We start from the raw sequence: 144179 nt of genomic DNA, 5'->3' as shown, positions 1-144179 counted from the left end.
TCTGGAGGAATGTTGCTGTGATGTCACAGGAAGAGGTGTATAACTGGGTATCGTCAGCATGGAGAATGTACTGAAGGCCAAATCTCCTGATGGTTTGTCCAATAGGGCTATGTAGATGGAGAAGAGGAGAGGGCCAAGAACCAAGCCCTGGGGGACCTCAACAGCAAAGGGAAGAGGAGGGGAGGTAGAGCCAGCAAAGCAGTCACTGAAGGAGCCGTCGGATAGGTAGGAGGAGAACCAGGAGAGAGAAATATCCTTTAGTCCAATGGAGCAAAACATACTGAGGAGGAGTTTTGGGTTAACAGTGTCAAATGCTGCAGAGAGATCGAGGAGGATCAGTAGGGAGTGGTCGCCCTTCGATTTGGCCATCAGGAGGTCGTTTGACAGTTTAGTCAGGGCAGTTTCTGTCGAGTGTAGGGAGCTGAAGCCGACTGTAGGGGGTCAAGAAGAGAGTTTTCTGAGAGATAGCTTTTAAGGCCGGAGTAAAATAGGTGTTCTAGTAGTTTGGAGATGGAGGGGAGGTTGGAGATGGGTCGGTAGTTGGCAGCATCGGTCGAGTCAAGAGTTAGTTTCTTTAGCATTGGGGATATGATAGTGTGAGGGAAGAGGAGGTGTGAGGGAAGAGGGTCGCTAGCGCAGGTGGTGGGGCGTGGACACGATAAAAACGCTTACTGTTGCCCTCATCCACTCTTGGCTCGAGTTATGCAACTCGCTGCTGATGGGCTTCCTGTGCACCAGACTCTCCTCTCTCCAATCTATTCTGAATGCAGCAGTCAGGCTCATCTTTCTGGCCAGCCGCTACTCAGCTGCCTCTGCCCTGTGCCAGTCACTGCATTGGCTGCCTGTCAAATACATAATACAATTTAAACTCACCACCCTTATCCACAAAGCCCTCCATAGCACCGCCCCGCCCTACATTGCTTCCCTCATCTTAATTTACCACCCAGCCAGCGCCCATTACCCTGCTAACTAAATCAGAATAATTGCCCCTTTAATTCAAACCTCTCATTTCTGCCTCCAAGACATATCAGGACCCTCACGCCTACGGTTTCCATCAATTGATTACTTCATGTAACCATGGTCTTCTCTTGTAAGCGCTGTGGAATATGTTGGCGCTATATAAATGAAGATTATTATTATTAAGATTATTATTATTTAGATTCTTTTTCCTGGGTGAATGAAAGTCTAGTATTATTTTGGTCATCAGCTTCCCTCTTGTGGTAGTTCTCATAGCTGTTTCTAGGGATTAATGGATTAATTAGGGTTGCAGGAGCCTCTTGGAACATTGTGGGGATATGGACTTGACATCCTACTATCCCACTTGACATCCTACAAAATCTACATATAAGAAAGAAAGCAAGAAATACAATAGTTCTTTCAACTATAGTTTGTGAGTGTTATGGAGCCAGGGTAGAACTCTACCTCTTTTCAACTGGAGAGGATCACCATATTGCCATCAGGAAGGTTGGGTGGTGCAGGTCCTTGGGCAGGTACCAATGTGCCTTACCTATAATTTGTCCCTAGCAGCTGCTATGGGTAATGGTTGCCCTTGTTGCAGCAAACCATATATGTCAAACAAGCAAAATGGTACGATTGTGTAGAAAAAGTACCATATACTCCTTGAGGCTTTTCTATTTCGCTGTTTTTATATGTTTCAATGTGTGGTTATAGATTTGTTTCCCTTTTATTCCAAAGGTATATCATACTTTGATGTATCTAGAACTTTTTGGTGAACTGGTTTTCCAGAGAAATGGAGAAATCTCAGAAGACTACGAAATTCATAACCACATTATAGTCAATCAAACATTGTTCTCAAGTATTGTTCCCTGCATTTCACTTGAATTTTCACATATGCCCAGCTTAAAAGCCATTAAAATCAATGAAAGCTTAATTCAGTGGAAAACTATCAACAATGAGGTAATGTATCATCATCATGAAACTTTGTGAGTTAAGTTTTGACATTTCTTTAGTGAATCTGAACAAATAATTGGCATCTACAAGAACTAACTCTAATGCTTTAACCCAAAGTATTCCTTAATGGCATCATCTAATCTTAAGCCCCATTTACACAAGATGAATGTCGAGCAAATAATGCCCGACACTTGTCCCCGCACATACTCGCTCCTACGCTGTCATACAAGAGCGAGTGTCACTGGCTCTCTGACAGAGCGGCAGTACAGGGGCAAGGCAGCTGGAGGAGATTTCTCTCCTTTCTCCCCATTCAGGATCTTTGCTCACTGTTTATGCTGAATAAAATCCTGAACGATGATCATTCACTGTAAATAGCCACTGGAGAGCGAGGAGTGAAATCTCCTCCAGCTGCCATGCTGCGAGTCAACGATACTCGCTCCTGTGCAACAGCATGGGAGAGAGTACAAGCGGAGACAAGTGTCGGGCATAGTTTGCCCGACCTTCGTCTTGTGTAAATGGGGCTTTAGGCATTTGTGGCAATTTCCAAGGAGATACCACCACTGTCCAATCAGCATAGTTTGAGCTCTGTGACCACCCCTGGTTTCTGGAACAAAGTCACAAAAAAGCTAAGAAAATATTGAGCTACTGTTGCAGGTAGGGACAGGTGTCACGGGAACCAGAGTATGATGTGGCCTGCAAAGATACATATATATTTATTTTAACAAATGTATTTTGGGAATAGGTTAGGAATGGAAGCTTCTGTTAATAGATAAAGTATGAAGTTATTACAGAAATATTCGATAATCTCACTAACTCTACCTAAGGATATATGCTCTAATGTGTGCAGAATAACAATCTTTTACAAATCACAAAGTGTAGCAATAAAATACAAAGTAGTACCACTGAATGTTTTAACCCAGCAGTGGAGGTCACCTGCACACAGTCTGAAATTAATGCAAATGTTATTCAAACTCTTGTCTACAACTGGTGGATGAATATGCATTTCTCTGACATTGGCCTGAGCTTATGTATTTTAACAGGCAGGACTGCGCTTCAGTCACTGCCTGTGTGCACACATCATTTTTTTTCTGAGGACCCACCTCACTTACATATATCTCTAGTGTGATTGGTACTTTAGCATAGGTGAAGTGTGTTTGGACCTCTGTTGGGGCTACCCCACACAGCTGCAGGATGATGTAAACTCTCTGTAGCAGTCTCTCTGTAGTCCCTGCAGCTTTGTTTTATCAGCAATGTTGGTTCTGATTATGAGGCCGCACTTCTCAGTTCAGGTTTCTTCCTTTCTCGTGCCACTAGCACTCTCTAACAGGCACAAAATCTCTAGGACACATTGTGACAGCCGAGTGAATACCTTTGTTGGGGCGCTGGTGGGGAAATAAGATGGTTGTCAATGGTGGCTCTACCGTACTAGACCGTAGTGTTTAGAAGCAGCCTGGCCCAGCTGCACACAGTGGCAAGTAGAGATAACAGTAACAATAGCGAGTAAATTGAATTGTTCTCGTGATGCCAGTACCTTTGAGTAGAAATTATCTGGTTGGTCAAAAATAAAGAGTCCACACCAGCTTTGATAACATAAACCGAAGGTATACAGTTTACTCCACATTTGCAAAGATTTCAAAAACCAGTTCCAACGTTATAGTTTCCTATTAGTAGTAATTCCAACAGTTTAGCCGTTAACAACAAACACATATACAAATTTCAGGATTATAACTTGAAAAGACTTTCTCTTCTCTTAGCTTCAAGGGGTCTGCCCGGTCTGGGATTCTTCTTCCAGCGGGAATGAAAAAGACTCCACTCTGGCCTATGGAGCTTGACTTGAGCCCAGCTTTCTTAGGCTCTACTTGAAGTCTTCTTTAGTTCCACACACACACCTCTCCTACTCTGTTATCTAAAGTCCCTCCTCTCATCCCATGCTCTACATATTTATAGTTGCACTCATAATCAAACCCGAGCTATGGGTGAGCTACCTAGCCAATCCTAGGCATGCTTAGGTTAACTGACAAGGTAACTGGCAAGACACATAAGGTTAGGATAACACAGACACCAGACAAATGACCTAACATTGACCCAGACAGAGCCAATAGACATGACATAACACAGTCTATCACATCCAACAGTACAAACACATAAACACACCACAGAAGACAGAGATTGAAGTGTTGGAGGCACCCCTATTCTGGGGCACTACAGGGCACATCTCACACGTGTCTCTCAGCTGACTCCTCACTCCTCTGGCAGCTCTCTCTCCCTGCAATGCAGTCTCTTAAGGCTAAGCACCACTTAGATCACTCTCCTCTCTTCATCAGAGATTGTTGTTTACTACTTCCCTAAAGGGCTTTTTCAACTTTGAGAAAAAAAGTGCTTCCTGCAGTTTTACAGGCACCACAAGCAAGCATAGATGGCTGTTTTAAAATATATATCCACTCCTTAGGACATCATCCAGCTGGGGTGCAAAGTAAGACAGTCCAAGTACAAGACTTACATAGTAAAATCTTGGGGAAACATAGCCACTATGAATTACCCCCACAATTTATTACCAACTGAAAAGCTTCCCAGACCACTGCTGAAGTGACAATCACACAAACACCAGTCACACGCACCTGATTCTCTGAAGAAAAAGAACACCTCAACTGCTACCATACCAAAAAATTAGGGAGGTCGGTTGAGACACAATTTGTTGGCTGCCACGAGAGTGGCCACGTAGTGCTGGAGAGGCCTATAACATACCTTGCCCTGGGCTCTTTGTGCCCCTAATGCCTCTAACACCCTCCTTTCTCAATTCTCCTGCCCCCAGGCCATATCAGGTTGGCTTACCCCTAGGCCTTCAGCCCTTGTCTGGCTTTCCTTTCTAAAATATTTGCTTCTTCTATATACTCTTAAGTCTGCATGCAATTTTGTCTTATTCTTCTAACCTAAATCTTCAGGATATTTAATAACTTTGTGGGAAGTGACAACTGATCATCAAAATGAAACTGCTCGTCAATTGACTTATCGTAATTTTTAAATCAGTAATCAATGGTAATCCACAAAAAAAGTTAAATCAAGAAAATTTGTCACACTAGTATTAATGATAGGGGTGAAATAAAGATGAAAGTCATCATTACTTAGTGCACTAAGGAATATATCTGGAGAAATCCGCTTACTCCCATATGAAGAAAATATGGTCTATGAATTTCTGCCATAATACCTGACTCACCCAAATCTATTCTCCTAGGAAGATGAATAAGTGTCCCACCAGTCCATATAGAGGTTTGCTAAGCTAGGGAATCTGTTCTCCATAGTAGTTCCCCTTATCTGTAAGTAGAACTCATAGTTATATATAAAATAATTATACTGCAGGCTGAATTTTATACATTATGCAATAGATTTGAACTTGATAATCCCATAGATCGCTCCTTTTTATATAAGAAGAAGACTGCTTCACAGCCTTTTATAGATTCAATGACTGTATATAATAAGGTTACATCCAGTATGCCCAGTATATATGAATCCTCCATTTTATTTTTATCCCAGCTCTTGCAAAATGTGTGCTGTATACTTTAAGTGAGCAGATTGTGATTTGACATGGTTGTAAATATTCAATTAAATATCTGGAAAAGTTGCCTTACAACAGTCATTACATTACAGTTGGGAAAAATAAAATTAAGGATTCATATATACTTTTCACTTGCAAATTGACTACCTTTTCCATCTGACCAACTGAGTGAACACCATCTGTAGCTCCAGCTACATCATCTGTGGCGCTGACTTTTGTGACGCATTTACAGTTCCTCACCACCAGTACTGGCGGCTGTTTGTGCAAAGTGTCAACAAAAGTCTATGCTAGTTAGTTTTGGCTTTTTTAGATTCTTTGGTCAATTCTTGTAGGTCTACAGCCTGGCTCAGAAATTTTGCTAAACGTTGTCTCGGCCAAACCTACTAAAATTCTTCTTCCTTTATTTAAAAAAAGGTGACAAAGGAATAAAAGAAAAATGAGAAGGAAAAGTATAAGGACAAAGAAGGGGAAGTTAAAAGAAGGAAAATTAATAGAGATGAGCGAACAGACTCGTTTAGGGCGATTTCGCAATCGAGCACTGCTTTTTTCGAGTAACTGACTACTCGGGCAAAAAGATTCGGGGGGCGGTGCTCGATTGCGAAATCGCCCTCAACGAGTACGTTCGCTCATCTCTAAAAATTAATCTTCTTTTTTCTTCTTTTTCTTCTTCTTTCTTCAATAACTTTGCCTTAAAGCAATTCAAAAGTAATTAGATACACTCCTAGGTGACCTAGTAGTGCTATGCGGGGCTTTTATGGCTCTTAGACAGTGTTATACACCAGTTTTAGGGGTATTGGTGAGGTTCAGGTTTGGTTCAAACTAATTTGGACCAAAGGCAACTTTTCAATCTGGTGGAACTGAACTTTACAAAAATTTACTCATTACTATACTTGGTGTGTAACCAATTCTCCCAAGCTGTGGAATATGTGATTGACATTTTGAAGCGATTGGTTCCTGGATAGAGAAATTAAATATTTTGCTGTGAAGGAGGTCATCAGAAAAAGCTTTCCTTGATTATTAAGAACAGACTGAATTCTAAGTGTAAGGAAGGCCATGGGGTTTAAGGTAGGGAGTAAAGTTTCTTAATTTAAAAGAATTAAGAGACTATGGTGTCTCTTTTGTCCAGATACCAAAGGCCCGGTGCACAGAAAGTTGTCTACCAGGAAGTAGAAAACATGTACTCAAGGAAAGGAGTTCTTGCTGTTATGGGTGTATACCATGTTTTGAAGGAGAAATATCAAACACATCTGGTAAGTATTTCTTCTTCTTTTTCTTCTGTTTCCTATCTAAATGTTTTACAAATATGTCATTTATGTTGCATCTGGTCAGCTATTCTTATCCTATTAACCGCTTCCAATCTAGTGTTGGCCCTCGTCCGACGTTAGGCTTTCCCTACATAGCTCCCTTATCAGATGAGGTTAAACACATGTTTCTAACAGCATACAAGACTGCCCTCTGATGCTGAAGGCTGTTCTGCATATGTATGTTACAGTAAATGGCACAAGAAAATGGTAATAAAATAATTGCAAGGAATCCACAACGCATTTTCCCCTCCCAATTTAAATAAGAGGTGGGGAGTTTGTGGGTGGCAGGGAAATTGGATTGGAAAGGTTTAAGCCTCTATCATATCATAGGTCATGGTGTAGTGGTCCAGCGGATACTACAGAACACTAGCAGCACACTTGTCCTGTCTCACCTGTCTGTATGCTGTCCATGGATACAGGAGGTGCCGTCTGTGGGAGAGACCCTGTGTCTCCTCTTCTGCTATAAGCTAGAGCTCATCATTGATGTCAGCTGGCCTCTGATTGACTGACAGTCAGATTTAATTTCACTGGTGCAGAGCCCCAAGGGCGGGAAACAACATACAAGTCCGTATGGAAGTGGGCCGGTAGAGAGAGAGAGATGATAAAAGGAAGTGACGCAGAGCAGTTAGCAGACTCAACCAGGAGTATGTGAGGAGAGGTTGCAGTTCCCGTAGTCACCGAGGAGTGTTCAGCGAGTTATTCCTAGCCAAGGTAGAGTGTGGTGTACAACCAGCTCCCTTGTTATTCTATAGCAGAGTTCCATAGTTCCAGCTCCGGCCATACCAACTGTTAGTGTATTAGGGTGTTACAATGGCAGGATATGGAATGAACTCGGGAGCCAAGCTCAGTCCATACTTGACAAGTGCCGGCTGTTTAAAATAATTGACACCCTATTTTAATGGCTGCAATCGGCGATAACAGTGATTACTAGCATTTAACGATTTAGATGTTGTGGTCAGTGTTGATTGAGGCATCTAAGCTGCTAGCTGGGAGCTTTATTACCCCTTCAATCTCTCCATGATTTGATCGTGAGGTGCCGGTAGGGTGCAAAGGTAGCAAGGAGCTTAATAAAGGCCCACGGGGATGCCAAGTATTGTACCGATGCTTATTAAGCCCTGCATGTTTTGTTGTTGCCATATTATGTGATGTTATGAGCTTTTATTTCCTATAGACAGTGAAAAGTGCAGGAGATGTCCCGACCATGAGTGGCCAAATGAGAACAAGACTCAGTGTATTCTCAAACTGGTAGAATTTCTCTCTTACTCTGATGATGTGATATCAGTGATTGTTCTATCCGGATCCATATTACTTATTACACTGACAGCAGGAATATTGGGGATTTTTATTAAATATCAGGACACCCCGATTGTAAGAGCGAATAACAAGAACCTAAGCTTTGTCCTTCTGGTCTCCATCCTGCTGAGCTTCCTCTGTGTCTTCTTGTTCCTCGGCTGTCCTGTAGATGGAACCTGCATGTTACGCCAGATATGTACTGGGATATTACTCTCAGTATCCGTTTCTTCATTGCTGGCCAAGACCCTAATGGTTTGCATTGCGTTCAAAGCCACCAAGCCTGGAAGTGTGTGGAGAAGATGGACTGGAGTAAAGCTACCTAATTGTGTGCTCCTGATCTGCTCCTCTGTCCAGGTTATTCTCTGTATGAGTTGGGTGACCTTCTCTCCCCCCTTCCAGGAGCTGGACACACACTCTTATAAAGAGCAAATGGTAGTTCAGTGTAATGAAGGGTCAGATCTTTGCTTCTACTCTGTCCTGGGTTATATGGGGATTCTGGCCGCTGTTAGTTTTATTACAGCTTTCTACGCTAGGACATTACCGGACAGTTTTAATGAGGCCAAGTACATTACCTTCAGCATGCTGGTGTTCTGCAGTGTCTGGATAGCCACGATCCCGGCTTATCTCAGCACCAAAGGTAAATACATGGTGGCCATGGAGATATTTGCTATCCTGGCCTGTAATGCTGGACTTTTGGGCTGCATATTTTTCCCTAAATGTTACATCATTCTTTACAGACCTGAAATAAATACAAAATCCTATATACTGAAGTGCAGAATTCTATGATACAGGGGTAAGGATTATATTGATCATTCTAGAACAGCATTTTATATCACAGATTTTATGTCAAGTTTTTTTATGTCTAGTTTCTTGAGTCTTTTGTAGGTCTTTGGCTGTTCCACTTGAGTTCTTTCTTACCTTTCAGGATTGCCTGTTGTGCTCTTGGAATGATCGTAACAGAATACCCACACCTAGGAAGAATCAAAACAATTGTCCATATGTAGATGATTTGTCTAACTGTCCTGGATAGTTGGTAATGTTTCTCCTTACAGAAAGTAGCACAGGGTATAGGAAGTCTTTTCGGCTATACAATGCTCCTAAAATCACATTAATAAAAGAGTAGAAAAAATCGCCTTCCGCACTCTTTCCAAGGTTTCCCAGGTCCAAAACAAGGAAACTGTCAGGTCTCCTCAATATTTAACAAAATGCTTTTATTCCCATAATTGTTCAAACATGAACATATAGTAAAATTGCAATGCATTTCGGCGCTCTTATAAACGCATTTTTCAAGCATGACACACATATGCACATCTCTTTCTTATATAGCATTGCCTACCTTCCGAGAAATTGAGGTCCGGAGTTCATGGCGTGGGACGCCGGTCAATCCCGCGCTGACGTAATCCTTCTGCGACGGGAGACTCGATATACAGGATGAATGAATGCGCATGGGCACGAAAATCGTGCGACTACGCTAAGAATTACGTAATGTTCATATGGATGCGCGTATATCCGTATATGGCGTAGTTACGTTAATAATTTACGTAGTGTTCGCACATGAAATTCGGATCTCAATTGCCGGGATAGCGCTGAGGCTCCACTTTGAGCGGCAAATCATGATAGTCATAGTAATTGATGTTTACCATAAAAAGGGAAAACATAAAGATTTCTTATTATATAAATATTATATGCGGTTGACAGTGTATATAGATGAAAACTTAGAAAGAATCATAAGCTCAGAAAAAGATCAGCAAGGGTATAGCTCTACCGCATGGTTAGACACTCAGAGCTGTATATCTATATAAATTGACTTATCCCACCTTTTTGGACAATATATGTGATCCCGTAATCTTTCTGGATTTTCCATTAGGTGTTTTTGTACCCCAAGTTTTATGTTGAGTCTGTCTGTCAGCCCGTATACGTTATTTTAAAGCATACCAAATAAAGATTACATTTTTTAAAGTCTATATCTGTGAAGGGCTTCCGCTACGAGTACTTATAGACATTCCCGTCTCTGTGATCTGTTGTTAGACAGAGTCACAATCAATTCCCCAGAATGGAAGAACTGTGGCCTTGAGAAAAAACATTTTAAAAAGAGAATGAAATATATAGTTCCTATTCCTTCAGCACATATACTGACAGATATTTGGATTTGGCAAACTGCGGATGTATCGTAGTGATCACTGTATGCAGATCTTATTATAAGTGCATAGATTTAGCCAAATCACCATATGCTGGCACAAGCATTCAAATGCTACAAATTTATATGTGATGAAATGCCCTATTCATAGGTAAGTAATGAAAGCCGCTATTCCCACTACTGCCTCATTACATATAGTGATTCAGTGATTCAGAAATTGTCAGTGTTTAAATAGGCCCGGCTCCACCTCTCCACGCAGGGGGTTCGTACTCACCATCGCCAATCAGAGGCTAGTAGGCGGAAGTTTGATTAACAGGCTGGAGAGTGACGTAATCTCTCACTCTCTTCCGGGGGAGCGCGTCAGCGGCTTATTATCGCGAGATTTGGTCCGAGATCTCGTGGGTACTGCGCATGTGTCTCACAGCTACAAGAATCGCAGGATTCACACCGGGTATCCCTCATACGATCATAAAAGGACAGGCCTTACAACCCGAACATCTGAATGATCCAGCAATTGGGTAACGACCTAATCAATTGCTCGCGTTCGGTTGTGGGACAAAATGGCTATGGACCAGGCGGTCTTTTAAGCTTCTTCCCTTCCAGTATGTTATTGATGGTTTTTCCAGCAGTCAGTCCACCAGGTCGGTATCCCTCCTCAGAATACTCCAGTATTCGTTGAGAACCCCTCTTATTCGGGTTGATTTTTCATCATAGGTGGCAATTAGTCGTATTTTGCCATCCTCATGTTCTCGATTTTTTCTGATCAGGAGATCGTTTCTAGATCTGCTAGATGCAGAGGTCTTGGCCTCATTGATGATCTCACTTGGGTACCCCCTTCATGCAAAACAATCTACCATATCCGCAGCTTTGGTTTCAAAGTCAAATGGTTCTGAGCAGTTTCTCCTTGCCCTTAGGAACTGCCCTTTTGGTATACCTCTTTTAAGGGTCCATGGATGATGACTTTGAAAATGTAACAGGCTGTTGGTGGCAGTCGGTTTTCAATAAATCGTTGTCTCTAGGGTACCGGATGTTGTCTTAGCTATTCGGAGGTCCAGAAACGTGATGGAATGAGGGTTAATTTCAGACGTGAAGCTGAGCCCGAGATCATGTGGATGAACATGTTCAATTGGTGTAATTTTTAGATCCTTTGGATTTTTTTGGTGTTTGAGTAAGAAATGGCGTGAAACACTGTGCTTTGTGTATCCTGTGGTGATATTGAACCTATGCTGATTGAGTCTCGAATAGAGATGAGCGAACGTACTCGGATAAGCACTACTCATCCAAGTAATGTGCTTTATCCGAGTACCTCCCCGCTCGTCCTGAAAGATTCGGGACGCGCTGCGGAGCGGGGAGCTGCAGGGGAGAGCGGGGAGGAACGGAGGGGAGATCTTTCTCTCCTTCTCTCCCGCCCGCTCTGCCCCGCTCCCCGCTGCGACTCACCTGTCAGCAGCGGAGCGCCCCGAATCTTTCAAGACGAGTACAGCGGTACTCGGATAAAGCACATTACTCGGACGAGTAGTGCTTATCCGAGTACGTTCGCTCATCTCTAGTCTCGAACTTAAGGTGTTGATAGTGCGTCCGATGTATTTCAGCCCACACGGGCTTTCTATTAGATAGATGACAAAACGAGTGCAACAGTTCAAAAATTGATGTAATTTTATATTTTTCTGTTCTCTTTGACAAAATATTTCTTTCCTTGTGTGATATTATCACAGCATTTACATCGTTTTCTTCCACACTTCTAAACACCTACAGTGGTTGGTTTGCTGTGAATTTTATCTTTAAACTTTTTTAAGGGATTTGAAGGGGCTAGTATATTTTGTAGAGTTTTGTTTCTACAATATATCACTTTTGGTTTATTTTGAATCTCTTTGTATAATATTGGGGCTCTCATGAGGATTTCCCAATTTTTCTTTATGATTTTCTCTATCAAATTTGATTGTGAATTGTATTTTGTAATAAATAGAATATTTTTCTGAATGTCTATTTTGTTTTCTTTTTTATGAATCGTTGTATCTGTACCATTGAGTTCTATATTCGCTTTATTGTATGCGGTTTCTATTAGATTCGAGGGGTAACCTTTCTTTTTAAACCGTTCTTTTAAAATTTGTGATTGGGAAGTGTACATTTCAACTGAAGAGCAGTTCCTGCGTATTCTTTTAAACTGTCCGAAGGGTATATTTATCTTCCCTTCTTTTTTGTGGCAGCTAAAAAAATGTAAAAAGCTGTTACAATCAGTTGGTTTAAAATATGTACGAGTTTGAATACCACCTTCGTGAGCTGTTATGACCAAGTCCAAAAAGACTACTTCTGTTTTATTAATATTGTGCTCAAATTTTAAATTAAAATTATTCTCATTAATACCTAAAATAAACGTATTTAAATCTTCCAATGTACCCTCCCAAATCAATAAAATGTCATCAATAACACGCCGGTAAAAGGAAATTCTGTCATCATTAAAAATGTATTTTTCAAAGAATCCCATGAATAAATTAGCGTAACTGGGGGCGAATTTCGTCCCCATCGCTGTACCGCTTGTCTGCATATAAAACGCCTTGTTATACGTAAAATAATTATTTTTCAAAATAAAACTAAGCTTCTATTAATTTTTTTTTTGTTTTGGTGGCATAAGAGGATCGTTTTCCAAAAAATATGAGATTGCTCTTAGGCCTAGATCATGTCGAATGTTAGAATACAAGGAACATACATCTAGTCTGACCCATATTGATGTATCTTTCCATACAATATTCTTTAAAAGAGATAAAACATGTCCTGTATCCTTTATATATGATGGTAAGTGAATAACATATCTTTGAAGGTGCTTATCGATGTATTCCGAGAGGGGGCTTGTTATGGAATGAATCCCAGAGATGATCGGTCGCCCTGGTGGTTCTAGGGTATTTTTATGCACCTTCGGCAGAAAGTAGAAATAGGGGATTTCTGGGAAACGCGTTGACATTTTACTATATGTTCATGCTTGAACTATTAGCGGAATATAGGGACTGAAGAGCTTCAAGTTAGGGAGGCAGTATTACATGTATGTACTGTATATTATGTACAGGGAGTCCAGGGGAGTAATATGTCTATGTTTGGAAAGCACCACAGGAAAGAACAAGGGTTAATGGAGTCCTAAAATCCATGCAATGCTCTCTAGGAAAAAGATATATTTAAATGAGAGATGGAATAATCCTCCACAGTGTCACGTATTGGAAGGTAGCTGCCTTATGAGTCAATAGCTGAACTTTTAACAAGCCTTGCTACATGATTTGTAAACCAAACCAGAATGCCCTTGTACATGTAACAGCCGATGCATTTTTCCGCTGTGTGGAGGTTGTTTGCCTGTGATAATTGTGCCTGAATTTATGCATTTGATTATGTGATTTTAGGAGGGGGAGGATGCAGGATGCAGAGATTTTCTGTGTAACCCTGGACCGGAATTTGAGAAGAGGGTGGTATGCAGCTAAGGTGTAGTGTCTGCAGTGAGGACACTTGACTTGAAGCTCTTCAGTCCCTATTTCAGATCTTTAACATCAGTACCCAACTATTATACATCACTCATATTACCTCTCTCAGAGAAACCTTCTGAATCTCGCCATGATCTAAATTACAGGGGAAACTTCAACTACCGCAACCCCTGCTAGAGAATATATGATTGTGTAGCAAGGCTGACTCCAGCTTTAAATTTCTTTATATGATCAAAATTGTATGTGAATCTTTAAGAAAGCTCCAAACAGATATTTTATATTAACTGGTTTGCTGCAAAACAAGATATGGGTGCAGTCTAGCATAACTGCTTCGGAAATCTATCTAGATGACACAACCAAAAGATACACCCTTGATAAGAAATGATTGACGTCATAGTATGCGCTCGAATAGCAACAATAAGATGACAAAGCAGAACTAATGCACGCTTGTTTGTACTTTATTGGCTAGGCAGATAGGTACACAGATTGATTTAGAATTATAAGGTTTTGCTGCCTGATGAAATAAACGAAAGATCATTCTGATTACACCAAACTGAGTGTGACGTGTCATAATTTCCAGAGCAGCTGCTATCTTTTTATAAAAAATTTGACACAAGCAAGGTATAGCTGTTTCACAGACATAATGTGACTGCAGCTAATCCCTCTCCTCCCTGTCTGAGCAGATGTGGCTTTAACCAATGATGCACTTTATATCTGATAGGTGCCCTTATTTAAAGTGTTCACTGTCTACAAGATGTCCCTTCAATAGAGCTGACCATAGTAAAAAATAAACACCATTAGTTGTGACAACTGCTGATACTGGAAGTCAAGTGGCAATCAGAAACTGCAACGTCATGTTCCCGAAATCCTGGCATCGTAGTGCTCAGGATGTGAGCACTGATGGCTGATTAGCTGCAGTGGACAACTGACTTCCGACCGTATTAATTGTGACAGCTGCCACCACAAGAAGTGAATTGACCACTGCAGCCATTCAGAGGCTGCAGCATCATGTTAACAAGGTCCTGTCATTATGGAGCTCAGGATGTGAGCGCCAATGTGAGGAAAATGAGCAGTGATACTGCAGCCTCTGATTGGCTGCAGTGGACACCTGGCTTCTGGTAACGGCACCTGTCACAACAAACACCGGGACCACAGCGGGACTGCAGCACTGTTTCCTGGCAGTGGTGGAGGAGTAAGTACAGTTCTGTGTATTATTTTACTACAGGCAGCCTTATCAAAAAAAGGGTTTTCAGTACCTGGACAACTGTAATGGCTGCATTTGTGCATCAATACTCACCAAACAGGAGCAGAAGAGTTTAAATATAAAGCTTCTTGGCCAAGTGAATGTATCAGAACACTCGGGTAGTAGGAGCCATCAATTCAGCTCTCAGAGGCCTACAAGGCTCTTGTCAGTTTATTAACAGGTTACATGCCAAAAATGTTGTGCCTTTCAATTTGAAATTTTGCTTCCAATACCAAACCTGACCAAATGGTGTGCTAGTGATCACAGCCATTCAATCACCAACATAGCTCTTAACACTCTTGCATTTGGTTTACACAAACATTGTACATTGTCTATTTTTCATGGTCTTTATTTTTGAAAAAATGGAATAATAAAAAGAATAAATGAAAAATTTATTTTTGAGCTTTTTCCTCCAGACATTACATACGATTAGAATTGTCATAGTTGTTGTCAGTAGAATCTAATATCAGATGGCTGTGTTGCTGAATGGTTTATAAGACATCTGACAATTCAGATTGAGGGTCCTTACACTGACAGCTACCATGAACCTGTGATCACTGGTGTACCACTAGGAGGTCGCAGAGGTTGCAATTGCAATCTGGCCCCTTAACAAATGGGGGCCCACAAGCCCCTGCCATATACTGTGGCACCACTGCAGCCAATGGGCCGGCTATGGGGGGTGCTCAGGGAGGGGAGGGACCTTTACCCAGGGAACAGGCAGCCATTTCCACTCTGCAGACTCCCGGCACACATTCCTCCCTTTCACTGAGAAACTGCAGTTGTGATTCATCTGAACTGCAGTATATCATTTCTCTGCTGGCCGAGTGACTGTTCCAGCCGGCAGTGGCTGATAACGAAAGGGGGAGCAGCGATCATGTGATGTAACAAGGTATGTGCTGTATGTAATCAAATATGTATAGCTGGAATAAGTTATACCAGCTGGACATAAATAATTATATAGAGGACAAATCTAGAATATACCAGCATGCTCCATATCACTATAGTGTAAATGTTTTCAATAAGAGAAACCAAGTAATCTTGTAGATATGTTACCTTTTAATGGCTAACAAAAATACATGATGTTACAGCAAGCTTTTGGGTTCTATCGACCCTTCGTCAGGCTAATGAATGAAACTAGTTTGGATGGCACACAAATATAATATACAGGTGCAGAGCAAAGGAGGGACACCCCTCTTGATCTAAATAAATGTTCACACACAGAAATTTGTGACTTAAAATTACACAAGATACTCAGAGCAAAGAGATAAATACTAAATCAGTCCACTGAGCTGAGGAATGTGACAGTTTTATGATGTCTCTTTTCCCTAATGTACATAGATGCGAAAAGGCTGTACATAGAAGAAGCACATAGATGGGAAAAGGCTGCACATAGAAGAAGCTGGAAATATTACCTCTGCAGCACCACCTATTGGATGGCAACATTTTTACAATCAAATGCTGAATTATTATGAGAAAAACAAAAAGGGGACACCTATCTTGACCTCCGTCTGACCTTTCATGTTCCCCACTTATGCAAGAATCACAGGCTGTGGTGCATTCCATTCTTGAGGGTATCAAACATAAACTTATACTCCAAAATTCTTCTGTAACAGTGTGATTTGAAGTTGCTTTTCAATATGATAACTCTTATCTGCTCTATGCTATGTCCGAGAACACAAAAAAATGTTGCCACAGGTAATTCCATCTTTTCCTCTCCAATTGACTGGCGATGAGATCTCATCTTGGCTCTTAGTTTCTGTCCTGTTTCCCCAATATAAAGCCCCTCCAACAGGACATTTACTGCACCAGATCAGGTACACAATAGAGATGAGCTAGCACCAAAATGCTCGGGTGCTCGTTACTCGAGTCAAACTTTTCGTAATACTCGAGAGCTCGTTTCGAGTAACGAACCCCAGTGAAGTCAATGGGAGACTCGAACATTTTTCAGGGTGACCCATGCTCCGCCTAGTGGGGGCTGTGTAAATCACCTGAAAACATCAAAAAGTCCCGAAAACAACACAGAAACAGATAGGGAACACAGGGTGCATCTGAGGCTCCCAGGTCACACTATTAAGCCAAATTGGGGGCAAGAGCCTGGTGGTCACCCCCCTAACAATTTACTTGGGACAGACCATAAGCAGCAAGGCACACGCTGGCACATCTTAGCTAAGCACCACACTAGCTGTAACGAAGGCCAATCACCGCCTGCAGGTGACACCGCTGCCCCTTCTCCTGGGTTACATGCTGGCAATGCTGTCCAACCCCCCGCACGAGCCTGTGTCCACAGCGCACAAAAATTTTTTCCTGCGCAGTGTTCAGCTGCCCTCATGTCACACACCCGCATGATAGCCACAGCACCCTCATGTCTATTTATAAGTCCATCTTGGATGAAAAGGAACTAGAGACACACACTGCAGAGGGTTGGCAGGGCCTGGAAGTGACCCTCTTTGAAAGTGTGTGATATGCTGATGAGAATTGATGATAAATTAAGTTACGATCATAATTCTATCCCGTGCCACCTCCATCACAAAATTCTCAGGAGCCGCAAACGTGGGCCTAAAGGGGACTCAGAAGCCAGAACTTCTACACATCTCCACAATGCAGCAGCACATACTAACACCAAAGATTGGTTTGAAGCAGGAGTTGTCGCAAAAGTAGCCACCACTGGCACAGTTGCTTCCCCCCCAGGACTTCGGCCTCTGCCCACACCTTCAACAATCGTGGGCATAAAGGGGACTTGGATGCTAGTACTGCTGTGAACATCTCATTAATTCAGTTACGCTTCTTTGGATTGGTCCAAATCAGTGTTTCAGATAACTGTGGTAACACAAGAGCAAATACATATCGACCAGCGCTGATCCCAAGCTCCCCAGCAGGAGGGGGAGGTGGCATAATAAGCCAGAGAAACCGTGACCAAGATAGGACCCGCAATCCTCTGTGTGGGAAGCACGTGAGCGGGCCCGGGGTCAGGCTCGTTCTCAGCCTCCACCTTGTGTGACCCAATGTGCCATGAGTTACATAGCTATGGGAAACCAATGTGTACCCACACAATTCATTTTGCGTATGTGTTAGATAGCTTAACACCGCAATGGGAAAGCCTTCTGCACCCTACCCAAGTCATTCAGTGTATTTGTGCCAGACAGCTAGACAGTGCTATGGGAAAGCTTTCTGCACCCACAGCATAAGCAAGCCTATGAAACCCAAGGACAGTATAAAACATGAAGAAATTACAGTGCCCAAACATGCCAGAGTTTCACCAAGCCCAGGACCCCGGGTTCTGCCCACACTTCTGCCCAATTTATTCTGTGTATGTGTCAGATAGCTGAATACCGCAATGGGAAACCTTTGTGCATTCACAGAATAGGAGAACCCCTGTAACATTTCTGTAGTGAGTGCATAGGCGAACCCCTGAAACATTTCTGTAGCCAGTGTATAGTCAAACCCCTCAAGCATTTCTGTAGCAAGAGTATAGACGAACCCCTCAAACATTTCTGTAGCAAGCATATTGGCGAACACCTCAAACATTTCTGTAGCAAGTCTATAGGCGAAACCCTGAAACCTTGCTGTAACAAGTGTAAAGGGGAACCCCTCAAACCTTTCTGTAGCAAGCGTGTAGGCGGACCCCTCAAACCTATCTGTAGCAAGCGTATAGGTGAAACCCTGAAACCTTGCTGTAGCAAGTGTAAGGGCGAACTCTTGAAACATTTCTGTAGCATGAGTATAGGCAGACCCCTCAAACCTTTCTATAGCAAGCTTTGTTTACCAAGAGTATAGGCGAAGGCCTGAAAAATTGGTGTACAAGTGTACCCCTGAAAAATTGGTTTACCCCAAAGGCAGGTGAAACCCATAAACATTTTTTAAAAATAGAGGTCGTTGTTGCTTAAATTGTAACAGAGCCTGGAGGCAGCCCTCCAAAAAATTGGTTTTAACAGAGCATTTTGGCCCGCAGAAAAATTGGCAGTTCTGCATGATGACATGCTATTTTAGGAGGAGGAGTAAGATCCGAGAGGGATAGACCAAGCTATTTCTCCCCTCTTTTGGGGTGAGAGAGGATGCATATTTCTCCTGTTGCAGCTAAAAGAATCTTTAGGATCTGCTGCTTTCCACCAGTGGAGAAGAGAAGTCTGGGGTAATCCAGCATTTGTTCATCTTAATGATTGTAAGCATGTCGGCGCTGTCAGTTGACTGGTCGGTACGCTTATCCGTGATTATCCCCCCAGCAGCACTAAACACCCTCTCTGATAAGACACTAGCAGCAGGGCAGGCCAGCACCTCCAGGGCATACAGCGCAAGTTCGTGGCACGTGTACAGCTTTGACACCCAATAGTTGTATGGAGCAGAGGCATCATGGGGGACAGTGGTTTGGTCAGCTATGTGCTCCCTCACCATCTTTTTACAGTGCTCTCTCCGACTCAGTCTTGACTGGAGAGTGGTGACACAGTCTTGCTGGGGAGCCATAAAATTGGCAAAGGCCTTGGAGAGTGTTACCCTGCCTGCGCTAGACATGCTGCCTAATCCCCGCGCCTCCCCTGCTAGTTGGCCCTCTGAACTGTGTCTTCTGCCGCTAGCACTGTCAGAAGTGAACTTCAGCATCACTTTTTCCACCAGTGCCCTGTGGTATTGCATCACTCTTGTACCCCGTTCCTCTTCGGGAATGAGAGTGGAAAGGTTCTCCTTATACTATGGGTCGAGAAGGGTGTACACCCAGTAATCCATGTTGGCCAGAATGCGTCTAACGCACGGGTCACATAAAAGGCAGCCTAACATGAAGTCAGCCATGTGTGCCAGAGTCGCAGTACGCAACACATCACTGTCCTCACTAGGAGCATGCTCCTCCTCCTCCTCTTTGGCTCATACATGCTGAACAGATGAGAGGCAAGCAGCATGGGTACCCTCTACATTGTGGCCAACAGTCTCTTCCCCCTCCTCCTCTTCCTTCTCCTCCCCCTCCCACTCCTCCTGCTCCTCCAAAACGCGCTGCGATATAGATGTGAGGGTGGTCTGGCTATCAAGCGACTTACTGTCCCCTGCTCTAACCACAAAGCGTCGACCTTCATGCTTAGCAGCGAAGTTCTCAGCAGGCAAAGTAGGGGGATGGTAACGCTAATGATGGCCGCTTCGCCGCTCACCATTTGCGTAGACTCCTCAAAGTTTCCGAGTACCTGGCAGATGTCTGCCATCTATGCCCACTCCTTTGTAAAGAACTGCGGAGCCTGACTACCACTCTGATGCCCATGTTCTAGCTGGTACTCCACAATTGTTCTACGCTGCTCGTGCAGCCTGGCCAACATGTGCAGCATAGAATTCCACCGTGCGGGCACGTCGCACAGCAGTCGGTGGTCTGGCAGCTGAAACCGACGTTGCAGAATCCTGAGGATGGCAGTATCCGCGGTGGACTTGCGGAAATGTGCGCAGATGCGGCACACCTTGCCGAGCAGGTCAGAAAAGTAGGGGTAGTTTTTCAGAAACCGCTGAACCACCAGATTGAAGACGTGGGCCAGGCATGGCACGTGTGTGAGGCTGCCAAGCTGCAGAGCCGCCACCAGGTTACCGTCGTTGTCACACATGACCATGCCCGGTTGGAGGCTCAGCGGCGAAAGCCAGAGGTCGGTCTGCTCTGTCAGACCCTGTAACAGCTCGGGGGCCATTTGCCTCTTGTCACCTAAGCTGATTAGTTTCAGCACGGCTGGTAACTGTGGCTATCTCAACCCCCCTAAGAAAGGGTATTGTAAAAAGTTCTGCACAGTGACAAAGCTCAAATACTTTGCAGTGTCCTAGGAAATATTAGAGTACTGTTTCGCGGTGAGGCCTCTGCATAATGCACTGCAGACTAAGAACGGTATAACTGAAATGGTTTGCAGTGGCCTAGGAAATATTAGTGTACTGTTTCACGGTGAGACCTCGATCTAATGCACTGCAGGCTGAGAACAGTATAACTAAAAGGCTCTGCACAGGGCTAGATGCTTTAAAAAAAGGGTGCAGCACTGCTCCCAGCCAGCCACAACTATAATGTACACAGTGAGAAGTAGCCCTAAGAAGGATAGTTGGGGTTTTTGTAGAGAGGATCCCGCCTGTAAAACTTTCCCTATCTCAGCAGCTCTGTCCCTAAACTCTGCCAAATGCACTGCAGACTGAGAGTGCTATAGCTGTAATGCTCTGCAGAGGGATAGATGCTTTAAAAAGAAAAAAAGGGTGCACTACTGCTCCCAGCCAGCCACAACTGTAATGCACACGATGAGGAGTAGCCCTAAGAAGGTCCTTTGGGGTTCTTGAAGAGAGGATCCTACGCTAACACTTTTCCTGTCTAAGCATCAGCACTTTCTCAGCCACTGCCAGCATATGTCTGAGGCGAGCCACTGGTGGGACATGTTTAAGTACTAGGCGGTCACCTGATCGGCCCGGCCACTCACTGCTGTTGGCAGGCAGAGGACTGGCACGTCACAGCAGGAAGTGGTAATGCCTTCCCTGCATGTTTATTGGCAGTCGGTAGCGCGTGGCGCGGCAGCACAGCGGTGAAAAAGGGTCAGCAAGCCGTGCTGAAACTAATCAGCTTAGGTGACAAGAGGCACATGGCCCCCGAGCTGTTGCAGGGTCTGACAGAGCAGACCAACCTCTGGCTTTCGCCACTCTGCCTCCAACCGGGCATGGTTGTGTGTGACTACAGCTGTAACCTGGTGATGGCTCTGCAGTTCGGCAGCCTCACACACGTACCGTACCTGGCTCACGTCTTCAATCTGGTGGTTCAGCGGTTTCTGAAAAACTACCCCCACTTGTCTGACCTGCTCGGAAAGGTGCGTCGCGTCTGCGCATATCTCCACAAGTCCACCAAGGACGCTGCCACCCTAAGGACCCTGCAACGTTGGTTTCAGCTGCCAGAGCACCGACTGCTGTGCGATGTGCCCACACGCTGGAATTCTACACTGCACATGTTGGCCAGGCCCTTAACGAGCAGCGTAGAGCAATTGTGGAGTACCAGCTGCAACATGGGCAGCGTAGCGGTAGTCAGCCCCCGCAGTTCTTTACAGAGGAGTGGGCATGGATGGCAGACATCTTCCAGGTCCTCTGAAACTTTGAGGAGTCTACCCAAATGGTGAGCGGCAATGCGGCCATCATTAGCATTACCATCCCCCTGCTTTGCCTGCTGAGACGTTTGCTGCTAAGCGTAAAGGCCGAGGCTTTGCGGTTCGAACAGGAGACAGGGGATGACAGTATGTCGCCTGATAGCCAGACCTTCCTCATGTCTATTTCTCAGCATGTTTTGAAGGAGGAAGGGAAGAGGAAGGAGGAGGAGGAGGAGGAGGAGGAGGGGGAAGCGACTGTTGGCCACACTGCAGAGGGTACCCATGCTGCTTGCCTCTCTTCTGTTCAGCATGTATGGGCTGAAGAGGAGGAGGATCCTGAAAGTCATCCTCCTAGTGAAGACAGCGATGTGTTGCGTACTGGGATCCTGGCACACATGACTGACTTCGTTACGCTGCCTTTCCCGTGACCCTCGCATTAGACGCATTCTGGCCAACACGGACTACTGCGTGTACACCCTTCTCGACCCACGGTATAAGGAGAACCTTTCCACTGTCATTCCTGAAGAGAAAAGGGGTATGAGGGTGATGCAATACCACAGGGCCCTGGTGAAAAAGTGATGGTGTAAACTTCCTATCTGACAGTGCTAATGGCAGAAGACACAGTTCCAAGAGCCAACTAGCAGGTGCGGCACGGGGATTAGGCAGCATGTCCAGCGCAGGCAGGGGAACACTCTCCAAGGCCTTTGCCAGTTTTATGGCTCCCCAGCAAGACTGTGTCACCACTCCTAAGTCAAGACTGAGTCGGAGGGAGCACTGTAAAAAGATGGTGAGGGCATACATAGTCAATCGTACCACTGTCCTCCGTGGTTCCTATGCTCCATACAACTATTGGGTGTCAAAGCTGGACACGTGGCATGAACTTGCGCTGTATGCCCTGGAGGTTCTGGCCTGCCCTGCCACTAGTGTCTTGCCAGAGAGGGTGTTTAGTGCTGCTGGGGGAATCATCACAGATAAGCATACGCGCCTGTCAACTGCCAGCGCTGACATGCTTACACTCATAAAGATAAACAAAGGCTGGATTTCCCCAGATTTCTCTTCTCCATCGACGGAAAGCAGTGGAACCTAATGATTCTTTTCGCTGCAACAGGAGAAAAATGCATCCTCCATCACCACAAAAAAAGGAATTAGCTTTGTCAATCCCTCTCGGATATCATTACTCCTCCTCCTCCTACTCCTACTCCTCCTCCTTAAACAGCATGTCATCACGCTGAACTGCCAATTTTTCTGCAAGCCAAAAGGATCTGTTTAAAAGTTTTTTACAATTTTTAAAAGTTTAACTGAAACCAATTTTTTCGCAGGGCTCCCTCCAGGCTCTGTTACAAATTAAGCAACAGCGAGCTATATCTTAAAAAAATGTTAATGGGTTTCACCTGCCCTCGCAGTTGAGCAATTTTTTTAGGCGTACACTTGTACTCTTGGTACACCAATTTTTCAGCCCTTGCCTATATTGTTATCTAACTAATTTTTCCAGCCTTCGCCTACAATCTCTGTGACCAAATTTTTTCAGGTGTTCGCCTATACTCTTGCTACAGAAATGTTACTGGGGTCCGCCTATGCTCTTGCTACAGAAATGTTACTGCGTCCGCCTATACACTTGCTACTGAAAGGTTTGAGGGGTCCGCCTATACCCTTGCTACAGAAATGTTACTGCGGTCCGCCTATACACTTGCTACTGAAAGGTTTGAGGGGTTCCCCTATACTCTTGCTGCAGAAATGTTACTGGGGTCTGCCTATACTCTTGTTACATAAATGTAACTGGGGTCCGCCTATACGCTTGCTACTGAAAGGTTTGAGGGGTTCACCTATACTCTTGCTACAGAAATGTTACTGGGTTTCACCTATACACTTGCTACTGAAAGGTTTGAGGGGTTCACCTATACTCTTGCTACAGAAATGTTACTGGGGTCCGCCTATACTCTTGCTACTGAAAGGTTTGGGTGGTCCGTCTATACTCTTGCTACAGAAATGTTACAGAAATGTTACCGGGGTCCGCCTATATGGTCCTGGGCGTGGTGAAACTCTGCCATGTTTGGGCACTGTCTTTTCTTCATGTTTAATACTGTCTTTGAGTTTCATGGGCTCGCCTATTCTTTGGATGCACAAAGGCTTTCCCATTGCATTGTTCAGTTATCTGACACATACCAAGAATGAATTGGGCAGAAATGTGGGCCGAGGCCTAGGTCCTTGGCAGGGTGAATGCCATGTTTGGGCACTCGCTTTTCTTCCCGTTTAATACTGTCCCTGGGTACCAGGGGCTTGCCTATTCTTTGGATGCACAAAAGCTTCCCTATTGCGTTGTTCAGCTATCTGACACATACAAAGAATGAATTGGACAGAAATGTGGGCCGAGGCAGAGGTCCTTGGCAGGGTGAAACTCTGCCATGTTTGGGCACGGTGATTTCTTTATGTGTAATACCGTCTTCGATTTTAATGCGCTTGCCTATGCTGTGGGTGCACAAAGACTTCCCATTGTGTTGTTTTAGCTATCTGGCACAAATACACTAACTGATGGGTAGGGTGCAGAGTGCCACCTCCTCCTCCTGCTTGGGGTCTGGGGATCAGCATTGGTCGACATGCATTTGCCCTCGTGTTACCACAGTTATCTGAGACACTGGTTTAGACCAATCAAAAGAAGCGTAACTGAATAAAGGAGACGTTCACAGCAGTACTAGCATCCAAGTCTGCTGTATGCCCACGATTTCTGAGGGTGTGGGCAGAGGCTGAAATCCAGGGAGGGGGGGATGCAACTGCGCCAGATTTGGCCTGTGGAACGTCTTTGTGGTTCATCCAGTCTTTGGAGTGATGAAAGCAACCATAACTGATTTAATGAGTCGTTCACACCTGTACTAGCATTCCAGTCCGCTTTATGCCCATGATTGCTGAAGGTATGTGCAGAGGCTGAGGTCCTGGCAAGGGTGAAACTCTGCCATGTTTGGGCACTCTGATTTCTTCATGTGTAATACTGTCTTTGAGTTTCATGGGCTCGCCTATGCTGTGGGTGCACAAAGATTTCTCATTGCGTTGTTTTACCTGTTTGGCATAAATACACTAACTGACTTAGCTAGGGTGCAGACGTCTTTCCGATTGCAGTGTTTTACCTATCTGGCATAAATACACCAAATGACTAGGGCAGAAATGTGGGCTGAGGTCCTTGGGGGGTGAAACTCTGCCATGTGTGGGCACTCTGATTTCTTCATGTGTAATACTGTCTTTGAGTTTCATGGGGTCACCTATGCTGTGGGTGCACAAAGATTTCCCATTGTGGTATTTTACCTACCTGGCACAAATTCATTGACTGACTTGGCTAGGGTGCAGAAGGCTTTCCCTTTGCGGTGTTCAGCTATCTGACACCAACACAGAATGAAGTGTGTGGGCACACATGGATTTCCCATTACTATGTAACTCGCGGCACCTTGGGTCACACAAGGTGGAAGCTGTGGCCGAGCCTGACTCTGGGCCTGCGCACATGCTTTCCACACAGAGTATTGTGGGTCCTACCTCGGTCATGGTTTCTTGGGCGTATTATGCCACCTCCTTCTCCTGCTTGGGGTCTGGAGACCAGCGTAACCACAGTTATCCGAGATACACGATTGGAGCATTCACAGGAAGCATTATTGATTTCATGAGACTTTCACAGGGTCAATGTATACCTGTGGTGGCTACTTTTGCGACACCTCCTGCTTCAAACCAATCTTTGGTGTTAGTATGTGCTGCTGCATTGTGAAGATGTGTAGAAGTGCTGGCACCTGAGTTCCTTTTATGCCCACGTTTGCAGCTCCTGACAATTTTGTGACAGAGATGGCACAGGATTGGAATGATGATCATACGTTAATTTATCATCAATTCTCACCAGCATTGTGGGCTATCGCCCACACTTTCAAAGAGGGTCGCTGCCTGGCCCTGCCAACCCTCTGCAGTGTGTGTCTCTGGTTCCTCCTAATCGCAGACGCACTTATAAATTGACATGAGGGTGGTGTGGCTATGAAGCGAGCGTGTGGCATGAGGCCAGCTGAACGCTGCGCAGGGAAAATTTTGCGTGCACTGTGGACACAGGGTTGTGCGGGGGGTTGGACAGCAATGCCAGCATGTAACCTAAGAGAAGAGGCAGCAGTGTCACCCGCAGGTGGTGATTGTCCTTGGTTGCAGCTAGTGTGGTGCTTAGCTGAGATTTGCCAGTGTATGCGCCTTGTTAATGAGGGTCTGTCCCCCCTTTTGGCTTAATAGTGGGACCTGGGAGCCTCCGATGCAGCCATGCATGCTGCCCCTGCCATTCCCTATCTGTTTCTATGACTTTCTGATGTTTTCAGGTGTTTCACAAGTCATTCCCTATGCAGAGCATCGGTCCCATACAAAAATGCTCGAGTTGCCCATTGACTTCACTGGGGTTCATTACTCCAAACGAGCTCTCGAGCATTAGGAAAAGTTCGACTCGAGTACCAAGCACCTGAGCATTTTGGTGCTTGCTCATCTCTATTCAGAAACATACCCATTTTGGCCCTAATCATCTGTCTGTATGCATAAAGGAGCCCAAACCAAAGGGAGCAGCTGGTGGCTTTCTGAACAGACATTTTGCTTGAAGGTGGTTTAGGCCCCATTGCACACTTGTTGAGCCTTTTACCTGCCAAAACCATAGGGAACCCCACAAATCACCCCATTTTACAAGCTCAACAAATTCATGTAGTGGTGTGCTGCATATTTTTACCCCGCAATTGAATAGCTCCTCATCAGCACAGGTTCATGAGTGGTCGATCGTGTCAAATCAATTTGATCATCTTCTACAATGAAGTAATTTCTATGCTGGACCTAACAGAATCTATTGATCTTATGTATCTGGATTTCTCCAAAGCATTTGACGCAGTGCCGCATAATAGGCTGATATATGTAAATAGGCAGCTCAGAATGGGTGAAAACGTGTGTATCTGGGTAAAGAACTGGCTCAGAGATAGAAAGCAGAGGGTGATAATAAATGGTTCGTACTCTGATTGGGCCACCGTTTCTACTGGGTTGCCACAGGGCTCAGTACTAGGCCCCATTCTGTTCAATATATTTATCAATGACCTGATAGAGGGACTACACAGTAAAATATCAATATTTGCAGATGACACAAAATTATATAACATAATTAATACAACAGAAGACAATGTGCGACTACAAAAGGACGTAGATAAACTGGTGGCTTGTAAAAATGAAAGATGGCAAATGAAGTTCCATATTGATAAATGTACGTTTATGCTAATGGGCAGGAGAAATAGATGTCAGCAATATGCATTAAATGGGGTACTGCTAGGGAAAAGTGATATGGAAAAAGACCTGGGGGTACTAGTGGACTGTAGATTTAACTGGAGCAACCAATGCTAATCAGCTGCTGAAAAAGCAATTAAAGTCTTGTGTGCATTAAAAGAAGTATAAAGGCGAGGGCCAACAACATTATTCTTCCACTATACAAGGCACTTGTCAGACCTCACATGGAATGCTGTGTACAGTTCAGTACTCAGGAAAGATGTTGCAGTGTTTGAAGGAGTTCAAAGAAGAGCAACTAAACTAATAAATGGAATGGAAGGACTAGAATACCCAGAGAGGCAATTAAAATTAGGATTTTTTACCCAGGAAAAAAGACTAAGGGGTGATCAAATAACTGTGTATAAATACATAAGGGGACAATACAAGGCTCTTTTCCATGATCTGTTTATACCCAGGACAGTGACGGTAACAAGAAGGCATCCACTAAGTCTAGAAGAAAGTTTTCATCACCAACACAGAAGGGGGTTCTTTACTGTAAGAGCAGTGGAACTCTGTGCCTGAGGACGTGGTGATAGCAAAATCGATACAGGAGTTTAAGAGGGGACTAGATCTTTTTTAGTGTGCTACAATATTTCTTTTTAGAGTTCTACAATATTGCAGGTGTAGCAGGGCAGTGTCAGACTAGCCTGCAGAGGATGCTAGATAGGCATTCTGACATCTGCAAAAGTAGAAGTAATGGTTAACACCTGATGGATGTAGCAGAAAACAGCTACAAAAGAGCCAGTCCCTGCCAGAAACAGGAAGACGTTGGCTGAGAGAGCCAGAGAGACTTTGGCTGAGAGAGACAGCTCTGTGGAGCTGGAAGGGCTGCTAGCCTAGGGTCTAATGCAGACCAGGAAAGGCGTGAGTTTGCTAGAGAAGACAACCCTAAACTCAACACCCAGGTGGGGTGCTTATTTGGACTGTGCATGTTTACCTTGTTATGTGCTGTGAATAAAGGCTGTCAGGAGCCAGATTTAAAGAGAATCCACATCTCTGGAGCATTTCTGCGTGGCTGGTGGCCATTCCAGTATCAAAGGTGGGCGATCCAGGGGCAAGCAGACCACAACTCGTCACACGGGATATAGACATTAGGTGACCAGCAGGGTTGTTGATCTCTAAAGTTGATCTAGGGATTACTCTGGCTGTCATTATGGAGTCAGGAAGGATTTTTTCCCTCCAAATTAACTAAATAGTCTGTTTTTTTTCCCTTTTTCTGGACTAGCAAGTGGGGGATGGGGCAGGGGGGGGGGGGGTTGAGACAGGCTGAACTAGATGGACATTGCAATCATTTAGCATAACATACTATGTTACAGTTTCTGAATGAATCTAAGCAAAGCAGAGAGAAAGATTTAAGATTTTCATTTTTTGGCTATTGTGTCATTTTAAAAACTGTTTTTTTTGTACATCACACATATGAATGAAGACTTTCACCCCAAAATGAATACTCATGTTTGTCCTGTGTTCAGAAACATACCCTTGTGGCCCTAATCTTATGTCCATATGCACAACAGGGCCCAAACCAAAAGGAGCAGCCAGTAGCCTTCAGAACAGAGATTTTGCTTGTAGGTGTTTCAGGCCCTATTGCACATTTGTAGAGCCATTGAGCAGCTAAAAGGATGGAGAACCCACACAAATGACCTGATTTTGAAAACTAGACCCCTTAACAAATACATATAGGGGTGTACTGCATATTTTGACCCCACAGTTTTGAAATGAATCTAAGCAAAGCAAAAATATATTTTTAATTTTTTGGGCAATTGTGTCATTTTAAAAACAGGAGTATTTTTTGTACAGCAGACATATGAATGAAGACCTTAACCCCAAAATGGATACCCCTGTCTGTCCTGTGTTCACAAACATACCCACTGCAGTCCCAATCTGCTTACTGGACACATGGCTAGCCCTGTAATGGAGGGAACACACATTGGATTTCAGGGCGCAACTGAATAAATTCCACACCCCATGGAAATTATTCCATTGCAGAAAAAAAATGGACTTCTTAAGAATCCCCCCTTTCCTTTTTGGCATTCCCTAAACTTTAAATAAAAGTAATAATTTAAACTGTGTGCTATGTCTGAAAACGGGTAATTATGGAGGCTTGGTTGGGATGGGCTCATGGGGCAATAAAACCAGGTATCCCTCCCCCTCCCATGCTTGCTGCAAACCCGACACTTTTTTTTTAGGGAGTATCTCTTGACTCCAGTCGCAGAGAGTGAAAAGTTGCACTCTGTGAGGCTTTGTAATCTTGCTGAGAAGCTGTGGTCTCAAACATAAGCCGCTCAACAAGCTGCCCCTGAAACTACAGGAAGGCAAGTGTTCCCGGGGCTTCTTGTAAATTACGTATTACAGGTAGTGAGCTGAATAACGCTGAGCTCTCACGTCCATTTGTGGTAACTGCTTGCGGACACCCGCAGCAGATCTCAGCTGTGAGCCCGGCCGTGTATGTATGTGAGCTCCGTAATGTACTGCCCATACCTGCATACTCACATAGGCAGTCATGTGAAGTAGACCTGTTTTGTTTATATTTCCCATGCCGTCACTTAGCGCTGATGCAGGTTCCTGCAGCCCGTACACAATTTAGTTGCGTATCGGCTGTGGGCATATTCGTCACCATAAAGCACAATGGGCTCTATGTGGCGGATATTCACAGTAAAATTGTACATGCTGTGCTCTGTTTTCTGCGAAAGGATTACATAATTCCAACCTGCTAATGTGAGCGTCATTGTGTAATTGCTTCGGGAGCAAGGACATTTTACATTTACCGGGCCCTCCCCAGCTCCTGCGCATGTGTGCGGCATTTGGCTAGTAGGCTCACCCACAGAAGTCGGGGTAGGTCCATGGAGGATGATCGCATCAAGATTCAAATGTAGAGGCCCATGGTAAGAAGTTTCATCTCCCCTCACTGATCACATTGGTGAGGGCAGATTAAGCTTCAACTCTTTTTTAACTTTTACGTGATTGCCATTATCCATTGGATTATGGTGATCCCGTGACCAGGGACGCTTACCGCAGCCCTCAGTCTTTGCTCCAGGCTCTCAGCCTCAGTAGCCCCAGTACTAATATTAACCTTCAGTAGCCCCAGTAGTAACATTAATCCCCTCAGTAATATTAACTCCATCGTAGCCCCAGTAGCAATACTAACCCCACATTAGCCCTAGTAATAATAGTAATCCCACAATAGACTCAGTAGTAATCACATAGTATATATGGCCAAATGAAGACAATGTCCATCTAGTTCAGCCTGTTCAATCTCCTTGTTGATCCAGAGGAAGGCAAAAAACCCGAAAAGGAAGAAGCCAATTAGCCCTTTCTAAAAAAAATTCCTTCCCGATTCCCTAATGGTAGTCAGATTAATCCCTGGATCAACTTCTACTAGTTCCTACATGTCTGAAGACCCGGATCAACAACCCACTGATCGCCTAAAATTTATATCCTGTATTATCCTTCCACTCTAGAAAGACAGATCATGAGAGAGATCCTTGTATTGTCCCCTCATGTATACATGGTTATTTGGTCACCCCCTAGCCGTCTTTTTTCCAGGGTAAATAATCCCAATTTGGATGCCTCTCTGGGTATTCCAGTCCCTTCATTCCATGTATTAATTTAGTTGCCCTTCTTTGAACCCCCTCAAGCACTGTAACATCTTTCCTGAGCACCGCTGACCAGAACTGTATGCAGTATTCCATGTGGGGCCTAACAAGTGCCTAATATAGTTAATATTACCCCAGAGTAGCCCCAGTAGCAAGACTAACCCTACATTAGACCCAATAGGAATAATTACCACACAGTAGCCCCAGTAGTAATATTAACCTCCTCGGTATTAACCCCACATTAGCCCCAGTAATAGAAGCCACCCCAACCTATATATTTACCTTCTCCTTGTAGTCAGCACCACTCCTCTTCTCAGTGGTGATCCTGGGTGCACACTGACGTCAGTGTGTGAGCCTGCAATGTTTCCTCTCTTCTCCACTCCTGCAGAACTGAGGAGGAGAGGGCAGGGGAGGAGGATCTCGGGTGCACACACTGACGTCAGAGAGTTTACCGGGATCGGCCCCACTGTGTGATGACCGGCCAGGGACCTACTGCACCCCGGCCATAATCACTATCGTGGTGAGCAGCAGTCAGTGCAAGTACCAGCAGAGAGGACTCAGCGTGTCCCCTCTGACATGCATGCCATAAGTTTACCACCACGAGTCTAGACCCTCGGTCAGAGCCCCTGACTGTCACTCGCGGGGCCCCTGGAGCACAGTTTTGGAAACACTGCCCTAGATAGAGAATGCACCATTTTTACAGTGCTTAGTATAAACAGATGATAGGAGGGATCTCTGTATTGTCCCCTGATATATCTATACATAGTTATTAGGTCGCTCCTTAGTCGCCGTTTTTCTAAACTAAATAACCCCGATTTTGATAACCACGCTGAGTATTGTAGTCCACCAATTCAATTTATTACTTTAGTTGCTCGCCTTTAAACCCGCTCAAGCTCTGATATGTCCTTATCGAATGCTTGTGCCCAAAACTGTCCACAATATGCCATGTGTGGTTTGTCCAGTGACTTGTATAGGGGAAGAATAATGTTCTCATGTGTCCCTATTTGTCTTTTGTGATTGTTCCCAGCAAGAGAAACCAAGTAATCTTGTAGATATGATACTTTGCTAACAAGGTTGACAAAACTACATGATGTTAATGCAAGCTTTAGAACCTACTCAGGATTCTTACTCATAATGAAATAGATCTGACTTATGACAAGGCACAGGCATGGATGTTATTAGTTTGTGCTTAAAAGAATACTAAAAAAGAATTACAAAAATAGATTTAAGTGCAAATTAATCACACCTATGTCTGTGCTTTGTTTCCCATTTGTTGTTTATATTCTTATTTTTGAGGACATTGTCGCAGTCAATAAGGTCAAGGGCATCAGTAAGCTGATTGAACTTTGCCTTCCTAAAGGTTAGTATTTTCGTAGCTTCTCTCTAAAACTCTCTCTTAGAGGAAAAGTTGAAATTTATTATATTGTAGTCACTATTTCCCAGGTGCTTCCCAATCTGCACCCCTGTTATTCTGTTAGGTCTATTGACCAATATTAAATCGAAAATGGCCGTTCTCTCTTCATGTTCTGTACAAGTTGGATAAAGTAATTATCTTCAGTAACTGACAGGAAGTTATTACCTTCACGAGATCCGCAGGTTTCAGCTTCCCAGTTTATATCTGGATAGTTAAAGTCCCCCATAATAGTTACCTCATTGTGATTTGCTGTTTCATCTATTTCTTTTTAGTGGATTCTGTTGTAGTTGGTGGTATATAGAAAACCCGTTTGAGGATTTTAATGTTGTTTTTTCCTCTATGTATTTCCACCCATAGGGGCTCCACATGTTCCTCCCCCTCCCATATAACTTCCCCTAATGTAGGCTTTAAACAGGACTTTACATAGAGACAAACCCCTCTCACTTTCTGGTTTTTACGATCTTTTCTAAACTGACTATAACCCTGTAAGTTGACCATCCAGTTACAGCTTTCATTCAACCAGGTCTCCCTTACTCCCACTATGTCATAGTTTTCCTCAGACATTATTATTTTTAGTTTGTCTACTTTATTGATCCAACTTCTAGAATTAGTCACCATACAGTTTAGAAGGTTTTTGTTATTTTTTTATATTATGTGTATCCCTGCTAACTGTTCTGCCAGTTCTAACTGTGCTAACTACTGACACCACTCCAAGCCCATTTCCATTACTGTACTTAGTTGCAGGTCTCTCTCTACACTGTCTTCCCCCCATCTCTGTGTTTGCTCTATCCCCAGACCCTAGTTTATACACTCCTCCAAACTTCTAGCCATCTTCCCCCTGGCACACTTGCACCTTCCCCATTGTAATGCAGCCCATCACTACGGTAGAGCCTGCAGCCAACAGCAAAGTCAGCCCAGTTCGCCAAAAACCCAAACCCCTCCTTTCTACACTAACTTCTAAGCTACTTGTTTACCTCCCAAATCTACCGCTGCCTTTCTTGTTTGGCACAGGGTACAGCTAGCATTTCAGAAAATGCCACTTTGGAGGTTCTTGCTCAGAATTTACATCCTTGTTCCCTGAAATTGTTTTTAAGGACCTTCCACCTACCTCTAACTTTGTCATTTTTACCATGAGCAGTGGAGCCTAACAAGCCCTTTCCACTAATCTGTCAACCCGATCCATGATGTGTCAAACCTGAGCGCCAGGAAGACAACACATCATTCAACGATCCCAGTCTTTGTGACAGATTTCCCTGTCTGTCCTCCTAATAATTGAGTCTCCCACTACCAGCACCTGTCCAGCCTTCCCTGTGCTCCTATACCCCTTTTTACTAGAGCATCCATTCCCTGGCGGCCAAAGGCCATGTCGTGCTGCAGTAGTGCTGATCCTGCAATGGCAACTCCCTCATCTGCAAACTTTGCAAACTTATTGAGGTGTATAAGTTCAGGACCAGCCTCCCTGGTGCTCTTTCCTCTTCCGTTCCTTCTAACTGTCACCTAGCTAGCAAAACTGTCAAAGCAGTTTAGCAGAGATAGAGAGAAAAGAATATAGGGAATAATTGCAATCAAGGAAGATGTTACCAGTGAGTCAATTAGTTTTGAGCTAACTGAAACATTAAAACCTGTTTTTGGTCAAACTTTGTCAATAGTTTGATACAGCAAGAACCCAAACCTCTGGAGGTTCATCTCGACTGAACCAACTCCAATTTCTCGTTCTTCATCTTACTCCAACTTTTTCTCTTCCTCCTCCTCTTCTTTACCACTGGCATAGCAATGTGAGGAACGGCTTTGTGGTCAGCGGCCTGGTTCAAGTGTTGCCTGCCACATTTTCTCTAAGTATTTACTCCTCCGCTCATCCTGTTATGGTACTTTTTAAGTGCAAATTAACCTCACTCCCCCTGTGCCTTTTAATATATATATATATATATATATATATATATATATATATATATATATATATGTACATATATTTGCCTCTTCAGTTCTATTTCATTTAGCCTGAGGAAGAACCCTGAGTAGGTTTGAAAGCTCGCTATAACATCATGTATTTTTGTTAGCCATTAAAAGATATCATATCTGCATGATTACTTGGTTTCCCTTACTAAGAACAATCACATTTTATGCTCTCAGTCAGCACACTACATTGCTGAAACACCACCTGGTGCCGTTGGTGCCAACCTGTCCTTTTACATAGTGCCTGACATTAGCCTCCCTTCCTCCCCAGTGATCGAGACCAACTAAGAAGGTGTAATACAACACTTAACCACATGTTACTGGTTACCTTATTGGGCGCAATAGACCCCCGATCAGCTGAACAAGGATAATTAGCAATGCGAGAAGAACAGTAATAGAGGCTTGCACGTTAACTGCCTGGGAAGTTAACGGATCCAGTGGAATAGTTCTGGATTTCAGGGCTCAGTCACACGGGCGTCGCACCTACAAAAGATAGAACATATGGGTGGCAATGGACATGGTCATGCGTTTTTTTACGTGCGTATATAAGCGCGTAAAAACGCCCGTGTGACTGAGCCCTCAGGCGTTGTCCAGCCACTGTCTTAGGGCGCCCACCCACTGGCGATTTTTTTTCCTTTGCGTTTTGCGTTTTTTCTCAAGAGCAATTAGTTTTGAATGTACTCCTGTCCACTGGCGTTTTTTTTTTCAGTCCGTTGCAATTTTTAACATAGGAACTGTCAGTTGCATATGTGTCCTTATTTTTCTCTTAATGCACCCATGAATGTCAATGTAAATTGACGGAAAAAGCCGCGAAAATGCCGCGAAAAAGCCGCGAAAAACGCGCCGAAAACGCTGCGTTTTTCACGCACGAAAATCGCAAACGCCAGTGGGTGGGCGCCCTTATTCTGTGCTTTCACTGCTGCAATCTGGAGGGCTCACCCGCTGATTACATCAGATTGAGATGAGGCTCTGTTTGTGATTATTAAGGACTGGCTGCTGCTTGCTCTGGTGTTGGCGTTGCACTGTAGGCTGCAGATTACAGGCAGGAGTGACAGCAGAGACCGGGGCAAGGATGAGCAACAAGGGGAAGGAGATGAAGAAAGCAGCACCCCAATACAGACAACTTCACAAGGCCACACATCAATATATGCATAGCATCCTGCCATGTCCTGATATACACTAAATCTCCTGACGGTTGCACAGACTATAGTAGGAGACCGGAGCAGGCTGGGTGTGTATGGATGTGATTTAGTGGTGTTTGAGATGTGGCTGAAAATGTTGCTGCAGAATGTGCATAAGCTATTCCTCTTTCTGTGCCCCCAAAGTTGAGAGGTATAGGTACAGTTCTGTGATGGTTGAATTGTAGAGACTGGACAGTCAAGGTTACCGATGCGAGTCTAAATGGTTAAAGTGTTGATATCGCAACAAACTGAGAGATGTGCCAAAGTTTGCACTAAATTACCGTGTGTATCAAAATCTACATCAAATTTTGGCAAAGTAGAAAAGAGCAAGCCCGAAGGCCTCTTATTGAATGTCTGAGGCTCTTCAAAAAATATATATATATTGTTTTGCATAACAGGGAGAGCACAGGGTGTCATGCCGTGCGCTGGAGGTGCTGCTGGAGATTTAGTGAGGAGATTGCCCAGTAGTCTGCAGATAAGCTGCTGCATGCGAAAGCAAAATTAACAGCAGTGGGAGTGAAAGGGCTGCTTAGAGAGTGCAGCGCAACAGAAGCAGACACAACTTATTGCCTGGAACTGTAAAGAGAGAGGGAGTCTGCATTCTAGCTCAAAGATAGAGGAAATAATTGAACTGCAACAGAGATCTTGGAGAGCACAAGTAGAGTTGTGGTCCTGATCCCGGACAAGCCTGGACCAGTAATAGTGACAACTTCCACCCAATGGGTCTACAAGTGAGGCCGGCCTCAAACTAAACATCAGGCTTCATACCATTAGAGGCGCAGTCAGTACTCAGCAGGACTGTTATATTTGAGGATGCTAAACTAAGGGGTTTGGACTGCTTTGTATACTATTGTTGCTCATGGTATTGCATATGAACTGAGTGATACAAGGGCACAAACTGTAGGTAATAGGGACCTTGTAAGTGAATTTCTGCACAACGGGGCACTCTATTCCAAAGTGGTATTGATCTTTAGATCTGTTCTTTAGATCTTGTTGTTATCTCCAATTGTGCACAAAGTATTAATCATAATATTCGGTTACCCGTGCATTGAATGATGTGGAGCTTGCAATATCAGAATAAAGGGACAAGTGCAGATAGTTTGTGGTTAACCCGAAGGCACACAGTTTACTGTTTTTTTGCGGAAACACAGCACACAGCTCACACTTGGTAGTTCAGTATGCGGTAAATGTTTCTCATGCATTTGAAACAACAATCAATGATTCCTAGACTCTCTTTCTTGCAGGATATGACTTAGTTGAAGACTTGCTGGGTTAGGAGGTTATTTGTGGGGAATGAAACTCACAATTGCGACGACTACTCTCCGTCCAGAGTCCACAGGGATTCCGCAGGGTTGAAGTAATCAACGCTTCCGCTCTGAGCGCGGTCGGCTTCCCACGTCTTCCTTTTCCTTTGCTTCCCACACTATACTCTGACTCCTAACCTCCGGCACTTCATCAACACTCTCTTGCTCCACTCTCTGCTTCCTCTCTCTTTCTTTTCCTAATCCTAACTGCGCACTTCCCACCAGTTCCTGCTCTTTCTTTTCTCTTGCTGACTCACTTGCTCTCCTCCAAGCACACTTTCCCTGGGCTTCACTTGACTCCTCCAACTCCACCAATCAGAAAATCAAGCGTATGAAGCCAATTAGAAGAGGGCTGTTGCTAGGCAGATTAGCTTTAGCCTGATATTCAGGGAAAGACAGTGTCTTTCTCCTGCAGGATGCCTCCTATTCTGCCCCCTAAGGGCTCATAGCGAGGTCTCTAGGACTTATTAGCCCTTTTGACTACCCTGTAGAACCCTCTGGGTCACTACACCCATAGCTAATGCCAGTCTATGTAAAGGTGACAATATGACTGCTTGTTTTCTTAAAATTATCCACTTGTATTCCATTGTTCTTTCACAAATATTGAATCTTTTTGGAACTACTATTGTTGCATCACATCCTGAATCTTGCATCACAACACCATGAGCCGTCAAACAGACACTAATCCCCAACCTTCAGCATGGTGCTGTAACAGCAAAGAACTGTTGATTCTCCTACGGAGATAGTAAGCAATATGCATAAAAGTAATTGTAACTACTATCCTGTTAGTAAATGTTATCTGTTGCAATTTTGTTTATTCTACGATTGTTTTCTTTCTTACAGAAAAATGACATCAACCCCATGTACTTTATCCCATTATAAGTCATTCTCCATGGTTTTAGATAGAAATGTGTAATATAATGTATTTATGCTCCTAAATATATACTATTTTCAGGTCTACGAAAAATTATATAACCTTTAGGGAAATAAATAAAACCTAAGAGTCCAGTGTTAGAGGTCACGATGACAAATATCACTACGGCCACCATGCATTTGCCTTTAGTGCTTAGATAAGCTGGGATCACTGATGTAACATAGCATTTGTAGGCTCTAGAATATGTTTTCTTGTATTTAGTTCAGGTCTGAACAGAATTATATAACATTTTTGGAGAAATATACATCCCAGAAGTCCAGCATTAGACGTCAGGATGGCAAATATCTCCACGGCCACCATGTATTTGCCTTTGGTGCTGAGATAAGCCGGGATCATGGCTATCCAGGTACTGCAGAATGCCAGCATGCTGAAGGTGATGTACTTGGCCTCATTAAAACTGTCTGGTAATATTCTGGCTAAGAAAGCTGTAATAAAACTAACAGTAGCCAGAATCCCCATATAACCCAGGACAGAGTAGAAGCAAAGGTCTGACCCTTCATTACACTGAACTATAATCTTCTCCATATAAGATTGTGTGTCCAGCTCTTCGAAGGGAGGAGAGAAGGTCACCCAACTCAAACAGAGGACAACCTGGATAGAGGAGCAGATCAGGAGCACACAATTAGGGAGCTTTACTCCAGTCCATCTTCTCCACACACTTCCAGGCTTGGTGGCTTTGAACGCAATGCAAACCATTAGGGTCTTGGCCAGCAATGAAGAAACGGATACTGAGAGTAATATTCCAGTACATATCTGGCGTAACATGCAGGTTCCATCTACAGGACGGCCAAGGAACAAGAAGACACAGAGGAAGCTCAACATGATGGAGACCAGGAGGACAAAGCTCAGGTTCTTGTTATTTGCCCTCACAACTGGGGTGTTCTTATAGCTAATAAAAATCCCCAATATTCCTGCAGTCAACGTAAGAAGTAACATGGATCCGGATAGAACAATCGCTGATATCACATCATCAGAGTAGGAGAGAAATTCCAGCAGTTTAGGGACACACTGAGTGTTGTTCTTATTGGGCCACTCATGGTCGGGACATCTCCTGCAGATTTCACTGTCTGTAGGAAAGGAAAAAATAATGGAAACATTTTTATGTTAAAATAATAGAAATAGTGTTTTAGGAATCTATGCAGCAATAGTGGCTTTATAACACAAAAATAATGTAAGCAAAACAAGAAACAAAAAACATACAAATGGCAGGCAATATATTTTGAAGGTCACGGGGCGCCTTCTTTTTCAAGCAACTGGTACATACTTGAGGAAGTAATTTATAAAGTATAGTGAGAAAAAGGCCAAGCATCGTGATTGGATAATAGTACTTACCAATCAAGAAAATGTCACTAGGACAGGTGGAGTCACTAAAGATTTTAATCCTATAGTAATAGAATCCAAGATTGGCAACAGCACGCAAAATAAATTTACTATCAGAGGTATATAGAGCTTGGTCACCTGGACGTTGGTGGATGGGCCAATGTAGTTTGATCAAATTACATACTAAGAACCTTGCATTATTTAATGTGGTTAGATTATAGGTATATATACCTCTGATAGTAAATTTATTTTGCGTGCTGTTGCCAATCTTGGATTCTGCTTCTACTGTGTGTTGCAGCCATGGTTTAACGTGCACCTATACATTTCTATTGGGATATATTTCCCATGGTTAGTGCTGACCCCCTTTTTCCCTTTCTGTACATATATTGTGAAGTTTTGGCTGCCTTCACTGGGTCGTGCACACCTGCCGCCCATTCACCTCCTGTCCCTCCTATTGAAACATCTATAAGGTATCCTACCCTCCCTGGTTTTATTTGTAGGCTTAGTTCCAAGAGAGGAGCATTCTGAGAGGTAGGAACTCAGCTTTCCCAGGTTGAGATAAACCACCTGGTATTAGTGTTAGGACCCATCTGAGAGCTTGGTCACCTGGACGTTGGTGGATGGGCCAATGTAGTTTGATCAAATTACATACTAAGAACCTTGCATTATTTAATGTGGTTAGATTATAGGTATATATACCTCTGATAGTAAATTTATTTTGCGTGCTGTTGCCAATCTTGGATTCTGCTTCTACTGTGTGTTGCAGCCATGGTTTAACGTGCACCTATACATTTCTATTGGGATATATTTCCCATGGTTAGTGCTGACCCCCTTTTTCCCTTTCAATCCTATAGTAATAGACATTGCAATCTATCAGAAAGGAGAGGGTATGCTGGTGGGGTTTGGCAATTTGCTGGTAGTTTGCAGGCAATCAAGTGATGACTTGATGGAGGGGATTGGCTTCCATCACTTCACTGACATCACTAGTCATGTATAGGGGAGCAACTCCGTGAAAATGCATGCGGGGATATCGCAACAGGACACTCTTCTGTGTTGATAGGAGCCAGCATTTAGCCGGAAGAAGATGTCCGCCGATGGGGAGTCACATGACGGCAACCAGAAAAAAATGGTCAATGTCATCAACATTGCTAGCAGGGGTCAGTCATGTCATCCGTGACTTTGTTCCCACATGATTGAGCCTGGCATTTTCTTACATCCTTTACATCACACTTTGTGTTCAATTATTTTCTATAACCCCTGGAATGTACATTTCAGAAAATATTTTGTCTAATTATAAATGTGATGTTTAATCTTATTATTGTGAAGATTATTTTGTGCTGAATCCTTGGCAGCTTGCTTTAGCGTGACTGTGCAATGTCACTCGTAGCCTTCACTGGCCATGCATGAAGTGAGCTGCAGCTAATGGATGCTCCAAAATAGGAAGAAGAGGATCCAGACGGCTGGTGGTGATGTGACCCGGGGAACTGGAGGAGCCAGGAGAAGATAATTATATAAACATCATTAGTGACTCCACCTGTCCTGGTAACATTTTCTTGATTGGTAAGTACTATCATCCAATCACGAAGCTTGGCCTTTTTCTCACTATACTTTATAAATTACTTCCTTATAAGAGATGAGCGAGCACCAAAATGCTCGGGTGCTCGTTGCTTGAGTCGAACTTTTCGTAATACTCCAGAGCTTGTTTTGAGTAACGAACCCGATTGAAGTCAATGGGCGACTTGAGCATTTTTGTATGGGACCGTTGCTCCGCATTGGTGATGACTTGTAAAACACCAGAAAACATCAGAAAATCATGGAAACACCACAGAAACGGATAGGGAAGGGCAGGGGCAGCATGCTGGCATTGCTGTCCAACCCCCCCCCCGCGCGCGCGCATGACCCTGCGTCCACAGCACACCCAAAATTTTCCCTGCACAACGCTCAGCTGGCCTCATGCCACACACTTGCTTTATAGCCACACCACCCTCATGTCTATTTATAGGTGCTTAATGGATGAGAAGGAACCGGAGGCACACAATTCAGAGGGTTGGCAGGCCTAGGCAGCGACCGTCTTTGAAAGTGTGGGCGATAGCCTACAATGCTGTTGGGAATTAATGATAAATTGACGGACGATCATCATTCCAATCCCGTGCCACCTTCGTCACAAAATTGTCAGGAGCCGCAAACGTGGGCATAAAGGGAACTCAGGTGCCAGAACTTCTACACATCTCCACAATGCAGCAATACTCTGTGTGGGATGCACGTGAGCGGGCCCAGGGTCATTTCTGCCCTAGTCAGTCAGTGTATTTGTGCCAGACAGGTAAAACAATGCAATGGGAAGTCTTTGTGCACCCACAGCATAGGCGAGCCCAAGCAACTCACACATGGTATTACACATGAGGAAATCAGAGTGCCCAAACATGGCAGAGTTTCACCCCGCCAAGGACCTCGGCCTCGGCCCACATTTCTGCTCTAGTCAGTCAGTGTATTTGTGCCAGATAGGTAAAACACCGCAATGGGAAGTCTTTGTTCACCCACAGCATAGGCAGACCCCTGTAACATTTCTGTAGCAAGAGTATAGGCGGACCCCTGTAACATTTCTTTAGCAACAGCATAGGCTGACCCCATTAACATTCCTGTAGCAAAGGTATAGGCGAAGCCCTCAAACCATTCAGTAGAAACTGTATAGGCAAACCCCCGTAACATTTCTGTAGCAAAAGCATAAGCGAACCGCTGTAACATTTCTATACCAAGCGTATAGGTGAAACCCTGAAACCATTCAGTAGAAAAAGTATAGGCGGACCCGAGTAACATTTCTGTAGCAAAAGTCTAGGCAAACCCTTCAAACCTTTCAGTAGCAAGTGTATAGGCGGACCCCAGTAACATTTCTGTAGCAAGAGTATAGACGGACCCCCCAGACCTTTTAGTAGCAAGAGTGTAGGCAGACCCCTGTTACATTTCCATAGCAAGAGTATAGGTGACCCCAGTAACATTTTTGTAGCAAGAGTATAGGCGGACCCCTCAAACCTTTTTGTAGCAAGTGTATAGGCAGACCCCAATAACATTTATGTAGCAAGAGTATAGGTGAACCCCGCAAACCTTTCAGTAGCAAGTGTATAGGTGGACCCTTGTAACATTTCTTTAGCAAGAGTATAGGCGGACCCCAGTAACATTTCTGTAGCAAGAGTATAGGTGAACCCCTCAAACGTTTCAGTAGCAAGTGTATAGGCGGACCCCAGTAACATTTCTGTAGCAAGAGTATAGGTGGACCCCTGTAACATTTCTGTAGTAAATGTATAGGCGAACCCCTCAAACTATTAAGTAGAAAACATATAGGCAGACCCCAGTAACATTTCTGAAGCCAAAGTATAGGCAGACCCCAGTAACAGTTCTGTAGCAAAAGTATAGGGGGAACCCCTGTATCATTTCTGTAGCAAGAGTATAAGCGAACTCCTCAAACCATTCAGTAAAAACTGTATAGGCAAACCCCTGTATCATTTCTGTAGTAAGAGTATAGGCGGACCCCAGGAACATTTCTGTAGCAAAAGTATAGGCAGACCCCTGTATCATTTCTGTAGTAAGAGTATAGGCGGACCCCAGGAACATTTCTGTAGCAAAAGTATAGGCAGACCCCTGTAACATTCCTGTAGCAAGAGTATAGGCGGACCCAAGTAACATTTCTGTAGCAAAAGTATAGGCGAACCCCAGTAAAATTTCTGTAGCAAAAGTATAGGCGAACCCCAGTAACATTGAGGTACCAAGAGTATAGGCGAACACCTGTAAAAATTTGTTTACCAAGAGTATAGGTGAAGCCTGGAAAAAATTTGTTTGCTAACAGTATTGACAATGGCCTGAATAATTGGTGAGCACAAGTGTACCCCTGAAAAATTGCTCAACCGCGAGGGCAGGTGAAACCCACAAACATTTTTTAAAGATACAGCTCGTTATTGGTTAATTTGTATCAGAGCCTGGAGGCAGCCCTCCACAAAAATTGGTTTAAGTTTAACTTATAAAACTTTAAAAACTGATAAAACTTTTAAAAGTTTTAAACAGAGCATTTTGGGCCGCATTGAAATTGGCAGTTCAGCGTGATGACATGCTGTTTTAGGAGGAGGAGTAATAATATTCGAGAGGGATACACACAGCTAATTCTCCCCTTTTTGGGGTAATAGAAGATGCATTTTTCTCCTGTTGCAGCAAAAAGATTCTTTGGTATCCGCTGCTTTCCACTGGTGGAAAGGAGAAGTCTGGCGAAACCCAGCCTTTGTTCATCTTTATGAGGGTAAGCATGTCGGCGCTGGCAGTTGACAGGCGGGTACACTTATCTGTGATGATTCCCCCAGCTGCACTAAACACCCTATCTGACAAGACGCTAGCGGCAGGGCAGGCCAGCACCTCCAGGGCGTACAGTGCAAGTTCGTGCCACGTGTCCAGCTTTGACAACTTGGCAAATGCCTTGGAGAGTGTTCCCCTGCCTGCGCTGGACATGTTGCCTGATCCCCATGCTTCCCCTGCTAGTTGGCCCTCGGAACTGCATCTTCTGCCACTAGAGCTGTGAGATGGGAACATTAGCATCACGTTTTCCACCAGGGCCCTGTGGTATTGGATCCCTCCCATACCCCTTTCCTCTTTGGGAATGAGAGCAGAAAGGTTCTCCTTATACTGTGGGTCAAGAAGGGAGTGCACCCAGTAATCCGTGTTGACCAGAATGCGTCTAACGTTAGGGTCATGGGAAAGGCAGCCTAGCATGAAGTCAGCCATGTGTGCCAGGGTACCAGTACACAACACATCGCTGTCCTCTCTAGGAAGATGACTTTCAGGATCCCCCTCCTCCTCTTCAGCCCATACACGCTTAACAGATGAGAGGCAAGCAGCATGGGTACCCTTTGCAGTGTGGCCAGCTGTCTCTTCCCCCTCCTCCTCCCCTTCCCCCTCGTCCTCCTCCTGCAAAACACGCTGAGATATAGACATGAGGGTGGTCTGGCTATCAAGTGACATACTGTCATCCCCCATCTCCTGTTCCCACCGCAAAGCGTCGGCCTTTATGTCTTGCAGCAAACTCCTCAGCAGGCATAGCAGTGGGATGGTTTCGCTAATGATTGCAGCGTCGCCGCTCACCATCTGGGTAGACTCCTCAAAGTTTCAGAGGACCTGGCAGATGTCTGCCATCCAGGCCCACTCCTCGGTAAAGAATTGGGGAGGCTGACTACCACTACGCCGCCCATGTTGTAGTTGGTATTCCACTATTGCTCATAAATCCTGGCCAACATGTGCAGCGTAGAATTCCACTGTGTGGGCACGTCACACAGCAGTCGGTGCTCTGGCAGATTAAACCGATGTTGCAGGGTCCGCAGGGTAGCAGCGTCCGTGGTGGACTTGCGGAAATGTGCGCAGACGCAGCGCACCTTGCCGAGCAGGTCAGACAAGTTTTTTGCCCCCAAATGTAGCGTGTATTGGCCATCTCACCAGGCCATATGAACGGACATACAAACGTTTGATTTGTGCGCCCATTCACCAGTTTTTTCGCCCCTGATGTAGTGTATATCGGCCGTATCACCAGGCCATATGAACGGGCGTACAAACGTTTGATTTGTGCACCCGTTCACCATTTTTTTTGCCCCAAAGTAGCGTATATCGGCCGTGAAAACGGTCGGCCGATATGCGCTCGTGTGAAAAAAGCCTTAAAGGGGTTGTCCCGCGCCGAAACGGGTTTTTTTTTTTTTCAACCCCCCCCCCGTTCGGCGCGAGACAACCCCGATGCAGGGAGGTAAAGAAAGCTCACCGGAGCGCTTACCTGAATCCCCGCGCTCCGGTGACTTCTCTACTCACCGCTGAAGATGGCCTCTTCCTCCGTGGACCGCAGCTCTTCTGTGCGGTCCACTGCCGATTCCAGCCTCCTGATTGGCTGGAATCGGCACGTGACGGGGCGGAGCTACACGGAGCTACACGGAGCCCCATAGAAGACTGCAGAAGACCCGGACTGCGCAAGCGCGGCTAATTTGGCCATCGGAGGGCGAAAATTAGTCGGCACCATGGAGACGAGGACGCCAGCAACGGAACAGGTAAGTATAAAACTTTTTATAACTTCTGCATGGCTCATAATTAATGCACAATGTACATTACAAAGTGCATTATTATGGCCATGCAGAAGTGTACAGACCCACTTGCTGCCTCGGGACAACCCCTTTAAAGTGAGTTTCAGTATGGATAACGTTATTCCATATAAAAAGTTCTAGATCTGTAAACACCTTATGTTTATTATCGATGCTGCTTGAAAATATTAGTCCCCAATTAACTATTAAGACAAGAAATAAAATTATTGTCTTATCCAGGAAAGGCAAAGATACAGCTAAAACCTGGCCCGGCCTCATAGCAAGGGGATGATACCAGAACAGATGCAGCAACTATAATACTAAGATCATTAGTGACTCCACATGTCCTGGTAACATTTTCTTGATTGGTAAGTTCTGTCATCCAATCATGATGATTGGCCTTTTACTCACTATACTTTATAAACTACTTCCTTATGCATGTACTAGTTGCTTAAAAAAGGTGTCCTGTGACCATTGAAATGCGTTGCCTGCAATTAGTATGTTTTTTGTTTGTTGTTTTTCTACATTAATTTTATATTTTAAAATCACTATATGGAATAAATTATCAGAAAATATCCCTCTTAATCAATGGTGATATATACACACTTCTGGATTCAGAGGAGACCTGTTGGACCCTAGGTCTCCTTAGTGAAGTAAATTTTATTTATTATCTCCCTTTGGTCAAATACACCTAGTAGCACTGAAGCCTTTTATTTATCTTTGTTTTTATGCTTTATGACCGAGGCCTGGCACTCTGGGTATCTCTGTTGCCACTCTCTGCCTGTCTGAGACTTGGTAGAGATTGGTGTAATTGACCATCCATAGAGGCGCGTTTGGAGCTTAGGTGTGGAGACCATTCATGAAGATGGGTTTCCCACACCAGGTGAGTCCAATTCTATTTACCACTACGCATATTACAATCTACACTGATTCCTCCTTGGAGCACAGATACATTATTCTTTTCTTTTAGTAAAATTTCTGGTGCTTTAAGTTGGTTGCATTGGAGGGTAGCAAATCATTGCAATTGTGGCATTGTTTCCCTCTGAATAACAGTTCTGTGGGCATTGAGGGATGTGCCTTTCACTATCAGCACTGAGGTGTCTCTTCAGCATGTTAAGAAGTGTACCTTTATCAGCAGTGAGGCATTATGCCCTCCATTCAGAATACTCTGCAGCACATTGAAAGGTGTGTTTTTCTCTATTAGCACTGAGGTGTAGTTCCCTGCCCTCAGAACACTCTTCAGCATTTTGAAAGGTGTGCATTGGTTCCTCCATTCAGAAGATTCTTCAGCACTATGAGAGGTGTGTCTTCCTCTATCAGAAGTTGAAACCAAAAGAAAGGGAATTCCTTTTCTTTTGGTTTCATGCCTCATGGAGCTTTGATTTAAAGCCCTCTGAACTCTATGCAGATCTCCCGTATACGACTGGGTGGCAAGAAATAGCGAGAACCCATATAAGAACTGACAAAAGGAACACACGTGGGGCACCTGGTTACCCAAATTGGGTCTAGGTGTCCACACCAGGGGAGTTCATTTGAAGAAATATTCTCCTTCTAATATTTTTTGCTACATTTCTGAGGTGCTTTCCTAATTTCTTTCTCAACAGTTGGACATTGGTCCCTCCATTCAGAATACTCTTCAGCACATTGCCAGTTGTGCCTTTCTCTATCAGCACTGGATGTACTTCTTTCCCCTCAGAAGACTCTTCAGCATGTTGAGAGGTGAGTAAAGATGAGCGAGCGTACTCGGTCACGCCCCTTTTTCGCCCGAGCGCTGCGATTTTTGAGTACTTCCGTACTCGGGTGAAAAGATTCGGGGGGCGCCGTGGGTGAGTGGGGGGTTGCAGCGGGGAGTGGGGGGAGAGGGAGAGAGAGAGGGCTCCCCCCTGTTCCCCGCTGCTACCCCCGCTCTGCCATGTCTCCCCCCGCCCCCCGGCGCCCCCCGAATCTTTTCACCCGAGTACGGAAGTACTCAAAAATCGCTGTGCTCGATCGAGTAATTACTCGAAACGAGTACGTTCGCTCATCTCTAGAGGTGAGTCTTTCTCTGTCGATAGTGAGATCTAAGTCACTCTGTTCAGAAGGTTCTTCAATACGCTGGGAGGCAAGCCATTTTTTATCATAAATGAACAAACCTCTATAGTGTCAATTTAGGGCTTCTAAACACACTGTGTCTGACTCTATCAAATGAAAGCCTCGGTCCTCCCTGTATGAAGAAGGTTCAGTTGCTCTCTGGGATGTATGTTGAATTGCATCTTGAGAAAAATGGCTTCCCTTTAGGCCTCGGTCAGACGGGCGTTTTTTCGCGCGATTTGAGGATCGCATGACGGATGCGCATCCGCAAATCGTGTGACCGGGGCTGACGATTCACTGAAAAATCTGCAGCTAGCAGCGTTTTCGGCGAAACAGCCCAGCGCTGCCCGCTATCCTCTGCCACAGCTGTGGCACAGCTGTGGCAGAGGAGATCGATGTTTGCCCATTGGATTCAATGGAGCTGGCAATGCAGCCGGCTCCATTGAAAGCAATGGGCTGCCAGCGAGCGCGGGATGAATTTTCGGGAAGGGCTTAAAAATATAAGCCCTTCCCTGAAAAACATCCTAAAATGTGTAAAAATAAAAATATATATATATACTCACCTTTTCCCTGCAGACGGAGTTCAGCCGTGTCCGGCCGGCAGTTCTCCTGAACTGCTCTGTGTAGTATTTAGCAGGCGGGGATTTAAAATCCTCGCCTGCTGAATGAGCTGCCTCTGATTGGTCATAGCCCTCACCAATCAGAGGCAGCTCTCACTCACCCATTCATGAATTCATGAATGGGTGAGTGAGTGCTGCCTCTGATTGGCTGAGCGCAGGGACCAATCAGAGGCAGCTCTCAGCGTCATTCAATAGCTGAGAGCTAAGTAAATAGGATGATCGGAGGAAAGATCATCATTATTTAAAAACCTGGAATACCCCTTTAAGATCAGTGGGAAATCCTACCTGATTCATTTGATATTTCTCCTTGGGAACACGGCACACACCTATGACAACAAGGATGTATTCCCTGCCCTGGGACTTTTCTGCTTCCTGGCGGACAAGGTTCTGTGCACCGAGACTTTGGAACCTGTGAGTAAAAGTTTTAGAAAATAAACAAAAAAGGCATTTTAGTTCAATTTTTTTTACAGCGTTTGCCATGCAGGACAAATAGTGTGGTTTAATCATTACAGATTCAGTGATACTAAACATTTGGGCTGGAGAGGGTTCCATTTTTATTTGGGAAAATATGCAGACTAGAGATGAGCGAACATGTCCGTTACGGACACATCCGCACCCGGACACCGGCTTTGCCGAACACTGCAGTGTTCGCGCGTAAAGGTCCGGGTGCCGCCGGGGGGCGGGGAGATGCGCGGCGGCGCGGGCGGCAGTAGCGGGGAACAGGGGGGAGCCCTCTCTCTCTCCCTCTCCCCCCCACTCCCCGCCGCACCCCCCCACGCTGCCACGGCGGCCCCCGAACTTTTTCGCCCGAACACTGAAGTGTTCGCAAAGTTCGGTGTTCGGGCGAAAAAGGGGCGGGGCCGAACGTGTTCGCTCATCTCTAATGCAGACCTTTTTTTTTAATACAATGTTTTTGTTACATATGTATTTTTTACTATTTTTTTATATATTTTTTTTGGTCCCTATTAGGGACTTTAAACTGTGAAACTATGATAAAACTTTGCAGTACTTACAGTATAATACTAATCATAGGCCATAGCAGTCCCATACACCTTTTTCTGGTGCCAATGGGTTTCCATTGCAACCCATCAACCCTGTGCGATTACAGTGAGGAGGGTCAATTATGTCACAGAAGGAGCACCCTGTGAACCCTTTTGTATGCCGCAATCAACATTGATAGCGGCATGTAAGGTGTTAACAGCAAGGATCAGTGTTCTGTGTGTGAGTCACAGCTTGCTCCTGCTGAGGATGGTGCACGCTCAGAAGCTGAGCCCACACCATTTATAGGTCATAAATAGAGATGAGCGAGCACGCTCGGTTAAGGCAATTACTCGAGCAGGCATTGCTTTTTTCGAGCAACTGCATACTCGTCCAAGAAAATTCGGGGAAGGCGGCAGGGGTGAGCAGGGGGGACAGAGAGAGAGAGAGAGCTCTCTTGCTCTCCCGCCCCCACCGCCTGAATTTTCTCGGATGAGTATGCAGTTACTCAAAAAAAGCAATGCTCACTCAAGTAATTGCCTTAACCGAGCGTGTTCGCTCATCTTTAGTCATAAACTTACATCCTGGGGAGGAAATTGCTTTCCAGCTAAAACATAAGTTTACATTCTGTTGCGCTAAGGGGTTAAAGCCCGGGACCAAATGCCATATATTTATGATTGTCTTACCTGCTCAAGATTTAGCAATTCTACAGCCTCGTTAGCATACAAACTAAGCAAACTGAGACAGTTTTGAGGTAAAACAGATATAAATCACGAGTTTATTTACTCTTTAGTATATAAATTTAGGTAAAACTGTTAATCAACATGTAAAGCATACAGATCACATGGGTAACAAAGATAAGCATCAATACATCACCGGATTTTGTAGCATCACTCCGCAATCGGTGGATCTCCAGGTACGATTGGTAGGAGGAATCCGGGAAAACGCCAGCACGTCTGCTAGACCACAAGTTGAGTCCCATCGTTTCACTGAAAATCCCCCTCTTATATACTACTTTGTGATTATGTAACATATCCGCTTCTGCGCAGTTGTGAGTATATACGTCATGTTTATATAACTGATTAGGCTTTACGCATGCTCAGTACTACGTCTGGTAATATTCTAATGCATAACTTCTCTATGAAGTTTTTCACATCTGGATTCTATTACTTTGCAACATCCCGTGACTATGAGTCATTCTAACCGGTTTGATCAGGAATATCCAGCATCTGTACAGAGTTTATTGAACTTATAATGACCCAAGTTCGTATCACAGGCAAATAGTTAAATGAGCACTAACTAATACCTTTATTATACACAGTCTGTCAACTCAATCTTGTCACACACGTATCACAATGATGCTTGAGCAATTTTCAGCTGTAATTATGTGTTGCCATTAAGGTCACAGTATAGCCCTATCCTAAAACTTTCTGTCCTTCATTTTTGGGTTGAATGTGACTTCCGACGTTCACTAAAAGTTGATTTTGGATCATAAGGTTGGGTGCAGCATCCAAGGAGCAGGCCAACAGCCGAGGAGATGGCGGGGTAGATAACACAGTGCAGAAAGATGTAAAGAATTGGTCAGGAGATGCTTATGTTCCCTTAGTGATCGGTGGGTCACCCATGCAATTCAGTTGGCTAGCAATAAAGGAAATCTCAGCCGTGCTCTCTGCTAGATCTCAAGCCCACCAAAAACTCTACCCTCCTCTTGGAAACTGGTGAGAGATAACAATCTAAGAGGAGCGGCCCTACCCTGGAGTACCTTCTCTATTCCATTTTGACTGCAGCTCCATGGCATATAAAGCATCAGGGGCACACAACCAATAAATATATCCTGTGCAACACAGGCACCCCTTACAGATCCATAAGTTGGAGATGACTGCTCTAGAAACATCTCAGTAAAAACAGTTTGAGTAATTTCATCCCATTATGGTAACATCGCCTCACCTCATTGTTGATGGTTTTCCATTTAATTAAACTGTCGTTGATTGGAATCCAATCTTTACGTGAAGTGTACGGCAGGAAGACACAGACGGTAGTTTTATGCCACGTTCCATTGACTATAATATTGTTATTAATTTGATATTCAGTTTCCAGCTCTCCGTCCTCATTGATGGCAGCATGTCCCCGGTATTTTAAATGCTTCAAATTATGACTTATCTGTGAATCAAAATTTGATTCTTAATTACAGTTTGTTACCGAAGGGAATCAGAGAACTAACATAAAATATAACTTTTATTAAATTTTTAAAAAAAAGAATTCAGTAAAAAGTATATGCGTAAAAATAGTAACCAAGCGTCACAATTTCTCACAATATTATCAATAGATAATTCCCTTTAGTGATGGCTTTACTTCACTTTACTGATAGCTCAGCTGTGGAGACCCCACAAACTACAGGCTCACATGAGATGGTTATAAATACTCCACCAATTCTCATAAATTTAATACTAGCCTATAAATCTTCATGATATCTTACACATTTGGGTAACACAGGAACCCGAGAAGGGACTCTGCTGGAAACAATTAAGCCTTTATCAAGCAATAAAAGTATATATATTACACATAATAGGATCAATATTACTGTGCTTGATTTTATATATAACTAGCTTACCCGTCGCGCGTTGCTGCGAAGACAGACATACATACATACATTCGTTTTATATATATCTAGATAACAACCAATCACAGCGCAGCTTTCAAGTTACCTCAGCGGTATAATATATAACAACCAATCCCAGCACAGCAGCTTTCATGTTACCTCAGCAGTATAATATATAACAACCAATCACAGCACAGCTCTCATGTTACCTCAGCGGTATAATATATAGCAACCAATCACAGCACAGGATTCATGTTGCCTCAGCAGTATAATATATAACAACCAATCACAGCACAGCTTTCATGTTACCTCAGCAGTATAAGAAATAGCAACCAATCACAGCACAGCTTTCATTTTACCTCAGCAGTATAAGAAATTGCAACCAATCACAGCACAGCTTTCATTTTACCTCAGCATTCTCAATATCCAGCAATTGTCTTGCGAAACGTTCGGCGGATGCATCATTTTGTGGTTGAACACGCATCCCATTGCTCGTAATGCCTTTTGCTTTTGTGCTTGAGATGGAAATCAAAAGATCTTTGTCTGGGGGCATAACTGTCGACGATGCTCGCACGCGCCCCACCTATCGTAGGATAGATGTACTATGCCAGTAATCTACCCAGGAGTATACTCAACAACTTTCCAAAGTTTCATGGTGATTAGATGAATGGTGTAGTAACGCAAAAAGGACAGACAGACAGACATACATTCCTTTATATATATATATATATATATATATATATATATATATATATATATATATATATATATAGATGACATCAGGAAGTGAGAGAATTAGATTCCGTAGGTAAAAATTGGACGCTTATTCTTTTGCGCTTAGAATTGAATAATCGAGTTGGGACCCATTAACTTTTGCTATTTATGACATAATCAATGCTCGTGCCAAATTTCAAGTTTCTGTTACATTGGGAAGTGAGAGAATTAGATTCCGTACATACAATTTGCACGCTAATTTTTTTGCGCTTAGAATTGAATAATCGAGTTGGGACCCTTTAACTTTTCCTATTTATGACATAATCAATGCTCGTGCCAAATTTCAAGTTTCTATGACACCGGAAAGTGAGAAAATTAGATTCTGTATGTAAAATTTGGACGCTAATTCTTTGGCGCTTAGAATTGAATAATCGAGTTGGGACCCATTAGCTTTTCCTATTTTTGATATAATCAATGCTCGTGCCAAATTTCAAGTTTCTATGACATTGGGAAGTGAGAAAATTAGATTCCGTACGTAAAATTTGGACGCTAATTCTTTGGCGCTTAGAATTGAATAATCGAGTTGTGACCCATTAACTTTGCTATTTATGACATAATCAATGCTCGTGCCAAATTTCAAGTTTCTATTACATTGGGAAGTGAGAGAATTAGATTCCGTACATACAATTTGCACGCTAATTATTTTGCGCTTAGAATTGAATAATCGAGTTGGGACCCTTTAACTTTTCCTATTTATGACATAATCAATGCTCGTGCCAAATTTCAAGTTTCTATGACATTGGGAAGTGAGAAAATTAGATTCCGTACGTAAAATTTGGACTCTAATTCTTTGGCACTAGAATTGAATAATCGAGTTGGGACCCATTAGCTTTTCCTATGTATGACATAATCAATGCTCATGCCAAATTTCAAGTTTCTATGACACCGGAAAGTGAGAAAATTAGATTCTGTACGTAAAATTTGGACGCTAATTCTTTGGCACTAGAATTGAATAATCGAGTTGGGACCCATTAGCTTTTCCTATGTATGACATAATCAATGCTCGTGCCAAATTTCAAGTTTCTATGACACCGGAAAGTGAGAAAATTAGATTCCGTACGTAAAATTTGGACGCTAATTCTTTGGCACTAGAATTGAATAATCGAGTTGGGACCCATTAGCTTTTCCTATGTATGACATAATCAATGCTCGTGCCAAATTTCAAGTTTCTATGACACCGGAAAGTGAGAAAATTAGATTCTGTACGTAAAATTTGGACGCTAATTCTTTGGAGCTTAGAATTGAATAATCGAGTTGGGACCCATTAGCTTTTCCTATTTTTGATATAATCAATGCTCGTGCCAAATTTCAAGTTTCTATGACATTAGGAAGTGAGAAAATTAGATTCCAAACGTAAAATTTGGACGCTAATTCTTTTGCGCTTAGAATTGAATAATCGAGTTGGGACCCATTAACTTTTCCTATTTTTTTTTTGTAAATACTTTCTTTATTAAAGCGTTAAAGAAGAAGAAAATGACATACATGGTATAGGCATTGAAAAGATAGTCAGCATGGTTATAATGCATGTTCATTTCAGACAAAGTCCAAATAATCACTTTTCTTAACATTTTTAACAATCCAATAGCATTTAGATATGAAAGTGTTGAACAGTCCTAAAGGAGTGAATAATAAAAAAGCAATATAAGTAGGGGAAGAAGATGTAGGTTGAGTGGGGGTAAGGGGGAGGGTATGGGAAGGGGAGGGATTTTGCTCCTCGTTCTAAGAAGGGGATGTTCACGTGTAAGCATCAGTAACTGTGTGTGGCTCTGGGATACCGAACTTTTTATTAGGGGTCTTCAATGGACATTAGTGGTCCCTAGATTTATTAGTGGTTGGGGGACATTTTTGTCACCCATGGATTCCAGGTTAGTAGGAAGTTGTCATGTGTTCTGGAGGTCTTACTTGTAAGTTCCTCAAATCTGCAAAGTTCATTTACTTTGGCTAGCCATTGATTTATTGTAGGTATATCAGGTGTTAGCCATTTTGTGGGAACTACTGCCTTGGCGGCTGTTATGAGGAGGGTAATTAGATTAGTCTTACTAGGTTTGTAGCTTGAAGAAGGTTTGGCTAAAATAATATATTCAGGGAGAAGTTTGAAGGTGCTAGCGATAATTTCTTGGATCCTAGACTCTATTTGGTCCCAGAAGGGCCTTATTACTGGGCAGGTCCACCAGATGTGTAATAGGGAGCCCACCTGGCCACAACCACGCCAACAAAGATTGGAGTCAGCCAATTTGTAGGCGAAGAGCCACTCTGGGGTCCTGTACCATCTTGTTAATAGCTTGAAATGATTTTCTTGAAGCCTAACACACGTGGAGTGACCATGTGAGCTCCCCAACACTACTCTCAGGTCCTCATCCGAAAGCTTAATGTTGAGCTCCTTCTCCCAGGAGAGAATGTAAGCTGGTCTGCTTGTTACTTGCGGTGTGATAAATTTCTTTTTGATTTGAGAAAGTTTCCTGCTGGAGTTGCTGCATGTTGTCATCACTCGCTCCAGTTCTGTGTATGAGCGTGAAGAAGGTTTAGGCCTGGTTAAATTTCTCTAGAATTTTGTATATGTGGTGGTAGGATAAGGCGTTGAGTGGTGGTAATGTTGTCTGTGAGAGTAAGTTTTCTATATATTGTTTACTTTTGGGAATACGAGCTACCCAGAGGTCGGTAATAGATAGCGTCTCAAAGGCGGACCATAATTTCTCTGTGTGAGGGTCTAAATTTACTCCCAAATAGTCTGGTATCAGGGATAGAGGGGCCGCCGGGGATGGGTGTGGTGCTAGGTCGGCTCGGAGAGTATCCCAAATCTTGCATGCACCTTTCAGGAGTGGATCAAAGGTGGACTTCCTATAAGATTTTTGTATGGGAAACCACATGTCTCTTACGAAATATTTACCATAGGTGGCTTGCGCTAAATTTCTTACTATTTTATTTTTTGAAGGGTTAGTTAGCTCTAGCCATCTGGTTAGTTGAATTGCGTTATAGTATCGATACATGTCCGGCAAATTTATACCCCCGAATTCTCTTTTCTGTGTCAGTAAGTTGTGGGTAAGACGGGGTCTCCTATGTTTCCAAATAAATTTGGAGAATTTTGATCTGATCTGTTTAGAGAAGGAGTCCGGGAGGTAGATTGGGAGCATTTGCATTTTATATAAGATCTTAGGGACAACGTATGTTTGTAGGAGGTTTCTCCGGCCAAACCATGAAATTACTGGTAGGTCGTATGTTTGCAAGGACGAGGAGATATTTTCTAGGAGTGGGACAAAATTGCTGTCGAATAGGTGATCAAGATTTTTTGTTATCCTGACACCTAAGTATTCTATAGAGGTCTCTGACCAAGTAAAACCTGAGGTTCTTTTTAGTTTTTTAGCGATTTCAGGGGATAGAGGTACATTTAGTATAGTTGACTTAGCTTCGTTGACTTTAAAGTTGGAGATGTATCCATAGAGGTTGAGGATGTTTTTTAAGATTGGGAGAGCTTGTTCTGGGTTGCTGAGAACGAACAGGATATCGTCAGCAAAGGCTACGGATTTAAGTGACAGGTGTTTTAGGCGGATTCCCTGAATATCCTCACTCTGACGTATCAGCTGAAGCAGGATTTCTAGTGAAAGGATAAAGAGGGTTGGGGAAAGAGGGCAGCCTTGACGAGTTCCGTTGGAGATCGAAAAGGGTGGTGAAAAGGAATCATTTACTTTAATTTTAGCATAGGGGTTTGAATATAGAGTAAAAATTGCTTCGATTAGGCGGGGGGGGGGGGGAAATTAAATTTTATTAAGGCTGCTCGCATAAAATTCCAATCTACCCTATCGAACGCCTTTTCGGCGTCTATACCTAGAAAGACTAAGGGGATTTTTTGTTTTTTGGCATAGCTGATTATGTGAAGGAGTCTAGTCGAGTTGTCTTTGCCTTCCCTTCCTGTGACAAAACCGGACTGTTCTTCATTTATCAAAGCGGGAATAAATCTGTTTATTTGCTTGGAGAGGATTTTTGCCCATAGTTTGATATCTAAATTTAAAAGAGAGATTGGCCTATAGCTTCCACATGATAGGGGATCTTTCCCTTCCTTGTATATAAGTGTGATATAGGCTTCTTGCGACTGTTTCGGCAGTAGTGCTCTCATTAAGGCCTTAGTCACACGGGCGCATCGGCACCCGTACACCGGCGCCGATGCGCCCGTCTGACTGTCAGTGAGAAGACGGACGTACCTGCAGACGGCCGTCTCTCTGAAGCGCTGGAGGAAAGAACACATGACCGGCAATGGAGCCGGTCACATGTTCTTTCCTCCAGCGCTGCAGAGAGACGGCGGTCTGCAGGTACGTCCGTCCTCTCACTGACAGTCAGACGGGCGCATCGGCGCCGGTGTACGGGTGCCGATGCGCCCGTGTGACTAAGGCCTAATAGTGCGTTTAAAGATAGGGTTAATTGTGGTAGGAGTATGTCTTGGAATTTTTTGTAATAAATTAGGGGAAGTCCGTCCGGGCCTGGGCTTTTGTGAAGAGAAAAGCTATTTATTACAGAAGTAGCTTCCTCTAATGTGACTGGCGCGGTTAGGGAGTCTGCTTCCGCTTGGTTTAAGTGGGGAAGGTCCAGGGAGGCAAGCAGCTCGCTTAGTTTCCTGTTTTTTGTTTCGTTAGTTTGGCCTTCTCCTAGGTTCAGGTTATATAGTTGTGAGTAAAATTTTTGGAAGGTTTTTGCTATCCTTGGGGTTTCACTGTGTGTCTTTCCTTCTGCGTCAGATATTTTATGTATGTGTGTTTTTCCTCTAGCTTTTTTTTTATTAAGGAGGACATGAGTCGGCCTCCCTTGTTACCGTGGGCAAAAAGTTGATGTTTATAATATAGGAAAGATTTTGCGAATTTACTATTTAGTATATCTTTAAGCAGTTCTCTTAAGCTTGTTAATTCTGGTTGGGATTCTTTTACTTTGTTTTGTTTAGATACCTGTTCCAATTTGGAGATTTGTGCTAGAATGTCCTCTATTCTTTTGAGTTTTTGTTTTTTCTGTGCGGAGCCGATAGAAATAAGGATGCCTCTTATATATGCCTTGTGGGCTTCCCACACTAAGGGATATTTTTCCGAGTTAAATTGATTTTCCTTAAAATAGTTTTTCAAATGGGTGGAGATATTCTCCAAAGCTTTTTGGTTCTCTAGGATTTTTCATTTAGTCTCCAGCTCCAGGCCTTGTGTGATGGAGGGGCCAAGCTGATAGATAGGGCATGGTCGGAGACTGTTATGTTTCCTATGTTAGCATATTTTAGGTGTTGGATTAGTGATGTAGAAGTGAGAATGTAATAAATTCTTTGAAAAGATTTGTGGGGGGCAGAATAAAATGTATAGTCCTTGCCTGTAGGGTTCAAGGTCCTCCAGGTGTCAGAGATTTTTAACTCGCTCAGGGCCTTATGGAGTCTTTTTCGCGCTCTCTGAGAGATCTGAGATCTCCCAGAAGATGCGTCTAAAAGAGGGTCTAGTGACAGATTAAGGTCTGTTCCTATGACTATTTTGCCTTCTGCAAAGACTGAGAGTTTTCTTAGTGCTTCTATCAGCCAGGACACTTGGTTCTTATTAGGTACGTAGAGATTGGCAAGGGTAAAAGTTTCTGACAGAATCTTGCCCTTTAAAAATAACAAGCAGCCTTCTTGATCAGAGAGGCTCCCTATCTCGATAAAGGGTACTGAGGGATGTAGTGCAATTGCTACCCCCTTTGAAGCACTCTTAGGATGGTTGCTGAAGAACCATCTGTCAAACATTTTTTGGGGGAATCTCTGGGGAGCCGCTTCTTTGAAATGGGTCTCTTGCAGAAACAACTTTTCCTATTTTTGACATAATCAATGCTCGTGCCAAATTTCAAGTTTCTATGACATTGGGAAGTGAGAAAATTAGATTCTGTACGTAAAATTTGGATGCTAATTCTTTGGCGCTTAGAATTGAATAATCAAGTTGGGACCTATTAACTTTTCTTATTTATGACATAATAAATGCTCGTGCAAAATTTCAAGTTTCTATTACATTGGGAAGTGAGAGAATTAGATTCCGTACGTAAAATTTGGACGCTAATTCTTTTGCACTTAGAATTGAGTAATCGAGTTGGGACCTATTAGCTTTTACTATGTATGACATAATTAATGCTCGTGCCAAAATTCATGTTTCTACGACATCGGGAAGTGAGAGAATTAGTGGCAATGATAGAAAAGAAACGATCTATGTGTGTGAGGGGGGGGCGTAACTGTCGACGACGCTCGCATGCGCGCCATTTATCATAGCATAAATGTACTATGCCTATAATCTTCCCAGGAGTGTACTCAACAACTTCCCAAAGTTTCATGGCGATCGGATGAATGGTGTAGTAGCGCATAAATGACAAACAGACACACACACAGACAGACATACATTCAATTTTATATATATAGACTAGCGTACCCATCGCGTGTTGCTGCGAAGACAGACATACATACATACATTCGTTTTTATATATCTAGATAACAACCAATCACAGCACAGCTTTCAAGTTACCTCAGCGGTATAATATATAACAACCAATCACAGCACAGCAGCTTTCATGTTACCTCAGCAGTATAATATATAGCAACCAATCACAGCACAGCTTTCATTTTACCTCAGCGGTATAATATATAGCAACCAATCACAGCACAGCTTTCATTTTACCTCAGCATTCTCAATATCCAGCAATTGTCTTGCGAAACGTTCGGCGGATGCATCATTTTGTAGTTGAACACACATCCCATTGCTCGTAATGCCTTTTGCTTTTGTGCTTGAGATGGAAATCAAACGATCTTTGTCTGGGGAGCATAACTGTCGACGATGCTCGCAGGATAGATGTACTATGCCAGGACTCTTCCCAGGAGTGTACTCAACAACTTCCCAAAGTTTCATGGCGATTAGATGAATGGTGTAGTAGCGCAAAAAGGACAGACAGACAGACATACATTCCTTTTTATATATATAGATGACATCAGGAAGTGAGAGAATTAGATTCCGTACGTAAAATTTGGACGCTAATTATTTTGCGCTTAGAATTCAATAATTGAGTTGGGACCTATTAACTTTTCCTATTTATGACATAATCAATGCTTGTGCCAAATTTCAAGTTTCTATGACATTGGGAGGTGAGAAAATTAGATTCTGTACGTAAAATTTGGACGCTAATTCTTTTGCGCTTAGAATTGAATAATCGAGTTGGGACCTATTAACTTTTCCTATTTATGACATAATCAATGCTCGTGCCAAATTTCAAGTTTCTATGACATTGGGAGGTGAGAAAATTAGATTCTGTATGTAAAATTTGAACGCTAATTCTTTGGCGCTTAGAATTGAATAATCGAGCTGGGACCCATTAACTTTTCCTATTTATGACATAATCAATGTTCGTGTAAAATTTCCCGTTTCTATTACATTGGGAAGTGAGAGAATTAAATTCCATACGTAAAATTTGGATGCTAATTCTTTGGCGCTTAGAATTGAATAATCGAGTTGGGACCTATTAGCTTTTCCTATTTATGACATAATCAATGCTCGTGCCAAATTTCATGTTTCTACGATATCGGGAAGTGAGAGAATTAGTGGCAATGATGGAAATCGAACAATCTACGTGGGGGGGGGGGGTCGTAACTGTCGACGACGCTCGCACGCGCGCCATTTATCATAGCATAAATTTACTATGCCTGTAATCTTCCCAGGAGTGTACTCAACAACTTCCCAAAGTTTCATGGCGATCGGAAGAATGGTGTAGTAACGCATAAAGGACAAACAGACAGACACACAGACAGACATACATTCAATTTTATATATATAGACTAGCTTACCCGTCGCGCGTTGCTGCGAAGACAGACATACATACATACATTCGTTTTATATATATCTAGATAACAACCAATCACAGCGCAGCTTTCAAGTTACCTCAGCGGTATAATATATAACAACCAATCACAGCACAGCAGCTTTCATGTTACCTCAGCAGTATAATATATAGCAACCAATCACAGCACAGCTTTCATGTTACCTCAGCGGTATAATATATAGCAACCAATCACAGCACAAGTTTCATGTTGCCTCAGCAGCATAATATATAGCAACCAATCACAGCACAGCTTTCATGTTACCACAGCAGTATAAAAAATAGCAACCAATCACAGCACAGCTTTCATTTTACCTCAGCATTATCAATATCCAGCAATTGTCTTGCGAAACGTTTGGCGGATGCATCATTTTGTGGTTGAACACACATCCCATTGCTCGTAATGCCTTTTGCTTTTGTGCTTGAGATGGAAATCAAATGATCTTTGTCTGGGGGGCATAACTGTCGACGATGCTCGCACGCGCCCCACCTATCGTAGGATAGATGTACTATGCCAGTAATCTACCCAGGAGTATACTCAACAACTTTCCAAAGTTTCATGGGGATTAGATGAATGGTGTAGTAACGCAAAAAGGACAGACAGACAGACATACATTCCTTATATATATATATATATATATATATATATATATATATATATATATATATATATATATATATATAGATGACATCAGGAAGTGAGAGAATTAGGTTCCGTAGGTAAAAATTGGACGCTTATTCTTTTGCGCTTAGAATTGAATAATCGAGTTGGGACCCATTAACTTTTCCTACTTTTGACATAATCAATGCTCTTGCCAAATTTCAAGTTTCTATGACATTGGGAAGTGAGAAAATTAGATTCCGTACGTAAAATTTGGACGCTAATTCTTTGGCGCTTAGAATTGAATAATCAAGTTGGGACCCATTAACATTTCCTATTTTTGACATAATCAATGCTCGTGCCAAATTTCAAGTTTCTATGACATTGGGAAGTGAGAAAATTAGACTCCGTACGTAAAATTTGGACGCTAATTCTTTTGCGCTTAGAATTGAATAATCGATTTTGGACCCATTAACTTTTGCTATGTTTGACATGATTAATGCTCGTGCCAAATTTTAAGTTTCTATGACATTGGGAAGTGAGAAATTAGATTCCGTACGTAAAATTTGGACGCTAATTCTTTTGCGCTTAGAATTGAATAATTGAGTTGGGACCCATTAACTTTTCCTATTTTTGACATAATCAATGCTCGTGCCAAATTTCAAGTTTCTATGACATTGGGAAGTGAGAAAATTAGATTCCGTACGTAAAATTTGGACGCTAATTCTTTGGCACTTAGAATTGAATAATCAAGTTGGTACCTATTAACTTTTCTTATTTATGACATAATCAATGCTCGTGCAAAATTTCAAGTTTCTATTACATTGGGAAGTGAGAGAATTAGATTTCGTACGTAAAATTTGGACGCTAATTCTTTTGCGCTGAGAATTGAGTAATCGAGTTGGGACCTATTAGCTTTTACTATGTATGACATAATTAATGCTCGTGCCAAAATTCATGTTTCTACGACATCGGGAAGTTAGAGAATTAGTGGCAATGATGGAAATCAAACGATCTATGTGTGGGGTAGGCGTAACTGTCGACGACGCTCGCACGCATGCCATTTATGATAGCATAAATGTACTATGCCTAGGAGTGAGAGAGATAGGAAAGTGAGAGAGATAGGAGAGTGAGAGAGATAGGGGAGTGAGATAGATAGGAGAGATATAGATAGGAGAGAGAGATAGGAGAGAGAGATGAGAGACAGATAGGAGAGAGAGAGGGAGAGAGAGAGAGAGAGAGAGATAGATGGATAGATATGACAAAGATAGATATGAGATTGATAGATAGATATGAGATTGATAGATCGATATGGAGATAGATAGATAGATAAATAGATAGGACATAGCTAGGAGATAGATAGATAGATAAATAGATAGATATGAGAAAGATAGATAGATAGATAGATAGATAGATAGATAGATAGATAGATAGATAGATAGATATGAGAAAGATAGATAGATATGAGAAAGAAAGATATGAGAAAGATAGATAAGAGAAAGATAGATAGATATGAGATATATAGATATGAGATAGATAGATAAATAGATAGATATTAGATAGATAGATGTGAGATAGATATGAGAAAGATAGATATTAGATAGATAGATATAAGATAGATGGATAGATATGAGATAGATAGATATGAGATAGATAGATAGATAGATAGATATGAGAAAGATAGATGGATATGAGATAGATAGATAGATAGATAGATATTAGATACATGATAGATAGATATGAGATAGATAGATAGATAGATAGATAGATATGAGATATATAGGAGATAGATAGATAGATTAGATAAGAGATAGATAGATAGATAGATAGATAGATAGATAGATATGAGATTGATAAATACGAGAAAGATAGATATGAGATAGATAGACAGATAGATATGAGATAGATGATAAATAGATATGAGATAGATAGATAGATAGATAGATAGATAGATAGATAGATAGATAGATAGGACATAGCTAGGAGATAGATAGATAGATATGAGAAAGATAGATAGATATGAGATAGATAGATAGATAGATATGAGAAAGATAGATATGAGAAAGATAGATAGATATGAGATAGATTGATAAATAGATAGATATTAGATAGATAGATGTGAGATAGATAGATATGAGAAAGATAGATATTAGATAGATAGATAAGAGATAGATAGATAGGAGATAGATAGATATAAGATAGATAGATATGAGATAGATAGATATAAGATAGATAGATAAGAGATAGATAGATATAAGATAGATAGATAGATAGATATGAGATAGATAGATAGATATGAGAAAGATAGATAGATAGATAGGAGATAGATAGATATTAGATACATGATAGATAGATAGATATGAGATAGATAGATAGATATGAGATAGATGATAAATAGATATGAGATAGATAGATAGGACACAGCTAGGAGATAGATAGATAGATATGAGAAAGATAGATAGATATGAGATAGATAGATAGATAGATAGATAGATAGATAGATAGATAGATATGAGAAAGATAGATATGAGAAAGATAGATAGATATGAGATAGATTGATAAATAGATAGATATTAGATAGATAGATGTGAGATAGATAGATATGAGAAAGATAGATATTAGATAGATAGATAAGAGATAGATAGATAAGAGATAGATAGATATAAGATAGATAGATATGAGATAGATAGATATAAGATAGATAGATAAGAGATAGATAGATATAAGATAGATAGATATGAGATAGATAGATAAGAGTTAGATAGATAGATAGATATGAGATAGATAGATAGATAGATAGATAGATAGATATGAGAAAGATAGATAGATAGGAGATAGATAGATATTAGATACATGATAGATAGATAGATATGAGATAGATAGATAGATATGAGATAGATAGATATGAGATAGACAGATAGATAAGAGATAGATAGATAGATATAAGATATATAGATAGATATGAGATAGATAAATATGAAAAAGATAGATAGATGTGAGATAGATAGATATGGAGATAAATAGGAGATATATATGAGATAGATATGACATAGATAGATAGATAGAAAGATAGATAGGATATATATATATATATATATATATATATATATATATATATATAGATAGATAGATAGATAGACATGAGATAGATAGATATGGAGATAGATAGATAGATAGATAGATAGATAGATATGAGATAGATAGGAGGTAGATGGATAGATATAAGATAGATAGACAGATAGATAGATAGATATGAGATAGATTGATAAATAGATAGATATTAGATAGATAGATGTGAGATAGATAGATATGAGAAAGATAGATATTAGATAGATAGATAAGAGATAGATAGATAGGCGATAGATAGATATAAGATAGATAGATATGAGATAGATAGATATAAGATAGATAGATAAGAGATAGATAGATATAAGATAGATAGATAGATAGATATGAGATAGATAGATAGATAGATATGAGAAAGATAGATAGATAGGAGATAGATAGATATTAGATACATGATAGATAGATAGATATGAGATAGATAGATAGATATGAGATAGATGATAAATAGATATGAGATAGATAGATAGGACACAGCTAGGAGATAGATAGATAGATATGAGAAAGATAGATAGATATGAGATAGATAGATATGAGAAAGATAGATATGAGAAAGATAGATAGATATGAGATAGATTGATAAATAGATAGATATTAGATAGATAGATGTGAGATAGATAGATATGAGAAAGATAGATATTAGATAGATAGATAAGAGATAGATAGATAAGAGATAGATAGATATAAGATAGATAGATATGAGATAGATAGATAAGAGATAGATAGATAGATAGATAGATAGATAGATAGATAGATATGAGAAAGATAGATAGATAGGAGATAGATAGATATTAGATACATGATAGATAGATAGATATGAGATAGATAGATAGATATGAGATAGATAGATATGAGATAGACAGATAGATAAGAGATAGATAGATAGATAGATAGATAGATAGATAGATAGATAGATATAAGATATATAGATAGATATGAGATAGATAAATATGAAAAAGATAGATAGATGTGAGATAGATAGATATGGAGATAAATAGGAGATATATATGAGATAGATATGAGATAGATAGAAAGATAGATAGGATATATATATATATATATATATATATATATATATATATATATATATATATATATAGATAGATAGATAGATAGATAGACATGAGATAGGAGATAGATAGATAGATAGATAGATAGATATGGAGATAGATAGATATGGAGATAGATGGATAGTTATGGAGATAGATAGATAGATAGATAGATAGATAGATAGGGGATAGATAGATTAGATAGATAGGAGATAGATAGATATGAGATAGATAGATAGATAGATAGATAGATAGATATGGAGATAAATAGGAGATAGATATGAGGTAGATATGACATAGATAGATAGAAAGATAGATAGGATATATATATATATATAGATAGGTAGATATATATAGATAGATATAGATAGATATGAGATAGATAGATATGGAGATAGATAGATAGATAGATAGATAGATAGATAGATATGGCATAGATTGATAGGTAGATAGATATGAGATAGATAGATAGATAGGAGATAGATATGAGATAGATGTGAGATAGATAGATAGATAGATAGATAGATAGATATGGAGATAGATGGATTGATAGATATGAGATAGATAGATATGATATGAGATAGATAGCTATGAGATAGATGATAGATAGATATGAGATAGATAGATAGATATGAGATTGATAGATACGAGATAGATAGATAGATAGGAGATAGATAGATAGATAAGACATAGATAGATAGATATAAGATAGATAGATAGATAGATATGAGATAGATAGATATGGCATAGATTGATAGGTAGATAGATATGAGATAGATAGATAGATAGATAGATAGGAGATTGATAGATATGAGATAGATGTGAGATAGATAGATAGATAGATAGGACATATATATATATATATATATATATATATATATATATATATATATATATGTATATATATATATACTGTATATAGATAGATAGATATGAGATAGATAGATAGAAAGATAGAAAGGAGATAGATATATGGATAGATAGATAAGAGATAGATAGATATGAGATAGATAGATATGAGATATATAGATAGATAGATAGATAGATAGATAGATAGATAGATATGGAGATAGATAGGGGATAGATAGGGGATAGATATGGAAATAGATAGATAGATAGATATGGAGATAGATAGATAGATAGATAGATAGATAGATATGGAGATAGATAGTTAGATATGGAGATAGATAGATAGATAGATAGATAGGAGATAGATTGATAGTTAGTAGAGATGAGCGAGCACCAAAATGCTCGAGTGCTCATTACTCGAGTCGAACTTCCCGCGATGCTCGAGGGTTCGTTTCGAGTAACGAACCCCATTAAAGTCAATGGGCGACTCGAGCATTTTTATATATCGCCGATGCTCGCTAAGGTTTTCATTTGTGAAAATCTGGGAAATTCACGAAAGTGATGGGAGCGACACAGAAACGGATAGGGCAGGCGAGGGGCTACATGTTGGGCTGCATCTCAAGTTCCCAGGTCCCACTATTAAGCCACAGTAGCGGCAAGAGTGGGCCCCCCGCACTGTCAGCCTAAAGATCGTTCTCCTCTGCCACAGCTGTAACAGCTGTGGCAGAGAAGAACGATGTTAGCCCATTGAATTCAACAGAGGCGGTAATACAGCCGGCTCCATTGAAAGCAATGGGCTGCCGGCAAGCGCGGGATGAATTTTCGGGAAGGGCTTAAAAATATAAGCCCTTACCTGAAAATCATCCTAAAATGTGTAAAAATAAAAAAAAAATGTCGCGTCTGGCCGGCAGTTCTGAACTGCTCTCTGTAGTATTCAGCAGCCGGGGATTTAAAATCCCCACCTGCTGAATGAGCTGCCTCTGATTGGTTACAGCCTCACCAATCAGAGGCAGCTCTCACTCACACCCATTCATGAATTCATGAATGGGTGTGAGTAAGAGCTGCCCCTGGTTGGTCCCTGCGCTGAGCCAATCAGAGGCAGCACTCACCCATTCATGAATTCATGAATGGGTGTGAGTGAGAGCTGCCTCTGATTGGTCAGGCTGCGACCAATCAGAGGCAGCTCATTCAGCAGGCGGGGATTTTAAATCCCCGGCTGCTGAATACTATTCAGAGCAGTTCAGGAGAATTGCCGGCCAGACGCGGCTACAGCGGAAAGGTGAGTATACATTTTTTTTTATTTTTACACATTTCTGGATGATTTTCAGGTAAGGGCTTATATTTTTAAGCCCTTCCCGAAAATTCATCCCACGCTCGCCGGCAGCCAATTGCTTTCAATGGAGCCGGCTGTATTGCCGGCTCCATTGAATTCAATGGGCTAACATCGTTCCTCTCTGCCACAGCTATTACAGCTGTGGCACAGGAGAACGATCTTTATGCTGACAGTGCGGGGGGGGGGGGGGGGGTCTCACTTCCGCGCTCGCCGGCAGCCCATTGCTTTCAATGGAGCCGGCTATATTGCCGGCTCCATTGAATTCAATGGGCCAACATCGTTCTTCTCTGCCACAGCTGTTACAGCTATGGCAGAGGAAAACGATCTTTATGCTGACATATTTTTTTTTACACATTTTAGGATGATTTTCAGGTAAGGACTTATATTTTGAAGCCCTTCCCGAAAATTCATCCTGAGATCGCCGGCAGCCCATTGCTTTCAATGGAGCCGGCTGTATTGCCGGCTCCATTGAATTCAATGGTCAGTGCTCGTTTAATTCGAGACGAGTACCGTGTGGTGCTCGTCTCGAGTAACGAGCATCTCGAGCACCCTAATCTTCCCTTATTTGGACGATTTCCTGCTAGTGTCAAGATCCGCAGAAATCATATATACAGACTTGTCCGTAGTCTTGTCTACATTAGATGACTTGGGGTGTATAGTAAACAGACAAAAGTCAGATCTGATCCCGGGTACACAGAAGATATATCTAGGAGTACACAGGAATCACAGCTCCCCCCGTCCAAGAGTAAGGACCTTATCCAATTGGGTTCGTCCCCATGTCAAGCAACAACAGTATCCATTAGCGATGTAATGGAACTTCTGGGCCTATTAACAGCTGGCATACAAATAGTCCCATGGGCTCAAGCCCATACCCAACAGCTGCAATGGTTTATCCTTGTCAGTCAGGACAAACGACAAACCTCCCTAGATAAAAAGGTGAGGCTGACCGCTCAAACAGTCCCTGCGCTGGTGGACTTCCCAGAGTAACCTTAACAAAGGTTCCCTTTGGTCACGAGAACCCTCTATATCTATCACAATGGATGCAAGCAAGAAGGGAAGGGAAGCACAAGTAGCGGTCTTAACCTTTCAGAGAACTTGGGACTCACAAATATAGAAGGCCCTTTGTGTGGCAGAACCCCAGGAAACACAACACCTGCACCATCAACAGTTGGTGGCAAGGATACTAGGCTGGGCAGAATCCACGGTGCTATCCCTCTCAGCGATCCACCTGAAGGGATCTATAAATACCGTTGCAGATTTCTTCAGCAGGCAAAGCATCCACCCAGGAGAATGGTGTCTGAATTAGGAGGCCTTCGATCTCCTAACACATCAGTGGGGGCAACCACAGATCAACCTCTTTGCCACAAAAACAAATGCAAAATGCTGGGACTTTTATTCCCTCAATCCAAGGGACAATCCATGCGGGGTAGATGCCCTGTCTCAGAGCTGGGACGTAGATCCAGCATATGTGTTTCCCACCTTCCCACTGATCCCTCATATCCTCAAAAAGGTTCAGGTCAGCCAAGGAGCGGTAATCCTAGTCGCCCCTATGTGGGACAAGAGACCTTGTTATTCCCTACTGAATCCAGGGCCCGCTCCAGCTACCAGTAGAGGAAGATCTCCTATTCCAATGTCCACTAACTTACTCAGGAGTAGAGAAACTGAAGTTAGCAGCCTGGATGCTGAAGGCATAATACTTTGGGGGGCTCTCACAAAAAGTAATTACTACTTTGGGTAAAAGCCGCAAACTTGTAACAACAGCTATTTACAATGAAGTGAGGAGGAAATTCTCGGAATACTGTAATCTAGATCCAAGTGAGCCCCCAAACTTAGATATACCCATAATCCTGGATTTTCAGCAAGCAGGCTTAGGAAAGGGCCTAAGTCCAAGTACTCTTAGAGTACAGGTGGCAGCATTAGGATCCTGTTTTGACTTTCCTTTAGCAGAGCATCGCTGGGTCAGCAGGTTCCTAAAGGGGCTGACAGACTTCGGCCCCTTATCAGGGAAACCTTTCCTACGTGGGACCTAAACTTGGTCCTAAACAATTTTTTCATAAAGTTTCCATAAAGTTGCTCACGCTTAACGTCTCTCCTAGTCGCCATAACTTAGGTACAGAGAGTGGGGGAATTACAGGCATTATGTTGTGTGGAGCCACATATGATAGTACAACACTATAGAATCATCATTAACCTAGATCCCACCTTCCTTTCAAAAGTCGTGTCTAAATTCCACAGAGAACAGGCAAATACCATACCCTTTTTCTTCCAGAACCGCCGTAATGGCAAAGAGAGAAAATTCCATAGCCTAGATGTAAGGATGGCTGTTATAGCATATTTAGAGGCTAACCAATCCTACCGGAAGCATAATAACCTCTTTGTCCAATTTCAGGGGCCAGGCAGAGGAAAGACAGTGTCTAAAAGTACCATTGTAAGATGGTAAAAAAAAAAAAGTATAATCACCTTTTTCCTGCAGCCGGAGTTCAGCCGCGTCCGGCTGGCAGTTCTCCTGAACTGTTCTCTGTAGTATTCAGCAGGCGGGGATTTTAAATCCCCGCCTGCTGAATGGGCTGCCTCTGATTGGTCACAGCCCTCACCAATCAGAGGCAGCTCTCACTCACCCATTCATGAATGGGTGAGTGAGAGCTGCCTCTGATTGGTGAGGGATTTAAAATCCCCGGCTGCTGAATACTACAGAGAGCAGTTGCGGAAAACTGCCGGCCGGACGCGGCTGAACTACGGCTGCAGGAAAAAGGTGAATATACTTTCTTTTTATTTTTACACATTTTCAGGATGGTTTTCAGGGAAGGGCTTATATTTTAAGCCCTTCCCCGAAAATTCATCCAGCGCTTGCTGACAGCCCAATGCTTTCAATGGAGCCGGCTGTATTGCAGGCTCCATTGAATTCAATGGGCGAACATCGTTCTCCTCTGCCACAGCTGTGGCAGAGGATAGCGGGCAGCGCTAGGCCATTTCCCTGAAAGCGCTGCTAGGTGCAGATTTTTAACCGAATCGTCGGCTCTGGTCACGTGATTTGCAGATGCACATCCGTTATGCGATCCGCAAATCGCGCAAAAAAATGCCCGTGTGACTGAGGCCTGAAGGTGTTTCAGGCCCTATTGCACATTGTAGAGCCATTGAGCAGCTAAAAGGATGGAGAATAGGGATGAGCGAGCATACTCGTTCGAGCTTGATGCTCGTTCGAGTATTAGGGTGTTCGAGATGCTCGTTACTTGAGCCGAGCACCACGCGGTGTTCGAGTCAATTCCATTTCTTTCCCTGAAAGATTTGCGCCATTTTCTGGCCAATAGAAACGCAGGGAAGGCATTACAACTTCCTCCTGTGACGTTCCAGCCCTATCCCAGCCCCCTGCAGTGAGTGGCTGGCGAGATCAAGTGACCCCGGAGTATTTAAATCAGCCCCGCCTGCGGCTCGCCTCAGACACATGCTGGCAGAGATTAGGGAAAGTGCTTCTGCTGCTGTTGCTGGTTTAGGGAGAGTGTTAGCGTCTACAAGAACCCCAACAGTCCTTCTTAGGGCCATAGGGGAAGTATTGGTGAGTTAGGGACAGTGGTAGTGTGGAATCCTGTCTACCTGTGCATTTAACTCTGTGGTTGCTGGGAGTTGTAGTACCTCAGCATTGCACTGCAAGGCCTCAGTTCAGCCTTCAGTGTAATTTTTTGCTGGGGGCAGTTAGCGTAACGTAAGCGCTCTCTGCTTCCAAGTGCACGTTTAAAAAGCACTAATATTTTTCTGCACTCTGTGTTACCAGACAGCTGCCGACGCAGTGTACGGTGCCAGACAGCCATAGAGGGAGAGTCCAATACACGCTCCATTGCTGCATTTTATTGGAAAAAAACTAATTTTTAAAAAGGACTCCTTTTTTCAGTCTGCTTGTAACCCAGTGCACATTACTGCGTGGCCTGTGGGACTGGAGGTGAATCTCACCTGCATAGTGCAGAGCTAGTCCTGCTTGTATCCTTCCTTATAATTTAGCTCAGGCTTCTTTTTGCGTTGTATAACCGTTGGCAGGCACCAACTGCGCGGCAATAATTCAAATTTTTTTTTACCCCGCTCAGTGTCTGTTTGATTCTTAATCCACCATGCTGAAGGGTAGGGGTAGGGGTAGACAATGTGGACGCAGGCGAGGACGCGGAGTTGCAAGAGAGTGTGTGGGTATAGGCCGAGTTCCTGGTCCAGGCGAATCACAGCCGGCTGCTGCGGGAGTAGGCGAGAGGACAGTTTCTGGGGTCCCCAGCTTCATATCACAATTTATGGGTCCACGTGGTAGACCTTTATTAAAAACCGAGCAGTGTGAGCAGGTCCTGTCGTGGATGGCAGAAAGTGCATCCAGCAATCTATCGACCACCCAGTCTTCTACGCCGTCCACTGCTGCAACTCTGAATCCTCTGGCTGCTGCTCCTCCTTCCTCACTCCATGAAAATGACACATTCTGAGGAGCAGGCAGACTCTCAGGAACTGTTCTCGGGCCCCTGCCTAGATTGGGCAACAATGGTTCCTCTCCCACCGGAGAAGTTTGTCGTGACCGATGCCCAACCTTTGGAAAGTTCCCGGGGTCCGGGGGATGAGGCTGGGGACTTCCGGCAACTGTCTCAAGAGCTTTCAGTGGGTGAGGAGGATGATGACGATGAGACACAGTTGTCTATCAGTGAGGTAGTAGTAAGGGCAGTAAGTCCAAGGGAGGAGTGCACAGAGGATTCGGAGGAAGAGCCGCTGGACAATGAGGTGACTGACCCCACCTGGTGTGATAAGCCAACTGAGGAGAGGTCTTCAGAGGGGGAGGCAATTGCAGCGGCAGGATAGGTTGGAAGAGGCAGTGCGGTGGCCAGGGGTAGAGGCAGGGTCAGAGTGAATAATCAACCAGCTGTTTCCCAAAGCACCAAGCCACCGTGCAGAGGCCAAGGTGCTCTAAGGTGTGGCAGTTTTTCACTGAGGCCGCGGACGACCGGCGAACAGTGGTGTGCAACCTTTGTCGTGCCAAGATCAGCCGGGGAGCCACCAACCTCACCATCACCAGCATGCGCAGGCATATGATGGCCAAGCATGCCACAAGGTGCGACAAAGGCCGTTCACCGCCTCCGGCTTGCGCCACTGTCTCTCCCCCTGGGCCCCAACCTGCCACTTAGATCCAACCCACCTCTCACGACACATGCACGACTGTCTCCTGGCCTGGACCCACACCCTCACCTCCGCTGTCCTCGGCCCCATCCAGCAATGTCTCTCAGCGCAGCGTCCAGCTGTCGCTAAGAGAATCGTTGGAGCGAAAGCGCAAATACGCCGCCACGCACCAGCACGCTCAAGCTTTAAATGTCTACATAGCCAAATTGATCAGCCTGGAGATGCTCCCCTACAGGCTTGTGGAAACTGAGGCTTCCAAAAACATGATGGCGGCGGCAGCCCCGCGCTACTCTGTCCCCAGTCGCCACTATTTTTCACGGTGTGCTGTCCCATCCCTGCACGACCACGTCTCACGCAACATTTACGCGCCCTCACCAACTCGGTTACTGGCAAGGTCCACTTAACAACGGACACGTGGACAAGCACAGGCGGGCAGGGCCATATCTCCCTGACGGCACATTGGGTGAATTTAGTAGAGGCTGGGACCGAGTCAGAGCCTGGGACCGCTCATGTACTACCTACCCCCAGAATTGCGGGCACCAGATCGGTGCTGGTATCTGCGGCGGTGTTTGCCACCTCCACTAAACCTTACTCCTCCTCCAACGCAACCTCTACCTCGCGATCAAGAAGTGTCAGCAGCAGCACGTCGCCAGCAGTCGGTGTCGCGCGGCGTGGCAGCACAGCGGTGGGCAATCGTCAGCAGGCTGTGCTGAAACTACTCAGCTTAGGAGAGAAGAGGCACTCGGCCCACGAACTGTTGCACAGTCTGACAGAGCAGACCGACCGCTGGCTTTTGCCACTGAGCCTCCAACCGGGCATGGTCGTGTGTGACAACGGCCGTAACCTGGTGGCGGCTCTGCAGCTCGGCAGCCTCACGCACGTGCCATGCCTGGCCCACATCTTTAATTTGGTGGTTCAGTGGTTTCTGAAAGGCTACCCACACTTGTCAGACCCCCTCGGGTCAGCGCACATTTCCGCAAGTCCAACACGGACGCTGCCACCCTGCGCACCCTGCAACATCGGTTTAATCTGCCAGTGCACCGCCTGCTTTGCGACGTGCCCACACGGTGGAACTCTACGCTCCACATGTTGGCCAGGCTGTATGAGCAGTGTAGAGCTATAGTGGTATATCAACTCCAACATGGGCGGCGTAGTGGGAGTCAGCCTCCTCAATTCTTTACAGAGGAGTGGGCCTGGATGGCAGAAATCTGCCAGGTCCTTGGAAACTTTGAGGAGTCCACCCTGATGGTGAGCGGCGATGGTGAGCGGCAATGCTGCAATCATTAGCGTCACCATTCCCCTGCTATGCCTGTTGAGAATTTCCCTGCAAAGCATAAAGGCTGCTGCTTTGCAGGCAGAAACGGAGGCGTGGGAAGACAGTATGTCGCTGGATAGTCAGAGCACCCTCATGTCTATATCTCAGCGCGTGGAGGAGCAGGAGGAGGACGGGGAGGAGGATCCTGAAAGTGAGCTTCCTAGTGAGGAAGGCCATATGTTGCGTACAGGTACCCTGGCACACATGGCTGACTTTATGTTAGCATGCCTTTCTCGTGACCTTTGCGTTAGACGCATTCTGGCCACTACGGATTACTGGGTATACACACTGCTCGACCCATGGTATAAGGAGAACCTTTCCACTCTCATTCCCGAAGAGGAAAGGGGTTTGAGAGTGATGCAATACCACAGGGCCCTGGTGGACAAACTGATGGTAAACTTCCCATCCGACAGCGCTAGTGGCAGAAGGCGCAGTTCCGAGGGCCAAGTAGAAGGGGAGGAGCGAAGATCAGACAGCATGTTCAGCGCAGGCAGGGGAACACTCTCCAAGGCCTTTGCCAGCTTTATGGCTCCCCAGCAAGACTGTGTCACACCTCCCCAGTCCAGGCTGAGTCGGAGGCAGCACTGTAAGAAGATGGTGAGGGAGTACGCAGCCGATCGTACCACCGTCCTCCGTGACGCCTCTGCTCCGTACAACTACTGGGTGTCAAAGCTGGACACGTGGCCCGAACTTGCGCTGCATGCCCTGGAGGTGCTGGTTTGCCCTGCAGCTAGCGTCTTGTCAAAGAGGGTGTTTACTGCAGCTGGAGGAATCATCACGGACAAGCATACCCGCCTGTCAACTGACAGTGCCGACAGGTTTACATTCATAAAGATGAACAAAGCCTGGATTTCCCCAGACTTCTCTTCTCCACCAGCGGACAGCAGCGGTACCTAAAGTCCTTTGTCAATCTGTGTATGATATTCATCCTCCTCCTCCGGCTCCTCCTCCTGAAACCTCACATAATCACCCCGAACAGGCAATTTTTCTGTCGCCCGAATGGCTCATATAACTTTTCTAAACAATATTTATACGTTTCAATTCTTATTAAAGCATTGAAACTTCCACCTGAACCAATTTTTATTTTGACTGAGCTGCCTCCAGGTCTAGTTACAAAATAAGCCACAGTAAGCTAAACGATTAATGGGTTTCACCTGCCCTCTGGGTTGGGCATGGGCAATTTTTCAGGGGTACATTTGTACTGTCGGTACACCAATTTTTTGGGCCCTCGCCTACAATGTAATCTAAGTAATTTTTATGGGCTTCGCCTGCACTCATGGTACACCACTGTGTATGGGGTTGGCCTACACTTTTGCTACAGAAATGTAACTCTGTTCTGCCTACCTATACTTCTGCCACTGTAACGCTAGAGGGGTCTGACTAGACTTCTGCAACAGAAATGTTACTTCGGTCTGCCGATACTTCTGCTCCTGAAATGTTACCTTGGTTGGTGTATACTGTTACTACTGTAATTTTACTAATACTGGGCTCTGCCCATAATGCTTCAACGTTAGTAGAGATAGTTAGTAGAGATGAGCGAGCACCAAAATGCTCGAGTGCTCATTACTCGAGTCGAACTTCCCGCGATGCTCGAGGGTTCGTTTCGAGTAACGAACCCCATTAAAGTCAATGGGCGACTCGAGCATTTTTATATATCGCCGATGCTCGCTAAGGTTTTCATTTGTGAAAATCTGGGAAATTCACGAAAGTGATGGGAGCGACACAGAAACGGATAGGGCAGGCGAGGGGCTACATGTTGGGCTGCATCTCAAGTTCCCAGGTCCCACTATTAAGCCACAGTAGCGGCAAGAGTGGGCCCCCCGCACTGTCAGCCTAAAGTTCGTTCTCCTCTGCCACAGCTGTAACAGCTGTGGCAGAGAAGAACGATGTTAGCCCATTGAATTCAACAGAGGCGGTAATACAGCCGGCTCCATTGAAAGCAATGGGCTGCCGGCAAGCGCGGGATGAATTTTCGGGAAGGGCTTAAAAATATAAGCCCTTACCTGAAAATCATCCTAAAATGTGTAAAAATAAAAAAAAAATGTCGCGTCTGGCCGGCAGTTCTGAACTGCTCTCTGTAGTATTCAGCAGCCGGGGATTTAAAATCCCCACCTGCTGAATGAGCTGCCTCTGATTGGTTACAGCCTCACCAATCAGAGGCAGCTCTCACTCACACCCATTCATGAATTCATGAATGGGTGTGAGTAAGAGCTGCCCCTGGTTGGTCCCTGCGCTGAGCCAATCAGAGGCAGCACTCACCCATTCATGAATTCATGAATGGGTGTGAGTGAGAGCTGCCTCTGATTGGTCAGGCTGCGACCAATCAGAGGCAGCTCATTCAGCAGGCGGGGATTTTAAATCCCCGGCTGCTGAATACTATTCAGAGCAGTTCAGGAGAATTGCCGGCCAGACGCGGCTGCAGCGGAAAGGTGAGTATACATTTTTTTTTATTTTTACACATTTCTGGATGATTTTCAGGTAAGGGCTTATATTTTTAAGCCCTTCCCGAAAATTCATCCCACGCTCGCCGGCAGCCAATTGCTTTCAATGGAGCCGGCTGTATTGCCGGCTCCATTGAATTCAATGGGCTAACATCGTTCCTCTCTGCCACAGCTATTACAGCTGTGGCACAGGAGAACGATCTTTATGCTGACAGTGCGGGGGGGGGGGGGGGGGGTCTCACTTCCGCGCTCGCCGGCAGCCCATTGCTTTCAATGGAGCCGGCTATATTGCCGGCTCCATTGAATTCAATGGGCCAACATCGTTCTTCTCTGCCACAGCTGTTACAGCTATGGCAGAGGAAAACGATCTTTATGCTGACATATTTTTTTTTACACATTTTAGGATGATTTTCAGGTAAGGACTTATATTTTGAAGCCCTTCCCGAAAATTCATCCTGAGATCGCCGGCAGCCCATTGCTTTCAATGGAGCCGGCTGTATTGCCGGCTCCATTGAATTCAATGGTCAGTGCTCGTTTAATTCGAGACGAGTACCGCGTGGTGCTCGTCTCGAGTAACGAGCATCTCGAGCACCCTAATCTTCCCTTATTTGGACGATTTCCTGCTAGTGTCAAGATCCGCAGAAATCATATATACAGACTTGTCCGTAGTCTTGTCTACATTAGATGACTTGGGGTGTATAGTAAACAGACAAAAGTCAGATCTGATCCCGGGTACACAGAAGATATATCTAGGAGTACACAGGAATCACAGCTCCCCCCGTCCAAGAGTAAGGACCTTATCCAATTGGGTTCGTCCCCATGTCAAGCAACAACAGTATCCATTAGCGATGTAATGGAACTTCTGGGCCTATTAACAGCTGGCATACAAATAGTCCCATGGGCTCAAGCCCATACCCAACAGCTGCAATGGTTTATCCTTGTCAGTCAGGACAAACGACAAACCTCCCTAGATAAAAAGGTGAGGCTGACCGCTCAAACAGTCCCTGCGCTGGTGGACTTCCCAAAGTAACCTTAACAAAGGTTCCCTTTGGTCACGAGAACCCTCTATATCTATCACAATGGATGCAAGCAAGAAGGGAAGGGAAGCACAAGTAGCGGTCTTAACCTTTCAGAGAACTTGGGACTCACAAATATAGAAGGCCCTTTGTGTGGCAGAACCCCAGGAAACACAACACCTGCACCATCAACAGTTGGTGGCAAGGATACTAGGCTGGGCAGAATCCACGGTGCTATCCCTCTCAGCGATCCACCTGAAGGGATCTATAAATACCGTTGCAGATTTCTTCAGCAGGCAAAGCATCCACCCAGGAGAATGGTGTCTGAATTAGGAGGCCTTCGATCTCCTAACACATCAGTGGGGGCAACCACAGATCAACCTCTTTGCCACAAAAACAAATGCAAAATGCTGGGACTTTTATTCCCTCAATCCAAGGGACAATCCATGCGGGGTAGATGCCCTGTCTCAGAGCTGGGACGTAGATCCAGCATATGTGTTTCCCACCTTCCCACTGATCCCTCATATCCTCAAAAAGGTTCAGGTCAGCCAAGGAGCGGTAATCCTAGTCGCCCCTATGTGGGACAAGAGACCTTGTTATTCCCTACTGAATCCAGGGCCCGCTCCAGCTACCAGTAGAGGAAGATCTCCTATTCCAATGTCCACTAACTTACTCAGGAGTAGAGAAACTGAAGTTAGCAGCCTGGATGCTGAAGGCATAATACTTTGGGGGGCTCTCACAAAAAGTAATTACTACTTTGGGTAAAAGCCGCAAACTTGTAACAACAGCTATTTACAATGAAGTGAGGAGGAAATTCTCGGAATACTGTAATCTAGATCCAAGTGAGCCCCCAAACTTAGATATACCCATAATCCTGGATTTTCAGCAAGCAGGCCTAGGAAAGGGCCTAAGTCCAAGTACTCTTAGAGTACAGGTGGCAGCATTAGGATCCTGTTTTGACTTTCCTTTAGCAGAGCATCGCTGGGTCAGCAGGTTCCTAAAGGGGCTGACAGACTTTGGCCCCTTATCAGGGAAACCTTTCCTACGTGGGACCTAAACTTGGTCCTAAACAATTTTTTCATAAAGTTTCCATAAAGTTGCTCACGCTTAACGTCTCTCCTAGTCGCCATAACTTAGGTACAGAGAGTGGGGGAATTACAGGCATTATGTTGTGTGGAGCCACATATGATAGTACAACACTATAGAATCATCATTAACCTAGATCCCACCTTCCTTTCAAAAGTCGTGTCTAAATTCCACAGAGAACAGGCAAATACCATACCCTTTTTCTTCCAGAACCGCCGTAATGGCAAAGAGAGAAAATTCCATAGCCTAGATGTAAGGATGGCTGTTATAGCATATTTAGAGGCTAACCAATCCTACCGGAAGCATAATAACCTCTTTGTCCAATTTCAGGGGCCAGGCAGAGGAAAGACAGTGTCTAAAAGTACCATTGTAAGATGGTAAAAAAAAAAAGTATAATCACCTTTTTCCTGCAGCCGGAGTTCAGCCGCGTCCGGCTGGCAGTTCTCCTGAACTGTTCTCTGTAGTATTTAGCAGGCGGGGATTTTAAATCCCCACCTGCTGAATGGGCTGCCTCTGATTGGTCACAGCCCTCACCAATCAGAGGCAGCTCTCACTCACCCATTCATGAATGGGTGAGTGAGAGCTGCCTCTGATTGGTGAGGGATTTAAAATCCCCGGCTGCTGAATACTACAGAGAGCAGTTGCGGAAAACTGCCGGCCGGACGCGGCTGAACTACGGCTGCAGGAAAAAGGTGAATATACTTTCTTTTTATTTTTACACATTTTCAGGATGGTTTTCAGGGAAGGGCTTATATTTTAAGCCCTTCCCCGAAAATTCATCCAGCGCTTGCTGACAGCCCAATGCTTTCAATGGAGCCGGCTGTATTGCAGGCTCCATTGAATTCAATGGGCGAACATCGTTCTCCTCTGCCACAGCTGTGGCAGAGGATAGCGGGCAGCGCTAGGCCATTTCCCTGAAAGCGCTGCTAGGTGCAGATTTTTAACCGAATCGTCGGCTCTGGTCACGTGATTTGCAGATGCACATCCGTTATGCGATCCGCAAATCGCGCAAAAAAATGCCCGTGTGACTGAGGCCTGAAGGTGTTTCAGGCCCTATTGCACATTGTAGAGCCATTGAGTAGCTAAAAGGATGGAGAATAGGGATGAGCGAGCATACTCGTTCGAGCTTGATGCTCGTTCGAGTATTAGGGTGTTCGAGATGCTCGTTACTTGAGCCGAGCACCACGCGGTGTTCGAGTCAATTCCATTTCTTTCCCTGAAAGATTTGCGCCATTTTCTGGCCAATAGAAACGCAGGGAAGGCATTACAACTTCCTCCTGTGACGTTCCAGCCCTATCCCAGCCCCCTGCAGTGAGTGGCTGGCGAGATCAAGTGACCCCGGAGTATTTAAATCAGCCCCGCCCGCGGCTCGCCTCAGACACATGCTGGCAGAGATTAGGGAAAGTGCTTCTGCTGCTGTTGCTGGTTTAGGGAGAGTGTTAGCGTCTACAAGAACCCCAACAGTCCTTCTTAGGGCCATAGGGGAAGTATTGGTGAGGTAGGGACAGTGGTATTGTGGAATACTGTCTACCTGTGCATTTAACTCTGTGGTTGCTGGGAGTTGTAGTACCTCAGCATTGCACTGCAAGGCCTCAGTTCAGCCTTCAGTGTAATTTTTTGCTGGGGGCAGTTAGCGTAACGTAAGCGCTCTCTGCTTCCAAGTGCACGTTTAAAAAGCACTAATATTTTTCTGCACTCTGTGTTACCAGACAGCTGCCGACGCAGTGTACGGTGCCAGACAGCTATAGAGGGAGAGTCCAATACACGCTCCATTGCTGCATTTTATTGGAAAAAAACTAATTTTTAAAAAGGACTCCTTTTTTCAGTCTGCTTGTAACCCAGTGCACATTACTGCGTGGCCTGTGGGACTGGAGGTGAATCTCACCTGCATAGTGCAGAGCTAGTCCTGCTTGTATCCTTCCTTATAATTTAGCTCAGGCTTCTTTTTGCGTTGTATAACCATTGGCAGGCACCAACTGCGCGGCAATAATTCAAAATTTTTTTTACCCCGCTCAGTGTCTGTTTGATTCTTAATCCACCATGCTGAAGGGTAGGGGTAGGGGTAGACAATGTGGACGCAGGCGAGGACGCGGAGTTGCAAGAGAGTGTGTGGGTATAGGCCGAGTTCCTGGTCCAGGCGAATCACAGCCGGCTGCTGCGGGAGTAGGCGAGAGGACAGTTTCTGGGGTCCCCAGCTTCATATCACAATTTATGGGTCCACGTGGTAGACCTTTATTAAAAACCGAGCAGTGTGAGCAGGTCCTGTCGTGGATGGCAGAAAGTGCATCCAGCAATCTATCGACCACCCAGTCTTCTACGCCGTCCACTGCTGCAACTCTGAATCCTCTGGCTGCTGCTCCTCCTTCCTCCCAGCCTCCTCACTCCATGAAAATGACACATTCTGAGGAGCAGGCAGACTCTCAGGAACTGTTCTCGGGCCCCTGCCTAGATTGGGCAACAATGGTTCCTCTCCCACCGGAGAAGTTTGTCGTGACCGATGCCCAACCTTTGGAAAGTTCCCGGGGTCCGGGGGATGAGGCTGGGGACTTCCGGCAACTGTCTCAAGAGCTTTCAGTGGGTGAGGAGGATGATGACGATGAGACACAGTTGTCTATCAGTGAGGTAGTAGTAAGGGCAGTAAGTCCAAGGGAGGAGTGCACAGAGGATTCGGAGGAAGAGCCGCTGGACAATGAGGTGACTGACCCCACCTGGTGTGATAAGCCAACTGAGGAGAGGTCTTCAGAGGGGGAGGCAATTGCAGCGGCAGGATAGGTTGGAAGAGGCAGTGCGGTGGCCAGGGGTAGAGGCAGGGTCAGAGTGAATAATCAACCAGCTGTTTCCCAAAGCACCAAGCCACCGTGCAGAGGCCAAGGTGCTCTAAGGTGTGGCAGTTTTTCACTGAGGCCGCGGACGACCGGCGAACAGTGGTGTGCAACCTTTGTCGTGCCAAGATCAGCCGGGGAGCCACCAACCTCACCATCACCAGCATGCGCAGGCATATGATGGCCAAGCATGCCACAAGGTGCGACAAAGGCCGTTCACCGCCTCCGGCTTGCGCCACTGTCTCTCCCCCTGGGCCCCAACCTGCCACTTAGATCCAACCCACCTCTCACGACACATGCACGACTGTCTCCTGGCCTGGACCCACACCCTCACCTCCGCTGTCCTCGGCCCCATCCAGCAATGTCTCTCAGCGCAGCGTCCAGCTGTCGCTAAGAGAATCGTTGGAGCGAAAGCGCAAATACGCCGCCACGCACCAGCACGCTCAAGCTTTAAATGTCTACATAGCCAAATTGATCAGCCTGGAGATGCTCCCCTACAGGCTTGTGGAAACTGAGGCTTTCAAAAACATGATGGCGGCGGCAGCCCCGCGCTACTCTGTCCCCAGTCGCCACTATTTTTCACGGTGTGCTGTCCCATCCCTGCACGACCACGTCTCACGCAACATTTACGCGCCCTCACCAACTCGGTTACTGGCAAGGTCCACTTAACAACGGACACGTGGACAAGCACAGGCGGGCAGGGCCATATCTCCCTGACGGCACATTGGGTGAATTTAGTAGAGGCTGGGACCGAGTCAGAGCCTGGGACCGCTCATGTACTACCTACCCCCAGAATTGCGGGCACCAGATCGGTGCTGGTATCTGCGGCGGTGTTTGCCACCTCCACTAAACCTTACTCCTCCTCCAACGCAACCTCTACCTCGCGATCAAGAAGTGTCAGCAGCAGCATGTCGCCAGCAGTCGGTGTCGCGCGGCGTGGCAGCACAGCGGTGGGCAAGCGTCAGCAGGCTGTGCTGAAACTACTCAGCTTAGGAGAGAAGAGGCACTCGGCCCACGAACTGTTGCACAGTCTGACAGAGCAGACCGACCGCTGGCTTTTGCCACTGAGCCTCCAACCGGGCATGGTCGTGTGTGACAACGGCCGTAACCTGGTGGCGGCTCTGCAGCTCGGCAGCCTCACGCACGTGCCATGCCTGGCCCACATCTTTAATTTGGTGGTTCAGTGGATTCTGAAAGGCTACCCACACTTGTCAGACCCCCTCGGGTCAGCGCACATTTCCGCAAGTCCAACACGGACGCTGCCACCCTGCGCACCCTGCAACATCGGTTTAATCTGCCAGTGCACCGCCTGCTTTGCGACGTGCCCACACGGTGGAACTCTACGCTCCACATGTTGGCCAGGCTGTATGAGCAGTGTAGAGCTATAGTGGAATATCAACTCCAACATGGGCGGCGTAGTGGGAGTCAGCCTCCTCAATTCTTTACAGAGGAGTGGGCCTGGATGGCAGAAATCTGCCAGGTCCTTGGAAACTTTGAGGAGTCCACCCTGATGGTGAGCGGCAATGCTGCAATCATTAGCGTTACCATTCCCCTGCTATGCCTGTTGAGAATTTCCCTGCAAAGCATAAAGGCTGCTGCTTTGCAGGCAGAAACGGAGGCGTGGGAAGACAGTATGTCGCTGGATAGTCAGAGCACCCTCATGTCTATATCTCAGCGCGTGGAGGAGCAGGAGGAGGACGGGGAGGAGGATCCTGAAAGTGAGCTTCCTAGTGAGGAAGGCCATATGTTGCGTACAGGTACCCTGGCACACATGGCTGACTTTATGTTAGCATGCCTTTCTCGTGACCTTTGCGTTAGACGCATTCTAGCCACTACGGATTACTGGGTGTACACACTGCTCGACCCATGGTATAAGGAGAACCTTTCCACTCTCATTCCCGAAGAGGAAAGGGGTTTGAGAGTGATGCAATACCACAGGGCCCTGGTGGACAAACTGATGGTAAACTTCCCATCCGACAGCGCTAGTGGCAGAAGGCGCAGTTCCGAGGGCCAAGTAGAAGGGGAGGAGCGAAGATCAGACAGCATGTTCAGCGCAGGCAGGGGAACACTCTCCAAGGCCTTTGCCAGCTTTATGGCTCCCCAGCAAGACTGTGTCACACCTCCCCAGTCCAGGCTGAGTCGGAGGCAGCACTGTAAGAAGATGGTGAGGGAGTACGCAGCCGATCGTACCACCGTCCTCCGTGACGCCTCTGCTCCGTACAACTACTGGGTGTCAAAGCTGGACACGTGGCCCGAACTTGCGCTGCATGCCCTGGAGGTGCTGGTTTGCCCTGCAGCTAGCGTCTTGTCAAAGAGGGTGTTTACTGCAGCTGGAGGAATCATCACGGACAAGCATACCCGCTTGTCAACTGACAGTGCCGACAGGTTTACATTCATAAAGATGAACAAAGCCTGGATTTCCCCAGACTTCTCTTCTCCACCAGCGGACAGCAGCGGTACCTAAAGTCCTTTGTCAATCTGTGTATGATATTCATCCTCCTCCTCCGGCTCCTCCTCCTGAAACCTCACATAATCACCCCGAACAGGCAATTTTTCTGTCGCCCGAATGGCTCATATAACTTTTCTAAACAATATTTATACGTTTCAATTCTTATTAAAGCATTGAAACTTCCACCTGAACCAATTTTTATTTTGACTGAGCTGCCTCCAGGCCTAGTTACAAAATAAGCCACAGTAAGCTAAACGATTAATGGGTTTCACCTGCCCTCTGGGTTGGGCATGGGCAATTTTTCAGGGGTACATTTGTACTGTCGGTACACCAATTTTTTGGGCCCTCGCCTACAATGTAATCTAAGTAATTTTTATGGGCTTCGCCTGCACTCATGGTACACCACTGTGTATGGGGTTGGCCTACACTTTTGCTACAGAAATGTAACTCTGTTCTGCCTACCTATACTTCTGCCACTGTAACGCTAGAGGGGTCTGACTAGACTTCTGCAACAGAAATGTTACTTCGGTCTGCCGATACTTCTGCTCCTGAAATGTTACCTTGGTTGGTGTATACTGTTACTACTGTAATTTTACTAATACTGGGCTCTGCCCATAATGCTTCAACGTAAATGTTACTGTGGCCTGTATATACTGCTACTACTGAAATGTTACAAATACTATGCTCTCCCTACACTGCTGCCAGGGAAATGTTTATCTGCTGCTTTGCCCATACTGCTTCTACGTAAATGTTACTGGGGTCTGACTATACTGCTACTACTGAAATGTTACAAATGCTGTGCTCTCCCTACACTGCTGCCAGGGAAATGTTTATCTGCTGCTTTGCCCATACTGCATCTACGTAAATGTTATTTGGGGTCTGACTATACTGCTACTAATGAAATGTTACAAATGCTGTGCTCTCCCTACACTGCTGCCAGGGAAATGTTTATCTGCTGCTTTGCCCATACTGCTTCTACGTAAATATTACTGGGGTCTGACTATACTGCTACTACTGAAATGTTACAAATGCTGTGCTCTCCCTACACTGCTGCCAGGGAAATGTTTATCTGCTGCTTTGCTCATACTGCTTCTACGTAAATGTTACTGGGGTCTGTCTGCACTGCTGGAACTGAAATGTGACTGGGGCATGTCACAACTGATACTACTGAAATGTTACTGGGGTCTGTCAATACTGCTGTAAATGAAATGTTACTGGGGTATGTCCATACTCCTACCACTGACATGTTACTGGGGCCTGTCCCTAATGATACTACTGAAATGTTACTGGGGTCTGTCTGCACTGCTGGAACTGAAATGTGACTGGGGCATGTCGCAACTGATACTACTGAAATGTTACTGGGGTCTGTCAATACTGCTGTAAATGAAATGTTACTGGGATCTGTCCATACTCTTACCACTGAAATGTTACTGGGGCCTGTACCTAATGATACTACAGAAATGTTAGTGGGGTCTGCACTGCTGGAACTGAAATGTGACTGGGGCATGTCGCAACTGATACTACTGAAATGTTACTGGGGTCTGTCAATACTGCTGTAAATGAAATGTTACTGGGGTCTGTCCATACTCTTACCACTGAAATGTTACTGGGGCCTGTCCCTAATGATACTACAGAAATGTTACTGGGGTCTGTCTGCACTGCTGGAACTGAAATGTGACTGGGGCATGTCGCAATTGATACTACTGAAATGATACTGGGGTCTGTCAATACTGCTGTAAATGAAATGTTACTGGGGTCTGTCCATACTCTTACCACTCAAAGGTTACTGGGGCCTGTACCTAATGATACTACAGAAATGTTAGTGGGGTCTGTCTGCACTGCTGGAACTGAAATGTGACTGGGGCATGTCGCAACTGATACTACTGAAATGTTACTGGGGTCTGTCTGCACTGCTGGAACCGAAAACCAACTAAATAAAACCGCACTTATAGGTCCCCAGGCGTGACAACTTTTCAGCGACGCGGAAGGTGCATATAACCACGGACACGGGGACAGGACACGTACTGCCTCAAAAACATCCCCCTCTTCCTCCTCCAACAATGAAAACATTCTTGGCAAATGTTTTCACAGTGGTCCGTCTGGCGGCAGTCCAAGAATTTCAGCTTAAACGACACAATAAGAAAGCCCCCCACCCCACCCCACCCCCGCCAAGGCCCACTTAATCCTGGCCACATTCCGAAAACCAACTAAATAAAACCGCGCTACTATATCTACACTCCATAGCTTCATCCAGGCCACATTCAGAAAACCAACGAAATAAAACCGCGCTAATAGGTCCACAGTCGCGACCACTTTCCCACCAACGCGGTTACTGGTAAGGTGTATACAACCATGGACAAGTGGACAAGACAGGTACTGCCTCAAAAACATCCCCCTCCTCTTCCTCCTACCAAAAATGAAAACATTCTTGGAAAATGCTTTTGCAGTGGTCCGTCTGGCAGCAGTCCAAGAATTTCAAATTAAACGACACAATAAGAAAGCCCCCCCCCCCGCCGCCACGGCCCACTTAATCCTGGCCACATCCTGAAAACCAACTAAATACAACCGCGGTAGGATTCTGTTATCCCTAGCTGAAGCTTTCAGCCTACTGGTAGAGCAATGGTGGCTTCCAACTTGTTGGTACTGCTAAGTCCAAAGATTAGCGTACAGCTGAGGTCGGAATACAGGTGACTATAGAACACAGCATCCCTGCAGGGCAAGGGACAGAGTTGCAGCAGGTACCGACCCTAAATGGAAGCAGGCCAGCTGAGAACCACATTCTCCCTGAATGATTTTGGACTGACCGATGATGAGGCCTTTACTTGTGATCATCTTTGGTAATTCCTAAGGAAGATGCTTGCGTGGTAGTAGCCGGAAACTTGGATTGCTATTTGCTGACACTTTGAAATGGACAACGGAAACCATAGGAATGAAGCCTTTCCATTTTTCAGCTTGAGATCAGAAGGAGTGCAGACTTTGAGTACCTTGAGTATCCTTTTCATTGCAATCAAATGCCCCTTCCTTGTCTTAGAAAATACTAGCTTTTCCACATCGGTGTTGTCAATCTGTCTATACTGTTACTACTGAAATCCCACTAATACTGGGCTATGCCTATCCTGCTGTTACGGAAATGTTACAGGGGTCTGTCGATACCGTTACTACTGAAATGTAACTGATACTGTGCTCTGCCTATACTGCAGCTAATGAAATGGTACTGGGGTCCGGCTATACTGTTACTACAGAAGTGTTAATAGCGTCTCCCTAGACTTCTGCAACATAACTGTTAGTGGGGTGTGCGTATACCTTAGCTACAGGAGTATTACAGGGGTCGGTGCAAACTATGGGTGTACTAAGTGTTCCCATCACAGTGTTCCAAGTACATGGTCTAAAAAAAAATTACCTAGTCTGACTAGGGCATGCCGTGTGGGCCGAAGCCCACCTGTATGTAATCAGACGTTAGCTCTGCTGTCCAGGGCACTGCAATGGGATATATTTATGCACCGCCGGTGGGTTCCAGGGAGCCACCCATGCTGTCGGTCCACACGGACTTCACATTAGGGAGATGTACCTGCCTGTGTATACTTATAAAAATCCCAAGTCTGACTAGGGCATGCAGTGTGGGCCGAAGCCCACCTGTATTTAATCTGACGCTAGCTCTGCTGTCCAGGGCACTCCAATGGGATGTATTTATGTACCGCTGGTGGGTTCCAGGGAGCCACCCATGCTGTGGGTCCACAGGGACTTCACATAGGGGAGTTGTACTGCCTGTGTCTACTTATAAAAAAACCCAGTCTGACTGGGGCATGCAGTGTGGGCCGAAGCCCACCTGCATTTTATCTGACGTTACCTCAGCTGTCCAGGGCACTGCAATGGGATTTATTTATGTACTGCCAGTGGGTTCTAGGGAGCCACCCCTGCTGTGGGTCCACAGGGACTTCACATTAGGGAGTTGTACCTGCCAGTGTCTACTTATAAAAACCCCAGTCTGACTGGGGCATGCAGTGTGGGCCGAAGCCCACCTGCATTTTATCTGACGTTACCTAAGCTGTGCAGGAAAATGCAATGGGATTTATTTATGTACCGCCGGTGGCTTCCTTGGACCCACCCATGCTGTCGGTCCACACGGACTTCACATTAGGGAGTTGTACCTGCCAGTGTCTACTTATAAAAAAAACCAGTCTAACTGGGGCATGCAGTGTGGGCCGAAGCCCACCTGTATTTTATCTGACGTTAGCTCTGCTGTCCAGGGCACTGCAATGGGATTTATGTGCCACCGGTGGGTTCTAGGGAGCCACCCCTGCTGTGGGTCCACAGGGACTTCACATAGGGGAGTTGTACCTGCCTGTGTCTATGTATTAAAAACCCTGGTCTGAGTGGGGCATGCAGTGTGGGCCGAAGCCCACCTGTATTTTATCTGACGTTACCTCAGCTGTGCAGGGCAATGCAATGGGATTTATTTATGTACCGCCGGTGGCTTCCTGGCACCCACCCATGCTGTCGGTCCACACGGACTTCACATTAGGGAGTTGTACCTGCCAGTGTCTACTTATTAAAAAACCCAGTCTGACTGGGGCATGCAGTGTGGGCCGAAGCCCACCTGTGTTTTATCTGACGTTAGCTCTGCTGTCCAGGACACTGCAATGGGATACATTTATGTATCGCCGGGGGCTTCCTGTGACCCACCCATGCTGTGGGTCCACAGGGACTTCACATTAGGGAGTTTTACCTGCCTGTGTCTACTTATAAAAACCCCAGTCTGACTGGGGCATGCAGTGTGGGCCGAAGCCCACCTGTATTTAATCTGACGTTAGCTCTACTATCCGGAGCACTGCATTGGGACAAACTACAGGAGCAATACAGCGCTAATGAGACGTGCACAGCTACGCTAGCATTGGAGTCCGCTGTAGGCACGCGATTGCTGAGGGTTTGTGCAGAGGCCTATGTCCTGGGTGCAGTGAAAGTCCGCTTCCTGACTAGGATTGCTGAAGCTGTGGGCCGAGGCCTATGTCGTGGGCGCGGTGCAAGTCTGCCATGTTTGGCCGCTCAGATTTATTTATTGTTCATGTCTTGGGTTGCCTAGGACACACCTATGCTGTTGGTGCCCACTTAGTTCCCATTGCGGTGTTTGACCTGTCTGGCACAAAGACACTGACTGACTTGGGTAGGGGGCAGAGTGCAGATGGCTTTCCCCTTGCGGTGTTGATTGAGCTATGCGATACCTTGACAGAATGAATACTGTGTGGGCACATGGATTCCCCATTGCTATGCCCATGTTTGCAGCTCCTGACGGAGGTGGCACAGGATTGGATTTCTCATTGCTTCTGTACAGCATTGTGGGCTATTGCCCTGCTCCTTTTAAAGAGGGTCGCTACCTGGCCCTGCCAACCCTCTGCAGTGTGTGCCTCCGGTTCCTCCTCATGGCAGACGCACTTATAAATAGACATGAGGGTGGTGTGGCTATGAGGCCAGCGTGTGGCATGAGGGCAGCTGAAGGCTGCGCAGGGACACTTTACTGTGCGCTGTGGACACTGGGTCGTGCGGGGGGGGGGGAAGGAGGGGGTTGGGCAGCATGTAACCCAGGAGAAGAGGCAGCGGTGTGTCCCGCAGGCAGTGATTGTGCTTAGTTGGAGGTAGTGTGGTGCTTAGCTAAGGTGTGCCTTGCTAATGAGGGTTTGTCCGAAGTAATAATTGTTAGGGGGGGGGGGGCCCACTCTTGCTGCTATTGTGGCTTAATAGTGGGACCTGGGAACCTGAAATGCAGCCCAGCATGTTGCCCCTCGCCTGCTCTATCTGTTTCCGTGTCGTTTCCATCACTTTCTTGGGTTTTGCAGATTTTCACCAATGAAAACCTTAGCGGAGCATGGGTGATATACAAAAATGCTCGAGTCGCCCATTGACTTCAATGGGGTTCGTTACTCGAAACAAACTCTCGAGCATTGTGGAAAGTTCGACTTGAGCAACGAGCACGAGAGCATTTTGGTGCTCGCTCATCTCTAATGGAGAACCCACACAAATAACACCATTTTGAAAACTAGATCCCTTAACAAATTAATCTGGGGGTGTATTGTGTATTTTGACCCCACAGTTTTTGAATAAATCTACAAAAAGCAGAAAGAAAAGGTGTTTTTTTTTTTTTTTACACTTTTTTTGGCAATTGTGTCATTTTAAAAACAGTTTTTTTTGTACAGCACACATATGAATGAAGACTTGCACCCCAAAATGTATCCCCCTATTTGCCCTGTGTTCACAAACATACCCAGTCTGCTCACTGGACACATGGCTAGGTCTGTAATGGAGGGAACATCTATCAGATTTCAAGGCACAACTGAATAAATTCCAAACCCAACGGAATTAATTTCATTGCATAAAAACATTGACTCCCTAAAAATACTCCCTTTTCTTTTTTGGCATTCCCTAAACCTTAGATACAAGTAATAATATAAACTGTGTGGTATGTCTAAAAACAAGGATAATTGTGGAGGCCTGGTGGAGATGGGCATATGGGTCAATAAAACTCTCCTCTTCCCATGCTTGCTGCAAACCCAACATTATTTAGGGGGTATTTCGTGACCCCAGTGGCAGGGATGGGATGTAAAATATTGCTCTCTGTGGGGCTTTGTAATACTGCTGAGGTGCGGTGGTCTCAAACATAAGCCATTCAAGAAGTTGCTTCTGAAACTGTAGGAAGGCGAGCATTCCCAGGGACTTCTTATAAATACATATAACAGGTAGTGAGCTGAATAATGCTGGGCTTTCCTGGCCATATGTGGAATCCGCTTGTGGATGCCCACAGCAGATCCCAGCTGTGAGTCCGGCCGTGGCCCTGTGTACTGCCACGTAAGGAATTTTTCCTCTAAATGAGCTAAACTGGCTTGTTGGTTTTCTTTTTGTCTTCCTCCGGGCCAACAAGAGGGAAGGGGGGATTGAAACAGGCTGAACTAGATGGATATTGTCTTCATTTAGCCTAACATACTATGTTACTATATATAGGGTGTAGTTAAAAGGCTTGGATCCAGCGCTTTATCTCAATACTGATGTCTTCTATGGAAATAACAATACCGTATCTGAATAGGAAGGTATGCATGTGTTACACAACGGTAGGGTGCATGGGCCCCGGAACATGGAATTAAATTTTGTGTTTCCCTTATAAGGCTGCCTGTCCATGGGGAGATGATCCGCTGGCGATAAATTGCCCACGGATCACACTTTGTAAAGCTTTCTATAGGATTACTAAGGAAAGTACAGCACTGGCGTCCATGATAGCGATTCTCCTCTTGTGGGATTTAAATCACGGCATGCTATTAGATAGGCTTATCTCAGAGACCTGTCAGTGCTCCCCTTCCTCCCCATGATGGAATATCGCTAGCGATATTCTGCCTCATCCATGGACAAGGGGCCTTAGTGAGAGAGTAAAACTCAATTGCAAATTTGAATAGTAGCATGTGAGAAACCGAAATCTACTTACCATGTCTCTCTCAGTCTCATGGAATTGCCGCTATGATTAAAATAAGGAAACATAAGTTCTGTTAGTCCAGTCTATGCAGGAGCATACGCATAGTAGCCTCCTTTTGCTATGATAGAGGCAGATACTGTAGGAAGTCCTCCACCATTGTCTGCAGAAGATTCAGGTATCGATCGGTTTTGACCATTCTTGGAGTATGCGTTTACATAATCTGCACTGCCAGAACTTACGTTTCCTTACTTCCATCACAGCAACAGATCCACAACACTTAGAGAGACATGGTAAGCAGTTCTTTACTTCTCACATACTACTCTTAAACTTTACAATTGGGGTTTATTCTCTCTCGTATAGGGTACACAAGACAGAATTGAAATCAATGTCCTGGGGCCCCCAGGGGCCTGTGTGCCAAACCATTGTGTAGCACATTCATGCCTTCCTTTTCAAATAAACTATTGTTATTTCAATATAGGACACCAGTATTGAGATATTGCACTGAATTTGTCTTTTTGACTGCACCATGTATAGAAGACAATGAATGACAAGTCTATAACTTTCAAAGAAACCAGCTACCACTCATATAAAAGTTCTAGCAATGTATATATTAAAGCACTAGTCTGATTACTATGTCACAATAGTTGACCATGGAGAAGTTGTCCTATGATTACCTGGTATCGATAGGATGTTTGATTATCAAGCCAGTCATTAAGAGACAAGTGTATGGGATTCAGGGCATTGGCTATAAGTATTACTGCATTGTACACTGGATCAATCATTTCATGAGACAGGTTGTTCCAGATGCCCTTTATATGTTCCAGCCCTGTGCAGTTGTGAAGAGATGTCTGTAAAATCCACTCATACAACTTATCTTTCCATAAGTCCCCCGATATGCAATGAAATGTCGTCGTCCACAAATTCTGAAGCAATAAATCTTTAGGGTATTTTAATGGGTAAAAATCATAGAGAAAATGTGTGAATTCAGTGGTGACTACTGATAAAGGCTCAATTGACAAGCTGCCATTGAAGATCTGTGGATACTTCTCTATGAGAACTATGTGTGGGGCCCAGGAAGGAGTCAGGATCATGGTCACACTCCTGAGCCACTCGGCAATTGAAGACTCAAATACAAAGTCGTGATAAGTCCCACAGAGAATAACAACTTGGACCATCTGTTTTTGAGCAGTCTCTAAGTGTTCTTGATAAACTGATGTCCTCAAATTATATATTCTATGACTTTCATAAACTATAAACCCCACACAGATCTCAAGATCGTTCATATATTTATATAATAACCTTGATTCTCTTACTCCAGTCTCATCAGAAGATGTTATGATTCCAACCCAAGTCCATCCAAAGAATTTAAGAAGTTTACATATGTGAGCTAAAGCCTCAAGATCTTTATTAATTGTTCTGAAAAAAGTTGGAAAATGCCGTCGGCTACTTAAGACGGGGTCTGTGGCTCCATAACTGATCTATGAGAGAGGGTCAACAATAAAATGTCAGCGATATACATCACGATTACACTACCAGGAGAAAATAATGTTTTGCCTATGGATTTTTATTGGTATCTTTATTTATACAAATATACCTAGCTAATAGAGATGAGCGAACATACTCGTCCGAGCTTGATACTCGTTCGAGTATTAGCGTGTTCGGGATGCTCGTTATTCGAAACAAGCACCACGCGATGTTCGAGTTACTTTCACTTTCATCTCTGAGACGTTAGCACGCTTTTCTGGCCAATAGAAAGACAGGGAAGGCATTACAACTTCCCCCTGCGACGTTCAAGCCCTATACCACCCCCCTGCAGTGAGTGGCTGGCGAGATCATGTGTCACCCGAGTATATAAATCGGCCCCTCCCGCGGCTCGCCACAGATGCATTCTGACAGAGATCAGGGAAAGTGCTGCTGGTGCCGGAGCTGCTATAGGGAGAGTGTTAGGAGTATTTTAGGCTTCAAGAACCCCAACGGTCCTTCTTAGGGCCACATCTGACCGTGTGCAGTACTGTTGAGGCTGCTTTTTGCAGTGTTGCACATTTTTTTTGTATATCGGCCATGCAGAGCATTGCATCCAGAGCATTGCATCCTGCAGTAATTTTACATAGTCCAGGGCCAGTAGTGGTGAGGCAGGGACAGTGAAAGACATATACAGTCTATATAGGCAGTGGGCTTTTCCAAAAAAATTTGGGAAAAAAAATCTATTTGGGCTGCCTGTGACCGTCCTCAGTGTACTGCGTCTCTGCTGGGGGTAGTTGTCCTAATTCATACGCAGCCAGCTAAGTGTTACAGCAGGCTTGCGCAAAATTCTTTCCTGGCTCTACGTTGCCTCTTACATCACCGCTGTCATCCTGTCCAGAGTGAAACAGTCTGCAGTAATTTTACATAGTCCAGGGCCAGTAGTGGTGAGGCAGGGACAGTGAAAGACATATACAGTCTATATAGGCAGTGGGCTTTTCCAAAAAAATTTGGGAAAAAAAATCTATTTGGGCTGCCTGTGACCGTCCTCAGTGTACCGAAGGGACAACAGGTTTCGACAAAGACTTATGGAACCCCCTGCGACCCCTCCTTTTGCGGTTTCCAGAGGACCGGTACCCCTTCTGTCCCACCCTATATGGCTCAGATACCGACAGACTCTCCCCACTACGCAACTGCATACGAGACCCCACCACTTTCTTCCATCCCCCCTGCAGTGCATTGGTGGCGGCATCAGCAGCAAGACAGGCGGACGGGGTGTGAAGGGAAGTGAGATCTCGGGGCCTGAGTGCGGTATCGACTGAGCAGAGAGGAAGGGGAACACGATGGCTATGGCAGGACGGTCCCCACTGGGTTAGCTCCCCAGTGGTCCAATCGAATTGGGGGTTGTGCAACGCCAGCCACGGCATTCCTAGTACCATGTCTACCGACATTTTCTCCATCACCAGGAATGATAGAGTTTCCGCGTGGCGACCCCCCACCGTGAGATGTAACACTGGGGTCCTCCATCGTACCAAGCCCGAAGCAAGAGGGGTAGCATCAATGCTAGCAAAACGAATTGGCGTCTTCAGCGCCACAAATTCAGCCCTCAGGGGCTCAATGAGACGCATGCTTACCAGGTTAGCGGCTGCTCCGGAATCAATAAATGCCTGCCCTGGACGGGAGAAGTTCCGGAGTCTAACCTGGCAGGATACCAGAAGTCTAGGACGTACCTGTGGTCCTAGGCGATCCTCCCTGAAATCGCCTAGGACTTGGAGTCTTTCTGCCTACTCTGACTGTGGACGCTGAGGCCTCAGGGGGCAGGTTATCACCCGATGTCCAGCTTTCCCGCAGTAGAGGCAGAGATGATGCATTAACCGAATCCGGCGTCGCTCCTTGGGGTCCAGCGGGTCCAGTTCCATAGGTTCGGGAACAGAGACTGGTACGGAAGAGTACGGGTCGGTCTATCTTGCTTCCCAGCCCTGAGCCTCCTATCCGCCTTCACCGCTAGCTCCATAGCCTCCTTTAATGACCCGGAAACGGGATGGGAGATCAACAGTTCTTTGACCGCGTCCGAGAGACCTTGCAGAAAAACATCTTACAGGGCACTATCGTTCCATGCAGTATCACCCGCATAGCGTCTGCAATTGGAGCAATAATCCTCCACACAAAGCGACCCATGATGCAGCGCCAGCAACCGCGAAACCGCCAACCCCACTTGGTCCGGTTCATCGAAGATACCCCCGAGTTCCTGAAAAAAGGAGTCCACTGACTGCAGGGAGGGGGAACCCTCGGGAATGGAAAAGGCCCAGGTCTGGGCAGAGCCCCGCAGCAGGGACATTATAAGCCCGACCCTCTGGGCCTCCGAGCCGGAAGAACTGGGACGCATCCGAAAAAACAGGCGACACGCCTGTTGAAAAACGAAAAACTTGTTCCTCTCCCCGGAGAACACCTCGGGAAGAGGGCACTTGGGTTCGGGACTGGTAAAGGCGTTCTGCCCCTGCGACAACGCCCACTGCTCCTGGGCCACCATGCGAGCGGACAAGTCCCGGATCACCGGCACCAGGTCTTGCAGCTGGTTTGCCAGGGCGCTGATCGCCGCCATGAAAAGAAAAACAGTATTTTAAGGGCCAGTTATTATGTTATGGCACTCTGCCCCCCCGAGCACCAGGTGGGGTGCCCTGATCTTCCCGCACCCCACTGTCCCTGCCTACTTGCCTCGGCCCTGGCTAACCCCAGGCGGACAACTGGGCGGCGGTCCCTGCTCTGGCTAGGGACCTGGCGACTACCTAGATGGAAACTCACTAACGGGGGACAGAGTGCCGACAGAAGAGGCAGGTGGAACAAACCAACAGAACTTACAAGTACAAGCAGGGCTGGAGATGGAGCTCACAGGCAAACTGACAGGACACTGAATAGCAACTAGTGCTGACTGAGACAGACCAAACTAGAGGCTAACAGAACCAACAGAAACAGACTGAGCAAAGGATAGCAAGAAGGAGCTGACAGACAACTAGGGACTGGCTGAGGAAAACTGCAGACAGGCTGACTAGATGAAAGCAGAACCAATAACTGGCAGTGAGCTCCATTCACTGCCAGTCTTTTAACTACAAGGCTCCGCCCAGGGGCGGAGAGTGGCAGGAGGCCACTCCACCCACTGCTGTATAAGAAGAACGGAGGAGTGCGGGCGGCACCCTACGGGCGGACACGCTCACGCCGCCGCCCACCGGCCGCCCCCAAGCCGCTGGGATAACCCCGACACAAGGCTCCCGTGCCGCGCTACATGGTAACAGGCACGTTTCTGGCATCCCCACATTCATCTCACAATTAATGGGTCCACGCGGTAGACCTTTATTAGAAAATGAGCAGTGTGAGCAGGTCCTGTCGTGGATGGCAGAAAGTGCATCCAGCAATGTATCGACCACCCAGACTTCTGCGCCGTCCACTGCTGCAACTCTGAATCCTCTGGCTGCTGCTCCTCCTTCCTCCCAGCCTCCTCACTCCATTACAATGACACATTCTTAGGAGCAGGCAGACTCCCAGGAACTGTTCCCGGGCCCCTGCCCAGAATGGCCAGCAATGGTTCCTCTCCCACCGGAGGAGTTTGTTGTGACCGATGCCCAACCTATGGAAAGTTCCCGGGGTCCGGGGGATGAGGCTGGGGACTTCCGGCAACTGTCTCAAGAGCTTTCAGTGGGTGAGGAGGACGATGACGATGAGACACAGTTGTCTATCACTCAGGTAGTAGTAATTAGAGTAAGTCCGAGGGAGGAGCGCACAGAGGATTCGGAGAAAGAGCAGCAGGACGATGAGGTGACTGACCCCACCTGGTTTGCTACGTCTACTGAGGACAGGTCTTCAGAGGGGGAGGCAAGTGCAGCAGCAGGGCAGGTTGGAAGAGGCAGTGCGATGGCCAGGGGTAGAGGCAGGGCCAGACCGAATAATCCACCAACTGTTTCCCAAAGCGCCCCCTCGCGCCATGCCACCCTGCAGAGGCCGAGGTGCTCAAAGGTCTGTCGGTTTTTCACTGAGAGTGCAGACGACCGACGAACAGTGGTGTGCAACCTTTGTCGCGCCAAGATCAGCCGGGGAGCCACCACCACCAGCCTCACCACCACCAGCATGCGCAGGCATATGATGGCCAAGCACCCCACAAGGTGGGACGAAGGCCGTTCAGCGCCTCCGGTTTGCACCACTGCCTCTCCCCCTGTGCCCCAGACATCTGACAGGTCCTTGGAAACTTTGAGGAGTCTACCCAGATGGTGAGCGGCGATGCTGCAATCATTAGCGTCACCATTCCTCTCCTATGCCTCTTGAGAAGTTCCCTGCAAAGCATAAAGGCAGACGCTTTGCGCTCGGAAACAGAGGCGGGGGAAGACAGTATGTCGCTGGATAGTCAGAGCACCCTCCTGTCTATATCTCAGCGCGTTGAGGAGGAGGAGCATGAGGAGGATGAGGAGGAGGGGGAAGAGACAGCTTGGCCCACTGCTGAGGGTACCCTTGCTGCTTGCCTGTCATCCTTTCAGCGTGTATGGCCTGAGGAGGAGGAGGAGGATCCTGAAAGTGATCTTCCTAGTGAGAACAGCCATGTGTTGCGTACAGGTACCCTGGCACACATGGCTGACTTCATGTTAGGATGCCTTTCTCGTGACCCTCGCGTTACACGCATTCTGGCCACTACGGTTTACTGGGTGTACACACTGCTCGACCCATGGTATAAGGAGAACCTATCCACTCTCATACCCGAAGAGGAAAGGGGTTCGAGAGTGATGCTATACCACAAGACCCTGGCGGACAAGCTGATGGTAAAATTCCCATCCGACAGCGCTAGTGGCAGAAGGCGTAGTTCCGAGGGCCAGGTAGCAGGGGAGGCGCGGAGATCAGGCAGCATGTACAGCACAGGCAGGGGAACACTCTCTAAGGCCTTTGACAGCTTTCTGGCTCCCCAGCAAGACTGTGTCACCGCTCCCCAGTCAAGGCTGAGTCGGCGGGAGCACTGTAAAAGGATGGTGAGGGAGTACGTAGCCGATCGCACGACCGTCCTCCGTGACGCCTCTGCCCCCTACAATTACTGGGTGTCGAAGCTGGACACGTGGCCTGAACTCGCGCTGTATGCCCTGGAGGTGCTTGCTTGTCCTGCGGCTAGCGTCTTGTCAGAGAGGGTGTTTAGTGCGGCTGGGGGAATCATCACAGATAAGCGTACCCGCCTGTCAACCGACAGTGCCGACAGGCTTACACTCATCAAGATGACCAAAGTCTGGATTTCCCCAGACTTCTCTTCTCCACCAGCGGACAGCAGCGATACCTAAACAATACGTAGGCTGCACGCGCGGATGGAAGCATTGTTCTCTATCACTATCAAAAACGTGGACCTTTTAGCTTCATCAATCTGTGTATAATATTCATCCTCCTCCTCCTACTCCTCCTCCTGAAACCTCACATAATCACGCCGAACGGGAATTTTTCTTAGGGCCACAAGGCTCAGTCATATAATTTTTGTAAACAATTTTTATACGTTTCAATGCTCATTAAAGCGTTGAAACTTGCACCTGAACCAATTTTTATTTTAACTGGGCTGCCTCCAGGCCTAGTTACAAATTAAGCCACATTAACCAAAGCGATTAATGGGTTTCACCTGCCCTCTTGGTTGGGCATGGGCAATTTTTCTGAGGTACATTAGTACTGTTGGTACACCAATTTTTTGGGGGCCCTCGCCTACAGTGTAATCCAATTAATTTTTTGCCCACCTGCATTAAAGCTGAAGTTACATCAGCTGTGCTGGACACTGCAATGGGATATATTTATGTACCGCCGGTGGCTTCCTGGCACCCACCCATGCTGTCGGTCCACACGGAGTTGTAACTGCATGTGTCCACTTCTAAAGAACCCCAGTCTGACTGGGGCATGCAGTGTGGGCCGAAGCCCACCTGCATTAAACATGACATTACCTCAGCTGTGATGGGCAATGCAATGGGATTTATTTATGTACCGCCGGTGGGTTACAGGGAGCCACCCATGCTGTCGGTCCACAGGGACTTCACAATAGGGAGTTGTACCTGCCTGTGTCTATGAATTAAATACCCCGGTCAGGTTGGGGCATGCAGTGTGGGCCGAAGCCCACCTGCATTTAATCTGACGTTAGCTCTGCTGTCCAGGGCACTGCAATGGGATACATTTATGTACAGCCGGTGGGTTCCAGGGAGCCACCCATGCTGTGGGTGCACACGGAATTCCCATTGCAGAGTTGTACCTGCCTGTGACTATTTATAAAAAAACACAGTCTGACTGGGGCATGCAGACACCTTGACAAAATGAATAGTGTGTGGCACATAGGTTCCCCATTGCTATGCCCACGTGTGCAGCTCCTGATGGCGGTGGCACAGGATTATATTTCTCACTGCTTCTGTACAGCATTGTGGGCTATCGCCCCGCCCCTTTTAAAGAGGGTCGCTGCCTAGCCATGCCAACCCTCTGCAGTGTGTGCCTGCGGTTGCTCCTCACGGCAGACGCACTTATAAATAGACATGAGGGTGGTGTGGCATGAGGGCAGCTGAAGGCTGTGCAGGGACACTTTGGTGTGCACTGTGGACACTGGGTCGTGCGGGGGGGGGGGGGGGTTGGGCAGCATGTAACCCAGGAGAAGTGGCAGCGGAGTGTCATGCAGGCAGTGATTGTGCTTTGTTGGAGGTAGTGTGGTGCTTAGCTAAGGTATGCATTGCTAATGAGGGCTTTTCAGAAGTAAAAATTGTTGGGAGTGGGGGGGGGGGCACTCTTGCCGCTATTGTGGCTTAATAGTGGGACCTGGGAACTTGAGATGCAGCCCAACATGTAGCCCCCTCGCCTGCCCTATCCGTTGCTGTGTTGTTCCCATCACTTTCTTGAATTGCCCAGATTTTCACAAATGGAAACCTTAGCGAGCATCGGCGATATTCAAAAATGCTCGGGTCGCCCATTGACTTCAATGGGGTTCGTTATTCGAAACGAACCCTCGAGCATCGCGAAAATTTCGTCCCGAGTAACGAGCACCCGAGCATTTTGGTGCTCGCTCATCTCTACTAGCTAAGCATTATTTTTAATCCCTTGCAGGCATCCATTATAAATGTATGACAAATTTGCGCTAGAAGAATGGGAAGAATTTACCAAAGTTGCTTTATAATTGAAAGATGCAGAATGCAAAAAACTACAGTCTTAGGCCTCGGTCAGACGACCGTTTTTTACCGCGATTTGTGGATGCGCATGCGATCTGCGCATATATAGAACCATTGCTTCGCAATGGGATCGGTCACATGGCTGCTTTTTATGCGGATGTCTGATAAATTATAAGACACAAGGAATCGTAGATCGCGCCTATCTGCGTTCTGCGATTTTTTGTGTTCTTTATATGCGCTCAATGGGGCCGGCGGCAGCAGCGCCAACCCCATTGAGAACATATACTATAAAGATCGTTCTTCTCTGCCACAGCTGTGACAGCTGTGGCAGAGAAGAACGATGTTCGCCCATTGAATTCAATGGAGCCGGCAATACAGCTGGCTCCATTGAAAGCAATGGGCTGCCGGCGAGCGCGGCATGAATTTTCGGGAAGGGCTTAAAAATATAAGCCCTTCCCTGAAAAACATCCAAAAATGTGTAAAAAAAAAATATATATACTCACCTTCTCCCTGCAGCCGGAGTTCAGCCGCGGCCAGCAGTTCTCCTGAACTGCTCTGTGTAGTATTCAGCAGGCGGGGATTTAAAATCCTCACCTGCTGAATGGGCTGCCTCTGATTGGTCACAGCCCTCACCAATCAGAGGCAGCTCTCACTCACCCATTCATGAATGGGTGAGTGCTGCCTCTGATTGGTGAGGGCTGTGACCAATCAGAGGCAGCCCATTCAATCAGTGCTGCCTCTGATTGGCTGAGGGCTGTGGCCAATCAGAGGCAGCCCATTCAGTAGGCGGGGATTTTAAATTAAATTCCCGCCTGCTGAATACTACACAGAGCAGTTCAGGAGAACTGCCGGCCGGCCACGGCTGAACTCCGGCTGCAGGGACAAGGCGAGTATATTTTTTTATTATTATTTTTACACATTTTTGGATGTTTTTCAGGGAAGGGCTTATATTTTAATCCCTTCCCGAAAATTCACGCCGCGCTCGCCGACAGCCCATTGCTTTCAATGGAGCCGGCTGTATTGCCGGCTCCATTGAATTTCAATGGGTTGGACAGCGCTCCTTTGTTCGGGCCTGTTTCGCTGAAAACGCTGCTAGCTGCAGTTTTTTCGGCGAATCGTCTGCCCGGTCACGCGATTTGCAGATGCGCATCCGTCATGCGATTGGCAAATCGTGGCAAAAAACAGTCGTCTGACCGAGGCCTAAGACTGCACCGTGTGGATGAAAGTTTATAATAGAGATGTGGCCACTGTGCAGGGTTGAACAAGCCCAGCAGCATACCAGATACTTTGATGGTCCCTGGCTCAGACACAATAATGGGCCTCAAATGTCAAGTAGAATATAACCCCATTATGAGCTGACCTTGGAGCCAAGAACTTCCACAAGGATCTATTTCTTATAGCATAATTTCGAGATAATTTATTAGATGTGGCTTACAACACATACAATATGTGCAATCATAGCATTTATGATGCAAATAAGAGTGGTTATGTGCATGACTTGCATAGTTTGAATGTGGACCTCAGAGCAGATTTCTCTGGTGTGCTCAAGAACTGCCATCCAGCATTGTAGGATAATTAGATTTAAGGATTATTGTACTCACCACCGGATATTTATACATTGTTAATAATTCAGTTATTGGTAAAGCTGTGGTTGAACTCTGGCCTCCAATAAACCCAGCCAATCTCCAGTTCTCTCTGCAGGAGTAATTAGGAACGGTCACCCCAGGTCCTGATAACATCTGTAGGACACTTCTGATGGCTTTTTTGGGATGACTACAAGAATCGTAAATGTGGTATCCCAGAGTCAAGTTCGGTAAAAGTGTTGGGTCCTTGTTGATTTGCTCAACAGCAAAAAGAAAAATTTGTAGATTCCTGTAGAACTGATACAGCGGCCTGTTAAAGAATATCATTGCATTACCAAGCTAATATTAACACCAATTATTACTATCCTCATTTCTAAAAGCTAGAATAAATATGAAATGTGTTAAAAAATACCTGTAAAATAGTCTATACTTAGTACAACTGACATCTATATATATATAAAGGTGAAAGCCATCACTGACTCACTGACTCCCTGACTGACTCACTGACTCGCCACTAATTCTCTAACTTTCGAGTGTCATACAAAAATGAAATTTGTCAGGAGCATTCTTTAGGTCCTAAATAGGAAAAGTAAAGGGGTCAAAACTTGATTATTTAATGCTAATTACAAAAGTATTGGCACCCCTGTGTAATGTACCTAATCTAATTCTCTAACTTCCCGGTGTTGTACTAACATGAAATTTGGCAAAACCATTCTTTAGGTCCTAAATACGAAAAGTAAAGGGGACACGAGCTGATTATTCAATGCTAAGTGCAAAAGTATTGGCATCCCTATGTAATGTAACTTCCGGGTGTTGTACAAGCGTGAAATTTGGCACAACCTTTCTTTAGGTCCTAAATAAGAAAAGTAAAGGGGACACAAGCTGATTATTCAATGCTAAGTGCAAAAGTATTGACATCCATATTTAATGCAACTTCCTGGTGTCTGGAATCACTGATGGGAACCACTAACTAATAAAACTTAGCTTTTATTAATAAAACACTTTAAAAGAAATTTGCGTAGCTGAGTATCGTATCAATTTTCTATGCGCTCCAAAGACTGGGATAGTGCCACTGGCATATACACGGTCAGTCAAAGACTCGTGAATATTGGGCCTGTGTAATATATTGTTATAACAGCCCAAGTGGGACAAAGATATATGTCAGTATTGGTCACTGTAGCCAATAACACAATTTAGGATATGTATTGATTCCAATCAATCAAAGTCAGATCATTGATGCACCAGATCATGACCATCAATATCCAATAGTGTTCGTTTTGTTCTATTGTTTGTTATAGCATTAACATAAGGCCATAAGGAAAAGAGCCATAAAAGACTTATAAGAGCACATGATTGATATAATCAAATTTTATGTGCTCCCTGGCTCATAGTCTGATTGTGACACATTTATTAGAGAGAAGGAGTGTATTGATCTGAAAAGCACTCCATTCACATCAGGCTGATCTGTTAGTAGCACATTACCCACTTTAGAGTGTGTAATTAAAATGATGTCACTAAGCAGATTGCTTTATTGTGACTAATGCTGTCTAGCTCAGTTAGGGGGCCAATTACATGCTGGTAGTTTATATGCAGGAGCGGGCACCCCTTAGAGACCAAGACTGCCTGCCACCATGGTGGCAGGCAGTGTAGTAGGGGATGAACTTCTGAAAAACGACAATAATTCATCCCCTTTGCAGATAGGGAGGAATGTGAGAAACAAAAATATCTCATTCCTCTTGGTCTCTGTAGAGGAAGTTGTAATGCCTTCCCTGTGTTTCTATTGGCCAGAAAACGGCGCAAACTTTTCTGGGAAGAAAATGGAAGTGACTCGAACACCGCGTGGTGCTCGTCTCGAGTAATGAGCAGCTCGATTACCCTAATGCTCAAACGAGCATCAAGCTCGGATGATTACGCTCGCTCATCTCTAGTCACAGCCTAATTATTCAATGCTAATTGCAAAAGTAAGTACACCCCCAGTGCCGTACAAGCTTGAAATTTGGTGCAAGCATTCTTTAGGTTCTAAATGAGGAGAATGGGAGGGGTGGCACATTATGCAAAAGGACAGCAGTACACCCTCCTCTCTGTGTATAAATATTTTATTTCTTGATTCCTCTAAAGTTACCGTGACTTCATAAAATTTCCCATGCGAATAACACTTAAACACCTGTATCACATTAACTCGGGCGAAGCCAGATACGTCAGATAGTAAACTTTATAAAGGCATCCACATGATGATCTGAACCTTATGTGGTTGAAGGGAACTCGGGGGTGCTACAAAAATAAAAAAGGAGGGGTATGCGGAAAAAATAATCCAAAAATAACAAGCAATATAAATCACATTTTTTTTTCTAAAATTTCATTTAATCTGTCAGGGACAAGGGTAGATGACCCATAAATCTGAAACATTTCTTTGGAATAAAATTGCATTGCAGTGTGGTTATAAATAATTTTGAAGCATCTTTGTTGTGTACATGTAGAAAGTGTCGGGAGAGGCTGTGATTGGTATATCCATTCAGGATATTAACCCCTTAGTGACGAAGCCTGTTTGCGCCTTAGTGACGGAGCTAAATTTTGGAAATCTGACATGCGTCATTCAACGTAGCATAACTCCGTAAAGACTTTACATATCCAAGTGATTCTGACATTGTTTTTTCGCCATATATTGTACTTCATTTTGGTTGTAACAAGAGACTGATATAATTTGTGTATATTTATTAAAAGTACCAATATTGGAATAATTTTGAAAAAATTGTCATTTTTTCACATTTTCAACTGTAATATCTCAAATATGTCCAAACATACCGTACAAATTTTTGATAATACATTTCCATCTGTTTACTTTATTCTGAATGCACACTTGAAAAACTTTTGTGTTTTTTTTTAACCATTTAGCGGACGTACAAATTTAACATTACTTTTCAGCATTTTGAGGAACATTTTTTTTTCCTGCACCAAGCCAAGTTTGCAAAGGCTCATGAGTGTCAGAATAATAGATCCCCCCAAATGACCCCATTTTAAAAACTACACCCCTTAATGTATTCCCTGAGGGGTGTCATGAGTATTATAAGCCCACCAGTTTTTTTCAGGAATTAATTCAATTTAGAGGAGAAAAATTTAAATTTCATATTTTTGCAAATATGTCATTTTAAAGACATATTTTTTTCCTATAGTGCCCATGAAAATTAGGATTTACACCCCAAAATGGATACCCCCGTTTTCCTGTGTTCAGAAACATACCCATTGTGGCCCTAATCTTATGTCTGGATGCACAACGGGACCCAGAATGAATGGAGTAGTTGGTGTCTTTCAGAACATAAATTTTGCTTGAAGGCGTTTTAGGCCCCATAGCACTTTTGTAGAGCTCTAGAGCGGCCAAAACCAAAGAGAAGCCCCACAAATGACCCCATTTTGAAAACTAGACCCCTTAACGAATTTATCTAGGGGTGTACTAACCATTTTGACCTCACAGTTTTTGAATAAATTCAAGCAAAGCAAAAGGAAAAAATTGTGATTTTCGTTTTTTTGTCAATTCTGTCATTTTAAAAACAGCACACACATGAATGAAGACTTGCACCCCAAAATGAATACCCCTGTTTGTCCTGTGTTCAGAGACATACCCATTGTGGCCCTAATCTTATGTGTGGATGCACAACGGGGCCCAAAATGAAAGGAGTATTCATTGGCTTTCAGAACAGAAATTTAGCATGAAGGTGATTTAGGCCCCATTGCCCACTTGTAGAGCCCTTGAGCGACCAAAACGACAGAGAACCCCCACAAATGACCCCATTTTGAAAACTATACCCCTTAACGAATTCATCTAGGGGTGTACTGTGTATTTTTACCCTACAATTTTTGAATAAATCTAAGCAAAGCAGTAGGAAAAAAATTTCAATTTTCATTTTTTTGGCAGTTGTATCAATTTAAAACCCGTTTTTTTATACAGCACACATAGGAATGAAGACTTTCACCCCAAAATGGATACCCCTGTTTGTCCCGTGTTCAGAACCATACCCTGTGTGGCCCTAATCTACTTAAAGGACACATGGCTAGGTCTATAATGGAAGGAGCACCGTTGGATTTCAGGGTACAGCGGAATAAATTCCAGGCCTCATTGCCCACTTGTAGAGCCATTGAGCATCCAAAACGATACAGAACCCCCTCAAATGACCCCATTTTAAAAACTAGACCCCTTAATGAATTCATCTAGAGGTGTATTGCGTATTTTGACCGCACAGTATTTGAATAAATCTAAGCAAAGCAGAAGGAAAAAATTACTATTTTCATTTTTTTTTGTCAATTTTGTCAATTTAAAAACTGTTTTTTTTGTACAGTGTACATAGGAATGAAGACCTTCACCCCAAAATGGATCCCCCCATTTGTCCCGTGTTCAGAAACATACCCCTTGTGGCCCTAATCTACTTAAAGGACATATGGCAAGGCCTGTAATGCAGGGAACACCCATTGGATTGCAGGGCACAACTGAATACATTCCAGGCCCCATTGCCCACTTGTACGGAATAAAAATTGACACCTTAAAAAAATCCCCCTCCCCTCCGCTCCCTTTTCGTGAAAGTAATAATGTGAACTGTGTAGTATTTCCGAAGACTGGGGTAATTACGGAGGCTGGTTGGGATGGGTACATGGGGCAATAAAACCGGGTATCCCCCCTCCTCTCATGCTTTTTGGGGGTATTTTGTGACCTCAGTAGCGGGTATGGGGTGTAAAAAGTGGGGGCTCTGTGAGTCTCCGTAAGCTTGATGAGGTGCGGCGGTCTCACACAGAAGACGCTCAACAATGTGCTCCTGGAACTGCAGGAAGGTGAACGTTCCCGGGGCTTCTTGTAAATTGCGTATTACAGGTAGCGGTCTGAATAATGCCGGGCTCACACAGCCGTAGGTGGAATCCGCTGGCACCAACAGCATGGAGCTGTCACGTCCTCAGGCAAGTGGGCATTAATCCTAAGAGGACGCATAAAACTACATCCTCTAGGATTAAAGCCCACTTACTGAGGATGTAGTTTCCCGATGGGGCCGTCACTAAGGGGTTAAACCTAATCACTGGAAGGCCTTAAAACTAAAATAAGCTTTATTGATATAATAATTAATAAAAACCACTGAACCTTGAGGGAGGTGGTTGAACTAAACAGACATACAATTACAGACAAAGACAATAATACTAATCGTCAAAAAGACGAGATAAGAATTAGGGTAGGTTATCATTGGAAAAAGATATATTGATATGTATAGAGCACCAGTTTTTCCATATAAGAATAGTAACAAGGACAGAAAATAGTGTCCGATTGGTGGCAGCCAATTTTCTATGCCAACATGTACAAATAATTATATCATCTGGACACTATGCTGACATTACGTGTCCAAGAGATGGAAAACATGCGAAAAAATCCCACGATTGTCAAGTCTGTGATATAATGCAATTATGGACTGTGCTTGTCACTTTTACCAATGATTTAACCCTTATTGCTTTACCATTGGGGTCTATGCATGACAATACTGAATTGTGTTCAGAGACACTCTGATACTCTTTATTATTAATTAGCCACTGCTTGCATGTAAATCTACAGCAGTGGTACCAGGACGGTTAGATTTCAATCAAGACTACAGTTGTTATAATTGATTAGAACTGATAGGTCTGATCACCCATATTGTTCATAGGACTAACGCCTGATCGTCGACGCGTTTCCACAATGTCCCACTCCGTGGGGCACTGCTTCATCAGGACGAATATGGTAAGTATTGATGGTAGTTGTCAGAAAATTATTGACAACAGGTTGTCGGTGACAACAATAAATAGGAACGAAGATTATATAGTTCGTTCCTATGTTACTGTTCAATTATAGCTGTAATATCATGCAGCCTGCAGCAGGGGGCAGCAGAGCTTAGATAATTGTGATATTAAGAAGCACTGTTATGCCTAAATAACCCCTGATGCGATGAGGTGCCAGGAGGGCTGATAACTGTGAAGTATGAAACTAGTTGAAATTGTTTTACTGATACTGAACACATCACTAGCTAGCCACTACTAGAGCAACAGAGCCCAAACGGGCAGCACCTCATTTAGACAGACCTGGTAACTGTCTGTGCAAGTGCTGTTTATGTAGGATAGACACCACCTCTTGGGGAGGAGCAACAGGGTGCCCAGCCAATGAGATCAGTATACTGGGGATCCCGGAGTGTAATGAGACCTGACACAGATCATATGGTGTGTGACGATTACAAAGAGCGGCACACCACGTGACCGCCGGCACCAGAGGATGACGTGAGGTGCTTCCTCAAGCTGACGTGAGGAACTCCCGATAGCCCAGCTGACTGTGGGGTAGGTGTGGCCATGATGACATTAGGTCACATGAGCGGGAGCCCCACGTGACCTCCGCACTGATGCGGAGCGCTGCCAGTGTTAGACATGTAAAATCAATGCCAGATAAGTACTACAAATGGAATAAGATGATATCGTTCTGCATTTAAGCAATAGCAGAACCAGCACAACGGTAAGATAACTACATAGGGTTCTTAAAGAAATAAATCTATTAAAACAAAACAAACAAGCATGATGATGTTTATTGATAAGGGCTATGATATATTATAACCCATGTTATGCACACCATATTAGGTATAAAGACAACAAAAATGAACCTCATTGTCATTAGTCTGCAGTTATCGATATACAGAAACACAAGCAGATTACTACTAATGTTCAACCGTTGTAATTGACTCTTCAATGCATAAATAAACCATAAATGTAATTAATGCCAGAACACTGGTGCTGAAAAGGGATACGGTACATTTAAAGCAACATCTGTCCTCAGGAACAACAACCGGGACCAATTTACTTGGATATTAATTAGTAATGGACCATCAAGGTAAGTGATTTGCGTTCCACATATGATAATGGTGGACGCATTGTATGAATTTAATCCTAAGATGACTAAAACCATGCATCAATAACCACTAGTTCAAACCATATTGCCATATTTTTTAACATTTGGGAAAAATTACTGGTATATGGATTAAATACGTTCAAATGAACGAAACAAATGATATATTATCATTAAGGCCTTTAGGTGCTAGACAATCCAGTTGGTCAATCCAAAACGCCTCTTTCTGCAATAATTTTTGATTCAAATCCCCTTTGCGACCATTATCGCGAATAATTTCAATGCCCCTGAATATAACTGATTCAGGCTGATCAGGGTGTTTCTCACGCATATGACACGACAAACTGGTGGATTCTTTCCTGTTAATGTTGCCAAGGTGCGCTAAAGTGCGTCGACGCAACTGCTGGATCGTTTTGCCCACGTAGTCCCTTGGGCAAGGGCATGTTGCCAGATAAACCACGTGCGTCGATCTGCAATTAATGAAATCACGGATGTTATAGGTTTTTCCCGTCGACGCACTTTGAAAATATTTTGTTGTTCTCATCAGAGGGCAAGCCTTACACCCATGGCAGCGATAAAAACCAACAGGACTACTAGTCGTAAGCCAGGTGGATAGAGTAGGTTTGATGTAGTGGCTCCGCATAAGACGATCCTTTAGACTCCTTCCCCTCCTATAGGTGATTGACGGGTGTGGTTGTAAATAACCCGCCAAATCAGGGTCGTCACGTAGAATATCCCAATACTTGGAAATGATATTCCTTACGTTTGTGGCCTCATCATCAAACGTACCAATTAGTCTTATGACGTTGTCTCCTTCATGTCCTGTTGTCTCTCTCAGCAGTTCGGTCCGTGTCAGATTAGTCGCTGCCTCACGTGCTTTATTCAAAACGTCTATCGGGTACCCTCTATTGGAAAATCTACGAGTTAAATCATCGGATTGCAAGCTGAATTCCTCCTCACTAGAGCAATTGCGCCTCATGCGTATATATTGACCCTTAGGAATACCATTTTTTAAGGGTCTTGGGTGGTAGCTCTGGTAGTGAAGAAAGTTATTTGTAGAAGTAGGTTTCCTGTATAGGGTAGTTGTTAATAATCCCGATTCAGTTTTTGATATTGAAAGATCCAAAAATGTCAAAGATTGACTTTGGATTTCAGACGTTAAGAAGAGGCCAAGTGGATTTGCATTCAATTCTTTAACAAAGCTGGAAAACTGGATGTCAGTCCCTGTCCATAGGATGAAAATATCATCAATATATCGCATCCACATGTCGATATATTGTGTCCACATGATATTAGTGTCGTTAAAGACGTACTTTTCCTCCCACCAGCCCAGGTACAGACACGCGTAATGGGGAGCACATGGGCTCCCCATCGCGGTCCCCCTGGACTGGTGGAAGTACTTTCGGTCGAACACAAAGTAATTGTGCTCCAAGATAAATTGTAGCAATTCAAGAACCATATCATTATGTTGGGAATAATGCAAGCCTCTCTGTTGTAAATAGAAATTGGCGGCCCGTAACCCACCCGAGTGGGGAATAGACGTGTAGAGCGCCTCGACATCGAGACTAGCTAAAAGTGTCGTGTCAGAGACGTGCAGATCTTGTAGGCGTCTTAACACGTCAGTCGTGTCTTGCACAAACGATGGCAGGGATTCCACAAATGGTTTCAAAATAACCTCAATATATTGGCTAGATGCCTGCGTGACGCTGTTGATGCCAGATACAATGGGGCGTCCTTTAAGTGGGGACACCCCCTTATGAATCTTAGGAATGCCGTAAAAAGTCGGTATCTGCGGGTTTTTAGGATACAGAAAATTAAATTCATTACGGCTAATAAGATTCTGATCAAGAACTCGTGACAATATTGTAAGAAGCTCGCCTTGAAAGGAGACAGTAGGATCAGAGTCAAGACGACCATAGGTGGTACTGTCGCTCAACAAAGACATGCACATTTCTCTATAAGCGGAATCATCCATCACAACAAGATTTCCCCCCTTATCCGACTGTTTAATCACGATACTTTTATCGTTTTCGATTTGGAGTAAAGATTTTTTCTCAGAGCAACTGAGGTTTTGATGATGAAAACGTCTTCTACCGTCAGATAGAGTCTTTAATTCATCAGTTACCAGTCTTTCAAAAATATCAATATAGGGGGAATCATTGATGGGTGGCATGCTCGTATTTTTCGCCTTAAGAGAGGTAAAAGGACCATCTCCCGGTGATTTACTCGCTTCGCGCTCGAGTTCTTCAAGATCATTGAGGGCTTGTATGTCATTAACGTCTATTCCCAACTCGGTACTTTTCTTGCGGTTCTGAATTGCATAAAATTTCTTCCATTTTAATTTTCTTAAAAAAAGAGCAATATCTTTTTTCCAGATAAATGGATCATAACGACACGTTGGGACAAATGACAGGCCTTTACTTAGAACTGATGTTTCGTCCAAAGAAAGGGGTCTAGAAGACAAATTAATGATTTGAAAGTCGTCTTGTCTAGATACCATAGGGCAATTAGTTTGGTCAAGGGTGGGAGAACAACGACTCGGTATATGCTCCATGACGGCAGTACACCGGGTTATTGTTGGTGAGGGGGTTTCCTGCGTTCTCGCATTAAGTAATGGTAGATGGGGGGACCTAAAAAACGGTCCGAAGGATCTTGGTAATTTCTACCACGACTTTTACCTCTACCACGATTCTGACCTCTCCCTCTCTGTTTGGGGAATTGATAAGATCTACTAGAGGCATCGCTTCCATTGTCAATTTTGTCAATTTAAAAACTGTTTTTTTTGTACAGTGTACATAGGAATGAAGACCTTCACCCCAAAATGGATCCCCCCATTTGTCCCGTGTTCAGAAACATACCCCTTGTGGCCCTAATCTACTTAAAGGACATATGGCAAGGCCTGTAATGCAGGGAACACCCATTGGATTGCAGGGCACAACTGAATACATTCCAGGCCCCATTGCCCACTTGTACGGAATAAAAATTGACACCTTAAAAAAATCCCCCTCCCCTCCGCTCCCTTTTCGTGAAAGTAATAATGTGAACTGTGTAGTATTTCCGAAGACTGGGGTAATTACGGAGGCTGGTTGGGATGGGTACATGGGGCAATAAAACCGGGTATCCCCCCTCCTCTCATGCTTTTTGGGGGTATTTTGTGACCTCAGTAGCGGGTATGGGGTGTAAAAAGTGGGGGCTCTGTGAGTCTCCGTAAGCTTGATGAGGTGCGGCGGTCTCACACAGAAGACGCTCAACAATGTGCTCCTGGAACTGCAGGAAGGTGAACGTTCCCGGGGCTTCTTGTAAATTGCGTATTACAGGTAGCGGTCTGAATAATGCCGGGCTCACACAGCCGTAGGTGGAATCCGCTGGCACCAACAGCATGGAGCTGTCACGTCCTCAGGCAAGTGGGCATTAATCCTAAGAGGACGCATAAAACTACATCCTCTAGGATTAAAGCCCACTTACTGAGGATGTAGTTTCCCGATGGGGCCGTCACTAAGGGGTTAAACCTAGGTTTATTGAGATGTGTTCTTAGTACATTTATTGTTGTCCCTATATACATTAGACCACATGGGCATTCTTTGACATAGATAATATAATTTGTACCACAATTCAAAAACTGTTTTCATTTGAATAATTAAAAATCTCCTTTCTACCATGCTGTATGTATGGACAGCATTATTTCTACAAAAAATGATTTTCGGATTCTCGGGAATCTCATTCCATATAAATGGGTCTCCCCTAAGTGTTTTGAAAAAGTCTTTTTAATCAAGCCATATTGAGAAATGTATCTAGTGATGAACAGTGTTTTGTGGCTGAAATCCTTTTCCTTCAGAACTGGGTCTTTTCTCGGAATTACAGGGTCATGTTCCTTTAGCACCTTATCATAGGCAGGGATAATGAGTGTCTTTGAACAATCTTTGTTTCTAAACCTTGTTTTTAACATTAGGGCTTGTTGTTTATAGGTCTCAATAGATGATCAATTTCCTTTTAAATTGACTGTATGCAATATTCACTCTGCAGCTCTTGGCATGACAACTGGAGAAACTCAGATAGCTGTTTGAGTCTATATTCACTAAGGCAGTGGGATCAGCTATTTACTAAGCAAATTCACTGATCTGATCCCTTAGGGAGATAGAAAATTACAAAATAAACTTTATTAATATAATTTAAAAATTAAGTAGGATTATAATGATCACAAAACAAAATACAAACCCGCTACCAATAAAGTGACACACCACCAGACTTATAATATGCCTCTGTTCTGGGTATTAAGGAATCCCTTGCGGTTTCCAAGGGTTTGCATATCATAAGTCTGGTGGTGTTGTCAACCGCAAGGGATTTCCTAATACCCAGACCAGAGGCATATCATAAGTCTGGTGGTGTGTCACTTTATTGGTGGTGGGTTTGTATTTTGTTTGGGATAATCCTACTTCATTTTTAAATAATATTAATAAAGTTTAGTATTTTGTAATGTCTTCTCCCTTTAAGGGTGGCATTCTTTTTTAGGGAAAAGCTTTACATATAAGCCCTTCCCTGAAAAAGAAAGATTTTAGTGTAAAAAAAAAACAACATATATATATACACTTACCTGTCCGCCGCTGCCGTGACCCCTGTGGGGATGAAGAACACATCTGCTGCATGGGGCAGATGTTTCCTTCATCCTCGCTAATTAAAAGAATTCTCTGCTGCTATATCTGCCACATCTGGGACAGATACAGCAGAGGAATTCTTCAATTCTCTACTGCAACTGTCACACATGTCAGCTGCAGAAGAGGATTCTGCTGCCAGCAATTGATTTCAGGGAAGGGCTTTAAATACAAGCCCTTCCCTGAAAATCAAGTAAAAGTAGTTTAAAAATGAAAATAGCTACTCACCTTGCTTCAGCTGTTTGGTATGTCTGAAAACAGGGATAATTGTGGTCTGGTTGAGATCGGTATATGGGTAAATAAAACTCCTCTCCTCCCATGCTTGCTGCAAGCCCAACAGTTTTAGGGGGTATTTCGTGACCCCCAGTGGCAGGGATGGGATGTAAAATATTGCGCTCTGTGGGGCTTTGTAATACTGCTGAGGTGCGGTGGTCTCAAACATAAGCCACTCCAGAAGCTGCTTCTGAAACTGTAGGAAGGCGAGCATTCCCAGGGACTTCTTATAAATTACGTATAACAGGTAGTGAGCTCAATAATGCTGGGCTTTCATGGCCATATGTGGAATCCGCTTGTGGATGCCCGCAGCAGATCCCAGCTGTGTGTCCGGCTGTGGCCCTGTGTACTGTCACGTAAGGAACTTTTTCCTCTAAATAAGCTAAATTGGCTTGTTGGTTTTCTTTTTGTCTTCCTCTGGGTCAACAAAAGGGAAGGAGGAATGGAAACAGGCTAAACTAGATGGATATTGTCTTCATTTAGCCTAACATACTATGTTACTATAATAGGGTGTAGTTAAAAGGCTTGGATCCAGCGCTTCATCTCAATACTGATTTCTTCTATGGAAATAACAATACCGTATCTGAATAGGAAGGCATGCATGTGTTACACAATGGTAGGGTGCATGGGCCCCGGAACATGGAATTCAATTTTGTTTTTCCCTTATAAGGCTGCCTGTCCATGGGCGATGATCCTCTGGCGATAAATCACCCACGGATCACACTTTGTAAAGCTTTCCATAGGAATACTATGGAAAGTACAGCACCGGCGTCCATGATAGCGATTTTCCTCTTGTGGGATTTAAATCACGGCATACTGCAATTGCCGCGATTCTCAGCGGTGAGCCTATCTATCAGATAGGCTCATCTCAGAGACCTGTCAGTGCTCCCCCTCCTCCCTAGTGACGGAAGATCGCTAGCAATATTCTGCCTCATCCATGGACAGGGGGCCTTAGTGAGAGAGTAAAACTCAATTGCAAATTTGAATAGTAGCATGTGAGAAGCCGAAATCCACTTACCATGTCTCTCTCAGTCCCATGGAATTGCCGCATGGGGCAGATGTTTCCTTCATCCCCGCTAGTTAAAAGAATTCTCTGCTGCTACATCTGCCACATCTGGGACAGATACAGCAGAGGAATTCTTCAATTCTCTACTGCAGCTGTCACACATGTCAGCTGCAGTAGAGGATTCTGCTGCCGGCAATCAATTTCAGGGAAGGGCTTTAAATACAAGCCCTTCCCTGAAAATCAAGTAAAAGTGGTTTAAAAAACAAAAAAAATAGCTGCTCACCTTTCTTCAGCTGCCGGGGCACAGCCGCATCCTCTCCTGCTGTCCCCTGCACTGTGGTGCTAATCTATCAGCAGGCAAGGATTTTCAATCCCTGCTGCTGAGAGAGCTGAATGTGATTGGCTGAGGTGCTCAACCAATCACAGGCAGCTCTCGGTCCCCCGGTTCATTATATGTAAAGCCCTTCCCTGAAAAAGAATGCAGGGGTGCCGGCTGAGCATTTTTTCAATGGAGCCGCTGTCAGCAGCCGCGGCTCTATTGAAGGCAATGCGTGCATTCCGAATGGTGCACCCATGTCCTATCTTTGCAGGCACACGCGCATGCATGCACCATAGGGAATGCATGTTGCAAATACAAGCGTGTTTTTGTGCGTGCGTATGCACACACAAAAGCACGCTCGTGTGAAGCCACCCTAAGGGATCAGATCAGTGAATCTATTTGAGGCTATAGGTTTAAAATAGATTTGTGTCTGAATATTTCCCTCAAATGAGGACAATTTGAAATCTAAAAACATTATATTAGAAGGACTAATGCTACCCGTAAATTCAAGATTGTGGTCATTCCTATTTAGATTGGAGATGAAGGATTAGAGATTCTTCATTTCCCTATTCCAAATTAGCAGGATATTGTCAATAAATATTTTGAAGAAGACAATAAGAGATGAGTGAGCACACTCGTTTGAGCTTGATACTCGTGCGAGTATTAGGGTAATCGAAATGCAAGACAAACAACACGCGGTACTCGAGTCAATTGCATTTCCCTTCCCCGCATGTTTAGCACCATTTTCTAACCAATAAACATGCGGGGAAGGCATTACCACTTCCTGCTGTCACGTGCCAGCTCTCTGCCCGCCAACAGCAGTGAGTGGCTGGCGGGATCAGGTGACCGTCGAGTACTTAAACTGGTCCTGCCTGCGGCTCGCCTCAGACGCATGCTGTCAGAGCTTAGGGAAAGTGCTGATATAGGGAAAGTGTTAGAGTAAGATCCTCTCTTCAAAAACCCCAATGGTCCCTCTTAGGGCTACTCCTCATTGTGTGCATTACTGTTGTGGCTGGCTGGGAGCAGTAGTGCACCAATTTTTTTTTTAAGCATCTAGGCCTATGCAGGCCATTTCAGCTATACTGTTCTGTGTGTGCAGTGCATAAGGCAGAGGTCTCAATGCTAAACAGTGCTCTAATATTTCCTGGGCCACTGCAGACCATTACAGCTATACCGTTCTATCTGTGCAGTGTATTAGGCACAGGTCTCATCGCTAAAGGGTACTCTAATATTTCCTCAGCGACTGCAGACTCTTTCAGCTATACCGTTCTATCTGTGCAGTCTATTAGGGAAAGGTCTCATCGCTAAATAGAACGCATAAATTTCCTTGGCCGCTGCAGAACAGCATTTCTGTTATACCATTCCATGTGTGCAATGCATTAGGCAGAGGTCTCATCGCTAAATACTACGCTAATATTTCCTGAGTGACTGCAGAACAGCATTTCACACATACCATTCTCTGTGTTCGGTGAAGTAGCCGCAGTTATTAGCACTGTCCACTGGCTGTATAGCTTTCTGCCCCTGTGCAGAGCGTCTCACAATACCCTTTCCTTGGGTGCGGTAAAGTAGCCGCACTTATACGCACTATCCAATGGCTTTATAGCTTTCAGCCCCTGCGCAGAGCATCTCACAATACCCTGTCCTTGGGACCGGTGAAGTAGCCGCAGATATTCACAGTATCCACTGGCTGTATAGCTTTCTGCCCCTGTGCAGATCGTCGCACAATACCCTTTCCTTTGGTGCGGTGAAGAAGCCGCAGTTATTCGCACTATCCACTGGCTTTATAGCTTTCTGCCGCTGTGCAGAACGTCTCACAATACCCTTTCCTTGGGTGCAGTGAAGTAGCCTCAGTTATTAGCACTGTCCACTTACTGTATAGCTTTCTGCCCCTGTGCAGTGTTTCACGATATCCTTCCCTTAAGGGGGTTTAGGTAGCTGCAGTTACCAGCACTATCGACTGGCTTTAGAGTTTTCTCCCATTCCATACAGCCTCTCTTATCTACAAGTCTCTGTGAGCGGTAAATGACCCCTAGGTATCAGCGCAAGACATCGCTTTAATTTTTTCCCATCACAGCAGAGAGCCTCTGGTATCTACAAGTCTCTGTGTGTTGTGAATTAGCCACAGTTCTCAGCGCTATACAGTGGGGTAATTTATTTGGGCCTGCTCTATCCTTAATCCCAAATGATGAGGAGTAGTGGTAAGGGTCGAGGACGTGGCCACGGACGCGGTCGTCCAAGAGAAGGTGTGGGCACAGGCCAATGACCTGGGCGAGGTGAATCACAGCCAGCTGCTGAGGGATTAGGAGAGCGCCAAGTCCCTATACACCCCAGCTTCATAACACAATTTGCAGGTTTGGGTGTGAGACGTTTATTACAAGCAGAGCAGTGTGAGCAGGTCCTGTTGTGGATGGCAGATAACGGGTCCAGCAATGTATCAAACACTCATTCTTCTACGCAGTCCACTTCTCCCAGCCTAGGGACTGCACCTCTGAATCCTCTGGCTGCTCATCCTTCCTCCCAGCCTCATCACTCCAGAAAATGACAGATTCTGATGAGCAGGCAGACTCCCAGGAACTGTTCTCGGGTCCCTGCCCTGAGTGGAAAAAAATGGCTCCTCTCTCACCTGAGGAGATTGTCGTTACCGATGCCCAACATTTGGAAAGCTCCCAGAGACCGGGTGATGAGGCTGGGGACTTGCGGAAACTGTCTCAAGAGTATTGCCATTGAGGATGATGAGACACAGTTGTCTGTCGTTGAGGTAGTAGTAAGGGCAATAAGTCCGAGGGAGGGGCACACAGAGGATTCGGAGGAAGAGCTGCTGGATGATGAGGTGACTGACCCCACCTGGTTTACTAAGCCTACTGAAGACAGGGCTTCAGAGGGGGAGGCAAGTGCAGCAGCAGAACAGGTTGGAAGAGGCAGTGGGGTGGCTAGGGGGAGAGGCAGGGCCTAAGCAAAGAATCCCCCAACTGTTTCACACAGCACCCCCTCGTGACAAGCCTCTGTGCAGAGGGCTAGGTGTTTAAAGGTGTGGATGTTTTTAGTGAGAGCGCGGATGACCGACAAATAGTGGTGTGCAACCTGTGCCGCACCAAGATCAGCCAGGGAGCCATCACTACCAGCCTCACCACCAGCATGCGCAGGCATATGATGGCCAAGCACCCCACAAGGTGAAATGAAGGGCATTCGCCGCCTCCAGGTCACACCACTGCCTTTTCCCCTGTGTCCCAACCTGCCACACAGATCCAATTGCCCTTCCAGGACGCAGGCACGAGCGCCTCCCGGCCTGCATCCACACCCTCACCTCTACGGTCCTCCACTCCATCCAGCAGGTTCTCTCAGCGCAGCGTTCAGCTGTCACTAACACAAGCGTTGGAGCAAAAATGGAAATACCTCGTCACTGACCCACATGCATAAGCTGTAAACGTGCACATTGCCAAATTAATCAGCCTGGAGATGTGGCCGTACAGGCTTGTGGAAATGGAGGCTTTCAAAAACATGATGGCGGCGGCGGTCCCACGCTACTTGGTCTCCAGTCGCCACTATTTTTCCCCGTGTGCCGTCCCCGCCCTATACCAGCACGTCTCCTGCAGCATTAACCGTGCCTTCATCAATGCAGTCACTGGGAAGGTCCACTTAACAATGGACACATGGACAAGCACTGGCGGGCAGGGCCACTATATCTCCCTGACGGCACATTGGGTGAATTTGGTGGAGGCTGGGACTGAGTCAGAGCCTGGGACTGCTCACGTGCTAATCACACCAAGAATAGCGGGTCCTACCTCAGTGCTGGTATCTGCGGCGTATTATGCCACCTCCCCCCCTCCTCCTTCACCACCTCCACCTCTCAATCAAGAAGTGTAAGCACGTCGCCAGCAGTCGGTAGCGCGCGGCGTGGCAGCACAGCGGTGAGCAAGAGTCAGCAAGCTGTGCTGAAACTAATCAGCTTAGGTGACAAGAGGCACACGGCTCCCGAGCTGTTACAGGTTCTGACTGGGCAGACCGACCTCTGGCTTTCACCGCTGAGCCTCCAACCGGTCATGGTCGTGTGTGACAACGGCCAAAACCTGGTGGTGGCTCTGCAGCTTGGCAGCCTCACACTCGTGCCATGCCTGGCCAATGTCTTCAATCTGGTGGTTCAGCAGTTTGTGGAAAAACTACCCCCACTTGTCTGACTTGCTTGGCAAGGAGGGCAGCGTCTGCGCACATTTACGCAATTACACCACGGATGCTGCCACCCTCAGGACACCGTTTCAGCTGCCAGAGCACCAACTGCTGTGCAACGTGCCCACATGCTGGAATTCTACACTGCACATGTGTACCAGGCTGTACGAGCAGAGTAGAGCAATTGTGGAGTACCAGCTGCAACATGGGCGGCATAGTGGTAGTCAGCCTCCGCAGTTCTTTACAGAGGAGTCAGCATGGATGGCAGAAATCTGCCAGGTCCTCCGAAACTTTGAAGAGTCTACCCAAATGGTGAGCTGCGATGTGGCCATCATTAGAGTTACCATCCCGCTGCTTTTTGCCTGCTGAGAACTTCGCTGCTAAGCATAAAGGCTGACGCTTTGAGATAAAAACAGGAGATGGGGGATGACAGTATGTCGCTTGATAGCCAGACCACCCTCATGTCAATATATCTCAGTGTGTTTTTGAGGAGGAATAGGAGGGGGAGGGCGAGTAGGGGGAAGAGACAGCTGGCCACACTGCATAGGGTACCCATACTGCTTGCCTCTCATCTGTTCAGCATGTATGGGCAGAAGAGGAGGAGGAGGAGCATCCTCCTAGCGAGGACAGCGATGTGTTGCGTACTGGGACTCTTGCACACATGGCTGACTTTATGTTAGCCTGCCTTTCCCGTGACTCGCTTGTTAGACGCTTTCTGGCCAACAAGGATTACTGGGTGTACACCCTTCTCAACCGACGTTATAAGGAGAACCTATCCACTCTCATAACCGAAGATGAAAGGGGTACGAGAGTGATGCAATACCACAGGGCCCTGGTGGAAGAAGTGATGCTAAAGTTCCCATCTGACAGCACTAGCTATAGAAGACGCAGTTCAGAGGGCCAACTAGCAGCAGAGGTATGGGGATCAGGCAGCATGTCCAGCGCAAGAAGGGGAACACTCTCCAGGCTTTTGCCAGCTTTATGGCTTCCCAGCAAGACTGTGTCCCCAGTCCCCAGTCATGACTGAGTCAGAGGGAGCACTGTAAAAGGATGGTGAGGGAGTATAAAGCCGACCGTAAGACCGTTCCCCGTGATGCCTCTGCTCCATACAACTATTGGGTGTGAAAGCTGAATACGTGGCACGAACTTTTGCTGTACACCCTGGAGGTGCTGGCCTGCCCTGCCGCTAGCATCTAGTCAGAGAGGGTGTTCAGTGCTGCTGGGGAGAATCATCATGGATAAGCGTACCCGCCTGTCAACTGACAGCGCTGACATGCTTACTCTCATGAAGGTGAACAAATGCTGGATTTCACCAGACTTCTCTTCTCCATCGGCGGAAAGCAGCAAATTCTAAAGATTGTTTTCACTGCAACAGGAGAAAAATGCAATCTCTATCACTCCGAAAAAGGGGAGAATTAGCTTTGTCTATCCCTCTCGGATATTATTCCTCCTCCTCCTCCTAAAACAGCATGTCATCATGCTGAACTGCCAATTTTTCTGTGGCCCAAAAGGCTCTGTTTAAAAGTTTTACAATTTTTAAAGGTTTAACTTAAACCAGTTTTTTCGGAGGGCTGCCTCTAGGCTCTGTTACAAATTAAGCAACAACGAGCTGTATCTTCAAAAAAAAAATGTTTATGGGTTTCACCTGCCCTCGGGGTACAGCAATTTTTCAGGGGTACACTTGTACTCTTGGTAGACCAATTTTTCAGGCACTTGCCTATAATGTTATAAAACTAATTTTTCTGGCTTTCGCCTATACTCTTGGTAACCACATTTTTTCAGGTGTTCACCTTTACTGTTGGTACACGAATGTTTAAGGGGTTTACCTACACTCCTGCTACAGAAATGTTTCAGGGGTTTGCCTATACTCTTGCTACAGAAATGTTTCAGGGGTCCGCCTATACGCTTGCTACAGAAATGTTAATGGGGTCCGCCTATACTCTTGCTACAGAAATGTTTGAGGGGTTCGCCTATACTCTTGCTGCAGAAATGTTACAGGGGTCCGCCTACACTCTTGCTACAGAAATGTTTCAAGGGTCCACCTATACTCTTGCTACAGAAATGTTGATGGGGTCTGTCTACACTCTTGCTACAGAAATGTTTCAGGGGTCCACCTATACTCTTGCTACAGAAAGGTTTGAGGGGTTCGCCTATACTCTTGCTGCAGAAATGTTACAGGGGTCCGCCTACACTCTTGCTACAGAAATGTTTCAGGGGTACGCCTATACTCTTGCTACAGAAATGTTAATGGGGTCTGCCTACACTCTTGCTACCGAAATGTTTCAGGGGTCCACCTATACACTTGCTACAGAAAGGTTTGAGGGATTCGCCTATACTCTTGCTACAGAAATGTTTCCGGGGTCCACCTATACTCTTGCTACAGAAATGTTACAGGGATCCACCTACACTCTTGCTACAGAAATGTTACAGGGGTCCGCCTATACACTTGCTACTGAAAGGTTTGAGGGGTTCACCCAAACTCTTGCTAGAGAAATGTTTGAGGGGTCCGCCTATACTCTTGCTACAGATATGTTTCAGGGGTCTGCCTATACTGTGGGTGCACAAAGGTTTCCCATAGCGGTGTTCAGCTGTCTGGCACAAATACACAGAATGACTTGGGCAGAAGTGTGGATCGAGGTTGAGGTCCTGGCTGGGGTATAACTCTGCCATATTTGGGTACTGTCATTTTTTCATGTGTAATACTGTCTTTGGGTTTCATGGGTTCACCTATGCTGGCCAATACGGATTACTGGGTGTACACTCTTCTCAACCCACATTATAAGGTGAACTTTTCCACTGTCATTCCCGAAGAAGAAAGGGGTATGAGAGTGATGCAATACCACAAGGCCATGGTGGAAAAAGTGATGCTTAAGTTCCCATCTTATAGAAGACACAGTTCAGAGGACCAACTAGCAGCGGAGGCATGTGGATCAGGCAGCATGTCCAGCGCAGGAAGGGAAACACTCTCCAAGGCCTTTGCCAGCTTTATGGCTCCCCAGCAAGACTGTGTCACCACTCCCCAGTCAAAACTGAGTCAGAGGGAGCACTGTAAAAAGATGCTGACGGAGGGGACACATGGATTTCCCATTGCTATGTAACTCACGGCACATTGGGTCCAGATCCCCCTCATCCAAGACGCACTTATAAATAGACATGAGGGTGGTGTGGCTATCAAGCCAGCATGTGGCATGAGAGCAGCTGAATGCTGCACAGGGAAAATTTTGTGTGTGCTATGGACGCAAGCTACTGCAGGGGATTGGACAGCAATGCCAGCATGTAACCCACGAGAAGAGGCAGCAGTGTCATCCACAGGTGTTCATTGGCCTTGTTTGCAGCTAGTGTGGTACTTAGCTAAGATGTGCTAGAGCTTGTGCCCTGCTGCGTATGGTCTGTCCCAAGTAAATGGTTAGGGGGGTGACCACCAGGTTCTTGCCCCCTATTTGGCTTAATAGTGCAACCTGGGAGCCTCAGATGCATCCATGCATGCTGCCCCAGCCATTCCAGAAAAATTCTGAGTGTTGATCTGTGTGAAAATCTATTTTAAAAATGCGTGGAATTTGATGCAAATTCTTTCCACGATGAATTCTGCCATATGAACATACCTTTAGTGAAGATTTAGGTGCAGATTTCACCCTTTAAATATAAGATGTTAAATCTGCTGAGGATCTGTACCAAAATCCACTTCAAAATCTATACCAATGGTGGCAATTTTGATGCAGATTTTCCACTAGGGAAAATCAGCAACATTTTCACTATGTGTGAACATGATTTCATAGATCTCCCCTTTTAAACATCACACCTCTCAACAAAATGGACTATATCTGAATAGCAAGATACAACCACCAAACGGGCATTTGCTACCAATGTATTCAGTTGAATAGCGTATTGTTTATTGTTCATCAATACTGGCAAATGGGTCATTTAAACAATGTCAAAGCCCATTTTGAAATAAGTACAGTGAAGGAAGTGACCAAGAAAACCCTGGATTCATAAAATGGTGAAAAAATTTCAGATGAATTAATGAAAGGTTACTTTCAACAAGAGAGCACTATGTGCTGCACATCTAATGCCAGGATGAGGGAAACTGAGAGTTATTTCAGTGACCAAATAATTTAAAAAACTCTGTGCCCACCAAGGGGGAGTTTAGTGAAAGCAGTGAAAAAAATAGCATCCCCAAAGATGTAATACCATCTGGAGTGTAGCAGTTTGAATGACCAGAACAATAATCATCCCATTAAAAGGGCCTTTACTTCGTAGAGGAGACCTGAGGTCCAACATGTCTCATCTAAATCCAGGTTACTGTATACTCACAGAGGCAGAAAAAAGTCTAATTTCTTATATCGAGGCCCTTCACAGTTTAGACATATTTTAAAATCATTCCTTTTTATTAGATAACCTTTAAAAAAAAACAGAACAAAAACGAGGCACTACAAATAACCCTCTAGGTCGCCAGAGGTATATTGACCTTAGTCAAAAGGTGAACGACTATAGCTACTTGCTTAGTTTTTCGTACCTTTCTAGTGTTCAGAAAGGACCGTGTGTTTATACGGTAATGCAGTAGCTGTCGTTATATCATAAAACTCGGATTCGGGTAAGAGCAGGTTTATTTCTTACGCATCTCTTCCCATATTTTCAGTTATGATAAAGATTGATCAAGACTTAGATTAGATACAGGTGTCACAGCAACTAGTCTTGCATCTTTTCCAGTATCATAAGACGGAAGGTTTGCGGATACAAAGGGTGTGTGCCTTTGGACTTGATAGTACAGGCGTATAGCTCTTATTTTAGATAAAGTTCAAGTGCATAAAGGCTCATCACCTATTTGTATCTTTATAGTTTCAATTGTAACATCATAGTCTCCAATTTTTTATGTTTTTCATATTTGTTTAAATCTCGACGCATTTCGCCGCTATTTTTAGCGGGTCATCAGGAGATTTTTTTTTAAAAAGATTATTGTAGCTTTGGTTGCAATTTAATGCCTGTTCCAGAGTTTCATTAGCTCTATTTAGAAGAAATACTTGTAACTCTGTCAGAGATAATATAGGCAGTACAGATAATTTTTTCCAAGTATAGAATTTATAGGTTCTTATAAGAGGACACCTTTGATATGAAGGTGGCCTCTATACTTAGAATCAGTATGAGATATATCTCTTTTTCTGAGAGAGCAGTATTGTGATGGTCAAACTGCTACTCTATATAGTAGAGGTCTCATACACTCAGGTTTGTATAGTTGTGATAGAGGACAGCCTTTGATATAGGCAATCTCTCTATATAATACAAGTCTGAGATCTATATATTTTATATTGTTTTTTTATATACAGAGAAAGCGGTCTGTTGTGAACAGGCAGCGTCTCTATAAAATTTAGATTTTAATATTTCGGGCAATATGCAGTCAACCACAACCATATATATAGATAGGGGGTATCAGTTAAAGGTTCCCCAGATAGGGTTAATGCAGGCTGACTGCTATCGCCTTCTTAGTAGTACTGCCTATTGCTGATGCGCATATTTCTGATCAAGAGTGAGAGCGGTAGCGCCTCTGGCCTTGATGGTAGGTAAGTCCAGGTTACTGTATTGATCGCCAATGAATAAGGCGGATGGCTTCTAATAGTTTATTCTGGAATCTCCTCTGCGAAGTAAGTTTAATTTCCAATTGTTTTTGGTCAAGTACATACAATAGCGCAGGAGCCTTTCTGCTTATTTTTCCCTCTACTCTATGACCAAGGTTTGAAACCCTGGGGATCTCGGCTGCCGCTCTCCCTGTCTATCTGAGACCTGGTGGAGATTGGTGTATGAGACTATTGGTGTATGAGACTTGGAGGCTTACTTGGACCTTCGGTGTGGAGATCTGTCATGCAGATGGTTCCCCGCACCAGGTGAGTCCATTTCCATTCACTACAATTATTTATATTGATTCCTCCTTGGAGCGTGGATACAATTATCCATTCTTTCCTTGACTTTTGTATCAGTATACTGGTGAGAATGGCCGCCTTCTGGGATTATTTTTTTAAATGAATGTACAAGGTAATACAGATCAATGTTTATAGGGAACCATCAAAAATTAAACAGCTATTGAGGAGTATTTGAGTTTCCTAACAAGAGAATCACAGTGTAAATGGACCGCAGTGAGCAGGGGCACAATGACCAGGGAATTTATCTAAGAAGCCACCTTATATTTTATTTTACTAGAATACCTCCCCCTTCACTTATGTAACTCATGCAGCATCCACACTTTGCCTTATACTGTACCTATGCTATGCTGCAGAGAGAAGCTACATAGCTGCAAATCATAGTAACATAATATGCTTGGCTGAATGAAGACAACGTCCATCTAGTTCAGCCTGTTACAATCTCCTTGTTGATCCAGAGGAAGGCAAAAAAAAAACAAGAGCCAGAAGCCAATCAACACTTTCGGGGGAAAAAAATTCCTTCCCAACTCGTTAGTGGCAATCAGACTAATCCCTGGATCAAACTCTAATAGTTCCTACTAGAGATGAGAGAGCATACTCGTCCGAGCTTGATGCTCGTTCGAGTATTAGAGTGCTCGAGATGCTCGTTACTCGAAACGAGCACCACGCGGTACTCGTCTCGATTAAACGAGCACTGACCATTGAATTCAATGGAGTCGGCAATACAGCCGGCTCCATTGAAAGCAATGGGCTGCCGGCGAGCGCGTGATGAATTTTCGGGAAAGGCTTAAAAATATAAGCCCTTACCTGAAAATCATCCTAAAATGTGTAAAAAAAAAATAAAAAATTATACTCACCTTTCTGCTGCAGCCGGAGTTCAGCCGCATCTGACTGGCAGTTCTCCTGAACTGCTGTGAGTAGTATTCAGCAGCTGGGGATTTAAAATCCCCGCCTGCTGAATGAGCTGCCTCTGATTGGTCACAGCCTCACCAATCAGAGGCAGCTCTCACTCACACCCATTTATGAATTCATGAATGGGTGAGTGAGTGCTGCCTCTGATTGGCTCAGCGCAGGGATGACAGCTGAGAGCTGCCCCTGTTTGGTCCCTGCGGCCGGCCGCGCTGAACTCCTTCTGCCGGGACCAGGTGAGTATATATATATTTTTTATTTTTACACATTTCTGGATGAATTGCAGGAAGGGCTTATATTTTTAAGCCCTTCCCGAAAATTCATCCCGTGCTCGACGGCAGCCCATTGCTTTCAATGGAGCCGGCTGTATTTCCAGCTCCATTGAATTCAATGGGCTAACATCGTTCTTCTCTGCCACAGCTGTTACAGCTGTGGCAGAGGAGAACGATCTTTATGCTGACAGTGCTGGGGGGGGGGGGTCTCACTCTTGCCACTATTGTGGCTTAATAGTGAGACCTCGGAGCCCGAAATGCAGCCCTGCATGTTGCTCCTCGCCTGCCCTATCCATTTCTGTGTTTTTTACATGACTTTGGTGATTTGCTAAGATTTTCACAAATGAAAACCTTAGCTGAGCACCAGTCATATACAAAAATGCTCGAGTCGCCCATTGACTTCAATGGGGTTCGTTACTCGAAATGAACTCTCGAGCATCACTGAAAGTTCGACTAGAGTAACGAGCACTCGAGCATTTTGGTGCTCGCTCATCTCTAGTTCCTACCTGTTTGTATACCTGGATCAACAACCCGCTGGTCACCTAAAATTTATATCCTGTAATATCCTTCCGCTCTAGAAAGACATCTAGTCCGCTCTTAAATTCCTCTATGAATTTTGCCATCACCACGTCCTCAGGCAGAGAGTTCCACAGTCTCACTGCTCTTACAGTAAAGAATCCTTTGCTGTGTTGGTCAGGAAACCTGCTTTCTTCTAGATGTAAAGGATGCCCTCTTATTACCATTGCAGTCCTGGGTATAAACAGATCATGGGAGAGATTCTTGTATTGTCCCCTAGTGTATTTATACATGGTTATTTGGCCACCCCTTAGCCATCTTTTTTCCAGGGTAAATAACCCCAAATTTGATAGCTTCTCTGGGTATTTCAGTCCCTTTATTCCATGTATTAATTTAGTTGCCCTTCTTTGAACCCCCTGCAGCACTGCAACATCTTTCCTGAGTAGAACTGTACGCAGTATTCCATGTGGTGCCTGACAAGTGCCTTATATAGTGGGAGGATAATGTTCCTGTCCTTCGTTCCTATATTTCTTTTAATGCACCCTAAGAGTTTATTAGCTTTTGCAGCAGCTGACTGGCATTGGTTACTCCAGTTTAGTCTACCATCCACTAGTACCCTGAGGTCTTTTTCTTCTTTTTTTTTTTATTGAAAAAGTTTTCAGAGTACAGGGTAAGCAACAGTAAGAATGTGCACTTTGCAGAATTATAGCTTGACATTACAAGAATCAGGTATGGAATTGTCAGCAAGCTCAGTCATAAGTTTTACCAATATCTGATGGTCGGTAACAGCAGGTCCCTCCCGGCCAGATTTGTTTGCTTAAAGGCTTTATTCGCCTAGCCGGGGTGAGCCGCTGCCACCCTTCTGTAAGCGCACTCATGCATCTGGGAACATAATAACTTTATCAAATGTTTACAAAATATTAACAAGGGGAGTGGGGAAAGGTAGAGGGGGGGGGGGACGCTGTTAACCACAGGGTGGAGTCTGGGTTTCCGACCCACCCTGTTCGTGTTGTTAACTTCTGCCTGCATTCCGTTTGGTCTGATGCTCCTGAAACTAATTACCTTGCTTCTCTGCGGGTGTCCCTTCTTGCAAGTTGTCGCGCCCTCCGTTTGTAAAGTTACAAAAGTTTTTAACGAAATCTGGTCCAGGTCAGAATAGCCTGGATAGAGTATAGTGCCGCGTCTTCACCGGGGGATTGCGGAGAGGCAGCCGTCAGAGGGCACGCCCGATCCGCTCACTTATGGACTAAGTTCTCTCCAATACCTCAGGGCAATTATTTCGTGCAGGGTTGAACGTTGGTTTTGTCTAATGGCTAAGGGGGTAGTCCACCTCCTAGTCTGTGTATCCGACTCCTTATTCTCTGAGGATTAGATAAGTATTGTATATTCATGTGTGGTTTAACTTGGTTATTCTACAACAGGGGGGAACTCCAAATCTCAGGGCCTAATCACTTGTTGTGGTGTTGTATTGATAGCTTACCCAGGGCGACCATATGTTCAGGAAGGAAGTATATGTTGAGTTTGTCCAACTAAGGGTCTCCTCAAACTGATATATCTGAGCCATCTTTTCTTTCCACATCTTTATGGAGGGAGGTGTTGTGCTTTTCCAATATAGGGGGATCAGTGCTTTTGCTGCTGCTAACATGAAAGAGATGAGCTTATCTTTTTGAGGGTTAAATGTCTTATTTGGTTTGCTCAGAATTATCACGTCCGGGGATAACTTGAAGGCTTTCTTGAGAATTATTGTGATTTCCTTTTCAATTTCTGTCCAGAAGGGTTTTATTACCTTGCAGCTCCACCATATGTGAAGGTATGAGCCTACATTCTATTGGCAGCGCCAACACCTATTTGAGTCTGAGAGTTTATAGGTTAATAGCCACTCGGGGGTCTTATACCATCTGGATAGGAGTTTATAGTGGTTTTCTTGGAGGCGTACGTATGGTGAGATACCGTAGGAGAATTTAAATATTGTTTTAAGTTCAGCATCTGATATTTTTATATCTAATTCCTTCTCCCAGGACGTGATAAAGGTTGGTCTAGTTAAATTGTGGGTTGATGTAAAGTTTTTGGCTATGTGGGATATTTTCCTAGATTCTGTAGTTTGGTTTTTTATTAATCTTTCGAATTCTGCTGTCGGTCTTGTTGAGAGATGTTCTCTTTTGAAATTTGAGATTACATTTGAGATGTGCGCTATGTGTATCTCTTGCAGCTTCCTTTGTGCGCATAGGGTGTTTATTATGGAAATGGGTTCCTCGTGTATGATAGTTTGTAAGTCATGGATTGAAAGTCTTTCAAAAGTATTCCAGAGGTTCTCTGGAATCCAAGACTTGGGATGCTTGATGACATGTGGGAGTAAGTTTAGGGGTGTACAGGGGGATGGTGGAGGTGCTAGTTTGTGTGATAGAGAGTCCCATGTCTCGCAGATGCCCCTCAGCTATATATCAAAGCCTTTAGAGCGATATATTTTACGGCTGGGGAGCCACATGTTCCTGAGGAAGTTGTTACCATAGGTTAATTCCAACCACCTGTTCAAGTTTATTGCCTTATAGTAATCTAGCATGTTAGGGAGTCCTACACCCCTGTATTGCCTTCTCTTGGACATTAGTGAGTATGCTATACTCGGACGTTTATATTTCCAGAAGAAGCGTGAGAATTGAGTTCTGATTTTCTTGAAAAAGGATTTGGGAATAGGTATTGGTAGCATTTGTAGCTTGTATAGGATTTTGGGTAATATGTAAGTTTTAATAAGGTTTTTCCTTCCAAACCAATAAATAATCGGCAAGTTATATGCAGAGAGAAGTGTTGCTATTTCTGTTAGTAGCGGCCCCATATTGCTCTCATAGAGTTTCGTTAGATTATTTGTGATTTTGATACCTAGATAATCTATGTAGCGTTCTGCCCAGACATATGGGGAAGTTTTCTTTACTTCCTCTGCTTTGTGGGGAGGTAGAGAGATATTCAGAATAACTGATTTGTTTTTATTGACTTTTAGGTTGGAGAAGCTACCGTAGAGATCCAGTAGGTGATTCAGACTGTTAAGGCCTTGGGTGGGGTTCGTAATCATAAATAGCACGTCGTCTGCGAAAGCTGCTGATTGGATGCTTTTACTGCCAATTTCTAGTCCCTTGATTTCTGGATTTTGTCTTACCGCTTGGAGTAGGATTTCTAAAGTAAGGATGAACAGTGTGGGGGAGAGTGGGCATCCCTGGCGTATGTCGTTTGTTATGTTAAATGGTATAGATCGAGTATTGTTTATTTTCAATCTTGCGTGAGGTTTTGCATAAAGGGAGAAGATAGCTTCAATAAATTGAGCGGGGAAGTTAAACTTGTGAAGAACTGCCCTCATGAAGGACCAGTCTACGCGATCAAACGCTTTTTCGGCATCTATCCCTAAGAATATTAGTGGGATATTCTTTTTCATGGCGTATTGTATGGAATGAAGGAGTATAGAGGCATTGTCTTTGCCCTCTCTGCCCTTCACAAAGCCTGTCTGCTTGTCTAATATTAGTTTGGGGATGATTCTACTTAAACGGTTGGCTATTAATTTGGCCCAAATTTTTATATATACATTCAATAAAGAGATTGGTCTGTAATTGTTGCATTGGGCTGGGTCTATCCCTTCTTTATGTATTAGGGTGATGTGTGCTTCTTGCAATTGTTTTGGGAGAGGGGCTCCTGTCATGATTGCATTTAATGTCGTTCTGAGGTGGGGTTCCAGTATGTGTTGTAGTGTCTTATAGTAACCTGTTGTAAGACCGTCAGGGCCAGGGCTCTTACCATTTGGGAAGCTCTTTATAATCTCTGTTAACTCTTCCTGACTCACTGGGGTCAGCAGATTTGTGGCTTCTTCTGGGCTAATTTTGGGGAGTGTAATGTTTTTAAGGAATATCTCCATATTTTTGTGTTTTTCTTCTCGATCGGTTTGTGACAATTTCCCTTCTAAATTATACAATTTCATATAATAGGTGTGGAATTCTGTTGCTATTTCTTGGGAGGAAGTGGTTTTTGTCCCTGTGTCTTTCCTAATTTCTTTAATATGTGTCTTTTCTCTTGCTTTTTTTTTATGAGAGCAGACATCAGTTTCCCTCCCTTATCTCCATGGGCATAAATTTTTTGTTTGTAATATATAGCGGATTTGGTGTATTTTTTGTCTAGTAGTGACTTTAATTGGTTTCTAAGGGAGTTGAGTTCAGGTTGTGCTTTTTCTACTTCGGAGAGTTTCCTTTTTTGTTCTAGGGAGGCTATTTTTGTTAGCATCTCACCTTTTTTCTTTTGTTTCTGTTTCTTAAGTTTTGAGCCCAAAGAGATGAAGAGGCCCCTTACAAAGGCTTTATGTGTTTCCCAGACCATAGGAACGTTTGTGTAGTCTTTTGTGTTGATTTCGAAGAATTCGGTTAGGTCTCTAATTAACTCTTGTTTGTGTTCTTCCTCTCTTAAGACCGACTCGTTTGGGCGCCATCTCCATTCCCCTAGGTTGTTAGATAGTATATTTATACTGGTGTGCATTGGGGCGTGGTCCGAAATTGTGATGCTATCGATTGTGGCACAATGTATTGTTTTTACAAGTTTATTTGATAAAAAGATATAGTCAAGTCTCTGGTGAGAGCTATGAATGTGTGAGTAAAAGGTATAATCTTTTTCTACCGGATGGCTGTATCTCCATGAGTCTATCAAGTTTAATTCTTGTAGTGCTGAGTGGACTCTTTTGAGGGCTCTCTGCGAGACCTTGAACCTCCCTCTTGAGGAGTCTAATAATGGGTTGAGTGTAATATTTAGATCTCCACCTAGGATTATATGACCTACTGCAAAGGATTTTAGTATAAGTAATGTGTCTATTATCCATTTGGTTTGATTAGTATTTGGCACGTAGATGTTGGCTAGGGTGTAGTGTGAACCATTTATCGTGCCCTTTACAAATAAGAAACGTCCCTCTGCATCCGCAAGTTGTTTCTCAATTTGAAAGGGGAGATCTCTGTGGAGGGCAATTGATACGCCCTTGGAGGCCAAAGACGGGGTACAGCTGTGGAACCATTGTGTGAAGTATCTTTACGGGAGGGTTGGGATTTTGTTACTCTTAAAGTGGGTTTCTTGTAAAAATGCGATTTTTGTTTTACTCTTCATAAGTAACCATAACATATGGTGTCGTTTGTTTGGAGAATTAAGCCCTTTGGTATTGAAAGTGGTGATATTTATTTTTCCTCTGTGATAAGATGCAGTTTTTTGTTGTTGTGCGAGGTTGTTGTTTCTTGAGCCTTGTTGGCTGTTGATTCGGGGTGAGTGTTTAGCAGGCATATTTTGGGTTTTGTCAGTTTCCGTATTAGTAGACTTGGAATATAGCATGGGGGATGTGGGCTGAGTGGGGAGTAGGCTAGGGTTGAATTTAGGTTGGGTTAAAGGCGGGAACTGTGGTTAACGTTAACTTCTTGACCAAGGGTTAATGTCTGGTCAACTGTATGTGAAAGGACTAAGAAGTGTTGTCATGTGGATAAGAAGTATCCCGACACCCCGTAGTTGGGTGAGGGGTATCCAGTGTGTCTGTGTATGGTTGTCTCACTCACGTGTGTAGCATCCATGGGTGACCTGGGGTTGCTTGTTGTTTTCCACCCCATACGCACCGTTTGGGGGCTCTTGCCTTCTCGCTGGGAGGATGCATCGTCTCGTCGTGGGAGCCAAGGCTCCCCAACCTGTATACCGGTGGAGAGAGGAGATAAAGAAGGGGAAGAAAGGAGAGTGGGGGAGAGAGGCACAAACATTTAAATGAAATAACAAGTGCAAATTCCTTCCTTTTTCCAGGTGAACCTCGGACGACCTGAGGTGCTATTATGGCTAATAGATTTAAATTCCGCTATAAACTATTTCTCTCTGGCTAAGATGTAGTCCTCCAGGCGGAGGAGCCCAGAGAGTCGACCCCCGTACGACCCCCAGGGCCCTGCACCGCCCCAGGCACTGCCTATTCTATGCAGGCATGAGATCAATGTACAATTTCTAGCTAGCTAGATATGGTAATAGGCAGAATCCTTATACTTCAGGGTTAGCAGTTCTGGTCGTCATCCTTTACGGACCGACTGTAGTTTAAGTCTGAGGATTAAATAGGCTTGTAATCCTGCCTCTCTCCAGTTGTTCAGGGGTGGGGCTCCCAGGTAGGCTCAACACACTGCGAGGTGAGTCTCTATCCGAAACTTAAGTTGATGGTTTTGTACCATATTTTTTGCTTTTTGGTGATTTAGATTTTGTGAATGTTCTCCACGGCTCGTTCTCTGGAAGTGAAGGGATGGTTAAGTCATATTGCATTGGCAGCCATGAAGGTATTTCAATTGGGTCTATCTTTAGCTGTTGCCAGACCGCTTCAAGAGCTTCTGGAGTTCTAACTGACAATCTGCGTCCTGGGTCATTAATGGCAAGGCCGAACAGGAACATCCAAGAGTACTGGATTCCTTTAGATTTTAGCACTTCCAGTAGGGGTCGCAATTGTCGCCTTTTCGCTAAAGTCGACGGTGCAATGTCCTGAAAAAACTGGATTGGCGAATCGCTGTATTTTAGCGGGTGGTGTGTTCTTGCCGCATTCAATATAGCGCTTGTGTCTGTGAAGGAGAGTAAGCCGCAAATAACATCTCTTGGCGGGTCTCCTTCTTTGGGTTTGGGTCTGATTGCTCTGTGTATTCTTTCGATTTGAATTCGCGTGGCTCTCTCTTCCCCTAATAGATCTGTGAAAATTTCCCCGGCCACTTTACGTAGGGACTCTGTTGCCCAGGTTTCTGGGAGACCTTTTATTCGGGTATTACAGCATCTGCTGCAGTTTTCTTGGTCTTCGATTAGGGTGAGGGCTCGGTCTAAATATGAGCGGTGAACTTCTACTACTTGAGAGGTAGCTTTTGCATGTTTAATGATGGTGGAACATGTTCCCTCCAGGTCCTCCACTCTGTGTCTGATTTGTTGCAGCTCGGATTTAATGTCTGCCAATTCTGACATTATTGGTTGAGTAACTTTGAGGAGTGCTTGTTGTAGAAAAGATTTTGGGATTTGGGTGCCGAGGTTGCATTCTTCCTCTTCCATTTCGCTTTCCTTCTCTGAGTCCTGAGGTAAAATGTCTGATTCGTTTTGTAGAGGGAGTGCTTTTGCCATGGGGCTTTGTGAGCTTTTCTTTTTTAGAAATTTTTGCATGTCCGCTTGATTTTTTTGTCTTTTTGGTGTTTCCGGTGGGTCGCAGCTGCGTTCCCTGCTGCCTTTTACCATTTTATTCTTTAACTGAGTATACGCAGAGTGTCTTCAGCTAATGAATGAGCATTGGGGTACAAAGAATTTGAGATATGACACACTTCACGAGGTGGGGCGCCTCTCTCTCCACACTATTTAGTGGTTAGTCAGTCATCTTTTCAGATATCGTCTGCCGGTGATCAAGTATTATTGTGGTATACCTAGCAGGACTATAGGTTTGTAGCCGTGACCGACCTGTATCACTGATTCTGAAAATTTTTTGTTGGTTATAGAGCTGAAAAAGCAGTTGCAGAAAAATTATGGCTGTGCCCTGTATGCAACTTCTGAGTCTCTTCAGTATAGGTAGCTTCCTATGGCTTATTATTGCTGCGTCAGCGTACACAGGTTTTGCAGGTATGCAGTTGGAATAAACCCACACCTACAGTCCTTGAAAAATTAAGTATATTGCAGAGCTGGCTGAGCCAGCTGCAGGAAAAATTAGGGCAGCACCCTTTATATTCTTTTTTCTCTCTACACAGTTGGTGACCTGTTCGTAGATAACTGTAGGCACTTTAGCTCTCAACCCACACCCGCCGCTCACTGCTGCAGAGCTATGGAGGAGGGAGGAGGGGGGGAGGCAAAATGGCAGGGAGTTCAGGCGGGAAACTGTGTTTTGCTGAGGAGGGCAGGGAGGTCCGCTGTCAGTGCAGCTCCCGTGGCACTACAGTTGCTGTCCTTATTGCGGGCTTCTCTGGGGCTGATGGTACTTACTGCCCTTGTAGTGACCACGTCTCTCCCCTGAACTGGGTGCCTCCGTTCCGCTCGCTGGTCCGTCTGAGCAGGGTCTCTATGCTCCGGCTCGGTGTCCGCGGGGCTCCCTTTGCCTTCTTGCTTCTATCGGAGCTGTCAGAGTTTCTCCGATGAAGGACCGCTGCAGACTTCTGCTTCTCTGATGGGTCTCCGTGCGCGTCGGCTCCCTTTCCTCTGCTGAGATCAATGCCACGGCTCCGTGCAGGCACCAGTCTCCGGACCTTCCGCTCCACCGATTTTGTTGTGGAACCTCTCCAAATGTTCCCCTCGCTGCAGGGAAGTTGTTAGGGTCAGTGTGAGGTGCAGCTGTTAGTTTTATAATGCCAAAAGAAGCTGAAAAGACTTCTATGGCTCGGGAGCCCAATTTCAGCACATCCTCACTCTCTGCAGGCTTGGCCACGCCCCCCGAGGTCTTTTTCCATCTCGCTTTTCCCTATTTAGCAATACCCCATTTAGTGTATATTGGTGACATCCATTTCTCCTGCCCATGTGCATAACCTTACATTTGTCAACATTGAACTTCATTTGCCATTTTTTTGCCCAAGCCCCCAGCTTATCTAGGTCCTTTCGTAGCCGTACCTTGTCCTCAGGTGCATTAATTATCTTGTATAATTTTGTGTCATCTGCAAATATTGATATTTTACTGTGCAGCCGCTCTATCAGGACGTTGATAAATATATTGAACAGAATGGGTCCTAATATTGAACCCTATGGCACCCTGCTAGTGACAGTGGCCCAATCAGAGTATGAACTGTTTATTTCCATCTCTTTATTTCTATCTCTGAGCCAGTTCCTTACCCAGATACACACAATTTCACCCAATCTGAGCTGTCTCATTTTATATATTAGCCTATTATGCGGCATAGTGTAAAATGCTTTAGAGAAGTCTAGATATACAAGATCAATAGACACTCCCAGGTCCACCCTAGAGCTTACTTCATCATAGAAGCTGATCAGATTGGTCTGACATGATCGACCCCTCATGAAACCATGCTGGTGAGGAGTTATTCTGTTGTTCTCCTTGAGGTATTGTATGATGGTGTCTCTCAGAAACCCCTAGAATATTTTTCCAGTTACTGAAGTGAGACTTACCTGCCTGTAGTTACCAGGCTCTCTTTTAGTCCCCTTTTTGTATATTGGAACTAAATTGGCAATGTGCCAATCCAGTGGTACAACCCAGGTCTTGATAGTGTCCATAAATATTAGAAATAGCGGCCTATTTATCACATCACTTAGTTCTCTTAGAACCCTTGGGTGTATTCCGTCTGGGCCTGGTGATTTATTGATTGTAATCCATTTTAACCGATTCCGCACTTTCTCCTGTGTTAAATATGTAATATTTTGTGAGGGGTTCATTTTATTCCCGTGCATCTCGTGTGAGATTTCCTTTTGTTCCTGAATACACTTGAAAAGAAACTGTTTAATAGGTTTGCCTTCCCTCCATCATCTTCAATAGTTTCTCCTGCATTATTTGGTAAAGGGCCAGTGCTCTCAGTGTATTGTTATGTTATGTACTGTATTGTTATTCTAAAATCATGGAGGAAGCTGGTAGATTACAAGGATGTATGAAATCAGATTGAGGCCTGTTTACAAAAATGCTCAGTTGCATTGAATTATTTGCAGTTTCTCTAAGAAAGCTGTACTGGAAAGCCACAACAAATGTACAGTTCTAGTGCAGCAGATTTTTTCCATTGCCCATTGGAGGGCATGCTGTGAATTTGCAGATCTGCAACATGCCCAATTATAAATATTATGGCTTTGCCGTGGGGTTGACAATGCAAATAGTAAAAAATTAAATCCACATACAATTCATAGGAAAAATACAGGTATACACGTGATTGAGAAAGGTTATCTGACATCTGACTGGGGTCTATGTGGACTTGATACCAGAGAACCCCAGGGTTGGAACATTCTACATGCTTCCAAAACTACACAAAGCTGGTAACCCAGGAAGGCCAATTATCTCATGGCAAAGCTGGAGAGTGGCTTTCCGGCCTCCTGCTCCATCTGAACCAACTCCAAACAAGAATAATAAAATTCCATGAACCTGACATTAATCTACTTGTATACAGAAATCAGCTTCTTGGATACCACCATTAAAATTCAAACAACTCAATGCAGACATCCCTGTACCAAAAACCTATTGATTGGCCCACATGCCTCTTATGGGACAGTTTCCATCCCAAACACACCAATAGCCAGGCCATCAGATAAAACCAGATCTGCCCCAACCCAACTGACCATGGACAAAAAACAAATTCCCAAAGCACAGCAGGACTATAAGATGACTGGGACATTCACATGTTCCACGTCCAATGTTGTGTACCTGATCTTGTGAAGTAAATTTACTGTTGAGGGCCTTTATGTTGGAGAAACAGGACAAAAATTTAAAGTGAGGATGAGGTCTCACTGCCACAGAATTAAAGAACGAAAGATCGAATTACCTGTTACTGAGCATTTTTTCTAGTACAATTTATAACCATCTTTGACATTCTCAAAGCCCAAATCAATATTGGAAGTGGCTTCATGTATCATTGGAGAATATGAGAAATCTATAGCAGAGATAACACACAGGCCTGGTGACCTCCTAACACCAATTTAGAGACCATAAAACTTTTGCATCTCTTATCCAGGGGGGAAATGTTATTATGGATCGATCCTTCTATGATAGGGAAACATTGAATATCCTGGGTGATGAGAGATACTATAGGAAATTAAACTTCAACCCCACCAAAGAGATCACTGAGTCCCTACATTTATTGATTACCAGTGCCCTGGGGAAGAATTGTCTGACAAAGAAAGAATACGAATTCATATCGATCCGGAATCCAGAAATCCCTTATTTGCACCATCTACCTAAGATTCACAAAAGTATCTTTGAACCTCCTGGAAGACCCATTGTGGCAGGAGTGGGTTTGGTGACAAGTAATTTGTCCCAATATATTGATCGCCATTTACAATATTATGTGGTCAATCTTCCATCCCATCTACGAGACACGGGCCATTTATTGGAATACATGAAGGATTTCATATGTCAGGAATCATATACTTGGTGTACACTTGACGTCAGCTCGCTGTACTCCAATAACATGACCTAGGTATTCAGGCAGTGGAGACATGTCTGAAAGGAGAACCATTGATGCCTGAACAACAGAGACATTTTTTATTGGAGTATATTAAATTCATTTTAGAAAATAATTATTTTAGGTATGAAAAAACTTTTTACATACAGACTTGGGGTACTGCAATGGGGACACAATTCTCATCCAGTTCTGCAAACATTTTTATGGGGGAGATTGAGAGGAATTTTTTTAAGAGTGACCAAACAGTGTTTAACAAGCAGTTCATTGACGACATTTTATTGGTATGGAAAGGGGAGGTAGTGGATTTAGAAGAATATATATCTCCCATTAACCAAAATGACTGGAACGTAGAGTTTACTGGGACTATGGATAGACAAGATATTATGTTCCTGGATCTTGAACTCCATGCAGAAGTAGCAAAAACAGTGAGTACGAAGACCCACCTTTAAAGAGACCGACACCAATAGTTACTCCAGCTTCCCCTGTTGTCATGCCAAGGCATGGAGAATCAATATCCCTTACGGTCAATTTCATTGAATAAGAAGAAATTGCTCCCCCATTCTATCATATGAGGAACAAGCTGGGATATTGAGAAAAATATTCATCAAGAAAGTCTACCCTCCACCCCTGGTGGAGTCCGCTTATAAAAGAGCTCTGGATGAGCATCCACTCACTACCACTAAGAAACATTGCCTTGAAAAGTTTTTCAATGAAAACGTGAACTCCAAGATTACTTTAATCAGTAAGTATAGTTCCCAACATCAATCCATTCGAAATATTTGAAACACACATTGGGACATACTGAATAATGATCCATTCTTCAAGAATCAAATACAGGAAACCCAGTAATAATGTTTTGAAGGAACAAATCTCTAAAAACCATCCTGGCACTGTAATGTCCAAGGAATGGAGAGGAAAGGGAAATGAATATGGAGAAAAACTTTTTACATAAAGCAGTAGGAGTTTTCAGGTGTGGTCATAACCGCTGTAGGTTTTGACATGTTATTCAGAATGGGAGGAAACTAGTGAAAACAGCAGAAGGGTGCTTTAAAATCAAGGATTTTTTAAATTGTGGCATAGACTTTTTAATATATTTTAAAGATGAGCGAGCACCAAAATGCTCGGGTGCTCGTTACTCGGGACGAACTTTTCGCGATGCTCGAGGGTTCGTTTCGAGTAACGAATCCCATTGAAGTCAATGGGCGACCCGAGCATTTTTGTATATCGCCGATGCTCGCTAAGGTTTTCGTTTGTGAAAATCTGGGCAATTCAAGAAAGTGATGGGAATGACACAGCAACGGATAGGGCAGGCGAGGGGCTACATGTTGGGCTGCATCTCAAGTTCCCAGGTCCCACTATTAAGCCACAATAGCGGCAAGAGTGGGCCCCCCCCGCACTGTCAGCATAAAGATCGTTCTCCTCTGCCATAGCTGTAACAGCTGTGGCAGAGAAGAACGATGTTTGCCCATTGAATTCAATGGAGCCAGCAATACAGCAGGTTCCACTGAAAGCAATGGGCTGCCGGCGATCGCGGGATGAATTGTCGGGAAGGGGTTAAATATATAAGCCCTTCCCTGCAATTCATCCAGAAATGTGTAAAAATAAAAATATATACCGGCGTATAAGGCGACGGGGCGTATAAGACGACCCCCCAACTGTCACCTTATACGCCGGGAATACAGCGGAGCAAAGAATAAAAATCATTACTCACTTCACCGGTGCTTCTGCGGTGCTGCTGCAGGCTGTCGCTCCCTTCTGGTCCCCGGCAGAGCATTGCTTTCTGGACACAGTGGTTGAAATCCCCGCCTCCAGAAACACACGTGCCTTCAGCCAATCACAGCCATTCAATGACATCATTGTCATTGGCTGTGATTGGCTGAAGGCACGTGTGTTTCTGGAGGCGGGGATTTAAAGCCCTTCGTAGAGAAAGCAATGCTCTGCCGGGAACCAGGAGGGAGCGACAGCCTGCAGCAGCGGCGCAGAACGCCAGGAGAAGTGAGTAATGATTTTTATTCTTTACTCCACTGTATTGCCGGCGTATAAGGTGACAGTTGGGGGGTCGTCTTATACGCCCCGTCGCCTTATACGCCGGTATATATTTTTATTGTAACACATTTCTGGATGAATTGCAGGGAAGGGCTTATATATTTAAGCCCTTCCCGACAATTCATCCCACGCTCGCCGGCAGCCCATTGCTTTCAGTGGAACCTGCTGTATTGCTGGCTCCATTGAATTCAATGTGCAAACATCGTTCTTCTCTGCCACAGCTGTTACAGCTGTGGCAAAGAAGAATGATTTGTCTTCTATGTGTTCTCAATGGGGTCGGCGCTGCTGCCTCCGGCCCCATTGAGCGCATATAGAGAAGAGAACAGGAATCGCAGATCGCACATAGGTGCGATCTGCGATTTCTATGGCCTAAGAAGGACCATTGGGGTTCTTGAAGCCTAAAATAACTCCTAACGGTCTCCCTATAGCAACAGCACTTTCCCTGATTTATGTCAGAAGGCATCTGTGGCGAGCCGCGGGAGGGCAGATTTTAATACTCGGGTGACACCTAATCTCGCCAGCCACTCACTGCAGGGGGGTGGTATAGGGCTTGAACGTTGCAGGGGGAAGTTGTAATGCCTTCCCTGTCTTTCTATTGGCCAGAAAAGCGAGCAAATTTCTCAGGGAAGAAAATGAAAGTAACCCGAACACCGCGTGTTACTCGTTACAAGTAACGAGCATCTCGAACACCCTAATACTCGAACGAGTATCAAGCTCGGACGAGTATGCTAGCTCATCTCTAATATATTTACTGGAGTGTACTTGCTTTTTATGTTACATAGGGCAGACTACCAACACCCTAAGAATCAGGATAAATAATCACCGCTTTAATATATTAAAAGGATACACTACACATAGTGTATCGAGACATTTTGTGGAGAAACATGCCAACAATATTAACCAGGTAAGGTTCACACCATTGAAGCGTATTCATTCCAGATCCTTCTCCCATCACAAAGTATGGGAAATGTTTTGGATTTACAGACTTAATACCTTAGTGCCCACAGTTTTGAACAAAGTATTGGAGAAGATGTAGTAATGTCCATTTATGATGTCCTTCCCAGTCAGTTCCCTTCTTTCTCTCCCCTTTTTCTCCTCCCCTCAACATTTCTCATCAGTATATCCCTTCAATTCCTCATTGTATCCTTTATGATTTTTTCAGTTTGAAAGTACCCGAGAATAATAATAAAGATGGTAATGGTGAAAACATGGAAATATTCAGATAAGGGTAGGAGAAAAGGGCAGTTTCCTGAGTACGGTATGGCTATTCTATTTATATCCATGCTCATCTGAAAGTTTGGTCTGAACTAATATTAGTAGTCAATACCCAAGTATATTTATTCTGCACTAGTCATATATTATACAATGAGGTAAATATTCACTATTTTGACTCTCCATGAGTAATCGTAATCAACATTTGCCAAATTATTTGGCACATTTTTATTCCTCATACACAGATAAATGGAATTGAGTATAGCACCATGTCATTATTTTTTGTTTATTCATAGAGAATCTCACATAAAAAATGTTCATAGGAAATTAATGGAGAGTGTGCAAAGCTGAAATGCTGTCATATGTTTGAGACCTTAGACTTCCAATGCTAAGTTTACAGGACATTTTTTGTGTTTCTGATTATTATGCAAACTTGGAAAGATTTTAACATACATAAGAGATTTATCAATGCCTTTTTGACATGAAGAAATTGCACAATTTAGCACAAGCCGCACTTGTTCAAAAGTTGTGAGACATTTAGCAGTATGCTGCTCTGCGTGGCCACCCCAAAGCAACATATTTATGTAGAATTTGTGCCAGAAACTTGTGTAAATTATACTAGAAATCCACAGCAGCTTCTAGCTAACGTAAATTTCTGTGGCGGCACATGGAACAGACGAGATGCGCCTAATACACAAAGAGGCATACGCCTCTTCATATATTACGTCCATGTGCCAGCATATGAAGTCTTAATAAATCTACCTCATAGTTTTGGGTGACGATAGGTTAAACAGATGCTTAATAGAAATGAGCGAGCACCGAAATGCTCGGGTGCTTGTTACTCGAGTCGAACTTTTCGTAATGCTCGAAAAGTCAATGGGAGACTCAAACATTTTTCAAGGTGACTGATGCTCTGCATAGGGGATGATTTGTGAATCACTTGAAAACATCAGAAAGTGATGGAAACACCACAGAAACGGATAGGGAATGGCAGGGGCAGCATGCATGGGTGCATATGAGGCTCCCAGGTCCCACTATTAAGCTAAATTGTGGGCAAGAGCCTGGTGGTTACCCCCCTAACAATTTACTTGGGCTAGACCATAATCAGTAAGGCACACACTGGCACATCTTAGCTAAGCATCACACTAGTTGCAACCAAGGCCAATCACTTCCTGCAGTTGGCACCACTGCCTCTTCTCCTGTGTTACATGCTGGCATTGCTGTCAATCGCCTGCATGAGTCTGCGTCCACAGCGTACTCCAATTTTTCCCTGCACAGAGTTCAGCTGTCCTCATGCCACATGGTTGCTTAATAGCCACACCACCCTCATGTCTATTTATAAGTGCGTATTGGATGATGAGGAACAGGAGACACACACTGTCAAGGGTTGGCAGGGCCTGCTAGCGACCCTCTTTAAAATTGTGGACGATAGCCCACAATGCTGATGAGAATTGCTAATAAATTAACATGCAATCATAATTCCAATTCCATGCCACCTCTGTCACAAAATTTCATGAGCCACAAACGTGGGCATAAAGGGGACTCAGGTGCCAGCACTTCTACAAATCTCCACAATTCTGCAATGCATTGTAAAACCAAAGATTGGTTTGAAGCAGGAGGTGTCGCAAAAGTAGCCAACACAGGTATACAGTGACTCTGTGAAAGTCTTACTAAATCAGTTATGCTTCCCATGAATGCGCCAATCCAGTATCTCAGATAACTGTGGTAGCACGAGAGATAATACATGGCAACCAACGCTGACCCCCAGGGATGCGTGCATCTATCAGACCCAAACCAAACCGGCTGTTTACCACTCAGGGCATTATACTTCAGTGGACATCCAAAAACAGGCAGTACACAATGAGTTGAGAAGTTATACAGCGGGATGCTTGCGAATGCCTAGTGCGCACTACTGGGCGCAACTAACATGGGCATAAAGCGGACTCAGATGCTAGTACTTCTAAGCATCAGCAAAATTCAGCAACCCTTTCTAAAATGAAAGATTTATTTTAAGTAGGAGGTGTTCCCAAAGTTGTCCCCACAGCAATAAAATGACCCTGTGAAAGTCTCATTAAATCAGTTATGGTTCCTTTGATCGCTCCATTGACAGTATGTAATATGAAGAAGTAAGAGTGGCCAACAATGGCAGAGTTGCACGCCACCCAGGACCTTGGCCTCTGCCTACACCCTCAACTAACGCGGGCATAAAACAGGCTCAGATGTTAGTACTTCTAAGCATCAGCAAAATTCAGCAACCCTTTGTAAAATGAAAGATTCCTTTTAAATAGGAGTTGTTCCCAAATTTGTCACTACAGTAATACAGTGACCCTGTGAAAGTCTCATTAAATCAGTTACGCTGCTTTTGACTGGTCCAAATCAGTGTCTCAGATAACTGTGGTAACACAAGAGCTAATACATGGCAACCAGCGCTTACCCCCAGGGATGCGTGCATGTATCAGACCCAAACCAAACCGGCTGTTTACCACTCAGGGTATTTTATGTCCACTTCAATCCTAAAATACCTATTGTACAATGAGTTCTGTCTGGTTACACAGTGCTGATCAGAATTGAAACCCCCATGGCACCTCCGTGTCAACATTGTCAGGAGCCACAAGCGTGGGCATAAAGCGGATGCTATTACTTCTACCCATCTGCTCAATTCAACAACCCATTCTAAAACAAAAGATTGGCTGGAAGATGGAGGTGTCATAAAATTTTCCATAACAGGTATGCCGTGAAAGTGTGTAAGTCTCATTAAATCAGTTACGGTTCCTTTGATTGCTCCAAAGACTGCATGAACCATGAAGAAATTGGAATGGGCAAAGCAGGACAATTCATTCTGTGTATGTGTCAGATAGCTGAACACCGCGCTGGGAAACCATTGTGTACCAACAGCATAGGCGAACCCCTAAAACTTTCTGTAGTAAAAGTATAGCCAAACCCCTGAAATGTTTCTGTAGCAATAGTATAGGTGAACCCCTGAAACCTTTCTGCAGCAAGAGTATAGGCGACGCCAAGAAATATTTAGGTACCAGGAGTATAGGCGAACCCCTGAAATCTTTCTGTAGCAAGAGTATTGGCAAACCCTGAAACATTTCTGTAGCAAGAGTATAGGTGAACCCCTGAAACATTTCGGTACCAAGAGTATAGGCGACCCCAAGAAAAATTTGGGTACCAAGAGTATAGGCAAACCGCAGAAACCTTTCTGTAGCAAGAGTATAGGCGAACCCCTGAAACATTTCTGTAGCAAGAGTATAAATGTTGATGAAGTAGTGGAAAGAGCAGATCAAGGTGCAAAGCAATGAAGTTTCTTTATTTCCTTCCTCCCAGACAGAAAAACACGACGTTTCGACTACAAGAGTCTTTATCAAGGCGTTTTGTAGCAGATGCCTCCAGAATGCTGTGAAGTTATCAAGGCAGACTTCAAACAAGGTACTTATTGATAACTCGTGCCACAAGTTGCCCATCACAAGCAACTGCACTCATACATACAGATTCGTGACCACCAATAGCTTAGGTGCACACTACCACCCAGCCTTTTTGGGTTTATATTTGTCAAAGTTTGAACATGGCCGAATACTCTTGGGTTCATCACCACACACGCCAATGTTATATTTTTGTATGTGTGTGTGTGGGGAGGGGGGGGTGAGGTAGTGTTGACTTTTTCGTTCCCTTTTTTTTCGCTCTCAGACGAACAAACAACATAAGTATGGAAGTGCGAATTATTGGGTGAAAAATCGCCAGAGTATTGTCAAGGTGGATGAAAGTGTGCGTCTAGCGTCATCTGTGCGTGCCCCACCCCACGTCTGAACGTTATGCATGACAGTCGCTGGGCAGTGCCATTTTGTGGCCACACCTTGGCAATTTAACATGTCCGGCCGCAGTTCACCCCTGGGATGTTGCGAAACATGGCTGGTGGTCCAGATGATGGACCAGCTGGATTACGATGGGCACCATGGGCCCTACCATCACCCCCACAAGCATAAGAAGAAAATTCTGAGAAAGGTCCGAAGGGTGATGGTGCGGCAATTCGGGACTGTGAGGAGCCACATACAGCTGCAGAAGAGGTGGAGCGACCTCAAGCTCACGGACCCTGAGCGTCTTCAGGCAATCAGGCGGCAC

General features: G+C 44.5%; 2 protein-coding genes across 2 annotated transcripts in view; one reads left to right on the top strand and one right to left on the bottom strand.

Moving 5' to 3' along the window:
• LOC136581799 (vomeronasal type-2 receptor 26-like) overlaps window positions 1-8847 on the top strand; it is a 43984-nt gene extending 35137 nt beyond the window's left edge. The window contains exons 3-5 of the mRNA XM_066582422.1: window positions 1696-1917; window positions 6591-6714; window positions 7940-8847. Coding sequence (XP_066438519.1) covers window positions 1696-1917; window positions 6591-6714; window positions 7940-8847 — 1254 coding nt within the window. The remainder of the gene's footprint in view (window positions 1-1695; window positions 1918-6590; window positions 6715-7939) is intronic.
• Window positions 8848-37545: 28698 nt separating this feature from the next.
• LOC136581798 (vomeronasal type-2 receptor 26-like) lies at window positions 37546-94677 on the bottom strand. Its single transcript, XM_066582421.1, has 6 exons — window positions 94541-94677; window positions 91289-92030; window positions 90627-90656; window positions 50674-50886; window positions 48034-48157; window positions 37546-38713 (listed from the first exon to the last, which is right to left on the bottom strand). The coding sequence occupies exons 1-6, from the start codon at window positions 94675-94677 to the stop codon at window positions 37794-37796; spliced, it is 2166 nt and encodes a 721-aa protein (XP_066438518.1). The 3' UTR covers window positions 37546-37793.
• Between the last annotated feature and the right edge of the window lie 49502 nt (window positions 94678-144179).

The sequence above is a fragment of the Eleutherodactylus coqui genome, chromosome 11 (genome assembly GCF_035609145.1).
Source record: "Eleutherodactylus coqui strain aEleCoq1 chromosome 11, aEleCoq1.hap1, whole genome shotgun sequence".
Taxonomy (NCBI): Eukaryota; Metazoa; Chordata; class Amphibia; order Anura; family Eleutherodactylidae; genus Eleutherodactylus; species Eleutherodactylus coqui.
This window is presented reverse-complemented; position numbering and strand designations above follow the sequence as displayed.

Coding starts and splice junctions, on each gene's coding strand:
- LOC136581798 (XM_066582421.1), bottom strand. CDS start 94,677: ATGGCGGCGATCAGCGCCCTGGCAAACCAGCTGCAAGACCTGGTGCCG. Junction 92,031..94,540: donor TTTACCAGTCCCGAACCCAA/GTGCCCTCTTCC, acceptor AACTTTTTTCAG/AACAATTAATAAAGATCTTG. Junction 38,714..48,033: donor AGAAATATCAAATGAATCAG/GTAGGATTTCCC, acceptor CCTTTCCTACAG/ACAGTGAAATCTGCAGGAGA.